The sequence below is a fragment of the Mytilus trossulus genome, chromosome 14 (assembly GCF_036588685.1).
Source record: "Mytilus trossulus isolate FHL-02 chromosome 14, PNRI_Mtr1.1.1.hap1, whole genome shotgun sequence".
In the NCBI taxonomy this organism is placed as follows: Eukaryota; Metazoa; Mollusca; class Bivalvia; order Mytilida; family Mytilidae; genus Mytilus; species Mytilus trossulus.
This window is the reverse complement of record NC_086386.1, coordinates 39547047-39651364: the sequence shown is the minus strand read 5'-3', so window position 1 is coordinate 39651364 and position 104318 is coordinate 39547047. Positions and strand designations below refer to the sequence as shown.

The following is a 104318-nucleotide window of genomic DNA, read 5'->3' as shown; positions in this document are numbered from 1 at the left end:
GTTCGGGATCTAATGATAATTTGACTCCGCAAGGGTATTTTAACACATAAATAAAACTGGGACTGAAAAATAGATGATTAAACAATGGAAATTCATAGCTATTCGAAACAATTTAATACGAACATTATAAGCATAGTCGTTATACCACCCTAGAGTTTGTATAGGCAGGGGTAACATTTTTCTACCGAGGAGCTGTTTCCATGTGTAAACAATTATATAGATATAGGAAGATGTGGTGTGAGTGCCAATGAGACAACTCTCCATCCAAATAACAATTTAAAAAGCAAACCATTATATGACTGTTCATAAGGGAGCTGGCAAATGCATGAAATTTTTTTTTATTAAAAGCACTGAATTTTTACATTGTCTGTACAAATTAAAAAAAAAAAAACAAGTTATTATAATATTTGTCAATTCGCCAAAATTTCTACATCGGTTCACTCAACAAAAACAATTTGAAAGTTTTTATTCTTTTATTCACTACTAATTCAATTGTTTAAAATCAAACAATAAATTTGTAATAAACAAACATATATAATCAAATAGTGTATTCAATTGTTTGGAAAGATATTTTGCTTCACGGTGTACATAGTTTTTTTTTGTGATTTTTAATATAAGCATTCATCATAATAATGAACAGTTACGTGAAAGTAGAATGGCGTTTAAGACTGCAGAAAATGAGCGATTGTTTGCAATCTTGGTATAAACAATCAGACACTGCTGTTCGAGAATGGTCACATTTGACAGAAGTTGGATTGCAGCAAGTCTACCATAAAATTATCTATAATATGATAAAGGAAGTTGTAAGTTATTCATAATAATGATACAGTTCTAGTTGAAACCTATATTGTAAGAATATAATTTTTTTTTTAAAACATAGAGGAAAGTGTATGGGCGAGAAAACGGTCTTCAAAGCTCGATATCAGGCTAGTTTTTATACGTGTAGTGAAATAAAATTCCTATTACATTTATTAAGGGGCCTCCAGGTGCGGGAGTTCCTCGATACATTGAAGACTCATTTGTGGCCTTCGGCTGTTGTCTGCTCTATGGTCTGGTTGTTGTCGCTTTGAAAAATTCCTAATTTCCTTTTTCAATTTTAGTAAGTAGAGGCACTTACCGAAAAAGACCTTTGAGGCCTGAGGACATTTAAGAGCTGTATTGCACTTTTGTCTTGAATAAAATGGATATGTTTGTTGTCTATTATATAGTATTATTTCACATTTACCAATTTTCTGCTTGTTACATTTTAAGATTTTCTGCAAAATAAATTCTTCCGTCTCACAGTAAATTACGAGTCTAATAAAATGTTCGCATGAGAAGATAATGTTAAATTTATCAACAAGCAGAAGAACACTACTTCACTCTCAAGAACAGGCATTGTTTATATTAAATGACTATAATTTATTGGCAAATTCTACATGTACAAATGTAGCAAAACGGTTGTGTAAAGGGATAATGGGTCAATATTAGTTAAACTAAAAGTTCTCAAATATTGGTTAATATTCTATTATATATTTGTATTAACTCTAGAGCCCTATTATGCAGATACTGCATTTGTACATCCTGTAATAATCAGTACGCTGTAGGTTGGACTGTGTGGCGATACACGTTTCTGATGTTTTAAATAATACAGCTATATACATATATATATATTTTTTTGAGAGCCCAGGTGGTCGTGTGGTCTAGCGGGACGGCTGCAGTGCAGGCGATTTGGTGTCACGATATCACAGTAGCATGGGTTCGAATCCCGGCGAGGGAAGAACCAAAAATTTGCGAAAGCAAATTTACAGATCTAACATTGTTGGGTTGATGTTTAGACGAGTTGTATATACATTATGTACACAGCCATGTATCACCATCATTGATGGCGATCCGATGGATACATCTGTTGTAGGGTTGTCACTGACTCAGACGTACTTATGAATATAATTATTTTCTGTGACTGTATCTTACATTCATTTGTAGGATCCTTTACTATAATAGATAATTTAGCTGATCTGTAACAATAACATCTTCATGCCTTATATAGCATGTACTGTAGTACGCCGCTAGATTAAAACTGACGTGGAAAGGTAACACATGGCCAGCGAAAGCTCTTTTTTTGAGAGCCCAGGTGGTCGTGTGGTCTAGCGGGACGGCTGCAGTGCAGGCGATTTGGTGTCACGATATCACAGTAGCACGGGTTCGAATTCCGGCGAGGGAAGAACCAAAAATTTGCGAAAGCAAATTTACAGATCTAACATTGTTGGGTTGATGTTTAGAGACAGTTATCAAAGGTACCAGGATTATAATTTAATACGCCAGACGCGCGTTTCGTCTACATAAGACTCATCAGTGACGCTCAGATCAAAACAGTTAAAAAGCCAAACAAATACAAAGTTGAAGAGCATTGAAGACCCAAAATTCCAAAATGTTGTGCCAAATACGGCTAAGGTAATCTACTCCTGGGCGTAAGAAAACCCTTAGTTTTTGAAAATCAAAGTTTTGTAAACATAAAATTTATAAAAATGACCATATAATTGATATTCATGTCAACACCGAAGTGCTGACTACTCGGCTGGTGATACCCTCGGGGACGAAACGTCCACCAGCAGTGGCATATATATATATGTAAATGGACATGTGACCAAGTTGGCACAATGCGATAATTTTACTGTACAATATCTGATATAAATGAATCGTTTAAAAGCACATAGTTTTACTAACACACCTTATTACCACGGTTTTAGTAACTTCTTAGTCAAGTCGGCATTAATTTGGAGTGAATTGCGAGTAGGCGCGCGGGCAGAAATGAATGTGGTAGTTGCAGTTAGTAACACTGATCCAAATCTTCTGTTCACGATAGCAAAAAAAGAAAATGAATCTTTTTGGATAGTAAAAAAATCGAATGGTTTGTCGGAACAGTAATCTAAGAGACAAGTTGTTTTCATTTCAAATACTTTCTTTATTCACCCAGAAACTGGATATAAGTTCCATATTTAAAAGGATTACAAACATATAGGGAAATCTTTCTGATTGTACTCTAGTACATATGTAAGCAGTATATATTTTTAATCTTAATGAAGGAGACTGCTGGATATAGAAAAGCAAAGCTTCAGGAAGTTATAATAGAAAGACCGATTATAGAACCCCCACACGCTAGATGTAAAGTGTCAGAGAAAAAGCTGAGGAGAAATTTAGAGGTAGAAATGGCACATTCTGTCAAACTTCTGGTAGGTACATGGTGTTTTACAGGTCACAGTAGAAAAAAACTATAATCTGCCAATTATTAAATAAAAAAAAAAACAAGTTCAAAGGAATTTCACTAAAATAATGTGAACTATATTTAAAAAGAATTGTTTTGAAATCTCTGCCTATTTGGAATTGATTAAATATTTTTTATAGAACTATACGTGTACAAGTATGTAATCAATGTGAATTACTATAACACTATCAAATGACCATACTTATTATTCTTATCTACTTATTTATTTCCATCATTAAGGAAAATCTAGAAGATGAAATCACCAAGCGACGTCTGATGGAAGATGAAATCTATCAGCTTAAGCACGAAGTGAGAGAATTGAAATCCCCAGTAGATTCAGTACAGTAAGTTCATTACATATTCATATGAAGGTTCCATAACAAGTGAACACCAAGGTTCGAGTAGGGAATACTCGATACATTATTGAAACGACTTCACGGAGTTCACACCAATCAAAGTGTGCGTTCGTTCAACTATTCAAAATGTGTAGTGCAAAACAAAAATAAGGCATGCGACCTATACATGAGGGAAATACATCAGTAAAATTCAAAGTTTGCCAACAACACATTTCAATCCAGATATCTCTTTTTAAAGAAAACAAAAGAGAGGTAAATGATACAAAGGTACATTCACACTCGTAGCTTAAACGGACAACGCCATGGCAAAAAAAAGACAAACAATCAAAACAACAGAACACGAACACAACATAACAAAGACTGAGAAACTCGTATCCCGCCAAACTGAGAGTGATCTTATATATGTTCCGGAAGGGTAGGCAGATCCTGCTTAAAACAAAAACAGACCTGTTAATAAGGCGTGATCTGTATATAGGTCACATTTTTAATCGAATGTTAAGGTACAAAATATAATATATGAACATAAGGCCATTTGTTACCTTTTATTATGTCACATTTTTCTCTGACCTAAAAGTTCAATAATCAAACTTTTAATTTAATAAAATAGACTTGACCTTATTATACATAATATTAAATATGCTACTGCCACCTTTATACCCGACTTGTGATCTTCTCATTTGACTTTAACAAATATAAAATTACCAATTTATAAAAGCGGCATACTTAGTATTAGAATATTCCTTCTGCATTCAGGACAAGAACCATGATACAATGCAATGTTTATTTGTAAACTCTTTAATAAAATTGAGAATGGAAACGGGGAATGTATCAAAGAGACATCAACCCGACCATAGAAAAAAACAACAGCAGAAGGTCAACAACAGGTCTTCAATGTAACGAGAAATTCCCGCACCCGGAGGTGTCCTTTAGCGGGTCACTAAACAATATATACTAGTTCAGTGATAATAAAAGCCATACTTATTTCCAAATTGTACACAAGAAACTAAAATTAAAATAATTCAAGACCAACAAAGGCCAGAGGCTCCTGACTTGGGACAGGCGCAAAAATGCGGCGGGGTTAAACATGTTTATGAGATCTCAACCCTCCCTCTATACCTCTAGCCAATGTAGAAAAGTAAACGCATAACAATACGCACATTTAAAATTCAATTCAAGAGATGTACGAGTCTGATGCAAGTACATGTATGTGTTACTCCAGTTGGTATGATTCTTTCATTTCTTTATTGCAGAAGTTCACCTCGTAGTTTCCGATCCATACAATTACAGCTTTCTCCAAGAAGTACAGAAAATGAAACACCAAGACAAACCCGCAACAGTAGTTTTACCAATTTAAACAATCTGTCCGAACGACAAGACTGTCGAGTCTTCCGTTCAATGATGTCCCCATTCAGTGACAGTCAAATGATTCAAATTTCTCCAAGAAGGTAACATTTAATAATAATGTTTGTGGTCTTTTTTTCTTTTTCTATTGACTACAGAATGTATCATCCTAGATACTCGTTTTATTAAAAGTTTAGTAGCAACCAAAATTAATTTGCAACATAGTAAAGTTTAAGTACAAAAGAGAACTAAAATATGGAAAGTTGTCACGGTTTTCCGTCACACAAATTGTATGCACTCGGGGTAGTTTAGAACATGCCAAATGATTGGTTGATTTAGCTATCACTCAAATCTGAATTGGGATCATAATATTTCTATTTGATTACGTCTGTAAGCAAACATCAGATAACAGTATTTCAAAATCCATTTTTATGTCAACCTAGGTAAGTATGTCTTTTGAAAACTAAAAGTTACTTCGATGGATACTGCTGCATCTCAATTGATGATTCAAATTTGTTTTACAATTTGCGTAAATTAAATATACTATTTTTTCTCTTTTTCTATTTCTATCGAATATTTATCACAGAATGATATGTATGCCACTTTTAAAATGATATTTTTTCATAATAAGTATGAATTTGACAAATTGTATCTTCATGTTTATCGCCGTATGTTGACAAAATGTTGATATGTTTCTGTGTTTTGTGCAAAAAAAAACATTATTTGAATAGTATTTGCTGTATAACTTCAAATATTTCATAATAGTCAAAACCATAGAATTGATTGATTGATTGTTGGTTGTTTAACGTCCAGTGGCAAATATTTCATGCATATTCAGGACGAGAACAAGTTAACAATAAATACTTTAGGTAGGTTGTTATAATAGAGGATGGTGGTCGGGGAAATTTGGACTGCCACTGGAAAATGAGGGTATATTGGATAGAGACAGAAATTTTGCCTTGCAACAGGCCACCTACGGACCCCTCACAGACTTGTTGCAAGGGTTCTTAATGTGCAAAGAGCGTGGCACTCTCTTTACACGAGGCATCGGATTTAACGTCCTCTTTCTGACCGGACGTGACTGCGAACTTTATACATCCCGCACAGCCAAACGGACGCCCCACTTCGGCAAGCGTTTTACTGCCGGTCGACCAAGAGACCATATTTTTACACCCCAGTCACCCTTGGGGGTTCAAAACCATAGAAACTATTCTGTCTATTAACTTGCATTGTAAATTGTTTTATTTATATATATATATATATATATATATATATATTTTTCGTTTATTCATTTAGAAGAAAAGAAGAAGTTAGAAAGCAACTTCATATCGCTTTGTCACCGGAAGTGAAGGACACCATGTTTGATCCTAAGCCGACTACATTAGCAAAGGATTTTAAAGCACTGTTTGATAATGAATGGACAAAGCTATACGCGGACATGAGAAGGTTCTACTCTGAACAATATGTTGTTGATTTGCTATTATCATGGCTGAAGGTATCTCACCTGTGATTTTTATTGATATAGTTTTTGGTACATTGAACGCAATTTAAATTGAATGCTGTTTCTAAAAGACTCAATTCCTTATTATACATATTCAAAATACAAAATGACTGCATTATTTTGCGGGGGAAAACAATTTTATCAAATCATAAAGTATTGAAAAGTAAAATCACAAAAAACTGAACTCTGAGGAAAATTTAAAAAAGAAGGTCCCAAATCAAATGGCAAAATCAAAAGCTCAAACACATCAAACGATGGGATAACAGCTGTCATATTCCTGAATTGGTACAAGCATTTTCTATGATCATATTGGTCAAAACACACAAGTCATTTCTTTCTTATATTGATCGTACAATGTATTTTTATCTCTGAATAGGATTGTTATTTGACATGTATTGCAATATCAGAAGAACAAAGAGAGAGCATACGAGAAGATGCCATGAAATGTTTTGGAAGATACACCAATGTAAGTTTTCGTTTATATATTTACATATGTTTTAAAAACTTTTAAAATAAAACTATAAGGAAACGCATAAATGACATTGAATAACATTATAACATAACCGATACCAAATGTATTGCGCTCAATGCACATTTTGACAATTAATGCGTCTTCAGTCATGAATTAACATCTATAAAATATTTAAAAAAAAAAGAAACATAAAACACAATTCCAAGGCTGATAAAACCAAAAAGGCCATAAGTCTAAACAAAAACACGGATGAGTAATTGGACTTATGGATTTTGATGAAACCAAACGTTTAAACACCTGTCCAATTCTAATAAAACAATATCGTGCTAGTATTATCTTACCAGTATTGACGTACTGCCATGGCTTCTAGACTGGTGATACCCTCTTTTAGTAACAGTTTCAAAGCAGAGATTTCGATTCAGTGGTAGTTATGACATTAACGGTACCAACTTTACTGTGTAGGATGCACACTTCTATTTTTCATCTATCACTAATCTCAAAATCCAATTGCATTTAAATGATGTAATATTATGCCTGAAAACGGGCACAAACGAAACAATGTGGGATGTACCAAAATTGACAAGTGCAGTACTCAAATTAATTAATCGTAAACAATGCAAAAATTAAACCCATTCAGTCGGATTTGATGAGTCTTTTGTAGACGAAACACGTGTCTGGCGTAAATATAACGAGCTTCTTTACGTGTAGTTTGACATCGTCACTAAAAGACGAATAATGAACTTCTAAATCTATATAAGTTCAATTTTAAAGCCTATATGGTATCGTAAAGCGCTTTCCTGATAAAACATTTTATACTTACATGTACATATAGTAACATTATAGTATTGCTACCTTATAAAACCTAAAATAGTTTGAGAAAGTGAATTTTAACAAAAGAACTTCACTTTACGCAAGCTCCACCTGGTGGTGACTAAAATTACCGGAATTAATTTATCAGAGTTAGTTCTTATGATTCAGTGTAACTTGATCATCATACGCACACAATGTTTCAAATGATGGTATATATATTTCTAGGCATCTCTTTCGTTATCGTTACCGAATTCTTGTACCAATAACATCAAGGAATTCCAAGGTAGAATAGCATCAGAGGCAATACCGTTCATCATGAAGGTAATGCCTTAATTTAATATTGATCCACATGTCAAATTTCGTCAGTCCATTCAGTTCTTTGAGTTTCCATATTTTTTTTTTAATATAATTTCATGTCTATTGACCATATATAAAGAAATAATAATATGTTTATTAAATTAAAAGATGTGGTTTTATTGTAAATGAGACAATAGCCACCAAAGACCAAATGACGTATAGTTTAGCAACTCTATATCACCGTAAAGTCTTCAACGACTAACAGAACCCATACTGCAAGGCAAACCATAGTTTATAGCTTAAATTTCATTCTTGGATCAATCGTAAAATTTTTGTCTAACTATCTGTTGGTTGCCAGTCGTATCATTTAGTACGGTGACCAGACCCAATATTTTTTAGATTTAATCGTCAAACATACTATATGGCTATATTATATATCATTGGATTCGGAAAAATGAGTACTATTGAAATATCGATGTCGTCAAAAAGAAATGTGGTAACAGTTTTGCATAAAATGAGGTCAAAGATCAAATTCGGTTTTTATTTTGTTTCTTCCATAATTTCAAAATTTGAAGAAATATACAACAATTTAGGTTCAATTCTAGATACAGAAATTTTCTTATATCAATTTTCAATAAATTATCTCGAAAATGTTAAAACAAAAATCGATTTATTCTGGAAATAGGCGTTTTTCAAATATTTGTTCTATTACACAAGATCAAAACATATTATGTTATAATTACAGTAGTAACCTTATCGGCTGACATCCAACCTCATCAATAAATGATGAATATTATTTTTACTTGCATCCTACTGTCATGAAGGCATATTTGCATAAGATCATTCATGAAATTCATTAAAATTAAAAAAGCACTCAATAATTTGAAAATAGTTACAATTCAACATTCCTATCAAAGAGATCCACACAACAGAATTATATCTTCTGGTTAATTGTCAAGGAACATGATGTGAAATTTCTACATAATTCTGACCCTTTACAGGATTAAAGCCCCGGACATGTAAGGTTTTGTAGTGAACAAACAGCAGATTTTCCTTCAATGAAGACACAAGATCTTGCAAGAATTCTGCTGAAATATGCCTTTTGAAATACACGGGGTGTAATGCATCATTTTACTCTCGCCAACCGTATTCTAAAGGTGACCGGATAGGGGTTTCGCAATGTGTAATGCGGTCCATTTTTTAAAATTTTGAAACGAAGTACGTAAAACGTACTGTTTCACTGCCGTCTCGCAGGCAGATAACCTGACTAAAGTTACATATTTTCTTGTGGCAAACTTAAATAATTATTATGATTGAGTGGTTTAAAAGAGATAGTTTTGATCATAAACCAATGGGATTATCTTTCATGCCAAAACAAGGGCTTCATCGTTTTCAATATTACCGAAACTCTAAAAACAATTGAAATAGTCGTGCGTGTCCTTCGACTTGCATTATTTTCTCATGGTGCCGTCATTTTGAAAAGGGGATAATGGAATGGGTGCGACAACACATGTATTATGATAACATAATCTCTACATTTTGCCGAAATCAGTGCTTGTCTAATCACAAGTTATGGATTTATGCGACCTGAAAGTATTTCCCCCGATTTATTTTTAGGTTTGTGTTTGACTTTGATATTGGACTATAAAAACTTCTTGTGATCTTAAGAAAGAGCATTAATGATAAAATGTTTAGACATTTACAAGCCTTCCTCGACAACTGTGAGCAAACAACCACGAATCTGTTTTGAAGAAGAGATATTTTTAAGACATTGCGGGTGGGATTCCACACAAAGGGATCAGTCATGGATCATTTAGATGGTTCACAATGGCAATAATATGTTCTTCATCTCTTTTCATTGCTTTGGTTTCTAACTATGAATTTGCACAATTTGCAGCAATTCCATCCCTCTTCAGTATTACACGACTAATGGATTCTATGAAATGGCTAGTGAGAGTCCATTTAACAAGAGCAGAATTTTGATTTGTTATGCCTTCAGTGCCACCTCATCCCCTTGAGGCTGTTATAACGTTCTTTTCTGTTGCCATGTCATAGTACTGTTAAAATGTCCAGGAATCTGTATAAAATCAAAGCAGCAATCTATAAAAGATGATCAGAAAATTGAAGCATAAGTTATCTAGAATGTTAAATGGCATTCACCTCCGTGCAGTACGGTTGGTTACAGAAATATAATTTTACATTTGACGATCTCAAGGAAGAGACCAATTTCCCTCTTATTCTGCTCTAACATTTGACAGCATGTCTACTGCTCCAGGGAACATATCCCAGTATGTAAATGTAAGTAATACATCACATCCCAACAGCGTATATGTATCTATAAGAAGTTGTATATAAGCTTCGAATAGCTCCATCATATGAGCGTTATGAACTTTGTCTGGCTTGAATTGCTGAAATAGTGCTTCTGAGACACACGCATTTGATATTATTGATTAATAAAGGTACAAATGTAAGAAATAACATAAACATGTTAATTATTTTACATTTTGCGTTAAAAAAAATATGAAAATAAATTGGAACGTACTCTATTAAATGCAAAGTATTCGTAGTGTTAAACTTTTACAAAAACTCTTTAATGACGAATTAAGTTTGCTAAACTTTCTTTGACATCGTTAAAATAACATGAATAAGGTGTAACATCAATGTATATAATAACAGAAATCATATCACAGATGTTATTTTACAATGTTGACCTCAAAACTTGTCTTAGTCGATTTTTCGTTCAATTTAACTATCGTACTTCAAAGCCAATTTTACGACAATTGCACCGTACGATATTTGACGACAAGTCAAAATTTAAGTTTAACCTTTGAACTACCAATACTGTGATTTATAGTCGTATAGTCCGAATGACAATTAAACTCCTTAAACGAGCGACTTTTCCTTACTCGTTCACCGTACTAATTTATGTTATTATACATGACAAATTCTCCGCTCTTCGACTTATACTCTTAGAAGACAGCATATCGTTAATTTATTGTAGGTTTGTGCCAGAAGATTGTTGAGTGGTGAAAAAAATGCTGAGTATCCATTAGTTTATATTAAAAAGTGCGCTGAACTCTGTTGGTTAATGTGTACACAAAGTCCGCCGATGGTTCTGAATATGGACGTATCTAACGGTGAGCTTATAAACAGGAAATTGTTTACATCTTTAGTGCCCAGAGGTGAGATGGTGGATTATCTTGCATGGCCAGCTGTTATGCGGTATGCAAGAGGAAATATGCTCCAACGTGGAGTAGTGAAAACTGTGTAGATCAATATAATAAAATATATATTAATGTTCGTATTGCTTAGTCTAGTTTTCTATGCTGTGTTTTATGGTTGTGTTTGTCTGTCTGTCTGTTTGTCCTTTCTTAATTAGTCATGGAATTGTCAGTGTATATTTGATTAATGAGTTTGCTGTGGTATCGTTCACCCATCTTCTCAATGACTTTTCGGACTTTTACAAGACAAGACATGTAAGAGCCTTCTATAGCTGACTATGTAGATTGGATTAATCTAACTTAAAATTATCAAAGACATACAAACAATACATCTAAAATTATAACATTTACTTCAAAATGCATTTCTTGTAGACATTTTTAAGTGGAAATCATGTTACGAATTACAATAAACCTGAAATTTAGTTCATATATGGCATCAGTTTTATTCAAAACAATTTTTTTTTTACAGTGACTGTGATTCCAAAATTGGATGTTACTATTCTACATCCCCGCAACACTTATAAAAATTGTTCACCAACAACTTACATATGACGTGTACCTTATAAAATTGTGTTTGAAAAATAATAAAGAATTTGAAATAATGTTTGAAAGATTACTTTTAGTATGCTGAAAATTAAATTTCTATAAAATAAACGTCCTGGTTATCTTGGTAATTAAGTTAACATACCGCTATTTCATTTAAAAGTATATCATCTACAATAATATATTTATCATTTAATCAGTTATTTACTCACAAGAATAAATCACTTCAATGTTCCACGGTAATAATTGTTCTGCTAACGGTTTTTAAAATTGAACATATTTGAGGATGTTATATAATACATCCATACAGATATCTAGCTCCATATCTCGTTTTACAGATGCAAGTATTTCTTTTCTCATAAAACAAGCTTGAAATGTAGGTAATGATTGATTTCATACTCTATTGGTTTATAGTTATACATTAACTATTTCGTCGCATGAAGTAGTTCCTGACCTTATCTATTGATCTTTCTAAACATTGAAACTATTGTTCATGGGAGATATCATCTTTATTCATATGAAGAAAATATCTGCCACTCGCGATCCGAAACTGTTTCATTTATTAGAACTTTGCATAGTCTGACTGGTATAGCTATATCTGGGTCAATCTACTGTTCCTTTATTCAGTCATTCGTCTTATTGTAAAATTATATATAAGTGCGTAATGTATATTTTGGTATTCTTTGCAAAATTTGAGAACAGTTTGCAGTAGATATTGCGTGAATAAGAGTAATGTAATGTAGAGGAATAACAAAGACAACAGTAGTATACCGCTGTTTGAAATTCATAAATCGATTGAGAAAAAAAAACAGCTCCGGGTTACAAACTAAATAAATCTGAGGGAAATACATCAAATATAAGATGAGAACTACGACACAACAGAGACACACCATTAGAATGTAACACACACAGGAACGAACTAAAATTTAACAATGGCCTTTTTCTGACTTATTACAGGACATGTTAAGAAACAAATTGTGAATTAAACCTGGTTTTGTGGCATGCCAAACCTCCCACTTTTATGGAAATGTTAAATATAAAATTAAAATGACACATTACACGACAGGACTACAATACAAATAAATGGGAGAACATATAGGACAGGGAAACATACACGAATAATAGCTAACTTAAGGTACCAGGATATACGCCGAACGCGCGTTTCGTCCACACAAGACTAACCAGTGACTCCCAGATGAAAAAAGTTCGAAAGCCAAAACAAGTAAAAAGTTGAAGAGCATTGAGGACCAGAAATTCCAAAAAGTTGTTCCTAATACGGCTAGGGTTTTCTGCCTAAGATGAGAACATCCTTTTTTTTTTAGAATGATTCATACTATTGCAAACAGTAAATTTTCATAATATGACAATATAATAGATATGCATGATTAAACCGAAGTGGTGATTAACTACAAAAATAAAACGGATACATAAAACAACCGAAACCAACCCATAAAATTTCACAGCCGAGTTAGCCAAAGCGATAAACGCACAAAGTGACGTCCCATTTGAATTTCTAAAAAAAAATCCCAACAATAGGAGAGAATTATGATCGAATTTCACAACCATTGCACTTGTCAACAATTCATTCATAACGCATTTACTCAAAATTTTCACAGAAAGTGTATAACATGCGAAATATCCTGTATCATCGATTTATAACAATTTAATTTTCATTTACTGGTTGTTATTATTCCATTGAATTTTCCCTGGAGGGTTATTTATGATATTGAAATCGCTCAAGGTTAAACTCCCAATGAAAAATTGATAAAGTTTGATAGAAGTTAGATATGTTTAAATACATTTAATGCAAGGAACGGGTAGAAATAAATCCCAAAATTTTCCGTACACTAATTACGGTTTAGCCAAAGGAGGTATACAAGATATTTCAAATTATTGAACATACTATGTTGTCGTGCCTGTCAAGTGCTCGAGAATGTCATCAAAGGAAGTTGTCTAATGTTAGAACATTATATACCAGTTCAACAGAAGTAAAGTCGAGTCAGCTTACTTTTCGAAAGTACCTGCACGCAGAAAGTTACATGTATGATGGACCCCGCATGACAATATTTATAGAACACCAAAGGATATAGGATATTCACAAAATCAGTACACACACAGCACAAAACACACAAAAAGCAAAGGAACAGCACTTGTATTGCTATTCTTCATCTCAAAGTCGCATATGTCAGCTGTTACACTCTAGTAAAGAATGTTAGATGGTTTTCAAACTTTAAGAAGAAATAATACAACATAACTAAGACCACGATGCATAAAAAAGAAAACAATGGTCCAAACTTCAGAAAAACAGATAGATAAAAAGTAAAATCACAAACAAACTGAACTTAGAGGAAAATCAATTCGGAAAGTCCATAATCACATGGCATAATCAAATAACAAAACGCATCAAAAACGAATGGACAAGAACTGTCATATTCCTGACTTGGTACAGGCATTTTCAAATGTAGAAAATGGTGGATTAAACCTGGTTCTATAGCACTAACCGTCTCATTTTAATGGCAGTCTCATCAAATTCCGTTATATTTACATTGATGCGTTAAATAAAGACACAGTAAATAAAATAGTCAAAATATGGGTAAAGGATAAAGGACAATGATAGCAAAATATCTTTTAGGCCAAGCATTCCTTGTCAGCCGCGGATGTGGAATAATATTTGGAACATGTAAACAAAACAAAACGCTCGGAAAAATGTATAAACTGTATAAAACCAGTGTGGAACAGCAGTTATCTTTATAGTTCTAGATACAGTTAAAAGTGGTTTTTAGGTTTTTAAGGCTCAGATTCCAAAACTGTATCTTATCTCCAACAATGTCAATGACACATTTTTATAAAACCTATAAATATATTTTTGTTGCTTTGTACAGATCAGACGAGTTGAACCATTTTCCACTTAATTTTATAGTTTGTTTGTATTTTGTTATGTAACACCACTATCTCAGGTTAATGGAGGGTTGATCACACCCAAACATCTTTCATCCTTCTTATTCTTTTTATATCTGTTTCAAGACTATAATCTTGTGACAAATGTAACATGTCTGTGTTATTGGCAACTTTACAACATCTTCTGAATAAATTATTGTTCTTTTTAATAAGATCGTTACTTTTAAAATTGAATTATTTCCTATTTGTCATGGTGGGTCCTTATATAGCTCTGTGGTTTTGCTCATTGTTGTACGGTTGCTTATAACATCTGTTTATTTTGAACTTGGTAGTTGACTCGTTGAAAATCATACCATATCCATTTTTGTCTTTAATGTAAATTCTCATTCTCTATACTTTATAAAAAAATGTAAAATTACACTTGTTTACAAGACTACCTAAAATCTAACACATACAGCCACTATGCTAATACAATTAGTTGTAATAAGTTCTCATTTACGAATCAACGATGTACAGGCCACAATAGAATGAATTTGTTAGCACCACCGAGGTTTCATATAAAATGCGTCATACATAATAATTCTATTTCTACATCTTAATAATCCCCCTCCAGCATATACTTGTTTCTTGGTCGTTACATGCAAAAGTGTGTCATTCGAAATCTTTTCATCTGCTTTCAAGTAAAAATCAATCTATTCGGTTCCACTACCAGACTTAGACTGCCAGTTAGATTGGTTAAAAGATGCAAGAGTATCATTTGCATTTGATATCCAGTAATTAAACTCTTTCATACTGTTACTAGACTGCCAGTCGTTAGATGTATTGAAGTATATTTTGTCGTCGTGGTAAATGGAAGTACTAGTTGCATGGTCACCTTCAGTAGGCTCGTTAATCCGACGAATACTCAAATGATCTTGTGAAAAGCAACATGTATTGTTTTCTCCACGTGACAAGTTCATCATTCCATGAATCATACTTGGTATAAAGAGAAAACATATGCATACTATGGTCACAAATCACAAATACTAATCGAAAAGACATTGCTTTATTTAGATGTCTTTTCCCCCAACGAGGAAATCTGATTACCAATGCCTTTTGTATGGACAACAAAGTAGTAATCACTACAGATATCATGTGACTTGTATATATTAAACTTTCTATCACAAACAGTACAGCACATAATAGATATTTTCTTTCCCAATACCATCCGTTAAAATAATAACCGTTACTCCTTTCAAGGTCATTATAGAAGAAGTAATATCCAGTTAATTTTGGAATTGCCAAAAAAAATGCAGTTAGCGTATCGGTAACTGCTAAAACGGAAAGCAAAATTGTGACTGGAGAGCAGTGCATTGAAAACAATTTAACTATAAAGGTATTGAATATCACTAAAAGTCCAGCAAATGTTATTTGGAAGTAAATATTCCAAACTATTGCACCGTATAACATGATTCTTCAGACATAACAAGCAAGTCAGTATGTATTACTGTGATGATGGATATATCAGTCATTCTTATATACGATACAGCCTTTATTGATTTTAAATGTACCCTTCTTTTATAAATTCCGATATCTAATCAGTAATGAATAATGCATTAAGAACTAAAGCAAGTTGAAATGAAATTTTATCAATTGTTTGTCTTTTGGCAATATATGAGGATATATCAGATTCAATAGATGGTTGTGGCATACGTTGAATTGTCTGTATTGTATTTGAAAAACAGGTTATTTGAATATCTCCTATATATTATTTTACCCTAAAAATCGCTGGTATATTGTTTTTAATCCTGAATCAATTATTCAATAAAAATAGTCTAATTCGGTAGTTCACATTCATAAAAAATGAAGGGGATTGTAGTTTCGACGTAAGAAACATATCCGATATCATCTGTGAAACTGTTATTCCGTAAAGGTAAAAAAAACTCGTCATATCGTCCGTTAAAGTTACGAAGGAATGATTTTAACTTCACAATTTTGAACTCTTGGTCTAATAGCTTCCTTGTGAGCAGCAACCCTCTATCAAGGAAATCATGATAGGAAATACAAGATTAGGTATATCGTATCAATTTGGAGATATACAGGCGCTGCTAGAATGTTGCTACATAGAAATAGATAGTTCACAATTGGGAAGTTGCAATCATCTCGTTTGTCGTTAAGTTTGTTTTCAATCGACCATCAATGTCAATTTCTAGATGTTAGTCAAGATATGAGTCAAACTTTACTATATATGTTGTATCCTTATCTCTAGTTCGATGGGATAGATGCGTTCAACATAGTAACCAATTTTAAATTATTTAATGAGAGAACATTATCTATATAGCGGAAAGTACAGTGAAAAGATATTGCTATTTTCTTATTATTCATTCTTAGAAGTTCCTGTTATGAAATTTTTGTGAGAAATTATAATCTAAACCGAGAAATATAACTATTTAGGTTGCATTTCTATAAAAGAGGGACGAAAGATACCAAAGGGACAGTCAAACTCATAAATCTCAAATAAACTGACAACGCCATGGCTAAAAATGAAAAAGACAAACAGAAAAAACAATAGTACACATGCAACAACATAGAAAAATAAAGAATAAACAACACGAACCCCAAATAAATAAATATAGACAATGCTATTTCCCATGTGCATTCCATGAACGACCGAAAAAAACACCAATTTTTTCGTAAAGTTCCATTAAATTTTATATACTAGAATGGTCAGCTCATGTGTATAACTATTTTTATCAATGGTCAAAATAAAGGGTTGTTCGGCGTATTTTCAACTTTTATTTTAGTAATCTCAGTGCACCAGATTGTACACAAAATTGTATATGAGTATGACATATCTCCCAAAAAGAGGCGTGGTTTGTGAAACAGCTGTATTAACAACGTGCAACCTATAATACAAAACCATGTCTTCAACTGAAAAATATCAATAAAGCAAAAAAAAAAAAATAGAAGATATAAACCTCTTTTTCTGTTCAATGGGAGCAGATTCTTATCAGATTATTTCAATAAAACATAAAATGAAGATGAAATTAAGTGATCTATAGACTGATTTTCGTGTAGAAGAGAGTCAAAGGGGGAAACAAATGCTTGGATAAAAGGCTTTCCCTCTGATAAAACACAATGTGTAGTTATAGAAGAGGAGACGTCTGACATCCGAAATGAAGAGTCGGGAGTTCCGTAAGGATCAGTACTGGGACCTAACCTCTTCCTTTTTTTTTTACACCAATGACATGCCGGAAGACATTTCGTCAACAGTGAGCTCGAGGTTATTTGCAGATGACACCATTGCCTACCTCACTGTTTCATCAGAAAGCAACATGACCTAAACAAGCTAGTCACATTGGAAGAATATGGATGATGCAGTTCCATCCGGACAAATGTGTAGTTCTTCCAATTACCAAAAAGGAACCAATACCCAATATGTACATCCTCCATGGCCACAAGCTAGAACATGTTATGTCAGGCAAAAATCTAGGCGTCACCATTACATTTAAATTTGGGTGCTCATATAAAGAACATCTATCAGAAAGCAAATAGGACAATAGGATTCCTTAAATAGATATAGGAAGATGTGGTGTGAGTGCCAATGAGACAACTCTGCATCCAATAACAATTTAAAAAGTAAACCATTATAGGTTAAAGTACGGCCTTTAAAGACAGGGAACAGTGTAATCAAGGAAAAGGCATATACAGCTCTAGTTAGACCGACAGTTGAATATGCAAGTTCCGTTTGGGATCCTCATTTACAAAAAGGCAAGCACAAACTTGATATGGTATAACAAAGATCAGCAAGGTACCATAACACGCCATCAGTTGAATCCATGCTTCAATAACCGTAATGGCCAACACTAGAGGAGAGAAGGAAAAATGCTAGACTAAACCTCTTATATTAGATTTCGAATGAGGAAGTATAGATTGGTGCTGACAACAAACTGATACCACCAGATAGATTATCAAGACACACTAATAGTACTGCAACCAGAGTTAATTTTTTTAAACTTTAATGGTCCGGAAGAACACACCTAAATTATATATCGATGGAAAGAGAAAAACGTGTACAATAAGAGAAGTTTGGTCGTAAAAATCCAGAGTGGTCACAATTTTGTGAAGTTGCGGCCAAAGGTCAGACCTACAAATATCAATATTTCAACCACAAGGACAAAAAGGAGAAATATTCTGATATTTATTCAATAGAATGCTACAAAAACGATTCAATTATAAGCATATGCTATAAACGATGTTAAAACGACAAATTTGACTACTTATATGAAGAGCTGCAATTACAAAATAGCGTTGATTTGGAACCTTCTGATTTTTTTCCATTTAAGACATAGCAAAATAAGAAGTAGCCTTGACCTTTTCACATCCATAAACTTTCATATTGTGTATAGTGTTTCACTTTAGTATATTACAGAATTATTTTCTAAACTATAAATCACCAGTTTATCAAATTCTTTCAATATTTTTTCTATCTTTGAAAAAAAACAAAATTCAAGCGCTGAAACAGTGTTTTTAATTTTGCATCGTAAAGGTTGTGTATTTTGTGAAAATTAGTATCTAGTTATAGATAAATACATATCGTGTATTTGCAAAGCCTTGACAGAGCAGTTATAATACAAAATATACTAAAGTCACCCGAGGCGAATTCGAGGTTAAAAAAAATTAGTGTAAAACAAAGTCAATTTAGTGCATGAACACTTTTTTAGTGGGATAAGCCTGGTAAAAAGTTAACTCATTATTTGTTTACGGGAAGGATGAAAAATTATACAATGCAATGTCAATTTTCTAATGTTGTAATTCAAAATCAGTCATGATCCTTATATAACTTTTAAAAGCGACATACAATAGCTCAAGTATTCATTAAATAGGGACATGAATCAATGTCTTAGTCATCATATGCGGATTCAGTACGCGTATTAACATTACAAGACACTTCCCTTTTTTATAAGAACAAGTTCGGCGCAGGATAGAGTTTGTTCAAAGCAAACACAGTGTTTGAGTACAAATGCTATCTGGAGCGAAAATAACCGTCATAATTCGGTCAAACTCGTAATATACAGTCTTACCTGTGCATAGGAAACACAAAATCCAAAATGTGATGGGGCAAATGTTGCTGCAGAAACGATTGATTTTGTAATAGCCAAAAATTTACGAATTTTTGTTATCTTAAGGGACAGTATACGGTTCAGAAGCGCCTTTGTGTTATTTTTTCATCAATTAACTATCAAATGAATTTTTGAGCCTGGGCTCCGTGTTAAAAACCGGACCGTGATCTATAATGGTTTACTTTTATAAATTGTGACTTGAATGGTGTGCTGTATCATTGGCACTCATACCACATCTTCCTATATCTATTAAGAAGCTATGTTGGCATCATTTCCATAGAAATACCAAAAACGAGGACATTTTTCAGTAACTATTTTTACTTAATTGCACAGGTGTTAACTTCAATAAGTACTTGGTTATGCATGGATAAATGATTACTCATAAAATAATAAGCACAACTTCAGACTGTCAACTCGTTAAGAGGACTCAGTTTTGTGTAGTTTTCTGTTTTTTGTAAGATTTTCTTTTACACAAAAACCCTGTTTTCATATCCAAAATACAAGGAAGAAACTGAGCGCGAGATCGTATAAAAGTGTCAGGTGGTGAGGATACATGTCGATCAGTTTTATCACATGGATTTCTGTTGTTTCTTATTTAAAGTTCCCCATGAGTGGCTGGGGAAACGAAATATGGTCACTTGGTCTTCTCCCAACCGGCAGTAAAACGGATAGGGGCGTCCGTTTTGATGTGCGGGATGTATCAAGTTCGCAATCACGTCCGGTCAGAATGGGGACGTTAAATCCGATGCCTCGTGTAAAGGGATTGCCACGTTCTTTGCACGTTAAAAACCCTTGCAACAACCATTTGAGGGGTCCGTATGTGGTCGGTTGCAATGGAAAATTTCTGTCCCAATCCTATATACTATCATTTTCCAGTGGCAGTCTAAATTTTCCAGACCATCATCCCGAATGGCCTCGATTATGACAAAACCTACCTATTGTTTTTATTGTTAACTTATTCTCGTCCTGAACATGCATGAAATATTTGCCACTGGACGTTAAGCAACCAACAATCAATCAATCAATCAATCTAATTTAAAGAGGCAACAAGTGTGCCTTCTGGTGCAAGTCTCATAACATCACTGATGATTCGCCAAAGGAAAGCAGAATATCAAGAGAAGTTGGTTTAAGCATCACCTTGTCACACACCAAATCTCTGCGAAACTTATAATACTTTTCCCCCGACCACTTGCATGCATATTATTTGCTCTGACGTTAAACATTAACATACAATGTATTTTCACACAAAATCAACTATAGTCATTATCCGGAAAAACCTCTTATCCGAAGGATTTGATTAACTTTTATAAAAAGTCAAAATTTTATTAACAAAAATATAACTATTTACAGAAAATACAAGAAAGAACTACTTTATATATTCAAATCACTCAAAAATAAATTAACTTCTACAAAATCTACATAATCACATTGAAACTATCAAATTGATTGTGAAGGAAAAAATAAATGCTGGAGTTGATTAACGGATAGGAAATTTCCCTAATTAAAAAAGGTACAAATGATGTTTTTATTTTTGAGTTTTTGACCAAATTGTTTGGAATATGCCCAAGAAAATTTGCACGCAGTATTGCAATAACATGTTTTGTCCTCTCAAATGTCAAATCCTGTTTTTGAATCATACGTTTTCTCGTTTTCAAAGAAAAAAGCGTTAAATTTCTATCTAAAAAACAGCCAACTTTAAGTTTGAAAGTTTTACTTGGAGATAGTATTATACTTATGTCTTCATCATTCCGATGATCCTTGATGATATGTGCATAGAAAATATTTACGAAAATGGAGGGAAATTTCACCAAAAAATATTTTTTTGGATTTTAAGGTAACTACCCAAAACCGTAAATTGAGGGGTACCCCCATTTAAGAGATAAAATACAAAAATGTAACCATAGAAACTTTTTACGACCCGACGGAAATTAAAATATAGATATTATTCTATCATTTAAAACAATTTGCAGCCGTGTGTTATTCCGGACCATTAAACTCGTTAACTAAGCGTCTTTTTCGATGTCAGTTGCAGTACTATAACGTACACTGTTTCCAAATACCATCTTCAAAGACCAGCATCAGAAAAAAAGTAATTCTATCCACGCACTAACAGAGATTGGAACACATTTCCTGCCTTGGTGACCGCTGCAGAAAGTATTGACTCAATCAAGAGACTACTGCATTCACATTAAGTGTTAAGTCCCATGTTTTTATTTGCACCATTTATAAATGTTATGTACAGAACAAATTATTTCCTTTTTATTAAAAAAAATCGTTTTAGACTTGTTAAGTTTTTAAGCGAACAACAAACAGTGACAGGATAGTCAACTAAATGACGATGGTCACTTACTGAGAGGAGTAGAAGTAGAAGTAGAAGTAAAGAGTTCTTTCTTTAATCAAACGTTTCAATTTTCCATTTGGGTTTCCCTTTTTTGCGATTTCAATATAATAAAGTCATAATGACCACCCAGTGAAATGTTAGATTAATAACAAGCAGTAAAGGAAACTTAAAGTGATAAACCAGATTTAGAATTTAAATGATTGATTGATTGATTGTTGGTTGCTTTAAATGAAACATGGTATTTTATATAGTAATGATACATGCGAATTTATATATTCTAATGATACATTGTACACGAGATTTTATATTTTAATGATACACGAAACCTTTATAATTTAATGATACATGGGATTTTGTGAATTAAGTTATCGTCTTAACATGAACATGAACATGAACCATACATTAAGTCCTCAAATATGTTCAATTGTAAATAATAACAAACGTTTATGGTCGTATAGATTGCAGTGCTATGATTTTCTCATGTAAATAACTTATTAAATGATATGTATATTATTGAGATGATATACTTTTAAATCAAATAGCGCTATGTTTCCTTTGTTACTACAACTTTTCTTAATATATATATTTCAGTTTTCAGAGCAGAATATAATACATTACAATGTTTGAAAATAACTGTATTAAATTTGTTGCAGGGATTTATAATTGTATTTTCAAAATCTGTATCAACAGTTTTTGTACATCCGTTTTTGTTTTGTTTACTACTGTTGTCATATGTGAATTCTTTTGATGTTTTATTGTTAACCATAAGATTGTATTGTTTTTTTAAATATTGTGTTTTCTTAAGAAATTCATGTACTAATCCTTTGTTTATGTCAGTAGCTATGTACAGCAGAACCTGAAACAATCAAATTATGATGACAAATACTGATTGCAGTGACATTAAAATACCACAAAAGAACAGCAATTTGAAAAGGAAATACTAGCAGATGGTAGATATTGTACAATAAGTTTAAATGAGTTTAAGGTTGAAGGAGGTGAATACTGTACTATACTAATAGAAAAATCCAAAATTGATCGATTCATAGTCAAACTTTGTAAATATACGTCTAAAGTACAATTAATTAAAAAATGTATGCACCCAACCTTACCTTTCTTTCTTATAAATATTAAAGATTTCTTTTTATCACACTGATAAAATTTATCAAAGATTATTTGTTTTAGATAAATCTAGTTTGGGTCTAGTAGTTAATGGTCCTTTTTTAGATTTTCCTTATTCCTTCTCCACTAAAACAAGACGATTTTTCGTTCTCTATTGTTAATTTTCTCTGTGTTGGACTTGGTGTTTCTTTGACCTTTCTCATCGTGTATACAATTCGGAAACTTGTTCTTAATGTTCTTGTATATTGTTAAGTGTTGCAATTAAATTAACGAAATATATTGTATTATTAGTAAATTAATGAAGTCAAATAAATCAAATTTTTGTATAATGTTTGAGAAATTATCAAACCAATGCAAGCATATATTTTTAAATTGTTATTTGGATGGAGAGTTGTCTCATTGGCACTCACACCACATCTTCCTATATCTATATAAACTAAACTAAGTCCAATGTGCAAAATATTTCTTTACATTCGTACACATCTTTTACGTATAATCGACAAAAGATATTTGGATCGAGTACTTTGTTAAATTGTTCCTTTAAAATTGTTCTACGATGATAACTGATGTACCTATACTTTGACTATTGTATTTATTGTGTTTGTTTATATAACGCATCAATGTAAATATAACGGAATTTGATGAGACTGTCATCAAAGTGAGAGGATATGCGCTATAAAACCAGGTTTAACCCACCATTTTCTACATTTGAAAATGCCTATACAAAGTCAGGAATATGACAGTTCTTGTTCATTTGTTTTTGATGCGTTTTGTTATTTGATTTTGCCATGTGATTATGGACTTTCCGAATTGATTTTCTTCTAAGTTCGGTATTTTTGTGATTTTACTTTTTGCTTGCGTAATTACTCTGGGGAGTTGATGTCTATATTTGCAGATAGTTACATATTGATAAACAATTAACACAAACTCATGTGGCACGAATGAAAGCTTTTATTTATATTTTTCATGCGGACCCTTTTGTTAATGTCATGACTGTTGTTAAAATGTTCGGTTTTGATTTTCAGATTCAATTTATATTAATTTAGTAAACGTAATGGAATTGTGTAAACATAACGCTTTTTAAGATAAAGTTTCATAGAACTTTCAATTAGAATTTCGTAACCATCAATAATTTAAACCCTGTCACTTCTTACCGGTTACTGTGATGATGTTTATCAAGTATGTACGTTGAAACACGATCCATGTATTAGTAAAACATATTGATTCTTTGGACATCATTCGTACACCTTAGAAATATGTTTGTGTATACTTTTTATATATAGTGACATGGACTTTGTTTTTGTGTATCACATATGGACATTTTTGTATTTATAAAAAGCTATGGTCAAACACATATATATAAATAATATATATATGTCAAAGTGATTTTTAAATAACAAAGCATACATCTTCAAAAAGTCAAATTACAACTTATTATGACAAAGAGGAAGCCGGGAAAGAATGGACACCACATGCTGTCAAGGCATTGATACATACTTACGACAGCAAGAAAGAAAAAAATGTTGGAAGCAGTAGAAAAAGGAACAAAGTGTGGATAGACATAACGTATAAACTTAAAGAAATGGGCTTCACTTTTAGCGAAAAGCAGGTTAAAAATAAATTTCATTATCTTAAAAATAAATTAAAAAAAAATGGTAGATGACAACAAAACCTCAGGAGGCAGTAGAATGAAATGGGAATTCTTTGAGGAGATGAATGACCTCATGGGTAAAAAACTGAATGTACGTCCCCTGTATAACGTACGTGTCAGAGACAGCAATTTCTGATGATAAAGAAGAAGAAAATTCGACTGCAATTTACACATTTGAACTAGATGATGATGGACCAGAACTGGACAAGGAGCATGAGAGAAAAACACGGAAGTACGCAACAGCTTCTGATAAATTGGCAAGTCTGTTTGACGATTATTGGGGGAGAAAACAAACAGCAGAAAAAGCAAAAACAAAAGCACGTGAAGAAAGAGAACAGAAAAAAGAAGAAATGAAAGATAAAAGACATAAAGAAAAGGCCGACCTGCTAAGAGCAATGGTAGAAGCTTTACAAAACAAAAAAAAATTTAATATGATACTAATAATCAACAAACATTTATTCAAAAATATTAATATTTTGTCATTGTATTTATAAATTTTTAACAAGATTATTTCTTTTCTGGTTTCCACTTTATACAATTCCTTGTAGTCCAGGTCCGTTGTTTACATGATCGTCCATTTTTAGTTCTTCATCATTTAATATCTCTCCCTCTGTGATACAAATGTAATGTACAATGCAACAGAAAGTAACAGAATCTGTTGATTTTGGTAGTGTACAATCCAACATTTTGAATTTCCTAAATATTTCCTTTAACTGACCTATAGATCTTTCTACTACCCACGTGCTACTACCATTTGGGTAGAACTTTGAACAAAATTGTACCGCTGCTGTTCCCAGGTTAAGGTACCAAAGTCTTTGAATGGTGTCATCAGATTTTAAGAAAGAGAGTATGCTGCATCCCCAACCAAATGAAACTTTTTATTTATAATCCGCTTCCCTATTTAAGAATTTCGGAAAACACGGGCATCATGAACGGATTCAGGCCACCAAGTATTAAAAGACATGAACTTCGTCTCATAGTCGCATACTACTTGGGCAACAATACTATGGAATCATTTTCTGTTAATGTAATTTTCATGATGTTGATTTGGACCAGCTATTGCAATATGTGTTCCATCTATTGCACCAACCACACCTGGCATACCAGAGAACAACTAACAAATCATTATTCATAATAAGCAGTCTTGCTTTTAAATATTTTTTTCAATTTGAGATCAAAGAGACTGGTTACTAAGGAAATCTTACCTTTCGTATTTATCGGACATGTATGGATTGAAATAAGTACCCAGTTACTTGAATACGTGGTCCATTCTAAAGTTTGCAAAATTGATTGGCTACATAAAACACCAACGACCAAGTACATAGACAACTTAAGATTTTTTGTGTATAAATAATTTTTGTTTCCTTTACCTATTATTATATTCTATTGTTTTTTGGGACAAATATACCTTGAAATTCTCTAAAACTATTTTCATTTCTACGTAACTGCTCTCTTTTTGGCCAACGTATGAGTTGTGTTTTATCCTTCACCAGCGCCGTCACAATGCCGTCTAACGATTAAATCTCTGTCGAAACACTCACATCAAAACGACTTGCAACTTACCTATAGCACTCTGTATTTGCAAAATACCAAAATGCAATTAATATTTGTTTCTCTAATGTAAGGTGCGATCTACCTCCTTTATATTCTCGTCGTTCGACCTTTCCAGCAAGATAGTCTACAATTTTGTGAAAAATTTCTCGCTACATCGATGAAATATTGGTGACCTTCTGCTGTTCTGTATGTTCTATGGTCAGGTTGGTGTCGCTTGGACACATTCCCCATTTCCATTCTCAATTTTACAAGTCTGAGATGCAACAAAATGTACCCACTGCTACATATATCACGTAAAAAACTGAATATTTTGGACAAAAATTTGCGAAATATCAAATGTTATGAAATAGTTATTCTTTCTAATATGTTGAAAACACCTGATAGCCTGGAATTTCTACGAAATTCCTTATTGGCATAACTTAAACAATGTCAACAAAGGATTAAATTTTAGGTATTACCCTCCTCTCTTTCATTGCAGTAGCTTTTTTATATGTATAAAAGCGCCTCATCATCACTGTCTCCAGATGTTTCATCAGATGAAGATGATGAACTGTCAATGAATCAAAGTTGTCTACGCATAGAAGAGATAAAAGGTATACATCTACTTTGTCTAAAACATCTTCTGCAGTAGCCATTTTCCTGCGTAATAAGTCTGTTAATCAACACCATGTGTATGCATATATGAAAGTTTAAAACAAGTTCAAAACATACTGTTTAAACGATGTATTTGTTTCTACATATTTTAGCGTTTAACAAACGCCACTCTACGTTTTCAAATTTTTTGTTAGAAAGAAATCAACCCTTTAAGTTAGATTGAAGACATTATATCTGCACTTGTTTTGTAATAGAACGAACCATTAAGTTGTATAACAACACATTACTTTTTTGTATTAAAAGTATCATATGACTTTATGTAAAGTGTTTCACAACCATACAGTATACCCCATATCACTTGTTCATGTTTACAGTAACTGTTGTGTTGTTGATTACAAATGTAAGAACGTAAGAATAGTCACGATCCAGATAAACTGACTGTGTCCTTGAACATCATATATTTTAACCTGTAGAAAGATGTTTGAATATACTTTTTTAGCTCACCTGGCCCAAAGGGCCAAGTGAGCTTTCCCATCACTTGGCGTCCGGCGTCCGGCGTCGTCCGTCGTCGTCCTTCGTTAACTTTTACAAATATCTTCTCCTCTGAAACTACTGGGCCAAATTTAACCAATTTTATCCAAAATTTTAGCCACAATCATCATTGGGGTATCTAGTTTAAAAAATGTGTCCGGTGACCCGGCCAACCAACCAAGATGGCTGCCACGGCTAAAAATAGAACATAGGGGTAAAATGGAGTTTTTGGCTTATAACTCAAAAACCAAAGCATTTAGAGCAAATCTGACATTGATAAAATTGTTTATCAGGTCAAGATCTATATGCCTAGAAATTTTCAGATGAATTGGACATTCCGTTGTTAGATTGCTGCCCCTGAACTGGTAATTTTAAGGAAATTTTGCCGTTTTGGGTTATTATCTTGAATATAATTATAGATAGAGATTAATTTTTTACAGGAATAATGTTCTGCAAAGTGAGATCTACAAATAAGTCAACATGATCGAAATGGTCAGATGACCCCTTTAGGAGTTATTGCCCTTTATACTAAATTTTTTAACGATTTTTCGTAAATCTTAGTTATCTTTTAGAAACATATTCTCCTCTGAAACAACTGGGCCAAATTAAACCAAACGTGACCATAATCATCATTGGGGCATCTAGTTTAAAAACTGTGTCCGGTGACCCGGCCAGCCAACCAAGATGGCCGCCACGGCTTAAAATAGAACAAAGGGATAAAATGCAGTTCTTGGCTTATAACTCAAAAACAAAAGCATTTAGAGCAAATCTGACATGGGTAAAATTGTTTATCAGGTCAAGATCTATCTGCCCTGGAATTTTCAGATGAATCGCATAACCGGTTGTTAGGTTGCTGCCCCTGAATTGGTAATTTTAAGGAAATTTTGCTGTTTTTGGTTATTATCTTGAATATTATTATAGATAGAGATAAACTGTAAACAGTAATAATGTACAACAAATTAAGACCTAAAAATAAGTCAACATGACCAAAATAGTCAATTGACCCCCTAAGGAGTTATTGCTCTTCGTAGTCATTTTTTAACAATTTTCATAAAATTTGTAGATTTTTACTAATATTTTCCACAGACACTACTAGTTATAGTTAGAGATAATTGTAAACAGCAAGAATAAAGTAAGATCTACAAACACATCACCATCACCAAAACACAATTTTGTCATGAATCCATCTGTGTCTATTGTTTAATATTCACATAGACCAAGGTGAGCGACACAGGCTCTTTAGAGCCTCTAGTTTTATAGTGAATCACATGAATTTGGAATTAATATTCTTATGGTATGTACATGGTTACGCTTTTCGAACAATGTTTATGACGGCTTAGAAATTACTGTGAGCACCACGATAAATACTATATAAGTATCGGATTTATATATGATTATAGAACCCTACCCGATGTACCGCCTAAAAAATACCCGTGAGTTCTAACTAAAGTCTCATATTTAGATAGTAATCAAACTAGTTCTATAAACTTATTTACAAATTATTTCCACAGTTACTAAAGATAGAAATAGATAAGGATAACTCCAAATATAACGAATACATTTAATCATCATACCTCAGTACTCATTCTCTATAAAAAAAAATACACATCAGTTTGACTATTTTTTTCAAATTGCAAGCGTTGAACTATTAGACTGGTCAATAGTTTCTAACTATTGGACCTCGATGAAACTATATGACACTGCAAGCGTCATTATATTTCGCAAAATTTCCAATGCAGCTACCGGGTTGGAGAATTTTGAAAATACCGTGGGAGTAAAAACGTCGCTTTTTACATATTGAATGATATCAAGGGTTGACGTCAGTACAATCCATAGCCTTAGCATTTCAAAATATTTATGAAGTAAACGTTATGGTTTGTTTTCTGCTTTATATTTTGCGATAGTTAATTTATCCCCGCCATATATTGTCTGTTTTCGATATTATGTAACACTTACTGACTGGATATTCGTAGAAAAGTTAGATTATTGTCCCCTTCGATACAACTATTGTCTCGGCTACGTCTCAGGACAAAAGTTGCACCTCGGAGGACAATTAACACTCTAGTCTACTCATGACCAGTCAATAAGTATATTAGATCATACTATAACATCCATCTACTGCGAATACTTGTCAGGGTGAGTTGAAAAATAAAACTGTATATATGTATTTTCCACAAACATAAGACGTCTGTAAGTGCCAGGAAACAGCAAAATTGGTCGCCGAACCACGATTGAGATAGTGATTTTAAATTCGAAATCACAAGGTATATCTTTATTTGTAAATAACTATGTTTTGTATATATATATATATATATTTAGTGTTTGACCTCGGCAGGTTTATGTCTCTAAATAAATTTAGATTATACAGTTGAGCGTACACTGCCTTGCAAAAAAAACCAAACAGATTGACAGATGATTTATTCTTTGTCATTGATGATCGTGTTGCTCCGTTTTGAATTTTCCGCATAGTCACCTGTGTACTGTTGTTTTTCTTTACTTCAATATTTTTTTTTGTCAGTTTTTCTCCGACTTATATTCCTATTGATAACTTCTGTTCATATGAATAACCCGCCTTTTACGTTTTGTCAGATATACGGAATTCCTTGACACTATCCATGTAGTGCGTATACTACTCGCCGCATTCTACTGCTATTTTCGTAATGTTATTGCATATATAGTACTCTTAAAAGCTTTTTTTTGAAAGTCTTATAAAAACCCTTGTTATTTTTTTAACAAATTAAGGTGCCAATGTCAAATATTAACATATATAGAAAAAAAAGTTTCAAGCCAAATTTAAATTTGTACTTTTATTTTGTATTTATTTAGTTACGATCGGTTTATTATAATCCTTGAAAAAAATGGAAACAGTGAGCGAACATCAATAAAGGGTGTTTTCACAGTTCTATTCATTGACACATTCGTTTAGAGGTCGTCTCAAAAATAGTATTGACGACATTGGAGCGCGGGCGTGTCTGCAATCACCCTTTCCCTATGTCAACAACCCTTGCAAAATGTACTACAAAACATGAAATAAGTATATACTCGATATTTGATATTAAAATAAATATCAATCGTACTGTATGACAAAAGTCTGCTTAATGTTTAAATACCTTTTCTTTTATTAAAACATTCAAACTTGATACGAAGCACATAAATCACACGAATGATATATCTTATCTTTTTTTCATTTACGAATCATTTATGCATATGTCTCAGTAAAATGAGTAGGTGCGGTAAGAGAAGATTTTGGCCTCAAATTTCAGGTTCATTTCATGAAAGATTTGGACACTTTTTAAACACTGAAATGTCTATTTCATTTGATTCAATTAGTTTATTTGAAAGATTTTAACAGATTAAGGGGGCTCGCGGGTCTCAATCATTTTTTTATATTTAATATAGGATTTCGCTATATTTTTCTATAAATGAACTTTATCTTATATTTAATAGAAAAATGAAATTAAAAAATGCGGTCACCGTTCATTTACGCTCACAATCTGCCATCGAAAGAGGCATACATTGTTGGGAGTGTCCTTTTTTCTGTTGTCTAGGAAAAAAAGCGGTAATATCGAAATAAAATCAAAGCACCAAAGGGAGCTATAGGCAGTTAATCAAAAACCCAAAGGCAAACATTGCACGTGCAGATGAATAGTGTAAATACTTAGTCAAAATATTTATCTCAGGCATTGTTCACAGCTATTTCTAAAATACCAAATAATGCTTGTACAGTTATGTTTATGTTATGCAATCCTTCCACTTTCAAAAGTTATTTCCAATTTATATTTATAAAGATTCAATGTCTGAAATTATACACATACACTGTCCTATGTTAGGGGAGAGTTTTGTGCCAGTTAAGATGTTTAAGCCGCCACATTCTGTATGTACCTGTCCATAGTGAGGACCCACTAATGTGGTGATTGTAGCTGTATATCATATTAATTTTTCATAATTGTTTTTTACATTTTTTTAAAATTTGATTAATTTCTTGTGTATACTTCTGATTTTAATATGATGTCCAAGTTATTGTAAATGCTGTTTTGGTGCGACGTTGGAAAGTTCCAGGCGGAAAGAACTCCGGAACTTATTAACTACATTGTAGTTACTTTGTTCTTCCTCTGGTTTAAAAGTTCCACTGGAACAAGTGACCAGTTGAAATAGTTTACATTTTTGTTATTATGTTAAGGGGCCAGCAAAAGCAATCCTTTGGATGTAAAATTTTCTCCCTGCATTAAAGATACATTGGTAACCTTCGACTGTTTCGCTCTAAGATCTGGTTGTCTCTATGACACATTTCCCATTTTCACCATGATCACCACAGCCACTTGTTTTATCCATAGGAAGGTCGACTATCCATATAAATAGAAGAAATGGCTAAGGATTTGTTTTTAGGTCACGACAATCTCCGCTTTGGACGCTTTTTCTACCCTTCAACTTAATGCGAAAAATCTCTACCTTATATTAATCGATTCAGTGAATATTTTCCTTTAACACTAAATTATTTTCATAATCCCCACAGTGTTCCTGATGAGAATCTTTTTTTTCTTTTGTTTCACATTGTTGATTGCAGATGAGAATCTTTTTTTCTTTTGTTTTACATTGTTGATTGTTTTTCATTGGCATCGGCTTGAGATATAAGAGAGATGAATGTATGCTATACATTTATTACATAATAGATAAATAATAAATTAACAAACAATAACAATGGGTATGCAGTCTACTTTGCAAGTGGTGCAGTATGCCTGGCCTCACGGTCATAAAACTTTCGAGCACGATTTTTGTACTCAGACTCGAGATTCAACCAATCAAAATACTGGATTTCATGTTTCGAGCATGATTTTTGTGTTCCGAGCACTGAGCAAAGTTTTATGACTTCAACCCCTGGTCTTGGCCTTTGGAACTGGGTTGGCACCATTTGAAGTCAGCTTTCCAGGCATTGTTGAACTTTGTCAAATATTTCTGATGTTTTGAACCTGGTATCTTTGAAGACGGAGATAACTGTCGTTTTGGTATTTTGAACACATACTGGTGTACAAAATAATCATTTTGTTTATATAATTTTTCAGTCAGCTTGTGTAGCAAACAGCTCACAATGAACTGAAACCATTTCTTTTTCCAGTATTTTCGTTTACAATAAATGTTTTTTTCTCGGCATCAAAACACTTCCGATAAATGTTTAGACAACAACATTCCATTTTCTATCTGTGTCGGTATTTATCGGTATTTACCTTTAATCATCCTTGGCTTGTGCCATAACAGAAGCCACATAGAGTAATTGATAATCCAACACCTTTTGATTGTTCAATCAAACTATTATCACTTGTAAATTAGCCGTTATGTTCTTCTCATATATTTTTTGATAGTATGATACTAAACCCCTAACGGGAGGGATTGTGCCTGATATTCATATGATGAAGACTTAATTTTTCAATCAGTTTAATTGAGGGTTGGAGCTGGCATGTCAGTTAACTGCTAGTAGTCTGTTGTTATTTATGTATTATTGTCATTTTATTTATTTTCTTTTGTTACATCTTTTGACATCGGACTCGGACTTCTCTTGAACTGAATTTTAATGTGCGTATTGTTATTCTTTTACTTTTCTACATTGGCTAGAGGTATAGGGGGAGTGTTGAGATCTCATAAACATGTTTAACCCCGCCGCAATTTTGCGCCTGTCCCAAGTCAGGAGCCTCTGGCCTTTGTTGGTCTTGTATATTTAAAATTTTAGTTTCTTGTGTATAATTCGGAGTTAAGTATGACGTCCATTATCACTGTACTATTATGCATATTTTAGGGGCCAGCTGAAGGGCACCTACGAGTGCGGGAATTCTCGCTACATTGAAGACCCATTGGTTGCCTTCGGCTGTTGTCTGCTCTATGGTCGGGTGGTTGTCGCTTTGACATATTCACCATTTCCTTCTAAATTTTATTTAGCAAGGATTCAGGTTACACCGGAAACGTTCGATAAACCTCGGGTTTTTACAATCTCAATGAAAAATTTTGTAAACATATTGGCAAAAATGGCGACTGAAAATTTTCATGAAACTTTTTCTGCACACGAGTTTTTCCTCTTCGACGGGAGTACGGGAGGGGACCCCTGAAAACGGGAATTTTGTACTCCCGTCGAGATGTTCACATGTATGTATGTATTATCAGAATTCTCCCAATTTAAAAGGTACGTAAATTTCGTCTTCTATGTAATTTGAAATTGCCGCCAACTTATATCAGCTGATTAATAGACTGCTGACGTATGTAATACGTATCGATGACCAACAATATTCCTACGACTTTTGCCATATATGAAATGTAAACGACTCATCTTTATAGATTTTCGGCGATCAAATATTTCATACAATTGATCTTTGACATCTTAGCCAACAGCACAGGTGATAATAAACTGTAGAAGGATTTCTATCCAGCACTACTTCCTATGTGCAACTTCAAAACGTTTTGGAAAATCGACGACCATTTAACGTTTTTATGGTAATATTTTTTATATGCCAGAATAAAAAGTATGAAAAAAGTGTCCAATTAGTTAAAAATAACATGATAGCCAGCCAGATAATAAAAGTGGCACATATTTCAGTATTTATTGGGTAAAACATAAATCTAGGGTGCTCGCATAAAGCAGCTTAACTGCTTAAAAAGAACTAAATAACAGAAATCACTTAAATTTTACAATTATTTAGTTTATGTACAACTTATTCGAAAACAACAATAAAAAATATAGGTCACCGTTGAGTTGAAAAAAGGTATTTCAATTTTAATACCAAAAAATTGCAGTTTTGCACCAAAAAGAGACAATTTGGAGCTTTTTAATGAGTCACCTGATTTTTTGGAAAGATTTTTGCACCATATGATAAAGTAACAATTACTAAAGGTAATAAATCAAATTTGTTATTAAAAAATGAATGTTTACTTTATTTTTGTAAATTTTATACCCGCGAGCTTCCTTAACTCATTAAAAACGCTCCGATTCAAGCTTAAATATGAAAAACTATCAAATATGCAAAACATCATCTCTTTTCAGATTAATTTTTGTCAAAAATGAAAGTGGCCACATCCGTGTTCATCCTCTACCTTTATATATGGTATGTATTATCATCAAATACAACTTACATTCCAATATTATGAATGAACACGAATGCGTAAAATTTAACTAAAATGCGAAAATTGTGAAGATTTCAGTAATTTAGCATTACTAAATGATGTAAGTACTCGATATATGTGCATTGTATTGTCAAAAATAGCCCATATTTGTATAGCATAAGCATTATACTTTCAAATGAATAGCTTAAAGATAACATTTTCACAATTTTGTAAAACTGCTATATTTTGGGGCCAAAAAGGGGTCTTTCTGAACCTACTCCTTTAGTTTGTTAGCACCCCTTTTACCGAATAATAAATGCCCCAGTTACCATATTTAAGTACATGAATCTAAAATCTATGTACTATCTTCCTCCATCTCTTTGTTTCTTGATAGTGACCTAAAAGTGTGACTGATTTGAAATCTCTTCATCAAATAACCAATAATCAGACTCGCCCGTTCCACTACCAGACCAGAACGGCGAGTTAAATGCTCCACCAGATTCCTCGCTAGGAATCCGGTCGTTGAATAAATTGACGAATACTTGGTCGTAATAAATCTCGTCGAAATAAGTCGAAGTAGTTGTAGTGTCACCTTCAGTTGAGTCAATAGGCTTGTAAATCCGACGAATAACTGAATGATCTTGTGAAAAGCAACATGTATTATTATCTCCACGTGACAAGTTTATCATTCCATGAATCATACTTGGTATATAGAGAAAACATAAACATACTACGGTCACAACTACTAATCGAAAAGACATTGCTTTATTTAGATGTCTTTTCCCCCAACGTGGAAATCTGATTACCAATGCCTTTTGTATGGACAACAAAGTAGTAACCACTACAGATATCATGTGGCTGGGGTATATCAAACCTTCTATTGCAAACAGTACAGCACATAGTGGATACTTCCTTTCCCAATACCATCCATTAAAATGATAACCTTCACTCCCTTCAAGGTCATTATAGAAGAAGATATATCCAGTTACGTTTGGTATTGTCAAAAACAATGCAGTTAACGTATCTGTAACTGCTAAAACAGAAAGTAAAATTGTAACTGGAGAGCGATGCATCAAAAACACTATTAATAGAAATGTGTTTAATATCACTAAAAGTCCAGCAAATGTTATTTGGAAGTAAACATTCCAAACGTCTGGAACCATATACTGCACCGTATAACATGATTCTTCAGACATTTCGAACTAGTCAGCATTCAGAACTGTAATATTACAAAAATAAGAAGTAGTCTAATATAAAGCCCATTTGTTCATTAATTTTTAATATACCTTTCTTTTACAAATTCCCACATCTAATCAGTTAAAATGCATTACTACATGTACTTAGTTGAAATGAAAATTCACATTAATATTTTGTCTATTGCTAGATGATATATTATATGGTCAATAGATAGCTGTTGCATATTACGCTTACTTGTATTTTAGTATTTGAAAAACAGAGTGTTTAAATAAGATTTTTTCTTCCATGATAAGGATGTTAAAGTGCCTATCAACGTTAACTTATCTATCAATTAACAGGTTAATGGAAACATTGTTGTTTTGTTACTTTCATCTTCAACCTGCACAGATTTGATACCTTTTCCTGATTTGATCTTAGTATAATTTTCAGATATAAATGTTAACAAATTCAGTATTCTTCACTTAACTTTTGAAAATATCGTATTTCTATTGAGTAATTACTATAAATCATCAACTGTTGACTGTATATGACCTTGAGCGAAATACATAACTAAAGCATAAACAAAAAGTGAAAATTGTAGAAAACAAAGTATATCCCATTGGGTGATTCATCCAAAACCAATACATGCACATACGAAATCTACATAAACACAAAAACAATGAACAGCGCTTCCATTGTTAGTTTTCCTATCAAATTCACAGTTATGCTCCTTAAACTTTTGGTTTGAGGTGAACATGTGATCAATTTTAGCAGATCCACCCTTTTTTGTCTAAAATATATCTCAACAAAAAAGAATAGAAGATAGTTTTCACTTGACTACCGAAACGTTAATGTAAATGAGAGGGGCCATGGATACCAAAGGCACATTGAAACGCATAAGTCAATGATAAACTAACAACAACTTTGCCAAATAAAGGCAACAGTAGTATACCGCTATTCAAACCTCATAAATCCATGGACAAAAAACAAAATCGGGGTAACAAACCAAAACCGAGCGAAACGCATTAAATATAAGAGGAGAACAACGACACAACACAGAAACAGGTCAATCATCAGACAAAACACCAAGAGAATAACAAATGTAACATGAAAACCAAATACATGAATTTGGGATAGACAAGTACCGTGCCACGTCTTATCTCAATATCTCAAAAATAAGAGAAAACACAAACAACTCGACGTTGAAATGCAAAGCAAAGAGAAACGAACAATATTATAACAATGACCATCTTCCTGACTTGGTACAGGACACTTTTAAAGGGGAATAAAAGTGGTGGGTTGAACCTGGTTTTAAGGCATGCCAAACCTCGCACTTTAATGGCAAAGTTAAATATAACATTGAAATGACAACATAATATTACAGGACTACAATACAAATAAATAGGAGAACATATTAGACACAGAAAAACATGATTAATAGATAACAAAAAGCATCAGGTTTAAAATTCAATACGCCAAAAACGCGCCTTGTCCACACAAGACTCACCAATGACGTCCAGATATAAAAGATCGAAAGTGAAAAAAGTACAAAGTTGTACAGCACTGAAGATCAAAAGTTGAAAAGGTTTCGCAAAATACGGCATTGTTTTTATGCCCAAAAACGACCAAAAGACAACGACAGTATACAAAACACAACATAATAAGCTAGCTCGTGACTGATGGGAAGACAAATTTCAAGACTTATGTCTATCTCCTTAGGCTATACGTATTTTAGTAAAGCTTCCTGTTAGGAGTTATTCTCCTCGTTCCTTGTATTAAAACAATAAAATATTTCTAACTTATCTAACACGTTTCACTGTACCAATTGGGTTTCAACTTTAATCATAGAATCACAATCCATGGAAAAATTTATTGAAACAATAACAGCCAGCATAAGAAAATGTTTTTCAATAATTAATCATACATGAGATATATATTACTTAAACTTTTTAACATAAACATACTTTTTAGAGCGTTCTTACATTTTAACGAAAGGTAACAACGAACGTAAAGAAAACGTGTAAACCAGTTCCGTGACAACGCTAAGAATCTTTGCGTTATCAGGTAAAACCGCATTCTCTTTCAAATCAAAGTTATCTTTAACAATTTAAGCATATTACAACTAAATTGCACATTTAATATCTGAAAATATAGAAAATATACTAACATTCAATATGTAGTGCAAGTTAACACCCAAGTAGCAGCAGACATTTAATGTAGAGATCTAGGAATACCGACGTCTTGCCTGTTCTTGATGATCAGCATTCTATTGTTTTCCAATTGTTTTACGAATACTCGACCTTCGGCAGTTTTCAGTAATCACTGATTTGACTTTTGGATTGCACATCAGCAAGGGTTTTTAATTGTTCAGTTCTATATGGTGGCAGGTTTTCAGTTATGAAAATACCATTTTGTCACCTTTTTATTTTGGTAGACCAATTGCTTCATTGTATATGATATTAATCTGACTGTTTTTCCTATAACATGTATCCTTCCAATGTCATTCGGGACGATATTTATATCCAGCTTGTTCCTGGTGATAATCAGGACTTTATCATCTGTATTGACAGGGTGTAAGATATTTTCATGGTTGTCAACAGGAACTGGACCATTATGGAAACGCAGATTTGTTCTTCTGGAATAGTATTCCTGAGGTTAGCAATCAAAGCCTGAGTGTTAACTGGCTAGTGGCACGTTAGTTCGACTACTTAGACCGCTCGACCACCGAGTCCCCCATAGCCTGCCTGTTTGAGATTGAGCATTCCCGAAGAGGTGATTTCAAAAAATCGTTACGGATGCACAAATAAATGAAATATTGTGATTGTATTCATTTGCTGAAAATTTTATGGAAATGAGGCATTCACGGGCTGCTTCAGATAGGTAATGAATCTCATTTTAGGCAATTTGGAACCTTGGATCAATAGTTCAATTGTACGTGAAAGTAGTGACCCTCGAACTGTTTTTTTTAATAGTTTTTCATGATTTGATGATTTACGAATACAGCTTAGAAATTGGTCCATCACAAATCACATGCATAACTCCAGAAAAAAGTCTAGTTACGTTGATAGAACAGTTTTATTTGCCAGGTATTCCTTGCTACAACAAGTAATTGCATATAATTGGAAATATAATGTAACTATATAATACAAACTATGTTTGGTAAATTTAATACGATATATTTAATCAGCCGTGGTACTGCAGATATTTCTATTATTTAAGATACATACAAGAAAGGTTATTAGGTTTAAAGGACGTGTAATAATTGTCCTTTTCATTTTTGGATATAGGTTGTATATCAAAATGTATATGTGTAGTATTTGCATCTAGAATATAAATGTAGGACTGTTCTGCTTATTTTTATTGTCGATTGTAAGAAATCACATCTTTATTCGATAATATTAATTCTTATATTTAATATATTCAGGGAACGACCATTTAATTTCAGGGGGAGAGGTCATGGCTTTTTCTGAAACAATATTTTGATCCCACAATTTAATGAAAACAAATATTTTGGTCAAGCAGATGACCAAAAAAAAATTGGAATACAGATTTCTAAATACCTTATACTGCGAAATATTGAAAAAATAATTTTCTTTTTTTTTTAAATTAAATAAAATTGATAGCACTTTGCGCGAAAATATCTCTGCTTAAAACAAAAAAAACATAAACCCCCGCCCATCCGCCTTTTAAGTTAAATGGTTCCACTTTTAATGTTCACTACTGTAATGAGCGATAGTAAGAAATGGCCGATTCTAAAAACAATGTATTATCCTCCAATAAAAATAATGACTGACAAATATGCATAAAATCAATTACTTAGTACTCATATATGAATAAATCATATGTTTACAAAAGTGAAACCAATGTATTGTTACCTATCTCAACGGTTTAACGGATCAAATGATCAATTGTTATAGATCTATATTGACGGGATTTAAATATTTTCTTATTTGATACCTGATCACTTGATCTTTACATATTATCATCAAAGAGTCACCATGCATCAATGATCGATAAAGGTCATCATTGTATATTTAACAATACTTTAGGGGAAGATATCATATTGATTTTACCGTTATGATTTGTTATTTTACACATATTTCTATTAATGTTAAAAGACAGTGTGCATGCTTTAGTTGTTTTGAAACTTATTATGTTTTTGACGTTTACCTTCAGATTGTCTCACGCAACAGTGATTCGTACTTGAACACAGTTTTTTCTTTCATTGTTGACAAATAAAACTATAATCATTTAAGAGTTTTATATTTTGGATTTTGAATAATTGGATAAATATGAGTAGATTCAAATATGAACTTAAGTGTAAACTGGATAGACTCAACGAAGAAATGAAATCATGGATTAAACAAGTAGACTATGCTATCCGTTTGTGGTCCAGACTTCCAGACTCTACTCTCTATGAGTCTTACGAACAGGTACTGACACTGATGTACAGAAAACTTGTAAGTAATGATACATTTTTGACATTGACATTTTAGTTGTACGTACGATGATATATATATATATACCAATTGTTCCTAATTATCATGTTAAATACATTGAAAACAAAACAATTTATAATTTCATGCGCTCGAATCGTTTTTCTGGATTTACCTTTATCAGGAGCAAAATATTTGAAAGCCAAAGATTTATAAATACAATCAGTTGAAAATATATATGACAAAAATACCTAAAATACAACCAAATCAATCTAAGGTTGACGAGTGATTTGAAACCTTAGATTCTATAATTTTACTGATATCTATAAACAGACAATTTTAGACATTATTATTATTAAGCAGGTCAATACCGAAGTACTGACTATTGAGCTGATGATACCCTCTGTGATTTATAGTCCACCAGTAGAAATATCTACCCAGTATAAACTGATGCTAAACTGGAGTGCAAAATATCGAAACGGTAGCGTTTCTGCGACTTTCGAATTGATACAAGTTATTTTCGTTTACATGTTTAACTCACAAATAAAACTAAGAAGGGGCTATCCTAAGCTTCGGTAGTCCACACACGACTCATGCGTTAATGCTTATTCGTAGCATAAGAGGGTGATACATTTATGATGTTTTCTCTTTACAATTTTTTTTTTAAATATTGAAGTTATATAAATAAACAGTGTACAATCGTTATTTGAGTGATGAAACTATTTATTTAGAACACATGGAAACACAAAACAAACAAGATTCTCTTAGAAAATAACTACAGTAACTTATTATTAGTACCAAATAATTATAATGAAATAATTTATAATAAAATGTTTGCTTTCAGGAAAGTGCTGGGTATAAGAAACTGAAGGAAAGGCAGACGACGACGATAATCAAAAGGAGTACTTCCCCCGAGACGAGGGCTGTTGAATTCGAGTTGAGGAAAACATTGGAGATGGAAATGTTAAAATCTATCAACCTTCTGGTAAGAGAAATTTACAACTATAGATTTGTTATGTAAATGTAATGAAAAATACTAATACAATTTTACTTAAATATTATGTTACCTTATTTTGAAATTGTCAATAGTGACAACTTTATAGGAACATGTACATTGTAGGAATCTCTAGAAAAGGAGAAAATAAAACGGAGGCTGGTAGAGGACGAAATGAGAGAAACGAAAAGGAAGTTTGAAAAGTCAAATGTTCCTCCAAAATATATGTACGTATTGGTATTATTACGTCACTGCGTTTTGTATGAATTCGCATCTTATTTACTTTGATGAAATACAAACAAAAAATTGGAATATCGATCTATTTTCCGACATGGCTGTGGTTTGCTTAATGAAGACAAAATCATTACAGGGATTGCTTTTCATATTATGATTTCATGGACAAATAGTTCTCCCTACAATGAAGATTTTGACCTAATAACTCAATACCGTCTACCTTTCCTCAATATCTGCATAACCGAAAGCCTTAGATAATTATTTATCTACTTAATGTTGTAATAACTTGTGTCCAATCACTTTTGCTTCTTTTGCAAATAAAATATGTTTAAACTAAGACAGTTGATTTTGAAAAGTCGATTAAAATGTTATTAATTAAAAATGTATGTTTTATTTTGCTACTAAATTGTTCTATTTCCTTGAAGTATGGTGTTGTATATTTTCTAAACAATATTTTTAACTACATATATACGCTACTTATACAAAAAAAACATTTAACAGAGTGAATGAACGAGACAGTAGTATGGATAAAGACGTCGATCAGCTTCTGGAGCTCGACAAACAAATAGCTGAACATATGGACGAAATGGATATTCCTGGAAGCAGGTACTACATTTATGTTTTATGATTACTTAAAACGTATTTCTTTAAGGCCATAATTTTAACGAGTCCAAATTGGACAGATAACACAACTTTTAGCTGAATTTAATGTGTATTGTATCTTTATTATTAGACATATATCATAAGAGATTAATGAATAAAATATTAAATTGGCCATATAGTGTACTTGACATGTCCTAGATTTTAGTTCATTTTATTTAGATCATTTACTTCCAACACTTTGAAGGATTTGATGGCCTCGTCGACAAGAGAGGTTCGAAACTGTAAATTAGTCCCGCACTTGGCATGTCCGTTCGACTCCAACCTTAAAGTTTATTTGACAAAGAGTTGTCAAGTTTCCTGCAAGACGTCGATGCATCTCGTCAGGTACTCCTGTGACCTCGTCCATTGAAAAAAATACCCCTACAATATCGCCAAGCGTTTTTGAATGTAAACTTAAACGCATCAAATAATCACTCGATAGGTTTGATGAGGCTAGATCGAATTCCTTTATTTTTTATGTCATTTATCATCAAGTGACATTTCCATATTGTTGCTTTTTCTAAAGTATATTACTAGCATTTTATTTATACAGCGCAGAAGGACTAGTGACGGACAGAAGCGGTGGCCTATCCACAGACAGAGCTGTTTCAGAACAAACAAACGCACCAGCTGTTATAACTGAAGTGTTTAAGTCTGTGTTCAATAACGAATGGAATGATTGTTTTACTGAAATGACCAAACGATATACAGATGACCATGCTATTGAATTATTACGGCGATGGCTCAAGGTATTAGAATTATAAAAAAGATTTGATACATTACTTAAAGCTAGTTTTGGAATACTTATACATGTATTATATTACTTCTGTCCCTTTAATAACTTCATAGCACAAATTAGCATTATGAAAACAATGCATATGTCACATGGTATGAATTCACATCTGATTAGATTGTTTTAGCATTCATATTTGATCAATAATTTTTTAGAATAGAAAATACAGCAGACAGTTTAAGATAGTCAATGTATTTTGTTTGTTTGTTTTTGTGCACTTATTTCATATGCAAGTACCATTTAACTTATGTTTAATTCACATTCTAAAAAGCTATTTTAATTTTACAGGAATGTTATTTTACATGCGTGGCATTAACAAAGGAACAAAGGAAAAACATAAAAGATGATACACTTAAATGTTTCTTTAAATTTATGCAAGTAAGTAGTCAAAATCGAAAAAAAAAAATTTTAAAGAACATTTGCATATCTATCCCATTACCAATACAATATAATTTCAATAACTCAGCTTCCTTATCAAAATAACCCAATTGCCATTGTGTAATGACCTATCTATAGCTGTTATATCTGTTGTCTGTGGTTGAGGGCTGTCTAACTGGCTATTTTACTACTTGAATAAACTAAAGTTGATGTATCCTTAAAAAAAGAGGGACGAAAGATACCAAAGGGACAGTCAAACTCATAAATCAATCATAAATCATAAAAAGGTGCGATCTACGCTATGTCTTTACAAACTGTGTCAAAGTAAGTTCTCAGTATTCATAGAGTCATATACTACTACGATTAATATTATTAAAATTAAAACTTGTCGAAACAGAAAGTTCAAAAATCAAAACTTATCAGCCAACCTGTAAAAAATTTAGAATGCAAAACAAAGATTATTCATCATTGAATACATTATTCTCATGTCTTCATTACAGTCACACGCTGTTGTGTCATTATCAGATAAATGTAAAAAGTACATAAGGACATATCAGAAGAAAACAGCCAAGGAGGCGTTACCTTTAATTGAACAGGTGAGTTTACTCAAGAAAGGGCATGGTTCACTTTACCTTTATATGAAAAAGTGAATTTACTCTAGAAAGTCCACGTTTAACTTTAACTAATGTTAAATGCATCTATGTTCGTTGTATATAATTTCTATTTAGCTACACACGAAATACTATAGAAGACGATATTTTATCGTATGTTTTTCTATCTTGTGATGTTATGCTATTGTTTCAGAAAAAGGGAGAAGGTTTGGATCCATTAAAACGTTTAATCCCGCTGCAAATGTTTGCACCTGTCCTAAGTCAGGAATCTGATGTATAGTAGTTGTCATTTGTTTATGTAATATATACGTGTTTCTCATTTGGATGGAGAGTTGTCTCATTGGCACTCACACCACATCTTCCTATATCTATTAACACTTCGTTAGAGACCACCAAATTAATTGTAACTATCTGTGATGTTTATAAGCTGCACACTTGTAATAAAAGGACATTTTACCTACACGTTTTTTTTTGGTGGGGAGGCGGGAGGGGTGTGGCAATAAAGACAACATTTGCACACAGATAAATATTCCATTCCTTCAAGATATACAAAATAAGCGGCATCAATATATGTATTGTTTCTTTGTGCAATCAAATGAAGCAAGTATTTTGAAGTAGTAGACTTGAATATTTTTGACCAAAGTGAAATATGCAAATTTGAATATTTAACATTTGTAGGACAAGCTGAAAATACCGTGAGTACTAGAATTCATGATATTCCAATAAAAATAAATTCAATCAGAAAATCTATTATTTCTTTTTTAGCTGTGTACTAAAAGGATCACCAGAGGTCAAAACTTTGGCACTGCTGCAACAGAGTATATAAAGAAGTGTGCTGAGGTTTGCTGGATTATGAACGTGCAGAATCCTTCTATTTTCTTGGACTTTGACCTCAGATATGGATATGTTATTGATCAACATTCTTTTTCAACGTTCAGAAAACATGGTGACTACGTCAACTACGTTGTATGGCCTGCTGTTTATTTGAACAGAAATGGGCCAATCTTGTGCAAAGGAATTGTTGAAAGTCAATAAATATGCAAGCGCTATCATTTAAGTGTACACGAGTATGGAAGAGTGAATACATGTGTTGGTGTGTGTGTGTGTGTGTGTGTGTGTGTGCAACTGACAAGGGGATATTTTCATGACATTTTTAGTTGGTTAAAATTTTGCAAATTTGACAGTGTTCCAAAAACAGAGAACTGACTCAAGTTAAAAACAATGTGGAGAAACCTCTGCTGATGAAATAATCTTGAAAAACAGTGTTGCTTAAGTGAAAATAATGTATGCAAATGCATTAAACCGTGCAATATCAAGAATAAAATCAATTTCATTATAATCATAATTTTATTGAATTTACTGTTATATAATAAAATACACTAATTATCTTTACATTATTTTAACTTTCAGTCCTATTTTTCTGACAAACAGTTTCAGGGCTACAGCTAGATTGACATTACAATATATTTTTTTATTTATCAAGTATACAAGTATGACTGAGCTGCTACAAACTCATAGAATGAAAGATTGTACATAGATTTGGAAAAAATTATAGTTTTTTAGTGATAATTTGACCTTTATGGGTCAGATTACAGTACTTATTGTTTAACATATTGAATAAAATTGATAATAGAAATGGGGAATATGTCAAAGAGCCAACAACCCTAACAAAGAGCAGACAACAGCCTAAGGCCACCAATGGGTCTTCAACACAGAGGGAAAATCCCACACCAAGAGGTGCTTTTCAGCAGGCCCCCACATAAAATTGTCTACTAGGAAATTTATATTAAAGCATACTATAATGCATGAATTCAGTTCAGCAGTAAATACTTCAAAATGGATCAAATATTGCTTTTAAACAATGTTTACTTCTATATATCAATTGCTAAGAAGTGTGATGGAATAAAGTAGCTACTCCTAAAACAATTCCAAGTGTCAGATAGTAATGGTTATTTATAATAATGATTACAAATTCTTTATTCAAAGAGGGTATAAACAGTAAGTTACGATAAGTATTTATAATAATGATTACAAATTCTTTATTTAAAGAGGGTATAAACAGTAAGTTACGATAAGTAATCTTCCCTGAGGACCTTATATACAATACAAGTAGAAAATAATAAGAAGAAGAAAAAAAAAGCAAACAACAACATACTAACACATAGTCAGTTCACAATTACATACTCATGAAAGTTATGTGTACATGAACCATTACATATTTTAACAGTTTCTTTAAAACTCCTAAGGAAGTTATAAGCTTCTTTTTTTTTTTATAAAATATGCATATTAAGGTCGTACCCAACACTTTCACTATAATTTATTTGGCTCGTTTAATTTTCATAAATTTTGACAATGTATTTACTTTGACCTTTTAACAAAAATATAAAAATTAAAAAAAAAATTTGAACAAATTGTTTTGTCAGAAAAATTACACTGGTTATATAGCAATTTGACATACACCAATATTGATCATTGAGAAGCTTAATATTTCTTTTAAACACAACATAATTAAAACGTTTCGCTGACTTCACAGAGTTATCTCCCTGTAGTGTTAGGTACCATCTTAAAAAACAACAATTTTTATCATCACGGTTTTTCACAATTCTTAAACATGCTGTTTTCTCTATATCTTATGAAGAAAAATATTTGAGTGACAGTAGTAACATATTTAAGGATTAAAACAGTTAAGATGACACTATATATACTTTGTGCTCTGATGTACAAAAAAGTGCTTAATGTCATCTATGACATTAATAATCTAAAACTAGAAAGAATTCAAGGAATTTCCGGAAATATTTTTATTCTCAAGATTGCAATTATTTAATCAGTACTTTTTTATTCTTTAACAATTATTTCTGTCCATGGACAAAAAGAAATTATGACTAGAAGGCAATCTAATAAGACAATGAAAAACACTACAAAATGAAACAATACATTTGTATGTGTTTTGACTGATAAGAAACACAGAAACACAAAATGTGATGACTACTTAGTATCTACTGACATGTGCTACGAATAAAATGATTGACAATAAATTAAAATAATGCTAGATAAATTAAAACATAGTAAAAAAAATAAAATATGCGTAAAAAATGTTAAAGTGAGATGAGTGGTCATCAGTGATGGATCCAGGGGATGGGCTCTGGTGGTTGGAACACCCCCTTTTTTTGAAGGGTCAATGAATTTGAATGAGGACATATGGTTGGAAAAATCCCCCCTGCTATATCCTGGGTTGGTAATCCTCCCTTTTAAAAATAGCTGGATCCGCCCCAGGGTCATGCTTACTGAATATTTAGGTCTGGCTCTATCTGCATTAATCTACCATTGAAATCTAAATAAAGAAGACTAATTTTGACCACTCATTGCTTTATATATTGATAGTCACAGTAAATAAGTGTTGACTATCATCTAAATTTAACAACATAGTTCATGTACATGTACATTGTGAACAGGTTATATACAATTAAAACAGGTATGTTTACACAAAAAGTTATAAATAGATATATACATATAAATTGCATGCACAACAATAGTTTAAAATCAGGCATATAGACCAGTATATGCTTAGTTATATTATTTAAAAATTATTATAATGTATTTTGCTAGAGGTAGATTAAGAGTCAAATATGATACTCTTTAGATTTTTGTTCAATTATTCCCCTATCCATGAAGTGATTTATTATTCATCAGTGAAAAACTAAACAAAGGAACCTATAGAGAAGAATTCATTCCTTTTTCATTATTCCATACTCAGGCTTAAGATCTGTTAATATTTGCTTCAGAAAAACTTCTGATCCAGTAATCAGAAACTGTTCATATTTGATACTATACATAAAGACAACACATCTTCCTATATCTAAGTATGTTTATCATGTTTATATTAAATCAATTAAATTTTCTAAAAGTTAGTCACACACAGACATGATTTACAGGTCAAAGTATTTCAATACAGTAAAACTATAATTAACATACTCCATACATATGCAAAAACACAGGTTGCATATAATTTAAGATCAAGCTATTCGTTACCATTAAAATTGATCATAGTTAAATCATTTAAGAGTGTCATTTCTTGATAAAAGTGAAATAAGTTACATGTAAAAGTATTATGTCTTCTGGTTCATTTATTGAAGTCACTTTAAAGAGGTTAATAACAGGACCCGAAACCAGTCTAAGCAGTTGCTCCTGGTATCTTTGATAACATCTGCAATTGAAAAATAATACTTTGGTTCAGTTTTAATTTTCAGATATTCAGAATGTAAATAAGTTGGTTCAGTGTATATGCAAATATCACTATTACATACTTTTCATTATCATTTATTTTTCAACAGTTTGTTACTTATGTGTTTAATCCATGAAAAGTAGAATTTTGTGACTCTTCTTAATAAGACATTATGAAAGGCTGCATTTTTTGGGGTACAAAACAACAAGATACTAATCACTTAAGCTTACATGTGCCATTCATGTACAAATGTAATGCAATGTGTATTGAAGATTGGAATAAAAGAGGGACAAGATACCAGAGGGACAGTCAAACTCATAAATCGAAAATAAACTGACAACGCCATGGCTAAGTGGCAATTGTATGCATTTTTGCAAGGAAAACACTGTCTATAAAAAAAAATTCCAACCATATTCATAATAATAGTTCCAAAGAAATGTAAAGATTGATTTCTTTTATCTGTTTTAATATGGGTTTATTTCAAACACATGACTGAAGTGCTTTGTATTGCTCAAGCTATAGTTATCATTTATTTGTAAGTTAACCTGAGTTACGTTGTAAAATGTTTTTATGTTTCTAAGTCTTGTACGATGTTTTTTTTTATTGTTAAAGGCTGTATGGTGACCTTTATTTATTAACTTCTACACCATTTGGTCTCAGGTGGAGACTTGTCTTGTTGGCAACAAATACCATATCTTCTGATTTTTATACAACTTTTAAATTTTTATTCTCAAACTTTCTATTTAAGATTGTCAAGTGTTGTTACAGGTGAAATAGCCATCCACATATTATCATTGGTTATCTCAACTTGATTGCTTTTCTCACTTTCCCTTAGCAGCTCAAGCAAGATAAGTCATCTTGTTGAGAAAACCTACAATAATTTAAGATTATCGTTGATCATTTCAACGATATTGGTTTTCTTGCATGAGCTGGTATGGCAAAAGTGAGAAAAGCAATCGAGGTGAGATGACCGATGATAATCTGTTTTTCACTCTTTTACCTATGACGACTTGTCAATTGCATTAGCAACGACACATTCCCCCTTAGTTTCTAGTTATTATTTTCAAATTTTCATATTACAAGACTCTGTTGAGAAAAAGAAATTATTAGTTATGAAGATCAAAGGAAAATTTCGTAAAATAGCAATAATCTATAATATACGTCTTTTTTTTAAAGTTTCATTGAAATCTAACCTTAGGTGGAAGATGACTAACCAATAGACTAAGTAAGAAAACTCACCTTAGAGAGATCAACACCAGTAAGAGCTTGAACTGTCGGTGGGAGCTGACTAACCAATTTGCTGACTTAACCAAGTAAGAAAACTCACCTTAGAAAGATCTACACAAGTAAGAGCTTGAACTGCTGGTGGGAGCTGACTAACCAATCGACTAAGTAATAAAACTAACCTTAGAGAGATCAACACCAGTAAGAGCTTGAACTGCTGGTGGGAGCTGACTAACCAATCGACTAAGTAATAAAACTAACCTTAGAGAGATCAACACCAGTAAGAGCTTGAACTGCTGGTGGGAGCTGACTAACCAATCGACTAAGTAATAAAACTAACCTTAGAGAGATCAACACCAGTAAGAGCTTGAACTGCTGGTGGGAGCTGACTAACCAATCGACTAAGTAATAAAACTAACCTTAGAGATATCAACACCAGTAAGAGCTTGAACTGCTGGTGGGAGCTGACTAACCAATCGACTAAGTAATAAAACTCACCTTAGAAAGATCATCACCAGTATGAGCTTGAACTGTCGTTGGGAGCTGACTAACCAATCGACTAAGTAATAAAACTAACCTTAGAGAGATCAACACCAGTAAGAGCCTGAACTGCAGGTGGGAGCTGACTAACTAATTTGCTGACTTAGAAAACTAACCTTAGAAAGATCTACACCAGTAAGAGCTTGAACTGCAGGTGGGAGCTGACTAACCAATTTGCTGACTTAGAAAACTAACCTTAGAAAGATCTACACCAGTAAGAGCTTGAACTGCTGGTGGGAGCTGACTAACCAATCGACTAAGTAATAAAACTAACCTTAGAGAGATCAACCCCAGTAAGAGCCTGAACTGCAGGTGGGAGCTGACTAACTAATTTGCTGACTTAGAAAACTAACCTTAGAAAGATCTACACCAGTAAGAGCTTGAACTGCAGGTGGGAGCTGACTAACCAATTTGCTGACTTAGAAAACTAACCTTAGAAAGATCTACACCAGTAAGAGCTTGAACTGCAGGTGGGAGCTGACTAACCAATTTGATGACTTAGAAAACTAACCTTAGAGAGATCAACCCCAGTAAGAGCCTGAACTGCAGGTGGGAGCTGACTAACCAATTTGCTGACTTAGAAAACTAACCTTAGAGAGATCAACACCAGTAAGAGCTTGAACTGCTGGTGGGAGCTGACTAACCAATCGACTAAGTAATAAAACTAACCTTAGAGAGATCAACCCCAGTAAGAGCCTGAACTGCAGGTGGGAGCTGACTAACCAATTTGCTGACTTCACTTGTGGTTCTATCATCTCCAACTAAAACAATCTCATTTATCTTAGACAATGGAGCTGATACTTCTGCAGCAATCTAAAAATAATTTTCAAAGAAAAAAAATATTATATTGTTTAGAATTCATATAAGAATCATATATGTTTTCATTATAGACACACTCAATTCATCAACAAATCCTGTCTGCTAAATCTAATTTGAAAATGTTATTGCTTTTTTAAAACCTCAAAGAATAAAAAATTCTTTATATTTGTCTGATCATGAAAAACAATTTTTCATCTTTTTTTTTTTTTTTACTACTTTTATTTTTAATAACATGAATACATATTTTTTAATGTACAATTTTTGACCAAATAATAATCAAAACAGTCTTTTTTTTTTTTATTTCTGTTCGCACACTGACACCCTTGTCTAACCTTTGGAAGTGTTTCCAAGACCAAAGACAACATGGCTGCCTCTCCATATTGTTTGTAAGCTGAAGCTTTCAATCTCATTTTTTCTGCTTCAGCCTTTCCTACAGCTTCAATAGCTTCAGCTTCCGCTGCACCTATCAATCGAATCTTCTCAGCGTCAGCTCTGGCTTCCTCAACTGTCTGTGTCCTATGTATAACACAAGACTGTGTAGTATGTATTCAATTTATTATACAAGTGGCTGTCACAACGACAGCATTAACCGGATTTATTAACATTTATTTGTGTCCTGGCAATATCACAAGAACCATTACTGATGATTGGTGAAAGTGAAAATCGTCAATATCAAATTTGACCTCTATTTTGTCATCAGTATCAACATATTAAAATTTGAAAAGCTTAGATTGAATGGTTCGTGAGTTAATGCAACAACGTGAATGGAAACACCATTTTACAATCTTTCAAGAACCATAACTCCTGAACGGTAAAAGTCAAAATCGTCATTATTGGACTTGACCTCTATTTTGTCATCAGTAACAACATATTAAAATTTGAAAAGCTTTGGTTGAATGGTTCATGAGAAAATGCACAGACACGACTGGAAACACCCTTTTTCAATCTTTCAAGAACCATAACTCCTGAACGGTAAAAGTCAAAATCATCATTATTGAACTTGACCTCCATTTAGACATCAGTAACAACATATCAAAATTTGGGAAGCTTTGGAAGATCATTTCATGGGTAAATGGACGGACACGACTGGAAACGCCATTTTACGATCTTTCAAGAACCATAACTACTGAACAGTAAAAGTCAAAATCATCATTATTGAACTTGACCTCTATTTTGTCATCAATAACAACGTATTAGAATTTACAAAGCTTTGGTTGAATGGTTCATGAGAAAATGCACAGACATGACTGGAAACGCCATTTTTCAATCTTTCAAGAACCATAACTCCTGAACGGTAAAAGTCAAAATCGCCATTATTGAACTTGACCTTCATTTAGTTGTCAGTAACAACATATTAAAATTTTAAAAGCTTTGGTTGAACGGTTCATGAGTTAATGCATGGACAACTTTTGATTGCCCCCTGCCCGACCGCCCAGCTGCCCGCTGAGCATCCCCAAATCAATAATCGACATTTTTGTCACAAAAATCCGGTTAAAAATGGTTACAAGTTGTCTGACTATCATGGAATATCTGTTTAACAGATGTAGATTATAAGCTATATACTGTAAAGTGGGTTTTTTCTTGGGTTGTAAATTTTTGCTTATTTTCCTGGATAAAATAAAATCTCTAATTAAATTCATCCAATACAAAAGGCTGCATACAAGGCATTGATAAAAGTTTGGAATCTGCAAAAATATTTTGTTTACCTTATTCAATGAAAATCACACAATTCTACACCAGTAAAAGTAACCCACTACAGAGTTGGGGTAATTGTAATTGTAATCGTTAATCAGCTGTAATTGATTACAATTTTTCAAGTAATCATTGTAATCATTAATCAGCCAAAAATCTGATTACATGTAATTTAATTTAATCAATTACTTTTCAAAATACCCTGTAATCCTGATTACTTTATGATTACATTCTGATTACAATGAAAAAAATCTTTAACTGTGGTCAATGAAGGAAACTTTTTGTTATTCTTATATATTCAATTTATATTGAACATGTTAAGATAGTTTAGTTTACTTTTTTTTATAAAGCATGACAATTGGTTTGTATACATACTTCAGTAAAAAAATAAGCTGTTACAGTATTGAAAAACCATCAACAGCCCAAGAAGAGACATATAATACAATTATATGTTTCTGGCCTTAGAAAAAGATATCTTACATATATTCACAATTCAAAGATGTACATATATATATTTGATAATAAACATAATTATAACTGTTATATTCAAGTAACCCTTTTCTTTATAATTATAATCTTTTGATAATGTTGTGATTTTTGTCAACTTTGAATTGACAGGAAGGAAACCAATTAAGGTTTGTTTTTATTGCAATTACCAACTGAGTATAGCTGTAGGACAATATATACATGTGTATGGTTAAAGATAAATCAGACATGTGATCATTTATCTAATTAACACAATATTAATTAAAAGTTGGACAAATATCTTTTTTAAAATAAGCAAATTTTTGTATGTATTTGAACTGGACATGTAAAATGCAATGATTTTTAGCATTTGTATTTTGTTTACAATTTGATTAAACTGGTAACTTTATTTCATCCATATTTTAACTCTTATAAACGGCACCTTGAAAACAGTCTAGAATAGGTCAGAAGACAAACAGCAAACGCTTTTTATAAAGCTATATTCAATTGAAGTCAAAATAATTCAGAGATAAATGATGATAAAGTGCAATGGGTCATAACCAGTGACACAATTTTCATGTTCATATAAAGTGAACTTTTGAGGTTTATTAAATAGATGAAGTTTGAAGTTATCATTTTATAATATAACAAACACAAAAAAAATGCTATAGATATATATATATTAAATGTTTATTCATTCACATCATGCAAGAAGTTTTTTTTAATTCATTGTAATCAGATGTATTCGTAATTACTTTGCCAATGTAATCATTAATTTAATCAGACACTTTCAGAAATGATGTAATCATTAATTTAATTTAATCGTAGAAATGACAAAGTAATTGTAATTTAATCAATTACATTGAAAGTAATCGGACCCATCTCTGAACCACTATAAGGTATTTTAATTGTCTTAACCACAATCACATCCTTCTTTCCTCAAATGTGACCTCCATGATTAGAGTTATCACCAGTTTTACACTTGCATGAGCAACATAACAGGTGCAACATGTGGAGCAGGATTAACCAGATGCTCCGCAGGGCGTAGCTTTATACGACCGCAGAGATTGAACCCTGAATGGTTGGGGCAAGTATGGACACAACATTCAAGCTGGATTCAGCTCTAAATTTGGATTGTGATTCAATAGTTGACACAGCATAGGTTTCTGACACAGAATGAATGTGTTCTAATGAACTTAAAATTTTTGTTTTCTCTTAGAGCAATTCACTATGCTGTTGAATATTAATCTCCTCAAAAAAATGTTTGAAGAAATTTTCTTTTTATTTATGAAATTTCAAATGAGAAAATTGAACCCAATTTTTTAAATCACACCCCCCTTTCCCTTATTCCAAAATTAATCTCAATTAAAATTTCTAATGGAGTTTGCAACAATAACTACTTATTTAAATACATCATAAAATATTAAGATGTAAAAAAACTGCTTGTTATCACTGAATGGTAAAGATTATTTTAATTTATCAGTTGGTAGTAAAAAGTTAATATACATTGTATATTGCATATAACAAAGATTTAAGTTGATTCTGGACAAAGAAAGATAACTCCAAATAAAAAAAATTCTTACAATTGTAATGAGATATTTCTTGCTTACTATTCTTGACAAAGAAAGATAACTCTAATTTAAAAAAAAAATGCTATTTCACAATATTGTGCAATAAGATATTTCTTGCCATTGTGCAATACTGTGCAATTGAAAAGACTTGCTATTGCACAATACTTAATATAATAATTTTAGATCCTGATTTGGACCAACTTGAAAACTGGGCCCATAATCAAAAATCTTAGTACATGTTTGGATTCAGCATATCAAAAAACCCCAAGATTTCAATTTTTGTTAAAATCAAACTAAGTTTAATTTTGGACCCTTTGGACTTTAATGTAGACCAATTTGAAAACAAGACCAAAAATGAGGAATCTACATACACAGTTAGATTTGGCATATCAAAGAACCTCATTTATTCAATTTTTGATGAAATCAAACAAAGTTTAATTTTGGACCCTAATTTAGACCAACTTGAAAACTGGGCCAATAATCAAGAATCTAAGTACATTTTTAGATTCAGCATATCAAAGAACCCAACCGATTTATTTTTTGTCAAAATCAAACTAAGTTTAATTTTGGACCCTGCTGGACCTTAATGTAGACCAATTTGAAAACGGGACCAAAAGTTAAGAATTTACATACACAGTTAGATTCGTCATATCAAAGAACCCCATTTATTCAATTTTGATGAAATCAAACAAAGTTTAATTTTGGACCCTTTGGGCCCCTTATTCCTAAACTGTTGGGACCAAAACTCCCAAAATCAATACAAACCTTTCTTTTATGGTCATAAACCTTGTGTTTAAATTTCATAGATTTCTATTTACTTATACTAAAGTTATGGTGCGAAAAACAAGAAAAATGCTTATTTGGGTCCCTTTTTGGCCCCTAATTCCTAAACTGTTGGGACCTAAACTCCCAAAATCAATCCCAAACTTTCTTTTGTGGTCATAAACATTGTGTTTAAATTTCATTATTTTCTATTTACTTAAACTAAAGTTATTGTGCGAAAACCAAGAATAATGCTTATTTGGGCCCTTTTGTGGCCCCTTATTCCTAAACTGTTGAAACCAAAACTCCCAAAATCAATCCCAACCTTTCTTTTGTGGTCATAAACCTTGTGTCAAAATTTCATAGATTTCTATTAACTTAAACTAAAGTTATAGTGTGAAAACTAAGAAAATGCTTATTTGGGCCCTTTTTGGCCCCTAATTCCTAAAATGGTGGGACCAAAACTCCCAAAATCAATACCAACCTTCCTTTTGTGGTCATAAACCTTGTGTTAAAATTTTATAGATTTATATTCACTTTTACTAAAGTTAGAGTGCGAAAACTAAAAGTATTCGGACCACAACGACGACGACGAAGCAGACGACGACGCCAACGTGATAGCAATATACGACGAAATTTTTTTCAAATTTTGCGGTCGTATAAAAACACCTGAGATCACACTTGGTTTTTCTTGCGTTCTAGTACATCACTCTTTTTTTTATGTTGTAGTTTGTGAACTGTTGTTTGTATTTCAGTCATTTTCCCCACATGATTACAAAAGTCTTATTCACTATATATAAAGCTATTTAAAATAGTACAGAAGAAAATCAATATGACTGCCATATTAAATCAAACATGATGGATATTAAATTTAAGACATTTGTTTATAGAATAAAGACATAAAATTATGTGGTTCAACAAAATAATCCAATTTTATTCAAAAGCATGATATTTATATTGTTTTACTTTTGACACTTTTTTTTTTACTAATCAACATGTACAGAAATCTTTTTTAAGAAGCAAGGGCAGATGTTAATTCAAACAATGTTTAACATCTTTAACTTGAATATGTTGCACTGCAGATCTCCTCTGTCTAACTGGCCTGCCATATGCAATCTTATTTTCTGAAGAAATTAATTATAAATACTTTTCAATGCCAACAAACATCATTTTTACCTACTGGAATAAACTTTTTTACAACCCCAAAATATGAAAAATATCATTTATTCAAAAATAAAACTTATTTTATTTAGAAGAGTAATGAAATTGTCAATTTTAGACAGGAAATCTTCCTCGCATCCCCTCCATCTTTAAAAGAGGGACGAAAGATACCAAAGGGACAGTCAAACTGAGCCTCATTGTCCTTATATTAAATCTTAGCATAAACACTGACATTTAGCAGTATATTTGTTCTCCAAAAATCATATGAATTTTTCCTCATTTCAATCTGAAAGCCTTATTTTAGCTTGTTACCCTTACGCCTCATTTTAACTTGTTCCATTACACATTATTCTACCTTGTTCCATTACACTTTATTTTACCTTGTTCCATTACACTTTATTTTACCTTGTTCCATAACACTTTATTTTACCTTGTTCCATTACACATTATTTAACCTTGTTCCATTACACATGATTTTACCTTGTCCCATTACACATCATTTTACCTTGTTCCCTTACACATTATTTTACCTTGCTCCATTACACATTATTTTACCTTGTTCCATTACACATTATTTTACCTCATTCCATTACACATTATTTTACCTTGTCCCATTATACATCATTTTACCTTGTTCCCTTACACATTATTTTACCTTGTTCCATTACACATTATTGTACCTTGTCCCATTACACAACATTTTACCTTGTTCCCTTACACATTATTTTACCTTGCTCCATTACACATTATTTTACCTTGTTCCATTACACTTTATTTTACCTTGTTCCATTACACATTATTGTACCTTGTTCCATTACACATTATTTTACCTTGTCCCATTACACATCATTTTACCTTGTTCCCTTACACATTATTTTACCTTGTTCCATTACACATTATTTTACCTTGTTCCATTACACATTATTTTACCTTGTTCCATTACACATTATTTTACCTCATTCCATTACACATTATTTTACCTTGTTCCATTACACATCATTTTACCTTGTTCCATTACACATTATTTTACCTTGTTCCATTACACATTATTTTACCTTGTTCCCTCAGCTATCAACTGCATCTTATAAGCATGTGCCTCAGCAGGTCGTTTAACAGTAGCTATTAATTCCTTCTCCCTTCTCAGAATTTCTTTCTCTTCAACATCAATCAATTTCCTTCTCTCTACTACTTCAATTTCTATTTCTTCAGCTCTGATCTTCTGTTTTTCTTTGGCTGCTTGCAGTTCATAGGCTAATTCGGCTTCAGCTTTCTGTTAATAATTTAAACCATTGATTAATTCTTATGTCTTTAACCCTCCCTTCACACCATTTGCGAGTACTGTGTTCAGAAACATTGATAGTAGGTCAAAAAGGGGCTTATAAATGACTGACCCATGTTAAGAAAGAGCCATATCTCTTGCCCAAAAAAGACACCCTAGTAGTTTTCGAGAAAGAGAATTCCACTACCAGGCAGCCCTTGCACCTACATTACTACATGTATATATTGCAATATCTTGTTTCCCAATCCACTATAATAAATATGTTCAAACCAATAGGTTTTTTTTTTAACTTTTCCTTAATATTGACTTAAGGTGGTATGGGTGTCTTTCGCCATCTTGGATTGTAAAAAACAGAGAATCTAAGGTCCATATTTTCTATCAAATTAGCAAAATTTGATGCAAGAATGCAGATATTTCATGTCTTTTTACATTTAAAAGATCCAATTTATAAGAATATAACTTATAAATATAAATATATGTACAAGTGTAGAATATTTTTGGTTGTTTTTAAATATTTTGAAATTGTCATTTTAAGGGGAGGTAACTATAAAACAGTGCATTTTCTGTTGGATTGTTCATGGAATTTACCTACTTTGTATTTTAGCCGGAAAAAACGTACGGTGACCCTATCTTTTCTTTTGATATTATCAAAGCATTGTTTGAAAGCTATATTTTCATAATTTATTTTACAATTCTATCATTTCGTTTAGTTTCTATTCACAAAATGGTGTTTTTTCCTGTATAATCCATACAAAATGTGTCATTTTGTCCTGTGTCATTTTGTCCTGACCCGTAGCTTGAAAAAATACACGGTGACCTATCATTTTTATAATATTTTTTAACATGTATCAATAGATACTACATTTTGGCAAAGTATGAACAAATTCTATCATTTTTATTTTAGACTCCCATACCACCTTAAATCTCAAATACATGTCTAGTTATATAGTTATTATACCTGTTTGTTCTATAAATATACGTTTCATACAGTTTAATATTCATTTTTCTCCTACATTTAATTTGACAATTCATGCCAGACTTTATATAGCAAAAATGCAGTTTTTCAAAAACTCTGGATTCATTTCTTTTTTGGTGAGTTTCTATTTGTGTGGATTCAGGGATAAAATGTACTTTCATGGTTTTGCCAGTTCTGTATACAAGACCATAAAACAGATCTACACTATGGTCCACAAATAGTTAAAAAAAATTCATAAAGACCTAAACGCTACGGTTCAGACGTTCTGCATCTATAATTTGCCTTGCTCCTAGCAAATAAACCTCAATTTGAGAAGTGTACACTGTTGTTTCTTGGCTGTTGCTATAGGTTTTTTTCAATTAAAGTGATGGAAATCACTCATGGAAAGATTAGAAGAGTAGTTTGAAAAAAATCATATTAAGGTAAGGTGGGAAAAATGAACATTAATAAAGCACTATTGCTGAAATTTGCATTAACAGCAGGTCTTCAAAAGGAAAAGTGCTTTTCCAGTATGAAAATAAAATGAGCTCATTTAATTAAATAATACGTTTGTAATATGGGTTTCTTAATTTGCATATTTTTTTCAAGGTTAACAATTTAAAAAAAACTTATTTTATTAAAATTTGGATTCTTTCTTGATTGCAAACAAAATATATTCACTTCTAATAAAAAAACAAATGACTAAAATAGACTTTAATAATGATTGGTGGGATATAAATTAAAAAACCATGGTTTGTTTTAATTAAAAGTTTACAATTTTTTTTAAATGTTTCAAGTTAATTCCTGATAATTAAAAAAATAAGTGAATTAACATGATTAATCTATAAAATTGTAGGTTAATTACAGATATGATTATTGGAATTCATCAAGTAAATTATAGGCCTTACTTGAATAGCTTTTAAATATTCATATTAATATACATATAACAGGCTATTTTTTGAACTTATAATATTTTCAATTATGGAATTTGCTTGATTTCTTGTTATTGAAATTTTTAATAAATTCCATGTTTTTTTCTGTACTGACAATAGAATGCACTGTGCCGCGCACAACACTATCTAACCAAAATACATTGTATGGAAAGTGTTATTTACAACGCAAAAGAATTTAATACCAAATAAACATGAAATTTATTAAAAGTTTTAAACACAAGAAATTATGAAAATTCCATAGATAAAAATAATTCCATATTTCATTTTTTTAAAAGATCTTGTTAATCCAACTATCATTTATCTTTCAGACAAATAAAATAATTTACAGAATCACTTCATGTATTGTTGATCAAAAGTAATACTATATAATAGGCAATACATTAATCTATCATCCTTATAATCAAACATCTGATATATGCATTTGTGTATTCAAATTATATGAGGTCAAATATTTGTATATTGAAGTTGTAAATTGAAGGTTCTAATTATGTAAGACTGAGGTTGTTAAGTAATGTGGTCATATTTGATTGACAGTTTAGGAGGTGGGACATTGTAATTAATGGTCCACCTTGTCTCTGGTTGTTTGGTGATAATGACAGTTGTCAATCATTATAGTATTGTATCAATACCCAATTACCTAATCAAATTGAAATAAAAAAAAAAAGGCCTGCACATCAACACACCTTGGTTATAAAACATTCTTGGATGAATTGCTCCAAAAATATATACCAATTTTTTTCAGTTCATATGCGTATTTTGTGCACATACATGAGAACTAGGGAACTATATTTCAGTGTGAATACATTTAGTAACAGCAGCAAACCTGTCATGTTGTTAGGGAGGCCATTGCCCTAGTGAAGATTTAGAACAAGTTCTAATCTTTCCAAAAATCTATTGTATTTATTCTGACACCATATGACTTACTCTTGCATTAACTTCTTGATCAAAATCAGCTTTCTGCATCTTGTAATTACGGGATGCATCAGCAATCTTAGCATCAGCTGAAAATTTGGTGTCCATTTTTGTCTTGTCGCATTCTGCTTCCTGTAAAATGAAGATGTAACGATTACAATACTAGCTAAATAGAGAGGTTTAAGGTGGTACATAACGCTACAGGGAGATAACTCTGTCAATACCAGCTGAACGTTTAATTTGGATCATGTTCTATTGTTGAGGAAATATTTAGCTTCTCAATGATGAAAACTAGTGTTTGTCAAACTGCTATATAACTAATAAAAATTTTCAAATAAAGTGTGTTTTGTCATGTTTGTAAAAGTTTTTATACTTTTGAGAAAGGGTCAAAGTAAATATGTTGTCAGAGTCTTGTGAAAATTAAAGAGCTGAATTAATTTTAGTCTAGGTGTATGGTACCACCTTAAAAGTATCACAACATTCAATGCCTTTGATTTCATTGAAATGGGTTATTTTCCCTTTGAAATGAGCAGGAATAAGTTACTTTTATTTTTCAAAATGTTTACAAGATCCAGGTTTGCTTAAGAATAATTGTCAGCAGGGGCGGGTCCAGCCATTTTAAAAAGGGGGGTTCCTAACCCAGGACAAAGGGGATGGTTCCAACTACATGTCCTCATTCAAATGCATTGATCGGCCAAAAAGAATGGGGGGTTCCAACCCCTTGAAACCCCCCTCTGGATCCATGCCTGGTCATGATTGTATAAGGTCCTATTCAACAGGATTTGTTCAAAAATCTCAATTATACCATTACCATGATGACTTTTTCTGAACTATTTCAGCAATACTATGATCAATTCATAATTATTTAGAAGGGATTTGTTTGTTCAAACCATTTTATATAATCCACCTTTATTTTCGTGGTTGTCAATTTTCCTGGAGTGACGAAAAAATTGCATTTTCTTAAATGTTTGATATTACGGTTTTGCCAACCTCTGCATACAAAGCATATAGAAAATTTGCAATTAGTTGAAAATTTAATTTTGCAGCTCCACTGTTCCCACAAAATCCACGAAAATTGGTATCCAAGGAAAATTAATAAATTGGCCGTTTCAGAATCTAAAGGATCATGGGTAATTTCATTGTTCGTACCCCAAAATAAAATTACATCACGTCATTGGTTAAATTTCCATTTTTTATGACATTCTTAACCAATCAGGACATTTTGGTGTGCACTTTTGAAAATATTACCCAGGATGCATCAGATTCTGAAACAGTGAATTGACAGTACATGTAATATTATTTACCCTAATTCCAGCATCTCTATTGGCCTCAGCCACACCCACATCAGCATCTCTCTTTACATTAGCCGTCTGTGCTCGTCCTAATGAGTCCAAGTATTCAACATTGTCATAAACATCTTTGATTGTGAAACTCATTATTTCAATACCCATCTTACACACATCAGGGGAAGCAACTTCTCTTACAAGTTGAGCAAACTGGTCCCTGTCTTGATAGATTGCCTCTACACTAAGGGTACCTGTAAATAATCATATTTTGTCATTTTACTCTCGTCCTACCTTCTATTATTTGTTTTTGTGTACCTGTTAGTATGAAATTTTCAAAGATAGCATGGTAATATGCATAATTTACATCCATATAGGTTGTTCAGATGCATTTGTTTTGACTATATTCAAGCTTTAAAACAAATGACTTATTTCTCAGGATGTCTATCAAAACAAACAATTTTAACTGGTCATAAATAAACCATATATTTTTTATAGATTTTGAATTTTTACAGTATAGATTGAAAAAGTAGCTATAGATCCAATAGTCATACTTATTGAGAAAGGTAGAAAACATGATGTGTTACATATTTGTTTTTCGTTCACTTTTTGTTTATAAATTAGGCCATTTGTTTCTCATTTTAATTTTTTACATTGTTATTTAAGGGCTTTTATAGCTGACTATGCGGTATGGGCTTTGCTCATTGTTGGAGGCCATATGGTGGTGACATATAGTTGTTAATTTCTGTATCATTTTGGTATCTTGTGGAGAGTTGTCTCATTGGCAATCATACCACATCTTCTTATATCGATAAACCTTAACTTGAAAATGTGCCTATACATTATTTCTTACCAAGAATAGCTCTGAGATGACCTTCTAAAGTCTGTAAAATAACTCCTTCTACTTCCTTCACAGATTTACCCAGAAACTGTTCACATGCCTTCTCTAAGAAAGCTACATCTCTCATGACCTTGACCTGAGCTACACCGGTTACAGCCACAGGTACACCTTCAGATGTTTCTACACTGTCACAAACTGGGTTTAAGGTCATAACCTCTAGTGATATGCTGTTTGAAAAAAATAAATTCATATGATATAAAATAATGTGTGGTATTTAATTGCTACTGAAACTATCCAACCCTTCCCTAGATCTTCCATCAATTTCTTCATTTTCCATCAACACTTGATGGACAATTGATGGAAATTTGATGGTACTTGATGGAATTCCATCCCAAACCAAAAATATCAATCAAAGGATGATGGAAATTAGGAATATTTTTTCCATCATCATTCTTTTGATGGAAAATTTGATGGCATCTTTAACCTCTGATGGTAAATTGGATGGCATTTTAACCCTTTGATGGAAAATATGATGGCACTTATTCCATCTGATGGAAAATAGGATGGAAATGAAAAAAAATTGATGGAAATTGGACTTAAACATTTTCTTTGATGGAAAGAGGGATGGTATTTGAACTCTGTCATTTTTCTTGATGGAAAAAAAACTTTCCATCAGAGGTGTCAGGTGTCAATCTGTTTTTCTTTAACCTTTGTGTACAGGATGTGACATCATAAATGAACACAAAGTTTGAGGCCCAATGAGGAGAGCACATGTTTTTATGCATTCTTCTGCAATATCTCTAATTTATAACATAAAGATAAATTACAAACCATTAATAAATATTTTTTATATAATTTATAGCAATTATTCAAGATTTAGATAATTAACAGTATTTATTAGGGGCACATTTCAAAGGAATCAAATTGTCACAAGACCCTACACAACCTCAACAAATCAACAAATTCAAATTTGGACTTTCATGAACATGCAGACAAGAAGCAAAGATGTCTTCTGTCATTAACAAATTATGAATTTGACAATGGATTTAGATCAAAAAGTTCTTATTAATTCTATTGACTGAGATTGAAAAGTGCAGATGTATTCTTCTGATGACAAAATTGTCTCTTGGATTTAAAAAGATTAGTGTGTACACATGTTCTGGATTAAATTTTGGTAAGTACAATGTAATAGAATGTCCACCATTATGATATATGTGCATGCTCTTTTAGTTCAAAGTTAAGTGACATTTAAAATGTTTTATTAGCTTTTCAGAGTCAAGAGAAAAAAACTAGACCATTGATTTATAAAATTATTAAGATGTGGTATGCATGGTATTATTGCCAGTGAGACCACTATCAACAAAAGACCAAATGACATAAAAAAATGTGCATATACATATCATAAAATTGTGTACAACAGGAATCATATTTGGATCATTTTACAACATTATTTGTTTTATAAAATTGTTTAGTACTTAATTCCAATAAAATTATTTTGCTATAAAATTAGAGATCTGTGGTATGACTGAAATTTATTCATTTATATATCCACAAATGACAATTAAGTAACTAATAATTAACCTTACTTTCAATGTTAACTTATTCTAATTTATCATGTTTATAATATTCTAGATTCTTTTATTTTTATTTTGCAGGATTTACCATCAATTAATTCAACTTTAAGGACAGAGATTCTAATGGGACACTGAACTAAAAGATACACACATGTAACTGGACTACCTTTAGAGGACAGAGAACAAATATTGTTTTATGACATCACAGAAAATGCCATATATGGAAAGATTTTCAAATTCCATCTGATGGTCAATTCTCCATCAAGTTTCCATGCATTTTATCCATCAGATGGCAAAAATACCATCAATTATCCATCAGATGGAAATAATGCCATCAGTTTTCCTACATCATGAACACAAATTCCATCAAAAAATTTCCATCAACCATTTTCCATCATTGATGGAAAGTTGATGGAAAGCTGTTCCAATACTCCATCAAGATGATGGAATTTGTTCCATCACAAAATTCCATCATGTTTTGATGGAAAATCTAGGGAAGGGAGGGTAGATAAAAAAAAAATTATAAAGAATAATGACTGTATTCATTTTTACCACAAAACATGTCAAACCTTGTTATGTTGAAGTCAAAGGGACCAGACTTTATCATTCAACTCATCAGAAGTCAAGTGTGTCATCATAAATTAAGAACGCAGGGAATATGGTATTAGATTTGTGTAAACTAGATACTTTGAACAGTACAAGTGTAACTTTAATTTATATTCACTTATTGGTTTCTTTTCCGATTTCATTTTTTGTTTTTATACAATAGAAGTTCATGTATGACATGTACTTGCATACACATATCATACACCAATATCGTGTGAAGAAATGACATAGCAATACAGATTAGAATGGAATGTGCACTGTGATGTCATAGACCGTGTGCAAAGATAATTAACTACCCAAATAGAGTGAGATGGCAAGTTCATAATAAAGTTTATTATAATAAATATAATTTCAATTTTATGACTTGACTTGTTCTTGATTTATTATAAAGTGCTGGTTATATCTAATACCAAATTAATGTCTCTTTTGTTTACCCATACCACTCTTTAACACAGAAATGTTAATTCTTGCCTTGAGTTGCTGTCTAATATATGCATAAACCCAAACCTCAATTTCTAAAGGACACATGTTTGTAGTTTGTAATAAACTGTAAGTGTGATGAGAAATATACTAATATATACAAAGACATGAAAGACTAAGTACTCAACTATTATTTATTCAAGAATCTTAAAGCATATGCATTTATTTACAATATGGCAACTGGGGACTTATACAACTAAATTAAAAACCAATAAATGTATAATGTTCTATCTCCATATGTAAAAGGAGATAACTCTAGCTAAATCTTAAAACTTGAAATGAGATAATTTTTCATATATTGACTAATAAATTTGCATCGAAATAGCCATATATAGATGCTTGCAGCTGTAGCCCCAAGTTGAAGTAATGAGAAGAATAAAAAAAATCAATCCACTCCTTGATGTCAGTACAAATTTTAATTGTTCAAAGTAGAGGTCATTTAAATTTGAACGTGTCTAAGTATGAATATATTTGGTATAACAATCTGAGGACCATCGTCCCAAAGTTTGAATAAAATGATCTTCCAGCCATGCTTTGTCTGCAATAGTTGGAGCACCACTGTTATAGAAGTTATAAATATAATTACAGATACAGATCGTCTGCCTTTCATCAAATTATTATGAATTTATCACAAGTGTCTTAATCCTTTTATTTAATGTAATAAATGAGTTATTCTTATGACTTATTCAATCTGCTTGGGTCATTTAGATTTGTTTTATTTTTATCTCCAGTAAAATATGTTCAACACACTATCATCCTGATTAAACAAACAAACCTGTAAAATACCAGCCATCACAAAACTGTCATAGAACATATAGCTATAGAATTTACCTGTCTTAACCAAGAATTTGAATCATATTGTTAGTTTGTTCTAAAAATAATTTTTCTTTGATCATTGACTGGAGACTCTACTAGTCTGCCTAAAGTAAGTAGACCTAGGTTAAGGTTAAGTGAAATAATTTAACTCTAAGTTTCTAATGTACATTGTACATTATTTCCAATCTGTTTAAGGCCAGGATTTTTTAATTTGTTGGTTTACGGATCTGCCGACCCGATTTTGCCGATTCCTAGAATAAAAATAAAATTGACTTTTCATGCTTTTTTATTCCCGCCGACCCAAACAAATACATTATCCCTGAAAAATAATTAAATTCTTTTTTTTTATGAAATGAAATGCATGAATCAATAACAAAATTGATAACACTCTCTGTTGTGAAAAAATAAAACTTCCAGTTTACGTTCCTAAAAATAGACAAATCAATTATAACTTACCTTGAAATGTCGTTTACGCAAATAATTTTGCGGAACTAAATCTGTGTTTAAAACCCATTACACAAGTTTGTTTCCCTTATTTGTCATCAGTCTGTAAGATGCATAATCTCATAGAAATAGACTTGTCCAAATGTGGACAGGTGGAAAGCACCTTGGAAGTAAAATTTCTGAATATCAACAAGTCATTTAGAATTTTCTTGTTTCATGGATAATAAAAAAAATATCGTCCATTTGGATTAAAAACTAGAATGCATGACACTAGATTAACCCGACATTCTCGTTTTTTCCGTGGACGAGTCTATTACGTTTTTGACACGTGTGTTGAAACTTATTTTCGTACGACATTTTTTACATTTTTTTCTTTATCAATTTTCGTTTTTGAAGATTATTACTCACCAAGTTTTCTGGAATTGATTAAGAGCTACGCGAATTTGATTTTCTTGTTTGTGAAAAGACGATTCAATTTCGTCTTTGTCTGTGAACACCCCCTTTTTACGACAAATTATTAGACAATGTCATGCGATATTTATGACAGCTGAGCAAGAATATTTCATCGAACTATAATTTGAAATGATGACAAAATAGCATACAAAACATTTTGTTAGAAAGGTGAGTGTATATTTATTTTGCATTTTTTTTCTGTCTTGAAAGATTTTTTTTTGATTTTTTTCCCCGACCGACCGACTCGACTTTTTCATGGGGAAAATCCGTAAACCAACAAATTAAAAAAACGTGGCCTAAGGATAATAATAAATGCTTATAGATAACTCTTTAAATCAATAATGCATTTGTAAAAGTTAAGTTTCATCAATGCACCTTAAGCATTTACCTCAAAATCTTTTAATTACATGTAGCTTACCTCTGGACATCTGTCACAAGACACCAAGCCCAACCCCATCCTCCAACAATAAGTTTTCTTTCATCAGCCCCACAACATCCACCTGTAAGTAGAAATTTATTTTTAATATATAGTTGAAGATACAGGAAATTATATACAAGACTACATGTTATTTTGAAACATTATCATTGATAATACATGTATATAATATTTTGTTTTCAAGGTTTTAATATGAGAAACTTGGTGTAGTGGTTAGGGCATCCAACTACTAACACAAAAGTTCCTGGTTCAATAACCAGGGAGAAAATTTTAGAGACTAAGCTTTCTGTTCTCCCTTAACATCATTTGTGAGCATGGTCTTGAGAAACAATGCTAGTCCGTCGGGTCGGGCAATAAATGGCTGACCCATGTTAACAGAGAACCATGTCTTTTCTACTTGAAAGACACCCTTGTAGATTTCAAAAAGAAAGAGGAGGCTAATGCTGCTACAAGGCAGCACGCCCAACCTCAGTGGAAAGGGATTAATATAAGTTTCAATTACTTGTTTCCCATTCACTATTAATTAAGAAGTTTTAACTAAATAATCTCCCCTTAATCTTCTCAAAAATTAATTGCACATGTAAAGTAAGTAAGTAAGTACATGTAAGTAAATTATTATAGTGACATGTCATGTGTTAATCAACATGAATATATAAATTTGTACACAATATAATTGAATTACAACTATACATATAACATGTGTAATCATATAATTAATACACCCAGCCCAATGGACCAATAAGTTGCCTTTAATTTTGATTCCAAATAATTGATCCAATACCGGTTGTTAATTGTCAATTTAAAGGGTGTTTTAAGAATTTAAGAAATACATGGTAATCATTAAGGCTTTATCTTTTGCTTACGATACACATAAATATCAAGTTTTGGAATAGTAGTCCATTGTAGTCATGTGATCAAGACATTTGGCTTATGATTTTGTTTGGTGAAAGGGGGGGGGGGGAGTTTTGACTTGGATGTTTTGGTGTATCACAAGCTTAAACGTCAAGACTGCATGACTACCATGAAATAGTATTATTAGACTTGATATTTAGGTGTATCACAAGCCAAAGATCAAGATCACATGACTGCTAAGGACTACTTATGGAGTTTGAAGTTTTAAAAGAAATAATTCATACAGACTTCGTCCCCTAGCTTTCACACCGCCTCATATTACTTTATCGCACATAGAATATTTGGCAGGGTTAAAAATGCCACCATACATTTTTGCCATATCACCATGTACATGTAACAACAAACTTTAAAGATCAGTTGAAAATGTCTGAACTCATTAGATTAGCACATACATTGTAGCACAAGATACAAATATCATAAACAAATGTTCTCTTTCTTACTTCTACTGAAAATAAGATGATAAAAAAAACAACAAAAACTGCGTATTAGCTTTTGTATAAAACAAACCAGAAACAGGATTGAAATCTTAAAATTTCAATAAAGATTAACTGAATGCAAACTGGGACTATTACACCTATCTAGATATATTAGTTTTAAATGTGCATTTTGTGTAGATGCCACACCCCATTTGGTACCTCACAATTGTTTACTTAAAAATAAAGAATGCAAAAGATCAACTGGGTGTTGTTTAGTGAAAGAGTAGACCAACACTAAAATTCAGTAATCAGAGGGTTTAGTATCACATTTTAAAACGTAAATAGTCGATAGAATCATAGATGGTCGAAATAAGATGGTGTTGCTATTGCGTAACGCGACCTGCCAAACAATGAAACATTTCATTTTGATGTTGTAGTGTAATCTACACAAACCCTTTGAGTAATGAATGCAAAGAAACAACAATAAATCACATACCAGATATAACCGTTGCCTCATTAGGGCCAACAGTTTGTATGTTACCCATTTTTAGTTTTGTGTGAGCTTTCGTAAACAAATGTTGGCCTTTCGCAATGGATATCACAAGGGGAATACAAGTGAGGGGGAAGGAAACCAATGTTAATATGCTGGGAAGATCCTTCTTTTTCTCTGAATCTTTACACCCATTATAGGGTAACCATACTTTCGTATGTCGAACAGTTCCACCACCAATAAACGAAAATAATGAAAATTAACAATTATAACAAAACAACATTATATACACTATTTTAATTCATTAGAACTTTAAAGCTTTTATGACATTTAAATGATGTACCATGGGAAGTTTAGAATTTATAAGATTTTTTAACTTCGGGCAGTCAGTCAAGTTAGATTATTTTTGGTCTGTTGATATAAAATGTAGAAAATTTACAGTGATATACCACAATATTCTCACAAAACTATTAATAGTTTTAATTCGCAAAATATTTATTAACTGAAACTATAAGATTTAATAAAAGAATTTTTGTATTAACTCCATTTTTAATTATTTATCAACTTATTCATTGCTACTCGCTCCCATCCTTATGTCCACTCTCGGGCATCCTATTTTGTTTTGCTTGTCCGTCTTTCATCTCCAGTTAATATCTTCCAAGATCATTACAAAAATACAAAATATAGTACAAAGTCACATCTGACCTGATGTCACAAATACATTTTTTATCAAGAAGGCTAGTGTGCCTCATACCCTCGTAGCCAGGGGGTTCGGACCCCCCCTTGAAAACAAATAAGCACTGTTACAGTCAACGTTCTGTTCGAATAGTGACTGTTAAAGTCGAGTTTATGAGTCCAAATAACCGCCCCCTTGAAAATTTCTGGCTACGGGCCTGCATTGTGTATGAGGCACACGTACTAGCCTTTTTGATTGAAAATGTATTTTTGACACCAGGTTGGATGCGACTCTGTATATATTTTGTATTTTTGTAATGTTTTTGGAATGTCATTTCACAGGCAAGTCTAGTTAGGTCTCCTGTGTTCACGCACATCTTCGCTTGTGCTTATAATGTTCTTAATTGTTTGTAGAGTTTGATCTGACAGTTAATTCCAAGCTTCACGTTGTATAAACAAATGTTCTAAAGTTTCTTCTTTACAATGAATGCTATGAAAAATGATCTTCAGATCCTTCTTTGTTTATCTTATATCTTAGAGATTATTCCCGCTCTCAATATGTTAATTGCGGGATCTGGTGTATAAGTTGGTAATAACATTAGTTGCTTAAGGATGTTCGAGGATATAAAAATTTCAGAAAAAAAATAAACATTCATTAATGTTCACTATACAAATTTTATTTATTACCTTAAGTACATTTAGTTGTTACTTTATCAAATGGAACAAAACTCATTCAACATAAGAAATTCGTGTCGGCTCAAGATGACTTTAAAAATGTAGATATTATTTAAAAGGCTCAAAACTATCTCCCTTTGATGCAATAAAATGCTATTATTGGCATAAAAATTGAAATATCTTTTTTAACTTATCGGTGATCTCAATTTTTTATTATAATTTTCAAATATTCTGTTCTAAAACAATTCTTTTGTTAAATTTGAGCGATTTTTGTAATTAAGTAATTTTTTTATTTCGACATTACCTCTTTTCTTCTATTAGTTCAACAGAAAAAAAGTAGTATGACACAGAAATTAACAAATATAGGACACCGTACGGTCTTCAACAATGAGCAAAGCCCATACCGCATAGTCAGCTTTGTTTATATGTCAGTTTTGTTTGCAACACAGAGACAAAATAAAAAAAACAAAAGACAACTAACATCCTTAAAAAATTTCCAAGTGCTTCACATATACTAAAAGTCACTCTCGTCATCATCCCGAGTCATAAAAGCTTAATACCAACAGAAACTATTAAAGACACATTACCCGCGCTAAAATGTAATGAGTACTAAAGCGTTCTCCTTTTTTTTGTCATACGCATTTAAACATAAGTAATTCAAACTAAAAAAAAGAATGCAAAATAAAAACAGCTAAGCCATGAGCGAATGATACGCCCGTCGCTTTTTCAAAGAATAAAAGTTCAATGTCATATCAGAACTTCATGAACAACTAAAGGAAGGTCATCTCAAAAGATATAAACGAGTCGCAACAGTTTCATGATAACTTACCGGGCTGAAGAAGCCAAAATTAAGATTTGTCCGAAAACTGGGATATATCACATAACTCCGCAACGTAAGATCTAAAAAACATAAAAAATCAAAAGGGAGCTTAAATAGTTATAAACCATTCAAAAAAGTTTCATGAAAACTGCTGAAAGCATTTTTAAATTATTGTGCTAAAACTGGAAATGCCACCGTTTTTAGTGAATAAAACCACATAACTCGGAAATGTACATTCTTTAATTCATAAAATCGAAAGGGATCTCATGCCAACAGATATAAATAGTTCACTAAAAGTTCTTGCAAATTGTTGAATGTGTTTTTGAGTTATTGCCCGAAAACTAAAAAAAAAAACTTTTTAATAAAAAAAACCCGGAAACTTAAAATATAAAATCATGTAAAAAAAGAATATTCATAAATATGTCACCAAAGTTTTATGCAAATTGTTTCAAGCGTTTATAAAAGAGGGACGAAAGATACCAGAGGGACAGTCAAACTCAAAAATCGAAAGTAAACTGACAACGCCATGGCTAAAAAATGAAAAGGACAAACAAACAAATAATAGTAAACATGACACAACATAGAAAACTAAAGAATAAACAACACAAACCCCATTTATTGTCCGACATGTTGATAACGGACAGACGAACAGACGAACAGACGGACGGACAGATGGACGGACAGACGGACAGAAGGACGGACGGACGGAGGGGAGGATGGACGGAAAGACGGCCAGAAAAAAAAGCAATCTACAAATAATTTACGAATTAGACGTTGATTTATATTTTAAGACTGACATGTATTTAATTTGTGTACAACTTAATGGTGTCTTATATTAAAAGACAATATACCAATTTATGCTTGGATTTGTGTAATGAATTGATTGAAAAGAATTTTGAAACTAAAGAACCTCTAACTATGTAACGTTTTGAATTTCATGTTTTTTAAAAAGGGTAAACAAATATGTCAATAAAAGACAATACACAACTCTACACAAAAAAACAAACGAGATGAACAGATAACCTTAGATAGGGAGAAAGAATAAAAGGTATAGATACGGATTAGTAAAAGGTAAGCTTTTTTATACAAGTTTTAAGAAAAGTATTTAAAGATGAATATCAAAATACAGTAACTATTCGGCATTCTTCTGAAGGTAAAAGTTTGAATCTTTAATATCAATACCTCGTTTTCCTTTAGATTTGAAATATGTGGCGAAAAATTTACAAATAAATATATACAACTCTTTAAATTTCATTTATATGAATAAAATGAAATACACAAGTTATATATATATCAAAATTGTTGATGTCTTTCATTTTCAAAAGGTCATACCATGTCTATGCAACGAAAAAAATGCTTTCCTAAACTAAGTCGGTTACGCAAAGACCTGTGGGCTTGGCATTCGGACGTCGAGTCTTTGATGCAAGATCTAGATGCACCAAAGAGGAATGCACTGGTCAAGGATGAAAGACCGGAGGACAAGATGAATTCAAAATGTTTCGAAATGATCCATAAGTTGTGTAAATTCTCGGTAAGTTTTTCTATAATTCTGTTCAGTAAATATGTAAAAGATCATACAATATTATGAATATGAAAACTATTATAATTAAAAGAAAAATATAGGAGAATTCGAAAAACAAACCAAGTGGAGTTGATAATTTTTTCTTCCTTTTTTTTTTTTTTTTTTTACCTCAAGCAGACATTCGAGCGATAGACTGCAGTAATCAAGGCACAACTTTGATTGCTACAAATATATCTTCAGAAAAAAAAATACACTTTTCACAAAACCTTTTAAATACAGTTCAAAAAGAGGAATCATGTACCTCAAAATGATTCATCTAGAAACTGATCCAAATTATTAGTAAACATTTTGGTATAAAACCTAGTAACTATTTATCGTATAAAACCTAGTATTTAAACTTTAGGGATGCATGTAACATCTACTTTTCAAACTTTTCGAAAACAGAAAACCATTAACAATATAGTTTCTACCACACTGAATGACAAACTTACTATTATTTGATATATGACTTAGGAACTATCAACAAGCGAAATTGTAGAGCTTCTGAAAGATATAGATATACCTCGACCAATCAGCAGATTCGCCAGTAGTGGTCAGTTAACTACAGGGAGAGTTTCTAGGTCACCGGCCAAATCGCCATCCAGAGTCAGGGCAAGATCTGTGTCACAAGTAAGCACAAACATGTAAACATTTTGTTTTTTAATCAAAAGATTTTGTCAAATTTTATTTTCCGGAACTAAAATTTCACCTTTTGACCACAGAGAACTTTCGATTTGTTTTATGTGCTATGAAATAGTCCAAACTCAGGCGAGTACTTCGTCTAGCTGAATTTGTACCTTTTACTAAATAATTTATTAAATCTTTTTATTAAAAAAAAAATTACATTTCCATTCTTTTTAGATCTATTTTGGTATCATTTTATATAAATCTCTTTTTGTATTAAAGTACTTCACTTTATGAAGTTTTCAACGTTCCTGGTAGTTTATAACTTAAAGGACGCTTCTTAATATATTTATAAATTGTATTTTCCTTTTACACTAATAAAACTATCAAAAGAGTATAAGGAGGAAGCATCGGTTTCTCATATATTTATTTTATATCAGAGCAACATTCAAAGGAAAAAAAAATTGAATAAATTTCATACTGCCACAGCTTCTTGAGTTTGATCATGACAATGTGATGAATGAATTTTCAAAGATAGAAGTAGTCTACTAGAGCTGAAATAAGACATTCATATAACAAGAATGTCATTCCTGAACCACAATCTTTCTTCCATTTAGATGTCTTAAAAGTCAGCCATGTTCATAACATGAAACACAATACGAAACATTATATCACTTTGCAGGAAAGACGAAAACCCATTCCTCAAAAAGCAAAGCCTAGAGGTAGAAGTCCGATACGCAAATCAGTTCCGAAGTGTTTAAATGCAACATGGACACAATCGGAATCATCATCACTTGTGAGAATCTAAATGGTTGAGCACAAGGGATACTTTCACTATGGTGTTGGAAAATTTAAAACATTTTCTGCACTTCCACACTATCAATAAACTTTTTGCCATATCACTATCACTGAAGAGAACGGCATGTTTGCACTTTTTTAAATTTAAGTAATAGAATCATATCCAAAACAGTGTGGTCCTGGCCATTGATTGACGACCTAAATTATCCCATTGACTGGCACAGATTAGGTGAACGTTTGTCGGTAACAACCACTGCTCACTATGTACTTGTTAAAGACACTGAATCTGTGGGGTCACCAAAGGTTCTCAATACCTAAATAAAGTAATTCGAAAAACGAGTCCGGAATAATACAATGTGTTGATTTATATAAATAATATAAATCAAAACATAAAGGTTATTCCTGATTTGTTTTTCGAATTGTTTTATTATTAGAGGCGTTAAGAACCTTTGATGACCCCACAGTTTAAATTCCATAATAAGTAAGAAGTGAGCAATGGTCGTTACCGACAAACGTTCACCTTATCTGTCCCAGTCAATGGGATAATTTAGGTCGTCAATCAATGGCCAGGACCACACTGTTTTGAATATGATTCTAGTGGCGCACAGGGAAAGAATGATGGTCATACACAAGTTTTACTCCAAATATGTATATAACTTTTCAGATATATTATAATCAATGTATAATACCTTAACGTAGAAATGTATATTCTATAAGTTGTATTGCTTCTGGATAAAGTATCTTTATTATCGTTATTACTACAACATAAAAATTGAAGATGTGGTATGATTGTCAATCACGAATGAGACAACTCTCCACAAGAGACCAAAATGACACAGAAATAAACAACTATAGTTCGCCGTACGACCTTCAATAATGAGCAAAGCCTAGGCCATACTGCATAGTCAGTTATATAAAGGCACCGAAAAGACAACGTAAAACAATTCAAACGAGAAAACACGGCCTTATTCGTGTACAAAAATGAACGAAAAGTAAATATGTAACACTCAAACAAACGACAACCAATTGCAAAGAAGTACAAGATCCTGACTTGAGACAGGCACATAAATACAGAATGTGACGGGTTTAAACATCTTATCGGGATCACAAACCCCCTAACCTGGGACAGTGGTACAATGCAGACTGCACCATAGTCCATGATTATTGATTGGTATTTGCTTTACTCCGGCTCAGATAACATACGACTATATCGCGCCATCTCTAATGACAAATGCATTATGCGTAAGTCTAACAATAACTGTAATAAAACTAATTTTACAATAAAGTATAATTAATGACCTTTCTACTGGGTTAGTAAATAAGTATAAACCGTTGTTTTGAATTTCAATTTCAGCGTGCATGGTTAGTGTTGGTTTTTTTTTTTTTTTTTTTTTTTTTTTTAAAGCATTGCCATATCTTAGAATGAAATATCTTTAATCTGAATGTTTGCATTTTTAATCCATGATCTCCTTTGTGTAACACTATTAAAAATATAAAGAGTTGTGGTATAATTGCCAAAAGAGACAAAATGACGTGCATGCTACCAGACTGTAAATCTTTATGGCTCAATTTGGGGTTTTTACGTGCTTTACTCTACGATCAAAGCAGCTTTGAAATTTGGCGTAAATAAAACAATCAGCAATTCGATTGTGACTTAGTGGTGCTAAACCGCGAAGTAATGCCTATAAAACAGAGTTTCTCAAGACAAATTTTGAACATTAAAAAGATAAAAAAACACGAACATATTGAGCTTGGAACCAATAATTGCAGGTTAAACATATTTTTTTTACAGGAAGATCAGTGTATAAAACAGTTAACTTTTGATGAAGAAGATGAAGTATATAGAAAGAATAGCTATAGGTAAGTACACCAAAGTGGATTAAAGATTTAAGTATATAGAACGACTAGCTATAGGTAAGAACACAAAAGTGGATTAAAGATTTAAAGTTTAAAAGTAATTTCACAAACAAATAAGTACACGTTAACGTCGTAACTACAATCCCCTTCCCTCTCATGAATGTGACCTACTGATTTATACTATTAATTAACCGGATTTGCTATCACATAAACAACACGACGGGTGCCACATGTGGAGCAGAATCTGCTTACCCTTCCGGAGCACCTGAGATTACCCCTAGTTTTTAGGTGGTGTTCGTGTTGTTTATTCTTTAGTTTTCTATGTTGTGTCATATGTGCTGTTGTTTGTTTGTCTTTTCCATTTTTAGCCATGGTGTTGTCAGTTTGTTTAAGATTTATGAGTTTGGCTGTCTCTTTGGTATCTTTCGTCCCTCTTTTATCTTGCACACGGAAAAACATACTTTGTATACGGTACAAAGAAAAAAAATTAGTGAATTGATTTATTCAATTAACGTGATGATTATGAAAATGATTACCGTATTAAATGAACAAGGAGAGACATACCCGCATCAACAGCAATCGGAAGAAAGAACACTAAATGAATTCGAATGCAGATAAGAACACAAAAGAAAACACATAACACAGACATACATTAAAGGGGTTTCTGCTTTCTGAAATATTTGTATAAAAGTGGTTGTTTTAAAAAGAAAGTACGTTTGCGGATGTTTTTTTAAAAGCAGGATTGAGACTATAGTTCAGAACTGTGAAACCATGATTCTTAGTTGAAAAACGTAAATGGCAAATATATATTATTAACTTAATGTTTTAGTACTGTTATATTCATTTTGCTCTAATAGTTTTGAAAGGTATTAATCTAAAACTTTACCAAACTTTTGATACGAAATGATAGAAAAAAGTATGTAGCAATACATTTTCCAGTATGATTTAATCAAACTATTTAACATATAATCTAACTTTTTTTTAAAACCTAGTATGTATATTTCAAATCTAAATATATTTGATTTTATTTGCATTCAACCCTTTTCTTGAAATGATCCAGCTTCTATGTTCCATAGATTTTACCACAATACAGCTAATAAAGCCAAGCCATATCGTCACATAAGTATTTTCTTCATTTACACTTTTGATAGTAATATGTATGTATGAGCTCTTCAACCATTACAATAGGTTTTCTATATTTGGTTCTTGAACCATCGAAAAGATTTGCTGGTAATTTTTAAATTGCGCGTCTAATTCAGTAAAATGTAAACTGTATATATTCATTTCAGTAAGGGAAAAAAGAAAGGCTCGCCAGTTATTGATAGAAATACGAAAAAAGTTATAAAAGATTTAGAAGAACAGATACTGGAATTGGAAAAAGAAAATAATCATCTTTCTGAAGATGTGTAAGTAAAGTCAGTCGCTCTTTAATTTCTTTTCCTAAACACGATTGGGGTTTAGAAATATGGTAACCTTGGTCTTCCACCGACTGGTAAACACATTTGTTTTTACCGAAATGAAGAGTCCGTTTGTCTGTGCGAGATGTAAAAATTCGCAGCCATTTCCGGTCAAAATGGGAACTTTAATTTCCATTCTTTGTTTATAGAGTTTAACGTTCTATGTGAGTTACAGAACAATTCTTCGTGATGGGTACATTTGTATATACTAGTACTAGTATGGCCTATTTCAAGGAGGCTTAATTTTGAGCCATTTCCAATATTCCCTCATTTTACAAGTGGTATTCTAAATTCGCCGCACTGCCTATTCGATCTCTATATTCCAAGACCTACCTGTTGAATCAATAGTAATTTGTTATCATGTTGAATATGCTGAAATATTTGCCACTGGACCATAAGTAAACAACTGTTAACATATGATTCTTATTTCTTTTTACAAAAATGTGTTCTTTTAAGTCATAGTGATAAAAACTTGATGACTAATTCTACATTTTATAGAACAAATATGAATTAAACATATTTCTAATAAAAAAAAAATGAAATTTAAGTTCATAAATCTGGCCGTTTTTTTATTGAAAAGTTTTACATTGTGTTGAATCTTGTATATCTTTTCATATGATTTGTAATTTTCTCATTGACGAAGGCTGCACCGTGCACCATATTTGTTAATATAAGATTCGCAGTAAACGCTATTATTTATGAAGATTATCACGAAGCATATTCAATGTCTATACATGTTATAAACCTTGCTGAGTTAGCCACTTATATTACAAAATATGAGCGGATAGACCTTAAAATAATAATGTTGTACGAGTGCTATTGAAATCGAGAGGAATGCATGACTTCTGAAAGGGTAAGTTGTTTAATTACCATAAGTATATTGTCTCTTTTTAGAGGGAGGTTAGAAAAAGAAGTTCAGTGGTATAAAGATAACAGAGATTACTGGTTCAAGTATTGTAAGGACAATGAAAGAAGTGGAAAACAGTAAGTTATATCATATAGGTATTGATAGTTTAACGGACAATTTTTCAATAAAAAAAAACCTCCACAGCATTGTTAGACATTTCTTAGAGCTATATCAGTGTTGTGTGTTGCCCTACAGAGCTCGAGGGTTGCTCTACAGAGCTCGAGGTAAAAACCGACACAGCATTGTTAGACATTTCTTAGAGTTATATCCGTGTTATGTGTTGCTCTACAGAGCTCGAGGTAAAAACCTCCACAGCATTGTTAGACATTTCTTAGAGCTATATCAGTGTTGTGTGTTGCTCTACAGAGCTCGAGGTAAAAACCTCCACAGCATTGTTTGACATTTCTTAGAGTTATATCAGTGTTGTGTGTTGCTCTACAGAGCTCGAGGTAAAAACCTCCACAGCATTGTTAGACATTTCTTAGAGTTATATCAGTGTTGTGTGTTGCTCTACAGAGCTCGAGGTAAAAACCTCCACAGCATTGTTAGACATTTCTTATAGTTATATCCGTGTTATGTGTTGCTCTACAGAGCTCGAGGTATAATGATACTTATAAAACAGATTACAAAGATCATATATGTTGGTCACGTGCGACATGAGAGTGATGAGCTGTAACGCCAGAGCACTTAATTTTGTCTATTAGATCTCTACTTTTTGTTTGCCGATTCTTTAATTTTTGAAGTATGTAAGATATGCACACTTCTACAGTATTATTCAGAATAATTGGTCAACCTCATGAAAGCGCGGTTCATGGGAAACAATATTTATATTTATTCAGACAATAAATTTTTGATTAGTATAATAATTTGAATTTTTAATATTATATTTCGTTACACTTTTCTTTAAAACTTCTGAACAGTTTAAATTTAAATTCAGCAGTTAAACAATGATGAGCTGAAAGATGTTTGCAACGATTATTGGTTATTTCATACATGTATATAATTTCCCGATATTTTAAAATTGAGTCTTGAGAAACCAAAGGTGTATTTACTGTCTTTTAAAATAACTAGCTGGGAATGCTGAGCACGACAGCTCATGCATTTTGTTTGTTTGTCTTATAATTTTCCATATTTTCGTTTTCAATAATGTAGAATTACCAGACCTAACAACAAAAATGGAGAATATGATCAGCTACGGAAACAATATGAACATCTACAAGGCGTGTATGAAAACATATGCCACGCAATGAACAAGTAAGTTGCTTTAAAAGAAGACTAATCGTCTTTATGGACTCATACTAAAACTAAACCATTAAACGTTAGGTTAAAGAAATAACAGTTTTAATTTATCGCAAGTTTTCACAAACTAATCCATGATCTATTCATGTTATTGTGACCATGTGAAAATTGTCGCATACATTTGAATTGTTCTCCTTTCATTTGAAATATAATAATTATACAATATATAATAAATAATAACGATTATTGTTTGATTTTGAACTACTGATTTGCTTGTTTGTTTTCATTAAAACACAAGGACCACTATAAAGTCTGAAGACATTTCAAAACAAATCTATTGATCTATTTTATTTCTATTTTCTTAATAAATTATAACTCAACATTTGGTATCACTTTAGAGGAAGCGGAAGTCAGTATCTGGGCCAAATAGAGAGTGATGCAGCCAGATACAGAGCAGAGAGGAATAATGCACGATTGCAAGTTCAAGAAATGTCTGATAAATTAAACTGGTAAAAAATATTTTTGAAAAATAGTATTAATTAAGAGATTGTTGAGAAAAGAACTAAAAAATCTACACTATCAAAAGATATGTAGTATAATTAATTAACATTAAAAAAATGACATGTGTATCTTCTAAATTAAGGCACCGACATATTGATTTAAACAAACAAAAATATGTTATATATTTCAATTGATAAAAAACAACACAAAAAAAGACGATGTTTCGATTTTGTAAAAACCTCACATTCCCTTATATTTTTTCTTAAATACTTCCTTGTTTTGAGTTTTAAGAAACCTGCTAATGAACAATACCATGTTATACTCGTATAAGAGAGGTGTGCTATACCAAATAGGTATTTAAACTCATTAGTCGAAAACGAACTGACAATATCATGTCAAAAACAGTTTTTTACCGCAATATTGAAAACTAAAAATTGATCAAAACGAAGACCACCAAAAAATCAGATGTGGTATCAGGTTCTCTGGTAGAGTACGCGGATTATGCTGCACTTGTGGCAGTATACATAACATGATAATAAACTTATTTTCGTTCTTTGCTGTTGAACTCTTTTAGAAACTTACCCGGAAGTGGGGTGATAACGTAGTATATGTTATGTGCTCTTCATTCTCTTGTTCAAAGGCAATTAAAAGATACGAACAAAAAAAAAAAACCCGATTATCACTGTAAATGATTCAACAGACAAATACATTTTATCATTTGTTAGGTACAAAAGTGAACCTCAAAATGCCAGTCCAGAATATAGATATACAGGGAAAAGATCTAAGCCTCGTTATGGGAAAAAGTACTATTAGGCGAATATGAAAGGTACACGTAGGTTTATTTATAACTAATTTAAATATACTTAAGGTGCAGTAATTGATCAATACTAATGTACGATAAAAATATACTCTTCCGATGAAAAAGTTTTGAAATCTAAAACACGAAATGTCTTAAACATTAGTTTCGGAAACTTCTTATAAAAAATAAAAGAAACTGTAAAGCATTGCTGAAAATAGAAAAAAAAACCCTATATTTCAGTAAACTCGTGCGTTGAATTTTGGGCACACATATGAGTTGTAGTTTTACTCGACTTATGGGGTTCGTTTTTTTTACTTATTGTATTTTTACCTCGTTTCATGTTTTTAATAAACTTTAAATTTTGTGTTTTTGAAAATGCATATTAGCTTACTCGACTTTTTACTTTTTAGTTACAGTTATAACAAAAGGAACTAGTGCGAGATTATGAACCTAGAAGTTGTATGAATGATAAATTGTAGACTGAATCACAAAGAGACATATATTAAAAAGTAGAGTGTTTTACATAATGTATATTTTGATACGTACAAGACATTTAATAGCAGTTTGTGCATGATTGTAAGGATACAATGGCATAGAATAAACACGTTTTTTGCAATAGTATTACCTTTTATATACAAATATGTAACAACGGATGTCAACATAAAGTAAAACAGTAAGAAGAGAACACAAATAGTTTAAAATGTTTGTATCACAGATCAATTAAAATTTATATATCATGTAGCAATGATTCTTTAAAAAGAATAATAAAAAAAGAAAACAACTAATTTTCTAACGTAGAATGTCACGTGACATTGAACAACGATCGTTACATCCTGTTGTACTTTCCAACCATCTGCTTACAGTTTGGACAGGAGTGCACAACATCTTTACAGGGGTCAACACAGAGGGGAATGAGACAACACCCAAACCAACATCTGAAAAATAATTTATGTTGATCAAAATCATATCTTATGGTTTAGATTTCACATACATCTAAGCCATTGTTGCGCATCTCATACCCATCAGAGGAATAGCAACAATGAGCAAAAAACTAATAAATTTTCTTTTCATCATTTGGACCTATTTCTAGAAATTTGTTGGTATTTTGATTAGTATAAAAACAGAATTGGCTATGCAAAATACTTGGTGAATTTCTAATTATTCCAGTCAAAACATTTTCTTGCAACGACATCTGAGCGTTATATTTTCAAATTATTTTTTTCAGTTTTCAAGAAGATCTCATGTACATACAAAACACGAATTTTAACTTGTCATGATCAAAATAATGGGTACCAGTAGGGGAGCAGGATTTAGTTATCCTTTGAAACTCGTTTTTTTATTGTTATATAGTTGTTGTAAGACAATGTCCATAATGTTAATACGTAATCGACGAAATCAACCTATATAACCCCAAATAGAAAAAAAGGAACATTCGTTATCGATGTTTTTGTCTTACCCAAACAAACATAAAACGCCAATGCTAATCCAGGTCAGTGTACCAGTTTCATATCGTGTAGAGGTCATTATATCAGCTTGACAGGCTGGACATTGTGTTCGGACTGGTACCTCCCGAAACTGTGGTCCTAACATTGCTGGCGATGTGATGACCACTGTCGATTGTTGTCCTCCTGCAGCAAGATATTATACATAATAATTTATTTTAAACATCGGACCAATTCTTGTATGTCTCCAGGCGAGAGATATGTTGCAAAACAAAGAACCAATTGAGGTAAAGGTCAGATGATATATGCGGGGTAGTAATAAACACCACATAAGCATTCATGTACCTCACATAGTTGATCTATAATTACTTACAGTACTTGAAAAAAAGAACGAACAACAAAAAATTAACATTAACCAATTAACAATGAAAAGGAATTTAAGGTCGGTTGAGAACTGCTAGACAAACCATTCAATAACCAAGTATAGTTCACCTATTGCTTATACATGTAGTTCAGATGAAATATGTCTGACGGGCATGTACAAATGTAAACGTAGCAAGGAATCCACCAATAATTGTCTTCTTTTTACTCAATAGAAGTGAAAAATTCACTTAAAAAAGGTTTTTGTTCAAGAAGTCACTGAACCATGATAATAAGGTCAAGGACAATGGACAAGTCACAGACGAAAACTTGATAACATAAGGTACAAACAAACAAGAAATGACTCATACCAGTTCTTCTACCTTCCGAAATATAAAGCTTTATAATTTAAATTTAAATGAAACGCGTATTCTGATTGGCAGCCAGTGTTTTGTCTATCAGCTCATAGAAATAATTTTGTCATGTGACCGTGACGTCATGAACGTTTTTTCATGATTTACTCCAGGTTGGAATGGAATTTTGAATTCAACATTAAGGAATGACTAATATTTTTTTCTGTTTGTTCGCTAGTTATTCAGTGTGCGCCACATTTTTGATGGTATTTCTTAATAGACAGAAAAAATATTACAGACATTTATGAAATACAAATAATTTCCATCACAGCTGTCGAATAGTTCTATACTAATCCTATGTATCGCATACGTCGCGAGACAACAATGACTTAATGTCAAATTTCATATCTTAAATGATATCGTACAATATATACATGTATCACTTTTACAAATAGTGTGATTGTCATAGGTTACTATCTTATTGGTGTTTACCAGGTAGTCATTATACAAAAGACATTTCTTATAATCGCTGGAAATACAAATGTATGTCTTCACTTTTCTTATCTTGGTTACCCGAATCAATGTATGACTCGTGAACTCATAAGTTGTGGATAAAATAAAATGTAAAATTGTCATGAACGAACTCATGTCTATATATACACATGGAAAAAAGAATTGCAACACCTTGATTTTTTAAAACTTGAAAAATCAGCCTCTTGTTTTGGATGAAATATAATAAAACATGTGTATAATATTATTGAAACATAGTTTATGATAACATTTGCATTGAAACGAACAAAAAATGTTTAAAAAAAAAAGATTTATATAACCACAATTTTAATAACAAAATGAAGTGTTTTTTGTACAAAAAAAAATCCTTTTTACAACTTTCACTGTAGTCGAACATCATGGTTAATCGTTATACGCCAAGGAATTAGTACTTTGTGCGCAGCCTCCATTCAAACGGATAACCGCATCTTAACGTCTTCTGATTCCTGCCATAAATCGACTAATTTATTGCTAAGGTAGAAGCAACCATTTCTGATGATGGGCATTGTTTATTTCATGATGTGTTTGAACTGGGATGCCCTTTTGCGCACATTCTTCCCAATAGTGTCCCATATATGCTCGATATGGTTCAAATCCGGGTTACGATCGGGCCAAGGAAGATGAAACGAATTCCATTTGAACATTTGATCTTCCTCCACGATGCTAATTTCCAACTTTGGCGAGCTCTGCACTATATTGGATACGGAAAACTATGTCTGTTCGTTAGCAAAGGTCTCCAAAATGGTCTTTTCGCACGATAACCAGTAGCAATGAGTTGATTTCGAACAGTTCGTGTAAAAAGGCTCCTGTATGGCCACCACTCTCTTTTTAGGATTGTCTTGTATGCAATGGGTTTTCTTCTGACCAACATTCATTATGCTTGATTTTCTCTAGCAAATGGTATAGGGGATCTTCATTATCTCGGAAGGTCTTTAACAGCGTTTATTGCCTGATTTTTATTCTCAAAACGACTTATAATAGTGGAATGGTGATGACCAACAATACGTGCAGTTGTTACAGCGGCATCCCTGCTTCTCTTGTGCTGATAATCTGCCATCTTGCTGCAGTTAAGAGTTGTTAAGGACCCATTACAAGGTGTCAATCACATAACTTTATTTAAGTATCACCTAAGTTTAATCAATAAATATCGACTCAATAAGTTTTTATATGCACATGCAGCTACTGTACCCGTAAACTGCAAAACAGATGTTTTTATCCTCATTGTTTTCAACAATTTAGATAACCAAGTTTTTAAAGTATGGTTTTTGATCATTGTTGAAAACCGTACGATGACCTATAGTTGTTAATGTCTGTGTCATGTGGTCTCATGTGCGGAGTTAACTTGTATTATTGGCAACCATGTCACTTCTTTTTTGATATACTAACAGATTTGATTAATAACTTTCACATCTACCAATGGCGAGTTTTCTGAGTTGCGAAGGCATCTACACATCAGATTGGATTAAAATAATTTTATAAGACCTTTAACATTCCTATTTCAAAATCGGTCAGAGTGACAGTTATGAAAACAGTTTGAAGAAAACACATGTAAAGTATTTGAACTAAAACTGTCAAATAAATTTGTAATTTTTCCAAACCAGAAATTGTATTTACTGTTTTCCTTGAGCTAATTATACCAACACATATAGGAGTCACCTTTCTGTCAGTTAAAAACTATCTTATAATTTTGTACCATAGACGCGTCAACATTAGACTCATAAGTGACGATTTACTCAAGCAGATGCTTTATTTTAACTGTAACACATATTTACATGTGTAATACTGATCACGTCTAGCAGAAACTTCCTATTAATTAATGACAAAGAGTGTCGCAGAGTCGTGAATCTTTTGAAAAAATAAAAATATATATATTAGTTCTTACCTTGACTATACTGCGGCGGAGGAGGCAGATTTCCTTGTTTTTCCATAATTATTGACCAACGAGTAAACTTCCTGAATCAAAAGTTTTACTAAAACGTGCATATAAATCTAAATTTAAAAAGGTCAATAGATAACGGTGATCGATTTTGAAATACAAAATAAACAAAGATCAACAAACTTGAGATACGATAAGAAATGCGTGGTGTCATTTTAAAATATAAAAGAAAAGATAATCTATTCAAGCTAATATATTCTGTTGATTTAAAAACAGTAGTGCATAACTGAGATTAATTAATGTGATGGTGTAATTGTAAGATCTTATTTTTTCACCTTCGGCATTTTAAAGAAATCTTGCTTTAATTCCGACCTAAAAAAGGAATTTGAAAGAATATAATAGGGAATATCTGTCTGTCAAGTCCGTTCGTCCGTCCTTAAATCGGTGCGTTCGTCCGTCGGGTTTTTTTTTGAAAGAGAAACCTCATTTTTGTTACCTCTTTACTGTAGAAAAGTTGACTTCTTTCGATTCGTCACCTCTTTTTTTCTGTTTTCAACTTATACAGAAAATTTGCATTTCTACACAGTGCATTGTTGCAAACGGTCAAATATATTCACTTCAAACTATGATAGTGCTCAAATCTGCGTTATATTTTTGATTTTTTTAGAGGGAAGAGGGAAACAAAATGTGACTGGGAAATGAAAGATTGTCAATTCAATTTTCTTTAAGAGAATGGTATGCTAAAAGGAAACACAAGTCTCTGCGTGATACATATATGTTCAAGACTTTGTTTAGTTCGTACGTTCGGACTCTTCACTGGTTCAACCTTCACCAAGAACACTCAGACCCAAGCATTTGAAATCAAAAGATGTATAAGACATAAACATGTAAGACTTCGAAATGAATATTTGTCGTGAATTTCTACTGCATAGTTTCTTTCGAACATGACAAAGATTTTTATAGTCTTATATAGAAATAAGGGGATATAGTATGGTTGCCAATGAGTAATATATCCACCAAAGTTCAAATGAAGGAGATTCATGCAATTATAGCTAAAGGTGCCTTCATCAATACCGTCGAGTCGGCTATAAAAAGATCCGGCATAAACAAAATTTAATTGAAAAAAAATAAAGGCCTAATTTTCGAAAAAATAAAACAGCAATACGACAGACATGATCGAAAGACAACAACTTAACTTAACTCCTGCTTGTTAAGGATAGTAAATAATGTTGCGTGGTAAACACATTGTGAGAGCCCAACCTTTCTCTTACGTAGGACAGTGGTGAAACAGCACAACATAATCAAAGAGCTGAATAGCTCTGAGGGGAAAGACGGCCCTTGTTTCTATTTAATTATGTTTTTGGAAAGGGGGTGGGTTATCTTTTGATAGTTTTCATATGAAGAATGAAAAAGAGAACAGCTAGAACATGTAGAAAGGTTGGCAATATTGAAATCAATTGTTGTTTATGTAATTTCATTTCCTTAGTTTAGGATTCAATTTGGACCAATGGAAGAGATCTGCATCTTCTAAATCTAAACATTTGATTAAAGTTGATAGCTAATTATCTAAAACTCAACTGAATTCGGTCATTTCACAACAACTACAATATTTTTTGAAATCTTGATTGTGCATCACTAAACTGCAGGCTAGGGCCATTTTCCATTTTTTGTGACAGTACTCTTGGATTTTTAAGTTTTTTCTTTAGAAAGTGTGGACTGAAAAATCAATTATGTTTTAAATTTCCATTGTTAAAGTTCCGAGTTACAACTCTCATCACAGGGAAACAGGTACTAATAAAAAACAATATGAGTGATGTAAACTGTGTGAAGCTTGTTTCCAAATCTTAATTTTGAAATATTTGTAAATAATAAATATGTTTTTTTTTTTTTTTTTTTACCATTACAATGATTATGTAGGTACACAAAAATTTAGTTTTAATAGACGACTACTAATCCAATGAAATGTCACATTTGAAGTGTTTAAATACATTAATTTTTATTTTAGTGGATAATTACTCATCAATTGAGGTGCTCCTGAATTGGAGGACGATTCCCAGAATTTTTACAGAAAAAAGTGGTCTCACTAATTAGCGACAAGAATTTTAGCGACAAAAAGCGACAAGAAGAATATTTTTTCTTGTCGCTGAATAGTCTTCTTGACGCTTCTTGTCGCTTTTTAACGCTTCTTGTCTCTGATTAGTGAGACCCGAAAAAAGTAATAAAATCGTTTATTTCCCCTGTCTCATGTAACCCCACGATCTTTTTTCATTTTGAAAGTTGTTGACCTACAAATTAAAGTATTGTATGTTGATGTTTTAATCATCTACAATAAACAATATTATGTTTAGATTTAACAAATACAAATTTGTAATTAGTGCACGATCTCTAAGAATGATTTAAATAACCAGTGAACTGGTGAAGGATATCCCTGCTTCTTCCAAGAATGACGTCACTATAAAATACAATGTAGGTTGGATCAAGGATTTGTATAGCTATACAAATCCTTGGTTGGATATATTTAGAATATCTCGTCATACTAATTTTTCCGGATTGTAAAATTAACGTAAATAGTGTAAAGGAGAGTTCAAGATACGATAATTTCGTGAGAAACATAAGGGAAATGTGTAAAAAAGAGTGTTTAAAGTCAAACTATTCATTTCTGGGTCTCCTTCCCTCAATCTAAGTAAGATTTGTTGGGGGTTTTCCACACTATAACATGTATAAAAACAAAATGAATGATGTGAGGGAGTGTCACTCTGGTCAACCCCATAGGGGATTGACGGCTTGAAGCCGTCTTTCCCCAAAAATCAGTCTCTTGTTGAGAGTTGTTTCATTGACAATCATACCACATCTTCTTCATATCAACTCGTCAAGCAGATACTACGACACATGTACACATCAGACAAAACACAGGACATTGCAGGGTATATATCCATTCCTCATCCCTTACAACAAAAAGACAAAAAGTACAGAAATGATAATACTCACAGTATTGACAGCTAGTTCAAAGCCAATAACAACTAATGACTAAGACAAAAGTATCAATCAGTACACATCATCACTACCCGATTGATTTTTTAAAGACGTCTTTAACAGTCAAAAGGAAAGTGACCTGATGCAAATTTTATTTTCAATTGCGAAAATTGAAGTGAGATGTTGTTTGAAATCCTTAGTTTTTATCTTAGACCAATACAGGTTCGTTACTGTTTCCCGTATTATAAAGGAGACGAAAATATGGACATTACTCCAAACTGAAAAGGGGAAGAACAGTTGGAATTCACGTGCTTTTTTCCTAAATAATCCCAACTTAATCAAAAATTGAAGAGTGTTGCACTGTAGATGCTATTACAATGATCACTGATCACAGAGTTATATAAAAAAGAAGATGTGGTATGATTGCTAATGAGACAACTATCCACAAAAGACCAAAAGGACACAGACATTAACAACTATAGGTCACCGTAAACTAACGGCATTATTTATGTAAAAAAATGTATTCATATATATATATATATAAAAACTGGTAGTTCGACAAACAACACAAGATATATTGGTTCCTTATAAATCATAGATTATTTACATAAATTAATGTACAAGAATGTGGCTATTGCGAAGTCTATCTTCTATTGGAGTTCTGAATGAAACAATCCGGATATTTTGTTTTCATATATTAATTTTTCGTCCGAAATGTTTAAGAAAGTATTATATAACCGCATTACAGCTTCACGACATATACGAGTTTAACATCTTCCGTTGTATTGTCTTCAACGTTTTTCTTTTCAGCTGCTTCTTTATACAATAACAATCTGAAATAAAAATCAATGTAAAGTACATTTATAAAATGGAGATGTGGCATTCGAACACTCTCCAACAAAGACAAAGACACATCAATTAAAAGCTAAAGGTAATCAGACGTCCTAAAACAATGAGTAAAGCCCATACCACATAGTCAACTACTGGTATATATTTATTTTAAAACTATTATATCTTTATATGTATTAGTCAATATCTTTGTATGTATTAGTCAGTGCGCGACATAATTTCCACCTCATAATAGAATACAATGATTATACATTTACCATTCATTTGATATGATATTCGTATTTTTTTGTACAAATATTCATTATTAATCTAATTCATGCAAACGATAGATAACTTATAGCTGTATTGCAAAATTTTAAGGATAGATCCAGGTAAGGTATGTGGACTTTGTTACACATATTTATATGTAGTCAAATTTATAATAAGGATACGTTTTTTGTCATTCAACTTAAGTTATAGCGTCTATGTTTTAAGAATTTGTTTGACGCTACATTTTTATAATCACCAAATTAAAGATGGCATGTTAGCGCTTCGTTATTGAGGCAATTGCATTTTTGTTGTTGGAATATTATATACTGCAGAAATGCATAGCATGGGAAGCTTACTCTGACGACGCACTCGGTCTCACTGCTTTCGGATTTTATGCGATTCTATCATTTAAAAAAAAAAATCATTTATTTTTCACTTCCTTCCCAATTAGATAGATATGAATATCGGTATATTTCTGTCAACTTAATCAATGTAAACATTTAAATATGATACTTTATAGAAAGATACACTACCCAAATAATAATAAGCCAGCCAAATGGAAGCCACCAAATACAAGCCATATAAGTCCTGTATATATTGAAACTGTTGCACCATAAAGTACATTTGATGCTACAGATCCAATCAAAGAACATACAGCATCAATAGCAGCTAAACTTCCAAACATTGCACCTGTAATATTGGTAATATATATGCATGAACACAAGTGGATCAACAAGAGGTTTGAGGAAAAACTGGCTTCAGGATTGTTTTTGTCAATTAACTGCTTGGGCAATTTTTGTTTTTATCAAATGGAGATCAAAGTACTTTTCTTTAGAAATAAACCATACTCCCCTTGACGTTCAATGATTGCATGTTACTTAAGAATATTTCAGCAACGATTTAAAAAAAGCGACTGTACACATAACATTGATCAATATTCGTTAAAATCGAAATAACTCATGATAAATTTACTATTTTTATTTATAGTTTATTCAGTTTTGTGTATTATTCCGATTTAATATTAGACCTAAAACACTGCACTATTACAATGACGTAATGGTAAATTAAAAGAAGACATATGTTTGTTGGATCTTATAGTAATAGCAGGTTATACATATATATTGCAGCAAGTTTTATTGTATGTATGTACCTTGTTTATCTTTTGGGGTAAACTGGGACATCATTGCCCGTATTATAGTAATCGGATATGAGCCAAATAAGCCAACTGCTGGAGCTGAAAATAAATTATAAATCTTTTATATGTAAAGCTAACGTGTAACTTACTAGATTATACCTAATATATGTGCGTGTAACGATCCTTGCATTCCATGATATTTCATTGTATGAGATCAACTGCATTTGAGGCCTGGTTGTGAAATTTACTATCGGTTAAAGTTCATATACTGTCAGATCAAATAATAACAACATCTTACTATAAAATCTAACACACCATTTATTGCTTCGCATCACGGTACGAAGCTATTAGTTTCAGTCGTCATACACGCCATTTTGAAGTAATTAGTTAGCACATATATATTCTGATTGGTGGCTTTATGATGCGGCTAAAATACAACAGCAGCTATTGGCCTAAATGAGATAAGAATTACAGACCGGAAAATGATGTATTTGTATTTCTGTTCCGATCAAAATGTTCGTGAGATTGAATATATTGAAATATCAACTATTAATATGTGCTTATTTGCTTTGTCAATCTGCAATATACACGATTTGTTTTGCTACACAATGTTCACATATAATGTTTACAAAAATGCATTTTTATTTTATTTTATATCTTCTGCCAATCTTGGCACATCTTCACACAGGCACCCTATAACGCACACTCTTAAAGTAAATCCATTGTATGTCAATAACTAAAATACTTCATTTCTAATACTAAATCAACAACCATATGTACACCCATACTACCTTAAAATAGGTAAGGGCGAAGCAGTCCACAGCTTTTAAGAAAGGCCAAACAGATAAGGCGATGCAAATGACACTAATGTCCAAGATATGCATTGCGCATGATGATTTGAATAAGTTTAATAAAAGAGAGATTAACAGAAAACTTGATGTCATGGTTTTATATTTTTCGGTTCCACTCACATCTGTCCTCAAACAATGAACCCTATTCATTTGAGGATGCCTTTGCCGTACAAGTCGTCAGGAATGCAAAAATTTACTTGGCATAAATCATTGAAATATTTTTAAAACTATTAAACAAATAGTGTTTTGTTTAATTTTAAATATTATCAAAACTTTAGATTTCTTTATACTTACCGATAAATATCATTACATCGTTGACAGCAACTGCCGTCACCAGGTAATAAGCGATTGCAGATATGGATCCAAGAATAATCATAGCTCTCTTTGACATACATTTATACACAAGACGAGAAAGCCCTACACCGACTATCATCTGGACAAAACTTCTTAATGCTCCAAACAGTCCAATAAGCACAGCATTCCAACAAAATGGAGAGTTTAAAACGTATAACGATTGAACGTTAATTCTACCAATAGCTGGTGTTACATTAAGGGCAAAAACGACTGCCAGGATAATATATTTGTATCTCAAAGGATCATTCTTAGTATAAAATGATATTGATTTTTTTAGATATTCTATCTGAGAAATACTTGTTAATTTTTCTGTAGTCTGTACACTTTCTGGAAGGAATATTATAAGAAAAGCAATAAAGCAAGTAACACCAACAATTAAAACAGATCCGTAAAAAAATCCCAAATACTTAATCACATAGCCTGAGCTTAAAGCGCCTATGGTTACACCCATTCCAAGTGTTAATTCAATCATGATAATTCCAAATAATCGACTTTTTCCATATTTAGTCAAATCTGCAGCAAAAGAATATGCAGCAGCTATTAAAGTTATCCACATGCCACATAATCCATCAACAAAAAAAGCAATAATAAATGTGTAAATATTCCACTCAAGTTTTATTGCTATTGCGAAAAAAGCTGCCTTAAAAAACAAACCAAATGTAGGAACAATTAATGCTGCTCTGCGTCCAATTTTGTCTCCCCATGATCCAACCAATAAAGACATTAAAAGCACTGGAATACTTTGAGCCAAATGGCAATACGCATTCCAGTTTGCAGTTATTGACTGTATTTCTTGTTGCTGTTTGAAACGGATAGATGAAGAATTCGCTTCACATAATGATTGGCGGGAATCAGATACAACACTGGTGATATTTTTTTGTCGTTGAACAGCATAATATCCATACTGCGTCTCAGCAGTACCCAGAACAACATTTCCATAAATCATCAAAATTATTATGATTGGCATGAGAAAATGGCGATATGTTAAACGTTGCACTGATTCCTCGATTTGCGCTGCAGGTTTGCCCTTTTTCACTTGTTCGGTCATCTTTCAGTTATCTTCTACTAGAAAAGTAATAAAAACAAATTGGCAACAGGTTAAACGTTGCACTGAATTTTCATTTTCTGCTTTTAGTATTCCATTTTCAATTTGGTCAGACATTTTGTTTTAATTCTTAAATTAAAAAAGAAGTCTTGTAGGAATATTTATCTATACATTTAATAACTATACTTAATCATGTTAATTGAAGTTGGTCTGGATTTTATCCTGTAAAACTCTTTATAAACAAATGCTAAAAAGAAAAAAAGAGGGACGAACGGGACCAGAGGGATAGTCAAACTCCTAAATCGAAAATAAACTGAAGATAATTTACACAAAAGTGTTGATTGAAAAAAGACTGCATATCGTTTTTCATTGTTTCTTCTTTTTTTAAGTTTGAAACTAACGATTTAGTGGTTTTGCATTAGAACATCTAGTGCACTTATGCAACAAATTTTATTTGATAATTACAATCTTCACATTATAGGTCATTACGTTTGCCTTGTATGAAGTTTTGTTTGCTTTCATTGATTTAGATAATTGTCCTCCCTATAAACGTTTTGATATAATACATATATTATTTTAGATTAAAAAAAAACCTACCTGAAAAATCTAAAACTTATATTCCAACAATATTCATGTTGTTTGACATTTCAGTAATCATTGTGATCATATATGTAAAATACTAATTTAAATAGAATGATGATAATTTCATTGTTGATTATTATCCGTTGATGTGACTTAGTTTTAGTATCTCTTCGGGATCAAAATATAGACCGGTAGGCTGTGTCTGTATATACGGGGTACACATTTTGACGTACGAAAAACCTAAGGGGTCAAACTGTTGACGTACGAGAATCTCTACGGGGTCAAAATGTTGAATTATAAAAATTTCTACGGGGTAAAAATTTGACATGCGAGGACGGTCTGTCTACCTGTGTATATTCAGCATTTAAATTAAATCGAAAGGGACTGTAACACGAGACTGCTGAAACAATAATAATGAGACAAACACATAGGCTGGTTCAACATACAGGCATCTCACAGAGGTCCAGTCTCACCACATGGCTATTAGTTGACGAAGGACCAACCACACTAAGTGTATGAGAAAAGAATAAGACGGTACAAGAAACACCAGATCATCAAACTCAAAAAACATTTTAAAACTAAAGATTGCGCAACACTGAGGAAATCAAATATTTTGAAAGGGGAAACCTTTCCCATTCAATTACTGGGGCTCTTTTGAATTATCAGTCACCAAATATGTCATAGTCGAAGGTATGGGAATATATGGAAAATGACAGTTGTTTTCCATTCGTTTGGTGTGGGTTTATTTAGGGCCCTTTATAACTTGCTGTTCGGTGTGAGCCAAGACTCCGTGTTAAAGACCGTACATTGATCTATAATGGTTTACTTTTATAAATTGTGACTTTGGTGAAGAGTTGTCTCATTGTCACTCATACCATACCTTCCTATATATATTTACCTTTTGAATTGCCATTTGATAAGCACTTACCGTTTTCAATTTTGCTTTGAGTTCGGTATATTTGTGTTTTTACTTTTTTTAACTAAAAACTTATTTTTGTTTTATAGAATTTGATTTTAAACAATATATTATAAACACACCTTCTTTATGATATATTGTATATCTTGTATCTGTCGCACGTCTTTTGCAATCACTCAGAACAATGTTTCTGTAAAGTATACTTTCGAATAAAAAATGTATATCGTGTCTCTCCTATGTGTATTAGCAGAACATTGAATTGTTGTCTATAGGTTACCCTAACGTATCGTCATGAAGCTGTCATAAAATAGAAAATCACGACTAAAGTAGTACATATGTAGTTGCTAACATCTACGTCAAATGATTTATATTTTATTTATTTAACGTTACACCTTGACCCAGGATTACTTTTATTCATTTTTAGCCATGGCGTTGTCAGTTTATTTTCTATTTATGAGTTTGACTGTCTCTCTATTATCTTTCGTACCTCTTTGATCTGTACATACCGCTGAATGCAAAGTATGAACCTACGCTGATACGTTTGACCTAATAATATCACATTCACCAATCGTTTACATGTACTGTTTACACAAAGAAAATTTATACAGAAAAATATCAGCTGATCGTAACACAATAAAGCCCTTATGACTGCATTCGCCGTGCGTCTTTTGGACTCGCAGATGATAAAATATTATGAAAATGTATCTCTTGTAGATAGTTGTCTCTTTAGCAATCATACCACATCTCTTAATTGTATATTCTACCCGGTGATCGGTAGTTATAATTTTCTTGCATATGCCTTAGACAGAACAAATGTATAACTGAAACTACAGCTTTTTTTCTATATAATGATGCTAAAGGTTTCTTTTTTTTCAAAGAATATGTTGTTTTTATTCATAACCTAAACGATACTGCATTTACTCAAATGTTTATTTGCTATAACTTTGTTATGTATACACAGCCTTATTGATAGTACAGTAAATATAAATACTGATATCAAGGTCAATTTATCACAATTACATATACATGATACGTTATAATTTCACTTAATATAACTATTTTCAGTACATTTAAATATAAAAAAAAAAGATGTGGTATGATTGCCAATGAGGCAACTTTCCCATAGATACCAAAATAACACAGAAATTAACAACTATATGTCACCGTAAGGCCTTCAACTATGGGCAAAGCCCATATAGCTCATAAAGCATATATTGTTATTGTACCGTAGAGTTAGTACATGTAATTATGAATAAATATTCTCAATACGTATATATATATATATATATATATATTGACACGTGTAATAAGAGGCACTTAATAAACGATGGTGTTAATCAAACTAAAATAAGCTAATATAAGTCGGCACATGTATCACTGGATCAAGAACCTAATGGATCTTGTTAGTATACAAGGTAAAATAATTCATTGACCCGTCTAAGTTCTAGATTCATTCTAACCATAGTAAGTATAAAATGACACATGGTGCTACAAAGTCAATAAAAAATGATAAATTGTCATAATTACACTTTGAAGAAGCGAGTTATTTGATGTTGTGTAAACCCTGCGCTTAATAGCCCATGTCAAGTGAGTTACTGAATATCATATAGCAAATTAAACTGCTATATATGGCCTGTTTTCATATTAACATAGCTGCATCACTTGAAACACTGCCATACCTATGCAATACCTATGCCACACGTGCACAAGGTCTGCTATACGCTATTTCACAAATTTTATTGTCACCATCACGAATTGGTCACCGAATCGATGTTACATTATTACAATTAAAAAAAAGACATATTATTAGAACGAAAGATTGCCTGATCTATAATGCGATTCCAAAAGTTTTGAAAACTGTAACTGCAGACTGTATATTGTGTTAACTTGGAGTTAAACTAAGTCCATTAATAAGTAAAATACGGATAATAGGATTTAAAAATAATAATAATTCTGAAAACTATGTTATGGTCATAAACAAGCTTCGGTCCAAATTTAGTAGAAATCCATGATAGTTAAAGAAATTTAATAATTTCTTTTTAACTTTTAACCACAGGGTAAATATTTTTTGACGCCGCAGATGTAATGTAAGATCGCTATGTCTCACTTTTGCAACAAAATTCTCAGGCTCGACATAAAGAAAAAAAGCTCGAAGCTTTATAAACTAAAGCAACATTATAAGTCTGCTGTGGAACAAAACTTGAAAGTAATGTTCACTTAATTTTCATTGGGAAATATTTTACAAAATATTTCTTATTAAGGACACAAGGTAAATTTTACCTCATCTGCTATACTTGCAAAAATGTAGATTTGGATTTTGCAGCAAATGATATATAACCTTGTGGCGCCGTTAGAGGTTGCACTTTGTAAATACAGCTTTTTCTCAAAACACGCCTCTTTTTGGCAGATATTGTTAAAATACTGGTTCCCAGTTATGCTTTTTGTGTTCCATCTCACAGAGACATAACTTGGGAATGTTACCAGTAAATATACGTGTACATATTGTTTATATTGAAATATGTGCTAATCTTTCATTCGAGGTAGAGGTAGTGAAGAACAAAAGTTTAAACAACGAGAAGTTCAGGACATATAAAGTTGAAAATTGCTGCACAGCCCTATATTTTGACCTTTGAAAAAAATTGTGGTGCATATGAACTTTCAATTCTGGGATAAGATTTTTTTCAAAACTTCATAGTAAAAGTTGTACAGTTTTAGCCATATAAGGAGTTCCTATGGGAAATTGCATTGTCAATATTTACAGAATGCAACATAAATATGGAATTTTGGAAAACAAAAATGGCACAAATGTAATGCGCTTAACTCAATAAATACAGATTTCAAATAGACTGGAAGATTCATCAATTTAAGTGATTGCATATTGCTCTTTTATTTGCAATTCAGAGGACTTGTTTTTATTTGACATGTATAATAAAGCGAAACTACAATTTCCAGTGGTAAAGAAAAAAATAGATGAAATTATAAACAGTTACCTTACAATTTTTTGTCCGCATAATGCACGGCCAAATTACACGTGTGCGTATATAAATGTTCCAGGTTGTGTGTTATACAAAGATAATTAGAGATTAATATTTACCTACTATATGCACAAAAGAACATCTGCATTTCTACCGATGAGATGCACTGTTGCAAAAGATAAATTGTAATCACTTCAAACTACCATAATGCTCAAATTTTGCATTTTCTTGTTAACTGCTGTTTATCTCAATTTTTAGGGGCCCAAAACGTAATTGCAAAATGAAAGATTGTCAATTCATTTTGTTTGGAAGAATTGTATGTTTAAAGAAAAAAACCAGTTTATCTAAGCTGTATGTGATGTATATATGCACTTGATTTAGTTCGTACGCTCGAAACGCTTACTGGATTTATCTTCCCTAGAAACACTCCGACCCATACATCTGAAACTCAAAGATGTATAGACATAAACACGTAAGACATTGAAATGAGTGTTCTTCGTCAATTTCTTTTGCGTTATTTCTTTTGATCATGACCAACATTTGTATCGTCTTTTATTTAAAAAAAGGAGATGTGGTATGGGTTGCCAATGAGAGAGCTTTCTACCAAATTTCAAATGAATTGGATTTAAGCAACTGTAGTTAAATTACACCCTTCAACAATACCGCATAAACGGCTATCAAAGCCCCGACATGAATAATAAGAAAAAACCAAATCAATCAAACCAAAAAATAAGGGCCTAATCTATAACAAAACAATTTACGTTTTATTTTTACAACAAACCTGAACCAAGAACAACCACTAAACCACAGGATGGCTTATAAAGATTTTGTCATTTGTGACGAGGTTAACAACGTTTGTAAGTCCCCTTACCTAGGATAGTGGTGAAACAGAACAACATAAGAACAAACTATAAAAATCAGTTGAAAAAGGCTCTGCTCATCAAAGAGATACTACATAAAATTTCAAACTAAAAACAGAAAACATCAAGGACACTTAGAACAGATACGAGAGTACACGTAGTAGCTGACAGTTAGTTCAAAGCCAATAACAATTATTAAAAATAATAAAAACAACCATGCAACTAAGACAAAAATATCAATCAGTACACATCCGACATCCGATGGATATTGTGTAAAGACGTTTTTAACCATCATAAAAAAAACGTGACCTTGTTATACCAATTTTATTTTCAGTTAGGAACGTTTAGATACTTGCAGGTCAGATGATATTTTATGGATTTTTGTTTTGTCTGTATTTCTCGTATTCTAAAGGAGACGAAAATATGGACATTACTCCGAACCGGATGAGGGAAAGGACAATCGGAATTCACGTGCTTTTCAAAACTTATTAAATAATCACCAGTTTATTCAAAATTAAAACTATACAAGTCATAGCGGTAAATTTTAAATCATGGATTATTTACAGATATTATGCACACACACTAGATATTCAGTCTTCTACTGGAGTTCTGAATGAGATATTTCAGAGTTATTTGTCGTCCGAACTGTTAAAGATAGTTTGTGTTTATCACATTATAGCTTCACGACATACCAGTTTAACATCTTCAGTAGTATTGTCTTCTATCTTTTTCTTTTCGACTGCCTCTTTATACAATAATAATCTGAAATTTAAAACCATTTAACGATATATATAAATATGTATAAAAACTCTCCGACAGAAACAAAATGAAACAAAAATGAACACGTATAGATCACTGTTCGGTCTTCAACAATGAGCAAAGCCCATACCACATTATCAGCTTAATGTAAATTTTAAAACTGTTATATCTTTCACATTTATAAGTCAGTGTAAGACATAATTTGCACATCAAAGTTAATGTAAACAATACATTTACCTTTCGTTTGATTATACATTTTTTTGTTTTGTAATATGCATTATTAATTTAATACACCACACGATTGATAAGCCCTATTGCAATGTTTTAATGGTATGTCCAGGCAAGGTATGTGGACTTTGCTACATATATTCATATGTAATTTTGATTTCTTTAAATTTATAATACTGAGATAAGTAACTACTTCACCTTGTCCTCATTGCAAGTTGATTCACAGAGTTTATGTTTTTAGAATTTTTTTGACACTGCAAAACTTTAAAAAACCAATACTACTTGTCACGATTGCCTTTTGTTGGTTCCATATTTAGGCAATTGTTAGGTTCTTTTGCAGAAAAAAGCTTGTAATTTGTCTCCTTTTTCATCGTTTTTCTTGAACAACTCCCTTTAGTAAGTATTGAACCATTGAGTCGTGTCTAAAAGGGGTTGTTTTTTGACGAGTATATTAAACTGGTTCTATGAGTAGCAAGATACGTTTATCCTGTCTTCGCAACCAGTCCCGCTGTATTCAGATTGTATACCGTTCTCTGTTTTTTTTTAATTACCTTTATTTTTCTCTTAATTCTTAACCGATATTTTAGATTTGAACATCGGTTCATTTATATCGACTTTATAAAGGTAATACTAATGTTGTTTTCAATTGTTCACCAAAGATGTTACTTGTCTTATTTTAATTTGAGTTCCTTGTGTACAATTTGGAAATTAGTATGGCGTTCATTATCACTGAACTAGTATATATTTGTTTAGGGGACAGCTGAAGGACACCTCCGGGTGCGGGAATTTCTCGTTACATTGAAGACCTGTTGGTGACCTTCTGCTGTTGTTTTTTCTATGGTCGGGTTGTTGTCTCTTTGATTCATTCCCCATTTCCATTCTCAATTTTATTACTAATTTGACAATTTTCACCGCGGTATATTAGTATTCTGCATTCTGTAACGATAAATTACCCAAATAATACTAAGCCAGCAACATGGAAGCCGCCAAACACAGCCCATATAAGCCAAGCATTTATTGAAACCGTTGCACCATAAAGTACGTTTGAGGCCACAGATCCAATCAAAGAACACACCGCATCAATTGCACCCAGACTTCCAAACATTGCACCTGTAGTATATGTTATAACTGTATAAACAATTTGCATTATTTTTTAGCGACGCTTGAAAAATAAACTGTAAACATAGCATTATTCAAAATCAAAGAAACTCCGATACTCAATTTTCTAATGTAATTTTCTGTTTGTGTATTATTTTGATTCCATGAGAACACTGTACTACCGTATTTTTGTGGGTGTAAAATTTCGCGATTTTCATTGAATAAGGTATACAAATTTTTGCGGTTATTATTTTGGCGAATTAAATGTTTTTATCGATACCTTTGCATGTGCACTTTTGAATTAGCGGAATTTATTTCGTCGAATTTTGCTATCCGCCAAAATAAGCAAAAATGTACAACCCGCGAGAAGTACCCGCTATACGGTATTGGATCAAATTTGTTAAAATATTAACTCAATACATACTCATACATTTAAATCTGATATTTTTTATTGTTTAAGCTCGAAAAATCGAAAAAATCGAACGAGACCAGTTGCTTTAAAAAACCCCATTAAAGTAAGGTTCGTTTTAATAAACAATAATCAATCAGTATAATTGATTATATGAAGACAATTTAGAAAGTGGATATATTCGAAGTTTTGATATTTAGGTGGTATCCTATAATCATACCGGTTTATATCTATATCTATATATTACATTTGTGTACCTTGTTTATCTTTTGGGGTTAGCTGGGACATCATTGCCCGTATTATTGTAATCGGATAAGTGCCAAAAAGTCCAACTACCGGACCTGAAAGTAAATAACTCTGCACATGTAACGTAATTACATTTCTTAACATGAGTACGTGTAACTATTTAAAGGGAGGAAACATATTACTTAGATTAGTGTGCACCATTCGTTGACACAAAACTTAATAATAACTAGGTCTTTGTTTTATTTTCGTATGAACAAGCATAAACGAACATCTTAATGCATAAATAAGGCCGTTTTTTCTCGTTTGAATTTATTTACATTGTCATTTCGGGACCTTTCATGGCTGACTATGCGGTATGACTTTTGCTCATTGTTGAATACCGTACGGTGACGTATAGTTGTTAATTTTTCTGTCATTTTTGTCTCATGTGAAGAGTTGTCTCATTGGCAATCATATCACATTTTCTTTTCTTTTTATATCATACACAGATGAATCCCTCGTTAGATCTAAATCATTATGGCTGAGATCAATTGTCTTGTGCTTTTTACTGGCGGTAATAGACTTAATATGTTTAGTTTTATTGCTGGATTACTAGACATGCTTGATAAGCAACGGTTTTTAGAATAAATTCGTTTCTAGGAAATGTATTGAATACATGATGTCATAGTATATTAGTTTTTAGTTTAATTTATGAGCCTTCCATCTACCGTTCATCATTTCTACTTTCGAATACCTTCGCCTTTAATACTCATTAAATGTGCAAAAGTTTTCCTTCTAAAACCTTGAAAATAGATGTTTTTTTTCTCTTTACAGTTTCAAAGTTCAAATTTTATAGAAACTGAAAATTGCTTTATACTTACTGATGAATAGCATAACGTCATTGATAGCAACTGCTGTTATCAAGTAATAAAGAATTGCAGATATGGATCCAAGAATAATCATAGCTCTCTTCGACATCCATTTATACAGAAGACGGGAAAGACCTACGCCAACAATCGTCTGAGCAAAACTTCTTAACGCCCCAAACAGTCCAATAAATACAGCATTCCAACAAAACGGAGAGTTCATTACATATAAAGATTGAACGTTAACTCTTCCAATACTTGGCAATACATTAAGGGCAAAAACAACTGCCAGTATAATATATTTGTATCTCAAAGGATCCTTTTCAGTATAAATTGATATTGCATTTTTAAGATATTCCAGTTGGGAAATACTTGTTAATTTTTCAGTAGTCTGTACGCTTTCTGGGAGAAATATAATAAGAAGAACAAGTAGGCAGGCCACACCAACAACTAAAACCGATCCATATAGAAATCCCAAATACTTAATCACGTAACCCGAGCTCAAAGCGCCTATGGTTACACCAATCCCAAGTATTATTTCAATAAGGACGATTCCAAATAGTCTACTTTTCCCATATTTAGTTAAATCTGCAGCAAAAGAATAAGAAGCTGCTAATAAACTTATCCACATACCACTTAATCCGTCCACAAAATAAGCAATGATAAGTGTGTAAATATTCCATTCTAGTTTTATTGCTAATGCAAAGAAACCAGCTTTAAATATTAGACCAATCGTAGGAACAAGTAACGCTGTTCTGCGTCCAATTTTGTCACTCCATGATCCAACCAATAAAGACATTAAAAGCACTGGAATACTTTGTGCCAAATGACAGTATGCACTCCAGTTTGCAGTTTCTGATTGTACTTCTTGTTGCTGTTTGAAACGGATAGATGAAGTATTGGCTTCACATAATGATTGGCGGGATGCCGAAACAACACTGGTTATATTCTTTTGTCGTTGAACAGCATAATATCCATACTGCGTCTCAGCAGTACCCAGAACAACATTTCCATAAATCATCAAAATTATTATGATTGGCATGAGAAAATGGCGATATGTTAAACGTTGCACTGATTCCTCGACTTGTGCTGCAGGTTTGCCCTTTTTCACTTGTTCGGTCATCTTTCAGTTATCTTCTACTACAAAAGTAATAAAAACAAATTTGTTTCATTGTATATCATTTTGTTTCATAAGCAAATGGCAAAAAATACTAATTTAGATAATGTGATTTAAAAAAAGACCGCATGTTTGTTTGGGTCTTGTTTAATTTAATTAATACTTATTAGTTTGAATCAAATGTCAAGTTTTCCTTGTATGCAGATTGTGGGTTTTTTTCTTTGATTAAGGGAAAATGTCGTACCTATTACATGTATAATGTTTAAATAAAATATATATTGTCATTGCAAAGCAGCAAAACTTACCGACAAAGAATTTCAAATATTTATGTACCAATAATATAAAGTAAACATGTTGTGTTAACCCAAAATTATCATTGTAGGTACATAAAATTAGCTTACATAATTAATTTATAGTTTTAGTTTTTATTATTATCTTTTGATAAAATTTAGTATCTCCATTGGGTCAAAGTGTAGACGTACGAGAACAGTCTGCTTACAGTGTATATTTAATAATTCAATTACTCTCTCATACAAGTGAAAGGTTTAGCTAGCTATAAGACCAGGTTTATCTCAGCATTTTCTACGTAAGAAAATGCCTGTACCAAGTCAGGAATATGACAGTTGTTTGATGTGTTTGAGCTTTTGATTACGGACTTTCCGCTTTGAATTTTCCACTTAGTTCGGTATTTTTGTTATTTTATTGTTAAGGATGTTTCTAACAAATTCCTGCGTTCCAATGCATGAAAGTAGAAACAGTAATAATGAGACAAACACATACCTATCAGTCGACGAAAGACCGATAAAGCCATGTATATACGAACAGATGTGGACAGAGAAACAAAAATGCACAAAACATATCAAAAACGAAAGATGTGCAACTTTTTGAATGATATAAGGTGCTCTGACAGAAATAAACAAACAAATGAATGACATTTTGTATAAGTATGTCTGGTATCTTTGAAAACTTTGTATAAATAAAGGCAACAGTAGCATATTGTTGTTCGAAATGAATAAAATCGATTGAGAAAAAAACAAATCCGGGTAACAAACTAAAACTGAGGGAAACGCATCAAATATAAGGGGAGAACTACGACATATAGAATA

General features: G+C 32.1%; 6 protein-coding genes and 1 long non-coding RNA gene across 8 annotated transcripts; 4 read left to right on the top strand and 3 right to left on the bottom strand.

Moving 5' to 3' along the window:
* The first annotated feature begins 600 nt into the window (after positions 1–600).
* On the top strand, positions 601–11292 carry LOC134697049 (uncharacterized). Its single transcript, XM_063559065.1, has 8 exons — positions 601–803; positions 3066–3212; positions 3485–3588; positions 4851–5045; positions 6238–6436; positions 6819–6908; positions 7950–8045; positions 11023–11292. Exons 1-8 carry the CDS (start codon positions 633–635, stop codon positions 11290–11292), a joined length of 1272 nt encoding a protein of 423 aa, XP_063415135.1. The 5' UTR covers positions 601–632.
* A 28626-nt stretch (positions 11293–39918) lies between these two features.
* Positions 39919–45028, top strand: LOC134696154 (uncharacterized). 2 transcript variants are annotated; one of them, XM_063557806.1, is made up of 8 exons: positions 39919–40267; positions 41115–41255; positions 41391–41491; positions 42000–42104; positions 42694–42889; positions 43222–43311; positions 43812–43907; positions 44688–45028. In XM_063557806.1, the coding sequence occupies exons 1-8, from the start codon at positions 40127–40129 to the stop codon at positions 44955–44957; spliced, it is 1140 nt and encodes a 379-aa protein (XP_063413876.1). In that variant the 5' UTR covers positions 39919–40126; the 3' UTR covers positions 44958–45028. The 2 variants fall into 2 exon arrangements, with proteins under 2 accessions (XP_063413876.1, XP_063413875.1); XM_063557805.1 differs by having other exon boundaries at positions 39921–40294.
* A 912-nt stretch (positions 45029–45940) lies between these two features.
* Positions 45941–69355, bottom strand: LOC134697250 (flotillin-2-like). The gene is made up of 9 exons (XM_063559401.1): positions 69235–69355; positions 67393–67474; positions 62614–62828; positions 61782–62014; positions 60490–60609; positions 57434–57648; positions 51060–51243; positions 50578–50721; positions 45941–48126 (listed from the first exon to the last, which is right to left on the bottom strand). The coding sequence occupies exons 1-9, from the start codon at positions 69281–69283 to the stop codon at positions 48094–48096; spliced, it is 1275 nt and encodes a 424-aa protein (XP_063415471.1). The 5' UTR covers positions 69284–69355; the 3' UTR covers positions 45941–48093.
* Positions 69356–72731: 3376 nt separating this feature from the next.
* LOC134697748 (uncharacterized) lies at positions 72732–79278 on the top strand. The gene is made up of 6 exons (XM_063560034.1): positions 72732–72929; positions 73434–73589; positions 76174–76241; positions 77528–77644; positions 78590–78679; positions 79194–79278. The coding sequence occupies exons 1-6, from the start codon at positions 72732–72734 to the stop codon at positions 79276–79278; spliced, it is 714 nt and encodes a 237-aa protein (XP_063416104.1).
* A 476-nt stretch (positions 79279–79754) lies between these two features.
* Positions 79755–81759, top strand: LOC134695993 (uncharacterized). Its single transcript, XR_010102877.1, has 4 exons — positions 79755–79856; positions 80240–80350; positions 81068–81168; positions 81552–81759. It is a non-coding gene; the product is annotated as an uncharacterized LOC134695993 (long non-coding RNA).
* Positions 81702–85833, bottom strand: LOC134695992 (lipopolysaccharide-induced tumor necrosis factor-alpha factor homolog). Its single transcript, XM_063557500.1, has 3 exons — positions 85728–85833; positions 82598–82769; positions 81702–82076 (listed from the first exon to the last, which is right to left on the bottom strand). The coding sequence occupies exons 1-3, from the start codon at positions 85771–85773 to the stop codon at positions 81968–81970; spliced, it is 327 nt and encodes a 108-aa protein (XP_063413570.1). The 5' UTR covers positions 85774–85833; the 3' UTR covers positions 81702–81967.
* Positions 85834–89391: 3558 nt separating this feature from the next.
* Positions 89392–93843, bottom strand: LOC134697232 (lysosomal proton-coupled steroid conjugate and bile acid symporter SLC46A3-like). The gene is made up of 5 exons (XM_063559376.1): positions 93775–93843; positions 92073–93197; positions 90943–91026; positions 90326–90482; positions 89392–89527 (listed from the first exon to the last, which is right to left on the bottom strand). Exons 2-5 carry the CDS (start codon positions 93178–93180, stop codon positions 89437–89439), a joined length of 1440 nt encoding a protein of 479 aa, XP_063415446.1. The 5' UTR covers positions 93181–93197; positions 93775–93843; the 3' UTR covers positions 89392–89436.
* Between the last annotated feature and the right edge of the window lie 10475 nt (positions 93844–104318).

Excerpts from the sequence above, each read along its gene's own strand:
- LOC134697049 (XM_063559065.1), top strand. The coding sequence starts at position 633 with ATGAACAGTTACGTGAAAGTAGAATGGCGTTTAAGACTGCAGAAAATG. Across the intron at positions 3,213-3,484 it reads CACATTCTGTCAAACTTCTG|GAAAATCTAGAAGATGAAAT; the intron begins GTAGGTACATGG and ends TCCATCATTAAG. Across the intron at positions 5,046-6,237 it reads ATTCAAATTTCTCCAAGAAG|AAGAAAAGAAGAAGTTAGAA; the intron begins GTAACATTTAAT and ends TTATTCATTTAG.
- LOC134696154 (XM_063557805.1), top strand. The coding sequence starts at position 40,127 with ATGAGTAGATTCAAATATGAACTTAAGTGTAAACTGGATAGACTCAAC. Across the intron at positions 43,312-43,811 it reads GTTTCTTTAAATTTATGCAA|TCACACGCTGTTGTGTCATT; the intron begins GTAAGTAGTCAA and ends TCTTCATTACAG. Across the intron at positions 43,908-44,687 it reads CGTTACCTTTAATTGAACAG|CTGTGTACTAAAAGGATCAC; the intron begins GTGAGTTTACTC and ends TTTCTTTTTTAG.
- LOC134697250 (XM_063559401.1), bottom strand. The coding sequence starts at position 69,283 with ATGGGTAACATACAAACTGTTGGCCCTAATGAGGCAACGGTTATATCT. Across the intron at positions 62,829-67,392 it reads CTTGTGACAGATGTCCAGAG|CATATCACTAGAGGTTATGA; the intron begins GTAAGCTACATG and ends TTTTTCAAACAG. Across the intron at positions 62,015-62,613 it reads TCATCTCAGAGCTATTCTTG|GTACCCTTAGTGTAGAGGCA; the intron begins GTAAGAAATAAT and ends GATTATTTACAG.
- LOC134697748 (XM_063560034.1), top strand. The coding sequence starts at position 72,732 with ATGTCTATGCAACGAAAAAAATGCTTTCCTAAACTAAGTCGGTTACGC. Across the intron at positions 77,645-78,589 it reads AATCATCTTTCTGAAGATGT|AGGGAGGTTAGAAAAAGAAG; the intron begins GTAAGTAAAGTC and ends GTCTCTTTTTAG. Across the intron at positions 78,680-79,193 it reads AATGAAAGAAGTGGAAAACA|AGCTCGAGGTATAATGATAC; the intron begins GTAAGTTATATC and ends GTTGCTCTACAG.
- LOC134695992 (XM_063557500.1), bottom strand. The coding sequence starts at position 85,773 with ATGGAAAAACAAGGAAATCTGCCTCCTCCGCCGCAGTATAGTCAAG. Across the intron at positions 82,770-85,727 it reads TCCGCCGCAGTATAGTCAAG|GAGGACAACAATCGACAGTG; the intron begins GTAAGAACTAAT and ends ATCTTGCTGCAG. Across the intron at positions 82,077-82,597 it reads GGCGTTTTATGTTTGTTTGG|ATGTTGGTTTGGGTGTTGTC; the intron begins GTAAGACAAAAA and ends ATTATTTTTCAG.
- LOC134697232 (XM_063559376.1), bottom strand. The coding sequence starts at position 93,180 with ATGACCGAACAAGTGAAAAAGGGCAAACCTGCAGCGCAAATCGAGGAA. Across the intron at positions 91,027-92,072 it reads CGATGTAATGATATTTATCG|CTCCAGCAGTTGGCTTATTT; the intron begins GTAAGTATAAAG and ends ATTTATTTTCAG. Across the intron at positions 89,528-90,325 it reads GCTGGCTTATTATTATTTGG|ATTGTTATTGTATAAAGAAG; the intron begins GTAGTGTATCTT and ends TTTTTATTTCAG.